Raw genomic sequence first — 144179 nt, forward strand, 5'->3', positions numbered from 1 at the left:
ATGCAAATTTCCAGTTTCCAAGAACAGTATATTGAGAATTTGTTATGGGAAAAGCTTCAGTTTTCCTCTAGTTTAATTTGAATGGTCCAGAATCAGAAAAAGAATTAATTAACCTCTCCAATTTTTTAAAAAAGACTATGTGATTGGGAAGTTGGACTGGGTTCATATTTGGCTCTAATTCCTAGGGTGCAACTGCCTGAATTTTGCTCCATCAGTTTTGCCTTTGGGGACATGACCAAGACATTTTGTGGAACTGTTTTATCTTGACTGCTGCTCTGACAAACCATTTCTAATTCTCAGTTCTTTTGTAGGGATTATTAAAAACATCTTTGTTTTAAGCCACTGTACCTTTTATAAGATAAACAAAAAATCCTTTAAATAAACAATTGGCAAAGAGAATGTAGGAAAACTGAAACTGGAATGTCACTGGTATGAGGTGCTTTGTCTGTCAGGACAATTTAGGATGAAAAAAAGAAAGAGTAATTACTGGGGAATGTTATTCCATGACAGTTTGTATGTACCTGCATGACTTTCTTGTTTCAAAGAGTTTGTTAATATCTGTTTCTCATGAAAGAAAAATTTATTCATAGCAGGAAGCCAAAGCCAGGAAGTGTTTATTGGGGAACAGATGATAAGAAAAATCACTGGAAGAAGAGAGTAATATATGCACAGTAGGTGGAAGAGGTGGAATTCAAATACAGCACACAGAAAAACTTCAAAATATTTAATATTTTAAATTAAGATTTATTTAATATTTAATATTAAGATTGTTTCTTTATGACATTTCTCCTTGTTTAATGTCCAATATAATCCTGAATAACTAGGAGATCATGTTTCACTGTGATATTGACTCCATTTCTAATGAGACCTCCTTACTTTCAGGCATCTTGGAAATACCATCCTAATGTTGCCTAAGCACTCCACCATCATTGAGCCCCATTTTAAAAGATAAGATTAGCAATAGCATTTTAGGCTGATGTATCACCCCATAGTCCTTTACAGCGCCTGTTTTTGTTCTTGCCTGGCATCCTGATTATTGATGAGTATTCAACTTTTCTTGTAGACTGAATCTTTGTGCCTCTATCCATCCTCTGCATAATAATGATAAATGTACTTTTGCAAAGTCTGGAATTTCTTTGCTAATTTTCTGCATTTCATCCTCTACAGTAGATACAATAAATTCTGATAAGTTCTCTTCTCTTTCCCGTAGAGTTGAGCAGGACTTGAGCCATTTCACCAGGAATCAAGACAATTTTATATTGTTTTATTTATTTATTTATTAATAAAAAAAAATTTATTTTCCATTTATTCATACAAAATACAATTCACAAGATAAAATAAATTCATAACCATTGGTACCGCCTGCCCATTCCCCCCAGGCCGCGTCTACCCTCTCTGGTACCTTCCCTACTTCCCTCCTCTTTCTCTCCTCCCCTCCTACTCTCTTCCCCTCCCCTTCTCCTCTTACCATCCTACTTCCTCCCTGCACCTTCCTCCCCTCTCATCCCTCTCAAACACATGAACGCAGCATAGGGGAAATGCCCAAGCAGCATGTCTCTCGTAAACTACCATATCTATATAATCCTTACCCACCCAATCACCCACCCACCCTCAACCCTCCCCCCTCACTTCCCAGAGCAGAGTACAGGGTTATTAATGAGAAAGTTAACAATAAAAGAAGAAGAAGAAGAAAAGGAAAAAGAAAAGGAAAGAAAAGAAAAAAATATCATACTTAACCTTTAACTCCTCTTAAATTAAATCATCATAAACGAATCTCTACAACATTTGCTATAAAATTTACTCATAAAATAAATGAAACTTTGTAGTCCCATACTTTTTCTGAATATAATCTATCCATCTTCTCCATACAATAATATATCTTTCTTGTATACGATCCTTCAAATAAGCAGAAATTTTTGCCATTTCTGCAAAATTAGAAACTTTAAATATCCATTCTTCTAAAGTAGGAAACAAATCTTTCTTCCAATATGAGCCTACTAGTAACCTTGCTGCAGTTAATAAATTCAACATTAAAATAGTTTCTTTGTCATTTAAGTCCACAAAAATACCCAATAAGAATAATTGAGGAGTAAACTTTATCTTCCTTTTAAAAATCTTTTGAATGTTCCACCAAATCATAATCCAAAAAGCCTTTACCTTTTTACAATTCCACCAAACGTGAAAATATGTCGCATCCATATTACCACATCTCCAACATTTGGGTTGTAAATTTGAATACATACAAGATAATTTTTTAGGATCTAGATGCCATCTATAAAACATTTTATAAAAATTTTCCCTCAAATTTTGAGCTTGTGTAAATTTAACATTTCTAATCCAAATTATCTCCCATAGGTCCAATGGGATCGGTTACAGGATATTCTGAGCCCATTTAATCATACAATCTTTGACCAATTCTGTTTCCGAGTCTAATTCTATTAAAGCATTATAAATTCTTTTTATTTGGGCCTGACTCTGATCTTTAATCTGAATAACCAAATTTTCATCTTCTAATGTTATTCCCTCTTTCTTATCTACAGTCCACCTGTCCACTATTTGTAAATATTGAAACCATGACTGTAGAATATTTTCTTGCCTTAATACATCTAGGGATTTTAAATGCCAGTCCAAACCTGACCAAATTAATAATTCTTTATACGAAGTTTTATCAAAGTTCATCCCCTTAGAAATTCCCTCGATTGCATGTCTAGAAATCCCCCAGATAGGTATTTTATAATTTAACCTATGATAATACTTTTTCCAAACTCGAAGTAAGGCACTCCTCAAAATGTGTGATTTAAAAGCCCGGTCCACTTTCTTATTAAAAATTAAATATGCATGCCAACCATACATTAAATCCCACCCTTCAAGAACAAGAATATCCTTGTTGGTTAAATTAAGCCAATCACTTATCCAAGTTAAGGCGGCTGCATCATAATATAATTTCAAATTAGGTGCTTTAAGTCCTCCTCTTTCTCGGGCATCTTGCAAAATCTTAAACTTAACCCTTGTTTTTTCCCAGCCCAAATGAATTTATTGATACCCTTCTGCCATTCCTCCAAATTTATATATTTTTTTAAAATAGGTATCATCTGAAACAAGAAAAGAAACTTTAGTAGAACATTCATTTTTACAGCTGAAATTCTCCCCAACAGTGACAATTGCAGTTTTTTCTAATCATTTAAATCCTTTTGTACTTTTGCCCATAATAATTCATAATTATTCTTATACAATTTTCCATTTGAAGCAGTTAAATATACTCCCAGGTATTTAACCTTTTTCACCATCTGAAAACCTGTAGCTTTAACCAAACTTTCCTTATCATTAACTGACATATTCTTAGGTAGTATCTTAGTACTGTGATTATTGACTTTAAAACCAGAAACTTTCCCATACTGTGTTATAAGTTCTAAGCTCGAGTCGGTTGTTCCAAAATTAAAACCAAATCATCCGCAAAAGCCTGTAATTTATACTCATTCTTTCTTATCTTTATACCCTTGATTACCGTTGATTCTCAAATCTGGATCAACAAAATCTCCAATGTTAAAACAAATAACAATGGGGATAATGGACATCCTTGTCTTGTCCCTTTTTTTTTTTATATTGAAAATTTTTATTTTTTAAAACATACAATCATTTATAAAAATACAATAAAATTTTAAAATAGAGAACCCCCCCCTTACCCTCCCTCCCACCCCCACCCCCCTCCCTTCACTTCCCAGAGCAGAATACAAGGTTAAGAAAAAAAAGAAAAAGAAAATTATAATAATTAAAAAAAAGAAAAAAAAGAGAAAGAAAAAAAAAATCATAATTAACCTTTAACTCCATAACTTATAAAACAATTCTTTATAATATTTGATATTCATTCATAAAATAAATAAAACTTTTTAATTCCATATTTTTTCTGAATATAATCTATCCACCTTCCCCATACAGTAATATATCTTTCTTGTGTATGATCCTTTAAATAAGCAGAAATTTTTGCCATTTCTGCAAAACTAGATACTTTAAATATCCATTCTTCTAAAGTAGGCAAAGAATCTTTCTTCCAATATAGACCTACTAGTAACCTTGCTGCAGTTAATAAATTCAACATCAAAGTAGTTTCTTTTTCATTTAAGTCAACAAAAATACCAAGTAAAAATAGTTGAGGAGTAAACTTTATCTTCTTTCTAAAAATCTTTTGAATGTTCCACCAAATCATAATCCAAAAAGCCTTTACTTTTTTACAATTCCACCAAATATGAAAGTATGTCGCATCATTATTGCCACATCTCCAACATTTGGGCTGTATGTTGGAATACATACAAGATAATTTTTTAGGATCTAAATGCCATCTATAAAACATTTTATAAAAATTTTCTCTCAAATTTTGAGCTTGTGTAAATTTAACATTTCTTATCCAAATTATCTCCCATAAATCCAATGAGATCGGCTCCTGTATATTCTGAGCCCATTTAATCATACAATCTTTAACCAATTCTGTTTCCGAATCTAACTCTAATAAAACATTATATATTCTTTTTATATGAGCCGGACCTTGGTTTTTAATCTGAATAACCAATTGTCTATCTTCTAGTGTTATTCCCTCTTTCTTGTCTACAGTCCATCTATCCATTATTTGTAAATATTGAAACCATGACTGTAGAATATTTTGCTGCCTTAATACATCTAGGGATTTCAAATGCCAATTCGAACCAGAACAAATTAACAATTCTTTATATGAAATTTTATCAAAATTTGTCCCCTTAGAGGTTCCCTCAATTGCATGTCTGGGAATCCCCCAGATAGGTATTTTATAATTTAATCTATAATAATACTTCTTCCAAACACGAAGTAAGGCATTCCTCAAAATATGTGATTTAAAAGTCCGATCAACTTTCTTATTAAAAATTAAATATGCATGCCAACCATATATTAAATCCCAACCTTCCAAAAAAAGAATATCCATATTTGTTAAATTAAGCCAATCACTTAACCAAGTTAGGGCGGCTGCATCATAATATAATTTCAAATTGGGTGCCTTAAGTCCCCCTCTTTCTCGAGCATCCTGTAATATATCTTGTCCCTTTTTCAATATTAAAAGTCTCAGTCAGTCCCCCATTAACAACAATTTGAGCATATTGTTGCTGATATATAGCTTTAAGTGCATGTAAGAACTTATCCCCAAAATTCATTTTCTCTACCAGTGAGAATAAAAATTTCCAATCTAATTGGTCAAAAGCTTTTTCAGCATCCAAAAATATAAAAGCCACAGGAATCTGATTGTTCTTATCCAGATGCTCAATTAAGTTAATAATTTGTCTTACATTATATTTCATATATCGCCCTGTTATGAATCCTGATTGATCACTGTGAATCAAATCCTTCATAACCTGCATTAATCTATTTGTCAAAATTTTAGTAAAAATCTTATAATCTACATTTAATAATGATATTGGCCTGTAATTCTTAGGCTCTGTAGGATCTTGATCCTCCTTCAGAATCAATGATATAAACGCTCTTTTCCAAGAAGGAGGAACTTGTGCTCCCAACAAAATACTATTAAAAAGCTCCTTTAATGGCTCCAGCATTTCTTCAGATAAATTTTTATAATACGTCGACGTCAATCCATCTGTTCCTGGAGACTTTCTCGCCTTTAACTGCTTAATAGCTAAACCAATTTCCTCCACAGTAATTAAACAATTCATCCCATTTTGCTGTTCCTCAGAAAGTTTAGGAAAATATACTAATTGTAAATATTTATCTATATCCATTCCCTTTATATTGTCACTTGAATATAGTTTTGTATAAAAGTCTAAAAAACTCTTTTTAATCAAACTTTGCTGAAAAACCTCGGTACCTTTATATTTTACTTTCTCTATAATCCTAGCCTTCTGTTTCTTTCATAACTGATAAGCCAACCACCTCCCAGGCTTATTTGCATTACAAAAAGTATTATGTCTCATATAACGCAGATTGGTAGCCACCTGATCTGCCATCAACATATTAAATTGTTCCCTAAGCATATTTATAGAAACCTTTAAGTTATTATCAGTTGGGTTAAGAACAAGCGCTTCTTCTTTTAGTTTAATCTCATCTTCTATTTCCCTACATCTTTGTAACCTTTTATCCCTAAAAACTTTATTTAAATGAATCAAAATTCCCTCATATACGCCTTACTGGCATCCCAGACCATGGCATCGATGTACCCTTATTCATATTTAAAGCAAAAAACGCCTTTAAATACTCTTTACATTTTTGTACAAACTCTCCCCGGGTAAACAAATTCTCATTCAGTCTCCAAGGCCTTCTGTTCCCATCTTCCCAATGTAGCTCCATCCATACCGGACTATGGTCTGACAAAGTCCTGGGAAAGATTTTTATCTTCCTCACCCTAAAAAGAAAATCACTAGTAATCAAAAAGAAGTCAATCCTTGAAAATGACTGATGTCTATCCGAATAAAAGGTGAAATCTCTATCACTTGTATTCCTTTCTCGCCAAATGTCAATAAGTTCCAACTCTTCTTTCAAATCAAAAAAAGTTTTGGGTAATTTAGTTTGAGTGAAATTTTTAGAAGAGCTCTTTTTATCTATGGTTATATACAAAACTCCATTCCAGTCACCCATCAAAATTACAGATTTATAATCCAACTGAGATATCTTCCCATGCAAAAGCTTATAGAATTGCTTCTGTTGTTGATTAGGGGCATATAATCCAACAATAAGAACTTTCTTGCCTTGTAGCAATAATTCCACAAAGACATATCTTCCTTCAGAATCAATGTCAATTAATTTAGCCGATAAATTTTTCTTCACATAAATTACAACACCCCCTTTTTTCCCTGGAGCTGGAGCTATAAAATGTGATCCCAGACGAGAATTTGTCAGATATTTTGAGTCCTTTGAAGTTATATGAGTCTCTTGCAAACATATCAAGTCATTGTTATGTTGTTTCAAATAGTGGAAGCCCTTTCTCCATTTCTGTGATGAATTTAAGCCATTAACATTCCAGGTCAAGAACTTGGCCATCTCCACCGGCCTGAAGCCTCTGAAGCATAGCTGAAGATCAACTGTCGAAGATCTTTTAGGTCTTGCCCATCCCACAAGCTCTGTAGTAACCATTCCTTCTACTTTATCACCACTCTTCTGCTGCTGCTCTTTTTCTTTACGTTTGTGGGCAGCTCGTGTCATCCTTTGATCTTTTATCTCAAAATTCTGTATAGGCAACACCGCTAGTTCCATGACCATCAACGAGGAGGCTCCTGCCATAACAGGCTCTTCAATTATCCTTGTTTGTGGAGGTGAAGACGGTCTTGCCTTTAAAATAGAGTGATAAAAATCTCTTGCCTTTGAAACTGTAATTAATCTATAACTTATTCCATCATAATTCACTACTATTCCTCTTGGAATCTCCCATCTAAACTGAATTTGATGACGTTTTAACTCATCAGACAGAAAGGTAAAATCTTTTCTACCTCTTAAGATTTTTGGAGGTATTTCTTTTAAAATTATCACATCTTGAGCTGCAATTTGAAACCTCTGTTTATAAAAAGCCTGTATAATTTCATTGCGAATAGATCTTCTGGAAAAGTAAATAACCACATCTCTTGGTAGGTTTCTCTGTCTGGCAACCCGTGAGTTAACTCTGAAGACTTTTTCTATCTCATTCCCAACTACTTCTGATCTCCATCCAAGGTTAAAAGCAATATCTTTAACAATAAGCATCTTTAAATCTTCCTGGGAATTTTCTTTTAGTCCCCTGATACGCAATGCAAACTCCATTTCTCTGTATTGTGAGATAGTTTGTTCATCCTGTGTAATTTCTATCTTATTCTCCACTTCCTCCATTCTAAATTCCAGTCTTGCTGCATTTTCAATAATCTCCTCCATTTTATCATCAATCCTTTCAATATGCAGAGCAAGACCTTGAAACGCAAATAGTATATGATCTCTGACCTGCTTATTTTTTTTCTCCAATAGTTCTTCTGTAATAGCCCTCTCTGCAATTATAAGATCTTTTACCTCCTCTTTAATATCCAAATCATTCATTTTTAAAGCCTCTTGTAAGTCTTTAAGAGAAATTGCAGGAGGAGGGGAGGGTGGGGTGATTTTGGTTTAGATTGAGAAGCAGGTTGAATCATTGGGGAGGAGATAGAAGCTTTAGTGACAGAGACCAAACGTTTTGAAGCCATTCTGTTAAATTCAAAGGAGCAAAATTCTTGCCACTATAATATCACAGTTCTTTAAATAGTAATAAAAAGAAAAAGAGAAAAAAAAGGAACAAAATTCTTGTCTCTATATTTAAAACATGAACTGTATCCAACTTTTAACTTTGTTGCAAAATCAAACAAGAAAGACAGTCGCCATTTTGCCTTTCACTTTCACTTTCTTCAAAAGGGAAAGTAAACAATAAAAGGGGGAGAAGATGCTTGCAGGAGTTAAAGTCACAATCAATCTTAAATCCACTTTCTCCTGGTCTGCTCCATCTGCATTTAAGTACCCACAAGCCTCCGAAAAAAGCAGATGTGGGAGCGGTGCCTTGCTTCATCCCAGCACTTCGGGACAAAGATGTCCTGGAGCGCGGAGTTGGCTCAGGCTCCGAGGGAGCTCTACCCTCCGATCCCCAAAATTATAGGGATCCAGGGGAGCTCTTTCCTCTACCTGAGCAGCTCTTCTCTTCCCTTTTCCCAGGGAAGAGATTCAAGCCGCGGGACAGCTGATTGTCAAAGTCCCGCCGGCTTTTACACGACCCAGGAACAGGCAGCTTTGTGAAAAGCTGCCATCATCGCTGCTTGATCCACCGGAAGCCAAGACAATTTTATATTCATGCTATCTGAATTCATAACATTTTCTATGCAAGCTTTGACTGTTTTTCTGCAAAGCTGTTTCATGTCAGGTAAAATTCCTTTCAACACTTTCATTCCATTTTTATTCAAAACCTCAATAAAGTTTGGCATTTTATCTGTGACTGTTATACAGATCTAATTATGACAAAACTCTGACTTTTTTTAGAATTCTACAAAAGTAGAATTGTAGAATTCTTTGGGTGCACATCTAATCATTTTCAATTATCATCTGTTACAATCAAAAACATTTTCCCTAAAGGGGAGGGGCTCCCTAAATGCAAAAAAAAAAAAAACCAGAGTTTTCCTGACCATTTCCATATGTACAAAGATTCCTGTGTTGGGGACAATTGATGTTGACATAAGGAACATGTTTGGACATCTTGTTCCAGTCATGGACTCCACATTCAACTACAAGCGAAAGCTTTTGTCCTAAAAATTCCAAGATATTTGTTATGATGTAATTGCATCAAGGCCTTGAGAATAACATCATTTGCTTGCCTCTCAATACACAAGCATACTTGAAATAAAAATCAATTTCTTAAATCCAAAAATTGTGAAATTCTGCTTCATGATTTTTTGTGGGTAACTTGTTGGATGTGATGCAATATTCTGGATAGGATAAGATTTTATATAGACTATATTGTCAGTTTGTATGCTTCCATAGTAATATTTTCCAAATGTTCTATGGGACGTAGGCAGTGGTGGGATTCAAATATGTGAACAACTGGTTCTCTGTGTGGATGCCGCTTCCGGAAGTCCATTCTGGGCCTGGGCAACAAAAAATTAGCTACCAGTTCTGCTGAACTGGTGTGAACTGGCTGAATCCCACCACTGGACTTAGGGCTGTATATGTAGAGGAAGTCTACTTAGAACATCCATATTTCCATCTTGTTGCAAATAAACCCATATTTATAAGCTTTTGGAGTGACGTTCAACATTATATTCAGGCCTTCAACTGACAAAGATTTTCATTTACCATTTATATAGTATGTGGTTGACAATATAACTAGACCTTTACTCAGTATAAATTCAAAATTTTCAATTGTTTTTGGTATGAGATACAGATCTGCTTTAATTTTCTGGTAAGTTCCTTCATTAGTTACCAACCACCACAAATGCTTCTGTATATGTTTCTGTGCCTTCATATTAAGTATTAAAGTGTACAATCACTTTTAAAGGTAGCATTCAGTCTTCCTCTATAATGTAAACAGTGTGGTCTTCTTCCTGTTTAAGAAACAAGCATTTTGCTTCTTTGCCTTTCCTTCTGACCCATATGATTGTGCAACCAAATAGCTCTTTTCAATGCGGTACTAAATGTTCATTCTAAATTTATAACACTGAAGCTATTTATATGTTTGCAGAATGATCCTGAAGTTGAAACTCAAATACTTCGGCCACCTAATGAGAAGGAAGGACTCACTGGAGAAGGGCCTAATGCTGGGAAAGATTGAGGGCAATAGAAGAAGGGGATGACAGAGAATGAGATGGCTGGATGGAGTCACTGAAGCAGTAGGTGTGAACTTAAATGGACTCCAGAAGATGGTAGAGGACAGGAAGACCTGGAGGAACATCGTCCATGGGGTCGCGATGGGTTGGACACGACTTCGCAATTAACAACAACAACAAGAATGAAACAATGGAGATTTCCACAATGAAAACACCCTCTAATATTTGAATGTGAGTTCTGCAATTTGTTTATTGGTTTCTGCAGAATATCCTTTTATTTGATTCTAAATAATGTTGACAGCATTACCATCTGTACAGTTTGTTTCAAGTCACAGTAATTTCTTTTAGATGGGTAATATCCACAACTATACAAATCTACCCTGTGACATATCCTCAAGAATATTATCAAAAGTGAAATTTTCCATCAGTTTTTTAAATCAGCAATATATCAGTTTCACCATCTTTCTTCCTTCAGGTATGGAATTTGAATCATTCAGCTATTATACTTGGTTGGAATATATAATATTCAAACAGAATCTTTTGCAAATCTGAACATTTTTTATTTCTTTTTTTTTGTGGCAGCAACAGATGTTAGCACTATCAAATCAGGGCTGCAAAAATTTGGATAATCGTTTGAGGATATTAAAGAGATTTTTAAAAACTCACTTTATTTCCTCCCAGATGTCATCCAATGTTTGCTGTTCAGATCTGGTAGTCCTAGCAAATCAAGAAAACACATGACTTAGTCCAATACACAATAAGACAAATTGTTTGTTCTCACCTGTAATTTCAGCTTGGATCGTCAGTCACTCTACTTATTTCTGCTGGTCCTTCTTAATGTTCTTACCACAGTGAAATTTCCTCATTTTGCTGTTAAGAGCTGGTGAAAGAAAAATTAGGTCCACTTCCAAGCGGGCAATAAATAAAGTGGAGGCTGTTTTGAAGGAAAGTTCTGTTTATTGAAGAACAGAACCAACAGCACGTAGTTCTGAGACAGTTGACCAAGTGGGATTGGGATAGGTGAGCTTTTATACATTCTTTGTGGTTTTGTGTTTGGAGTTGTTCCTGTTCCTCTGGCTTTGTATTTAAGGTTCTTCCTGTTCCTATGCAATGTACTTTGATCTGAGCTTGAGTGCGTCCTTTTACGTGGGTTAATTCTATTATGTCCTAAAGGTAATGTCCCGCTTCTCTGGGTCTGTTACTGAAGGCATTTTGCTTATGAATAGGTGGCTCCAAATTTGCATTTCTAAAAGCTGGCCTCTGTCTGGGGGAAGGAGATTGGGGGCTGGTTTCTGCCTAAGATTTTTCTATTATTCCTTTGAGGAAATTTAATATTCTGTCTTTGTTAATATTCCCCAAAGTATTTCCTTCTCTAGCAGGATGGGTGAGTGTTAACTTCCAACAATCCCCCCTTTGTGCCATATAAGTGTGGATAACACACTTTTACTGGCACAAGATTAAGAAATGATCTGGTCAGAGAGACCTAATGAGTGCTTCTATGGGGAGTTCCTGGATGTGGGGAAACTAGCTTGTTAATGCAAAGGGAAAGGCACTGATAAATGCAACAGAAAAGGATCCCTGCAATAGCTCCCAAAGAGAGGAGCTTCCAACCCATAAAGGTCTAAACACCAGGGCAAACATTCTGTTGGGTGGAAAAGAAACTTATAGTGTCCAATATTCTGTGCCAATTATTATTAGCTCTTATGAGCTTCCAGCCAGGTTTTTGAAGCACATGCCTCCAAAATAAATAAGTATTGGCTGCCTATTTTCAAGGGTTGCTTCCTGAACTTGCCTTAGCTCTTAGTACATCCAGCTTTGTGATGTCCAATTAATATTAGCCAGTGTGTAAGCCAGGCTATTAATATTTCTTAAATTGCACACAGTGAACCCTAGGACTCCCATTCCCAACATATTCAGGATTTAGATACATATGAGGGCATATGAATTGTAAATCACCTGAGGGGCATGGTTCCCTCCCCCATGGAATTTGCAGGAAGGTATGCATGCAAAGGCCTTAGTGCCATCTGGGTGATGTAGGACTTGGGAAGATCTGTTCCACTCTGGTTGCATGGTGATTTTCTAGTGGATGGCTGGATCCAAACCCAATTCCCTGGCTTAAATGAATGGAAGCAGCATCTGGGTCATATTCTGATTCCAAAGGTTGCGGAGTATTCTATGAAGGGCTGAAAGATATGAGAACATGATTCCTTCCCCCCTTTTTGGGTGATTCTTCCAGAAGAGGCATTGCTGGTCAGATATGAGGATTGTAGAACAGAGGGTAAGAAATGGAGAAGTGGAATTGGGGGTGGATAGCTTGCAGGCAAGATTTTGAAAAGACATTGTTACTGCAGTTGTTAAAGAAACAGATAGACAAAATGGGGACACCAGAGATGAGGAGAAAAGAGAAGCTGGGCAGCTTGAGAATGCTGGAAGCTCCAAATAATTTTAAAAGCCTAATATTTTAATGTGTACAATTAGCCAGGGACAGGAGAGTCTACCTTTAATATTTGTTTTCAAAATATTTAAACATCCTGACAGCTTTTTGACCAACATTACCAATGCACAATTTAGATAACCACATTAGAGATTGAAAAAATGCTTATAAGTTCCAGGTTTAGTTCCATAGTAATTTTTTTTCTCTGATCACTGATAGGATAAGAAAAGTAACTTAAGAAAAAGATGTTCTTAAAGCTACAGAGACAAGAGCGAGAGAGGGAGGAAAAAATGAGCACATGTTTTGCTGGCCAGGCAAACTAGGATGAGGGTATTTTACTTTTGGTGGCTTATTTTAACATTTTTTCCTTTTTTCTTTTCCTAGCAGAATTTAAAATTCTTTTCCCTAGGGATTAGGGGCATTTAACAGTTACATTTAACTAATACACAAAGACTTTCACACACACACACACACACACACGGGAAAGAGAACAGCAAAGAGACACAGAACTCTTAGTTTTACACATCCTGGTCATTCTCAATGTAAATCACTGTTAACTTAAATTAAAAAGGCAAGAAAATCTTAACAATCATTAACTGGTTGCATAGAAGAGGGGGAAGAAATCAATGTTCCGATATTTTACTTTTCTTTTATTTACCTTTATTTAGCCAAATTGTTTTTTCCTGCTTCATCCCTGAGCAAAGTCCACTTCTTACACAACCTGTGTGCACGTCTTAATTTCATGCCTGGCTGGACAGGCAACTCCCACCGTCCCCAAGCCTCCATACAGGAGATCTCGGTGGGATCTTTGGCCCTGTTTTCCTTATTTTCTGGGCCGTGTTCCTCAGATCACCCACATCTGTGATGAGACTCCAAGGCTTTTTTCCTGGGTCCCACAAAATCCTCGGTACTACACCACCCTGCAGTACTACACTGTCACCAACAGGTGGAGGTACCTTCCAAGCTGTGGTCCGCCGCCTTACGGTTTTCAGGCAAATGGCCTGCAAGGATTCTGTTATGTCCTGGGCCTGCTGAGTAACTCAGCAGGTGCAGGAAGCTGCAGAGAGGCCCAGGCAGACCACGTGGATGCCTGGGACCAGACAGGCTGTCTCCAGCCTATTGCGCATGTGCAAGGCGGGAGAATCCATTGCATTGATTGGTTGATGCTGTCCCTGCAAAAGGGTATAAAAGGAATCGACGCCATTTTGTATTGTTCTGTTGGAGATTGAATAAAAAGAGACTGTGTTACTCCTGCCTTGTCTCAATGCCTTCACAACGAACAAAACAGAACATTGGCAATGAGGATGGGATGTGCTGCAAGGGAAACAACAAAAGAAGATAGTCTGACTCACCATGGAAGGCCTGAAGCGCTGGGATGTTCAGCGTCCGAAGAGTGCGACTCTGCCTGCCAGTACGAGAATGCTGGAGGAGAGCTCGGCAAAAGGGACCCCCTCTCAAGCCACTGCAGCACGAAGTGTTGACGAGGCCACTGGGAAGTAACGATGTCCAAGCTAGGCCATCTGTCAGAATTCGACACAGCTCATCCGGAATGTTGGAGTTCTTACATGGCCCGGGTAGAGAACTACTTTCGGGAAAACCATGTTCGGGAGGATGGTCTTAAAGCTGCTATGCTACTGTGTGTCTGTGGGCAGGAGACTTTCGATATTGCTGAGAACCTGAATCCATCGCTTATGCTTAGCTGAAGAGGATGTTGCAAGAACATTTTGAACTGAAGCTTTCAGTGATTGCATGGCGACACGCATTCAAGCAGAGGGACCAGCATCTGGGAGAATCTGCTGTGGACTTTATTGCTGTGTTGCGACAAGCAGCTAAGCCATGCAAATTCAAGGACCTGGAAGAAAGACTTTGTGATTGTTTAGTCTGAGGACTGAGAAGTCGTGAGCTGCAACAGAAGATCTTCGCAAAGAAAGACATTTCTTTCCAGGATGCTTTGAGAGAGATTATGGCCGACGAAACAGTGGGTGGAGCTGTGAAGGCCTTGAGGCTTTCCAAGAATCCTACAACATCGAGCTCAGTCCATAAAGAGGTCGCTTGAGAGGTATCTGAATAGGTCTCAGAGAACGAGGTCAACCGATTACAGCAGCCAGTGGAGAGAAGGCCCCAAGACCAAAACAACAAGGCAACTCTATTCCCTCAGTGTTTCGGATGTGGAGGATGCCACAAGCGCTCCGATTGCTGTTTCCGTTCTTCTGTTTGCCGCCGTCTGTTTGGGTTGCAAGGAGGATCATCTTGAGGGAGAATTGCCTCGGAAAGGTACCAGAGTCCCCAGGCAGAATAGGGTGGGTTTTTGCACATCCCGTAGAAGCATTTTTAAAACTGGGGCCCATAGGCTGCTAAGGAAGAAGCTTCACATTGACGTCAAGTTGCAGGGGTTCCCATATCGATGAAGTTGGACACGGGGTCTGCATTATTGATCATATCTCAGGACACTTTTAAGAAAATTTGTTGTAGAAGCGGCCAGTGAGTTAATCTCAGGCCGTCAAATTGAATTCTTACTGACTTTCAGAATTCCCGAGTCAGCATGAAGGGGGAGGCCACACTCAAAGTGCAGCGTAGGAACTTTGAAGGGTTGTTAGATGTAGTTCTGGTCGGGGTTGACCGCATGAGTCTCATTGGGCTAGATTGGTTTGAGGCCCTTGGGATTCAAGTGCCCGGACTTCACAGCTTGCAAACCACAGGCCTTGCGGCAGTTTGCAAGGAGTTTGCTGATGTGTTCAGTCCAGAACTTGGATCGTACAAGGAGCCTCCCATTGCTTTATGGTTAGACCTATCCGTGGCCCCCATTAGGATTAAGCCCTGTCAGGTGCCCTTCGTGTTGAAGAACAAAATTAAATGCAGAACTGGACAAGCTGATTCAGCAGGGGATTCTAGAACCTGTGGATCGTAGTCCATGGGAAACTCCCATAGTCACGCCACTGAAGGCCAATGGAGAAGTCCGCATTTGTGCGGACTATAAATGTACACTTAACAAAGCATTGCAGCAGCATTCTTACCCGGTGCTGGTGGTAAGCCACATTCTGGCCTGCCTCAAAGGAGGCCGAGTTTTCGCCAAACCTGACTTGGCTCAGGCCTATCAACAACTACCAGTTGATGAGGTAATAGCAGAGGCCCAAACAATTGTAATGCACCGGGAAGCATTTAAAGTTAAAAGGCTGCAGTTCGGGGTTAACGTCGCCCCGGCATTTTCCAAAGTGTGATGGAGCGAATGCTCCGCAATATTCCAGGAGTTTCCCCTTACTTCGATGATGTCCTCATCGCTGGGGAATCATCCAAAAATCTGGCTGACAGGCTTAGGGCTGCCTTGCTGCATTTCCGCCAAGCGGGTCTGAAGCTCAAGCAAAAGAAATGTAAAATTGGAGTCACCTCCACAGAGTTTCTGGGGTTCTGAAGGCATCCATCCTGCTGAATCTAAGCTCAAAGCAATTCAGCAGGCCCCAAGTCCCAAGTCAAAGAGCGAACTTCAGGCTTTTCTGGGACTGTTAAACTTTTACCATTTATTCCTCCCTCACAAGGCTGCAGTGGCTCTTGGATAAACAGGCTCCATGGCAGTGGACAAAAGTCCACGAAAGAAGTTTTGCAGAAGTCAAGGCCTTGCTGTCTTCAAATGCGGTTCTAGCGCATTTCAATGAGCAGCTGCCTGTGTGCATAGCCTGTGATGCATCCCCTTATGGGATTGGGGCTGTGTTAAGTCACTTAAAGGCTGATGGGACACAAGTCCCTGTAGCTTACTATTCTAGGACTCTACCATCTGCTGAGCGTAATTACGCACAGATAGATAGAGAAGCCTTGGCCATAGTGGCTGGCATAAAAAAGTTCCATGACTTTTTATATGGTCACCATTTCACGGTCTTTACAGACCATAAGCCACTGCTGGGGTTGTTTATTACCAACAAGCAAACCCCACACATAATTTCTCCTAGAATGCTGAGATGGTCAATTTTCCTTTCTGCATATGACTACACACTGGTTCACAAACCAGGCAAAGAAATGGGCCATGCAGATGGCCTCAGCAGACTATCTCTACAGCTAGTAGAGTCAGATCCTGCTCCAGTTAATCACATACTTTCCATTCAGGATTTGCCTGAGTCTCCCCTAAATGCTAGGGATGTGGCTGCAGAAACAGCCACTGATCACACGTTAACACGCCTGTTGACATGGGTGCTGTCATGATGGCCTGACATGTGTCCAGGCACAGAGTTCCAGAGTTTCTGGAAGAGGAAGCACAAGCTATCCATCTTCAAGGGGTGTGTCCTATGGGGTAGAAGGGTAGTGATCCCAGCCTCATTGAGAACTAGAGTCTTGCAGTCTCTACATGAGGGACACCCGGGAATAGTCCGGATGAAGGCGCTGGTGCGCAGTCATCTTTGGTGGCCTGGATTCAATAAGGAGATTGAGGCCCAGGTCCATGAGTGCAGTGTTTGCCAACAGTCTAGGCCTGAAATGCCTCAGATTCCTGTACATAGGTGGGAGGAGATACATGCCCCTTGGTTGAGGGTCCATATCGACTATGCTGGCCCCTTTCAGGGGCAATTCTTCCTTCTCCTTGTGGACAGCCATTCCAAGTGGCTAGAGGTCATTCCAGTCACCTCCACAACTGCTGCCAGGACCATCCAGGTGTTGAGAGAGATCTTTGCTTCTCATGGGCTTCCAGATGTCCTTGTCTCCGACAACAGACCCCAATTCACTTCTTCTGAGTTTCAGGCTTTTCTACAGGCCAACATGATCCGTTATGCCACATCAGCACCGTTTCATCCAGCTTCCAACGGCCAAGCCGAGCGCACAACCAAGGATGGTGCACACAACCAAGGATGCTTTAAAGAGGATCATTCATGGAAGCTGGCATCACAGATTAGCTGACTTTCTTCTTTGCCACCGCACCACACCTTGCACAGCCACAGGAAAGAATCAGCTGAACTCCACTAGGGTCGCCAACTCATTACAAAACTGGACAGGTTGCACCCAGACAAGGTGACTTCACAGGTGTCACATCCATGGGCACCTAGGAGACTACAGGTGGGCAATCCAGTTTGGGCAAGGAATTATGGACCTGGACATTTCTGGGTGACAGCAATGGTCTGCAAAGTAACTGGGCCATTGTCATACGAAGTGGCTTTGGATGATGATCATGTGCTACGTCAACACATCGACCAACTGCACTAGAGGCTTCCAAGCCACCCTTCCGTTCCTGTCTCTGCTCTCGGGGGGGAGGAGGACCACGATTACAATCATGGACCGCAGTCTCTCTGCAAAAGCGGAACTTCACATGCACCAGTAGGGGATTTTGCCAATGAGGTGGCTCCTGACTCTGGCATCAGCACCGGGTCCATGGGATATTGCTCACAACCGGCTGTTCAGGCCATTCCATCTGCTGGTCTTGGGCTCATGGGACAGTGCTCCCAAGAGAGGTCCATTGTGGATTTGGGGAATTCCACCCCACTAAGGAACTCTGGTCTGGGTTTACAGGATCCGGCCAGTCAGCATGATGCAGGGTCACCTGAATATAGGGGGCATCAAAGTCCTGGTCTGCCGAGCCTGGCAGGCAAGCTGGCAGGCCAGGCAAGCACACCTGTTCTAAGAAGATCAGAGCGGGCCAAAGATCCACCCAAACACTTAAAGGACTATGTGAGGTTCCTGTCAAGTGATAGGAAAGTCTAGTATTTCTCTAGATATCAGAACATGCTCAAATGGGCAGAGTGTTAGATTTATAGTAATGTAAAATATTATTATTTTGTTGGGAACAAAGGAAAAAAAAGGTGTTAGATTTGTAGTAATCTAAAATAGTAAGTGTCTGTTTCATCCAAGGGGGAGGGGTGTTATGTCCTGGGCCTGCTGAGTGACTCAGCAGGTGCAGGAAGCTGCAGAGAGGCCTGGGCAGACCACGCGGATGCCCAGTACCAGACAGGCTGTCTCCAGCCTATTGCACATGTGCGAGGCAGGAAAATCCATTCCATTGATTGGTTGATGCTGTCACTGCAAAAGGGTATAAAAGGAATCAACGCCATTTTGTATTGTTCTGTTGGAGATTGAAAAAAAAGAGACTGTGTTACTCCTGCCTCATTTCAATGCTTTCACAACGAACAAAACAGAACAGATTCTGTCCATCAAAATTTATCAGAGTAGAGGGCACCTCTTTTCAGAATAGGGCTCTGCTCTAGCTAGTTGCCAAGTAGTGAACCTCTCACTTTCCTTTCAATCACTTCATACACAGTTTCTTCCTTTCTTAACAAAAAGTCCTGTGCCCTGGCTTAATCCCCTTGCTTTCCAGAATTCACCGGTCACAGTCCAGTGGGACTAGCAGTGAATCTCTTTGCACCTAGAAAAAGCAACAGAGTGAATAAGATCCAATTGTGGCAGAGAAGGGATTTTTCTCAAACGTATTCACACACACACACACACACACACACAAACACAAACACACACACACACACACACAGAGAGAGAGAGAGAGAGAGAGAGAGAGAGAGTCTCTTTCACTTCCTGTGCTTTTAAAGTTAACATTTAGAGGTACTTACCTTCTTTCGAAGCACCTTTGAGTTCAAAAGCTCAAAACTCCCTTTACTACCTTTGCTCCAAATGGGCAGGGTCTGGGAAACCAACACACAGACACAAGGGGTCTGCTGCTGGCAAGATGGAGGCTTACTCAGGCCCAGTCCTTTGGTGAGGTTAGCTTGAAATCCCATCCTGGGAGCCAAATTGTTGAAAGAAAACTCTTCAGGTCCAGTCCAAGCTGGGAATAAATAAATTGGAGGCTGTTTGGAAAGAAGGTTGCAAAGATGAAGTGAGGAAACTAAGGTTCAAAATGAACTAAGGCTTGCAACAAAATTCAAAAATAACCAAAAAAAAGCTTTTTTCAACATGTAAAAAGCAAGAAAAGGGTTAAGGAAATGATTGGTCCATTAGTGGGAGAAAGTGACAAGAGCGTGACAAGCAACAGCGAGAAAGCAGAACTATGTAACTTGTTTTTTGCATCCGTCTTTACACAAAGTCCAACCTATCAAAAACAGTATCGTAAAAAACAAATTAGAAACACAAGTTAAGATAGGCAAGAAAATGTAAGTGAGCACCTATCCACCCTAGACGAGTTCAAATCACCTGGACCATATGGATTACATTCCAAGATTTTGAAGGAACTGGTAGATATATCAGAACCACTGAACTATATCTTTCAAAGATCCTGGAGCACTGGGAAACTACCAGAGGACTGGAAAAGAACTGATGTAGTTCCCATCTTGAAAAAAGGAAAAAAATGGATCCAGGAAACTAAAGATCTATCAGCCTGACCTCAATAACTGAAAAGATTCTGGAAAAGATAATCAAGCAATGAATCATTGAACACCTAGAGGCAAACAAAGTCATAACCAAAAGCCAACATGGATTTGTCAAAAACAGATCATGGCAGACAAATCTTATTGCATTCTTTGACCAGGTGACAAAATTAGTGGACCAGAGGAATGCTGTGGATATAATTTACTTGGACTTCAGCATTTGATAAAGTAGACCACAACCTACTACTTGATAAGATAGAAAACTGTGGGTTAAACAACATCACCACCAGATGGATTCATAGCTGGCTGACCGGCCATATTCAGCATGTGGTCCTCAATGGAATTGCATCTACATGGAGGGAAGTGTGCAGTGGGGTGCCCCACGGCTCTGTTCTGGGCCCAGTGCTCTTCAACATCTTCATCAATGATTTGGATGAGGAGATAAATGGGGAACTCATGAAATTTGCAGATGACACTGAGTTGGCAGGAATAGCCAACAATCCAGAAGATAGGGTTAAGATACAGAAGGATCTTGACAGACTTGAACACTGGGCGCTATCTAACAAAATAAAATTCAGTGGTGAAAAAAGTAAGGTTCTACATTTAGGCAAGAAAAACCAAATGCACAGGTATAGTATAGGTCAAGGCTTTTCAACCAGTGGTACGGGTATCACCTGTGGTACATTGGCACCTGGCAGGTGATACGCGACCATCCTAGAAAAGTGGTAGTGGGGAAGGGAATGAGCTGAACTGGTAGCAGCACCACACAAGCCTGAGGAAGAGATGGCTGGAGCTGCAGGGCTGTCAAGGCTCAGTGGAAGCGCCAGGATCAGCACTTCTTTGGGACTATAAGGGCTCAACAGAAGCGCCAAGATCAGCGTTCTTTGGGACTGTCAGGGCTCAGCGGAAGTGCAGGATCAGTGCCAGGCTCCAGCTGGAGCTCAACGCTGATCCTGGCCCTTCTGCTGAGTCCAGAAGAAGCACCGATCACCTGGAATGTTGCAGCATCTCCAGGGTCTTGTGATTTACATTCAGATGCTTGGCAACTGATTCATATTTATGACAGTCACAGTGTCCCAGGGTCATGTGAATTGACCAAAACCTGCTGAAACCACCCAGCAGATGAGGGGAATAAAAACCAAACACTCCCCACCCCCACTGCCAATCTTCAACATAAATGTTCACAACAATGATAACCTCGGGCAGGAGGAAGAGCTATCTTGGAGTCCTAGTAGACAATCGCTTAAATATGAGCTAGCAGTGTGCTGCAGCTGCCAAAATAGCCAACACAGTTCTAGGCTGCATTAACAGAGGGATAGAAACAAGATCACATGATGAGTTAATACCACTTTATAACACCTTGATAAGGCCACACTTGGAATACTGCATCCAGTTTTGGTCGCCACAATGTAAAAAAGATGTTGAGACCCTAGAAAGAGTACAGAGAAAAGCAACAAAGATGATTAGGGCACAGGAGGCTAAAATATATAAAGAATGGTTGATGGAATTGGATATGTCTAGTTTAATGAAGAGAAGGACTAAGGGGGACATGATAGAAATGTTCCAATATCTCAGTGGTTGCCACAAAGAAGAGGGAGTCAACCTATTCTCCAAAGCACCTGAAGCACAAGAAGCAATGGATGGAAACTAACCAAAGAAAGAAGCAACCTAGAACTAAGGAGAAATTTCCTGACAATTAGAACAATTAATCAGTGAAACAACCTGCCTCCAGAAATTGTGGGTGCTCCAACAGTGGAAGTTTTTAAGAAAAGACTGGACAACCATTGGTCTGAAAATGTGTAGGGTTTCCTGCCTGAGCAGGGGTTGGATTTGTAGACCTCCAAGGTCCCCTCCAACTCATCATGATCATCATGATCATCATTATGATCATCACCACCATCATATCATCATCATTATAATTATTATTATTATTATTGATCATCACACAGTCAGCCAGATGTTCAGACTGGATTTGGCATTTTGTCTACCTATCGAGTCCTTACCCAGGACCTGGGATAGGCAGATGTGGATGTTTGATGGTATTACAGATATCGTCGCAGGATGGAAGCAGTTCCTAGTAAGGCCGCCTTTTGCAATTGACTAATAGCAAATTTGTCAATGCCAATGATGTTCAAATGGTGCTCCAGTTGTTTTGAGATTGCACCCAAGGCGCCTATGACCATTGGTACTACCCTTGCTTGCTTTTGCCACAGTCTTTCTATTTCTATTTGTAGGTCTTTGTATTTTGTTATCTTCTCCAGTTCTTTCTCGTCTATTCTGCTGTCTCCAGGCACTGCCACGTCCACCATCCAGACTTTTTTGTCTTTCTTATCGACAATTGTTAAGTCTGGGGTGTTATGTTGCAGGTGCTTGTCTGTTTGAATTCTGAAGTCCCAGAGCAGTTTAATTTTATCATTTTCTATGACTTTCTCTATTTTATGATCCCACCAGTTTTTGCTTACAGGCAAATGATATTTTTTGCAGATCTTCCAATGCACCATTGTTGCTACTTTGTCATGCCGCTGCTTGTAATCAGTTTGTGCAATCTTCTTGCAACAGCTTACCAAGTGGTCCACTGTTTCTTCAGCTTCTTTGCATAGGCGGCACTTACTGTCTGTTGCTGTCTTCTCAATTTTGACTTTGTATGCATTTGTCCTTAAGGCTTGGTCTTGTGCAGCCAGAATTAGTCCCTCGGTCTCTTTCTTCAATTTTCCTGCTCTTAGCCATTGCCAGGTTTTATTATTATCTGCTTTCCCAGCTATTTTTTTCATGTATTGGCCATGTAGTGCTTTGTCTTCCCATGCCTCTATTCTGTTCTTCATTTGGTCTTTCTTGTAGGCCAGTTTGGTCTCTCCAGTAGTTAGTAAGCCTTCCTGATATACTAATTTCAGTGCATCTTCATCATTGTTCTTCAGATATTCTTCCAAAGCCATTTTTTCTTCTTCAACCATCTGATGTACTTGTAGCATTCCACGCCCACCTATTTGCCTTGGTAGATATTATTATTATTATTATTATTATTATTATTATTATTATGTAATGTAATAGTAGTAAAGTTGGAAGGGACCTTGGTGGTCATCTAGTCCAACCCCCTGCTCAGGCAGGAAACCTATTATTATTATTATCTGGTCTCTGCCTGGGGGAAGGAGATTGGGTGCTGGTTTCTGCCTAAAGTTTTCTATTATTCCTTTGGGAAAATGTAATATTCTGCATTTTTAATATCCCTCAAAATATTTCCTTCTCTAGGAGAGTGGTTGGGTGCTGACTTACAACAAAACTATACTTCTAATAAATTTTACTCTTGTAAGCTCAAAAGTGAACAGTTTGTCAAAGAACCAACAATTTGTAAGGAACATGGGAAAGGAAATAATGCATTCAGAGCAATTTGGAAGTTAAGGTGAAGCTTTAAATCCAAAGCCTAGCATAACAATTCCAATGTATTTCAATAATTTCTACATCATTTGGGCCTCCAATAACTAACAAGTATCTTGCAAATGAGAAATTTCCTAGAAAAAAATGTCTTTTGCAAAACAGTGTTCTCAAGCTTCATACCAGCATAAGAGCTGATGAAATTATTAAATGCTCATGTTCTTGCGTGCATAATTTATTAAAGATGGCATTTCAGATCTCCTAACATCTGGTAATCTGCTAGGTTCCCAATCTTTTGGGCACCAGGAACCGGAGATCAACTAGTTTATGAAACTTGTTTTTTTTTTCTTTTCCAGTCTCCTGCTGACAAAATGCAGTTTATTGGCTCTGATAAAACATAACCATTCTATAAATATGAATCACTATTTTGCATGTCTGGAATATTTTAAATATTATTTTCAGTTGTCACAGAAACTGTAATGCAATAGAAACATTTACAGCTTTACTGAATGTTTCTTAGGAACAGATTTTAAAGATCAATATTACAGAACATTTTAAAATAATATTATAAACCAGACTACAACCTAGATGAAAATCCTAGCATGTGTAATATTTTGTAAAACTGTGAAAAGGTTATATAAAAGTTCAGGTAAAAGGAGAAAATGCATTTCTTACCCTGTAATATCTTTAGCAGTTGTAATCTGAACCATCTTGAGAAAGTATGATGTTATAATAACTATTTAAACAACAAGAAACCAATATGGCATTTTATTGAGATTCAGTGTGGAATTAAACCTACAGTATTTGATATACATAACACATCTAAAATATATAGTTTGAATCCCATTCAAACTATGATCTATTACATCTAATGTAATAGATGTTGGCAGGCAAGAAGAAATAGAGAAGAAATATATTTTGCTTCAAGATTGTACTAAAATTTAAATGTATTCATCAAACAAAATTTTATCTCACGTATCTATTGAAAAAAGCACCATTCAAAGCAGATAAAATTGAAGGGAGGGAAATAAAATTAAAGGGTTTTTTTTTTTTTGTCGTTATGAAGAGTTACTATTGATCCCTGGCTAACAGGTTTACAATCAAGAAATATATCTGTATAAGAAGTATGTAACTGAAATAAAATGCTAGCCCTATCATAACTGATCTGCCATCCAGATAAAGAGGTAGAATTAGGTTTATTTGTATCTCTTTGCTGCCCCCTAGCAGTCAACTCAATTTTTGTAAGCCAGTAAACCAAGTTTCAGGTTTTCCAGAATTTTTTTTTTCAGGCAAGAAGCAAAACAAATCTTAGAATGAAGTTGGAAGAAAAAGTTGTTAAAACTACATCACTTTTATAATCTCTATCTAGACTTTAGTATGTGAAATTGTCTATTAGATAAAAAACAAATTTTAGATTGCATTAAAGCTATTGGTAAAAGCAAATATACTGAGCCATTTTTTTTAGTATGGTAGCAAAAGTTCTCGCTTCTTTTTTCATCCACGTCTGGGATGAAGCAGGACCCAGGACACCCTGTGAGGCAAAGAGGAAAAGATGCAGGAAGGAGAGACAGAGGTTTGATTCTCTAACCATGGGATTTAAGCCTTGTCCCTTTTTATATATGTGCAAGGAATATACCCACATTAAAGGGGGCAGATTTTCAATTAGGCGGTTGTATACAACATCTTCACTTTTTTAATCTCCCTGGATATCCCTAGAAGCAAGACATATATATATTGAAGATCAACTGATGCTAAATTAGTATAACTTTATGGTCTTTGAACAAATGAGACCTTTTCCAATTTCCAAAGTCAACTCCCATTTACATAGGGAAGAAATTTTTCTTTCAGTTTTAAGATACCTTTCTTAGACACAGATACAAAGAACACCTGCCCTGTATTAAACAGTAAATTGAAGAAAAACACTACTATTAGGTAGTCTGGATGCAAAAATAGAGAAATTTGCCTGCCTGCCTACTTGCCTGGTCAGGTATTGATTAATGTGCTGGAAAAGGGTAATGGTAGTGGAAAGGTACTGGAAAAAGCAAGGTTCTAGTCGTCTTTGAGAATTGATTTAGGCTGATAATTAGAAGGGGATATGTACTATTATAAAAATAGACTGTCAGAATAAGTACATCATTTCTATGTTCCACAACATAAAAACAAACTGGCATTTAACACTGGACAGTGTGACAAATAGTATTTCTGACACTTCCCTTGTCACATATTAGCTTTTTACCTTGAAAATGTTCAGCTTTTAGGATGATCTAGGGCAGGATGTCAAACTGCCAGCCCATGGGCTGGATGCATCATAGCAAAACCGCGCCCACCCCATTGCCAGCAATGGCAAAAAAGTCACAATACGTCACAACACGTCACGTGACATTGCAAGTTTGACACCCCTAATCTAGGGTATGCAGATCTTATCCTCTTCTTTTACAATCTTCATTTCATCACGTAACCCAGTAAATCATCATTGCTTGACCTTGGTGTTCTTTCTTCAGATCAGCATGTAATGCCAACTAAACTGGAATAACAGATTTAATCAGACATTTAAAAATCTACTTACAACATGGGTAGTGTTGTAAATACTGCTGGTAATGATAAAATCTAGCTGGAGATTGACTAAACAATTCATAGTTCTCTTTTGCTTAGTTATAGAAGCTGAAATAAGCCTGCCAGCCTAAATACATTTACTGCAATATAAGCTTCATTGAACACAGCATGACTTGCTTCTGAATGAGCACGCCAAGGATTGCACTGTAAAAGATTAGTGAAGCATTAAAGAAAATTGAATTGTGTGAGCTTTCATACACAGAGATCCTTTATTCTAATAATACTACTATGAGAAGATGAGTGAGAAGAATAATCCTTAATTCTGAGAGAAGGCTAAATATGCTACGCTATACAGATGCAACCAGTTGTAATTATTTTGCAAGCCACTACTACAAATTGCAATTATGTGATGTAGTAAAACATTTACAATCCCTGATATCAATAGCTCTAAAGTTATAGGAAACATTTTCTTGTTTATTTCCCTGTTATTCTTGTTTAGACCTCATTAATTTGACTGAGAATTTAGCTTCTCTTTTAAATGGGTTTAAATTGCTTTTGCATGTTTGCCATCTTAAGAGTCTTTGGGACCAAAAAAATCAGGCACAAGTTGAATTAATAAATAATTTCAAAATTAATCCTTGACTTTTTATGACTTTTATGAATCATCAGAAATTTCACCAGACAACAAAAAAATCAAAACATTGTTTGATAATTATGGATCCCTACTTTGAACTAGTTCCAGCACACACACAAAATTAACACTGGATTAAAAAAAGAAAACTTTCAAATACATGTTTCTTGTTAAAGATATGTAAAATAATACAGATACATCCAAACAATATTGGCTTATTGGTTAAAATTCAACAGTATGTTAATATACATTACATTTAATTGATGTACTTGCAGCATTAGAGGAACAGAATAGAGCATTTAATCATTAAGCATGCAATAGTTAAGTAATTCAGTTTTTTTTAAAAAATAGCATACATTTAGACTACAGTACTATCATTTAAATATATTTTATAGTGAATTCATAAAGCATCAGAAGATAAAATCTCTGTTAACACTCTGGACTATACATTGAAGCCTGACAGTGCATTACCTTAAGAATTAATAATTTAAAATGTGTTTAATGTATCCCTTTCTTCTCTCATTCTTTCTAGTGTTATCTAGAAATACATGAAGTTGGGATAATACATGTACCCCTCTGAGACTAACTTGAGAGAACTGAACGTTTTGAAAGCTTTTGTACAAAATTAATCAAAATCTTTTCAGAGCTAGCTGCCTCACTGAAATCAAGAATTAAGCTAGTTTGTCATGACCTCATCTACTGTATAAAATAAAATGATAATGAAGCAAATTAAGAATGAGATGAAACTGAACTTCAATTACAATCTATATAATCTGACAGTTGAAAATGACTGAAAGAAAATATTTTGATCAAGTAGTAAAGTATCAATTAGATTATTTAGTTATTTTGACAAAATCATAAAAATGCCATCACCGTGTCTCCTGAAATGTTAAAAGCCGAGTTCTTAAAAGTGTACCAAAACTTCTATGTAGTTTAAGAAACTAAATTACACCTGGGGACTCTCAATTGTTTTCATCTGAAAAAAGTGCCTCTTGTATCTCTTGTATCAGAAAAGAATAACTTTGTAATATGCTGAATTACAGATGTTTTGGACTGCATTTTTTATATCAGTGCCAGCCAGCAAGGGCAATATAAAAGACAAAGAGGGTTGTATCAAATGACATAAGGTTAATTAAACTAGGAAGATTTGAATATTATGGGAAACACAGCATATAAATCTTTAAGTCACACATACTTTTAAAAATGTAAAAGCTGTTCTTACCTGACATGATTCTACTTGTCTTTACTGACAATGAATATTTTTAAAATAATCTTTGTTTTCAGAAGGAGAAGCAGTATTGGTACATCTTAAACTTTGGTGTCCTGGATCAGGGTCTATTTAGCCTTAGCCTAAAGTCAATATTAGGTCTCCTTAGCATGCATAAATTATAGTGCTTTGAAATAAAGCTTATGTTGTTTTATAAATCCATGTCAAAAATCCTCTGTTGAAATAATTCAGAGCTTTCTCATAGTCAGTCAACACCAGATACTGCATAAAAAATCCATAAAGTTCAAAACAATGTATTTTAATTAGCCCCAGGAGGCATAAATTTGTCTAACATAAATTTATCTAACTCTTGCTGTGAATATCCTTTTTCTCATAGTTATTTCCTACACATTTCAGGAACGGGGGTGAGGGAGAATCTTAAGAACTCTATGTTTTCAACTCCAAGGGAACAGCAAGATGCACTATGTCCCACAATTATATTTCTATGTTCCATATTTATTTCTGCCAATATATCATTCTTTTAAATTAATCTGATTCTCGAGACTCTTGGGCCAGTTAATGAGTTTGCTTGTGAAAGAGCAATTATCAAACAGCCTTCTCTGATGCCTGTTTTTCACTAATATAAAGCAGCTAATGTCAAATGAAATATATACAAGCTTTAAATGTTGGCTTATTCATGCATGCTTTCCTACATTAGAATAAATCATTTTGTATTATCTGCAGAATCTTGCACATTCTGAATGTTGCCTAATCATGAATGTATTCAGTGAAAAGAATTATATTATAACACAGCATAGTGATGAGACCCAAAAGTTTAAATCACATTTGCAAGAAATCATAGGCTTTTAGCAAGAAAGCCTGCTTTTTAAAAGTGATGCTTATTTAAATATCTTTTGTCTACAATTAAAAGAAACACCCACAGCCTGCAGTACTATTTTTCTTATAATGGCTATAAGCAAAATTTTAAGTTACATGAGTAGATCCAAGTATAAAAGCAGAACAAATTTCATCCAAGAAGGAAAACAGTGTTTTTTTCTGCAGTAAATATATTGAAGAATAACAACTAAACTGTAAAGATGAGCTACTAAAAATACAATGTTGGATATCAAAATAAGGAGGTTTGTTTTATTTTTGCTTAATACAATAAGATAGTTTGAAATAATTCTGCAATACTTGAATAAGTTTCATTTTTAAAATACCTCTATCTACAACAATTCACAGTACCCATATTTCAGCTGCCATTTTTCTTTCCATGGTACCAGTGAATTTGATATTTTTCTAAAATGTGAACTTATAACAAGGGCAGATAAAAAGTGCTAAGTTTCTGGCCATAGTTAGATGATTACTATCGTTGGTTGCGCAATTAGCCAGATGTTTAGACTGGATTTGGCATTTTTATCCACCTATTGACTCCTTCCCAAGGATAGGCAAATGTTGTTTCATGGTGTTAAATGTAACATTGCAAGATATAAGACAGGAATGTCAAACTGGCGGCCCATGGCCAGATGCATCACGCATTCTGTAAAGGCAAAAAAAAAAGTCACAATATGTCACAATACGTCAAGTGACATGATTGAATTTGACATCCATGATGTAAGGTATTACAAGTAATTTTGCAACTGAGTGATGGTGGTTTTGTCAGTGCTAATGTTCCAGGTATTTTGGGATTGTATCCAAGGCCTCTGTTACTCTTGGTACTATCTTTGCTTTCTTTGCTTCAATCATTTTAATTCTGTTTGCATTTTTTTGTGATTTTTTTCAGTTCTTTCTCTTCTGTTCTTCTGTTTCCAGATACTGCAACATCCAATATGTCTTTCTTACTGACATATTTGTCTCTCTTTGAATTCTAAAGTCCCAGAGCTCTTTAGCTTATTTATTTTCTATTACTTTGTCTATTTTAGGGCCCCAGCAGTTCTTGCTTGCATTTATTTATTTACATATTTATTTATTTGATCTTTATTACTCTACAAATAATGACTGACATACATAATACTTCTTCTTTCTCCTATTTTCCACCCTACATTTCTGTGAGGTTGATTGGACTGAGAGAAAGTGACTGATCCAAATATCTATGGAGATTCTCAGTCATCCAGGTCACATGTTTATGAACATATGGAGAACAAACCCATCAGGACAAGATTCAGCGGTCCATCTGCATTTAAAAGACAAAGACCATTCTTTTGAAGACAGCAAAGTTCATATTTTCGGCAGAGAGAACCACTGATTTGAAAGAAGAATCAAAGAGGCCATCTATGTCAATTGGACAGCCCTCTCTCAACAGAAGGGAAGGGATATGACCTAATCTTTCTCCATTCTACAATACAGTCCTCCACACCCATTTACACCACTCAGGTGAACTTGAAGACACAGATAAACCTCCAAATGGCCTCAATGACTCTCTAAAAGAGTGCAAATAACCAACTGTCTGCAGAAGTCTAAATCCTGCCATTCCCCACCATCCAGTCAGAGCTGAAGAAGCTTCTTGGATGAGAAGTGAAACGTCTTCAAAGAAAAACAAGAAAGTCTAGTTTTCTCTTGAAAAAGCACTTTTGGGATGACTGACTCAAAGTCACCCTGTTGATTTCATTCTTAAGGTGGAAATTTCTTGAAGATTTTCCAAGGCTCTATTGTTGTTATTTTGTTATGCTGTTTTTGGGGGGTTTTTTTTGTGATTGATCCATGCAGTCTTCTTGCGGCAGCTAACCAGGTGGCCCACTGTTTCTTCAGATTCTTTGCAGAGGCAGAACTTACTGTCTGTTGCTGTCTTCTCAATTCTAGTTTTGTATGCATTGTTCTCAATACTTGGTCTTGTGCAGCCAGAATTAGTCCCTCGGTCTCTTTCTCCAACTTTTCTGCTCTTCCCCATTGCTAGGTAATTGTTATTATTTGCTTTGGCTACTAGTTTTTTTTTAATGTGCTGGCTAAGATTTGTCATTTCTTCTATTTCAGAGGGTAAGTTTTGATTGGGTCAAATCTGTTTTTGGATATACACATGGCAGAACACAAAACATTTTCTACAATCGTGCTACCAAAATTCAGTGGTCCAATATAAAAAAAGATTTTTCCTGTTCTTAATATTTGAATCTGTCAGGGTTTCCATTCAGCTATGCTGTGCATTGGCTGCTGCTGATAGCCTGCCATAGCAATGGGGAGAGGGAGCAGCAGGGTGGGATAAGAGGGAGGGTTAGCAGCATACTGTCCTATGAGAATCGCTGGCCATTCTAAGGTCAAGCAAAGGAATACAGCCAGCTGCAAAGACAGGGACTGCTATCCAAGCAATATTTAGTGCCTAATTGGACATGTTTGATAACCAGGGGGTGGAAGCAGTAGTGGGATTCAAATATGTGAACAACCAGTTCTCTGTGTGGATGCCACTTCCAGAGGTTCATTCTGGGCCTGGGCAAAAAAAAAATTAGCTACTGATTCTGCCGAACTGGTGTGAACTAGCTGAATCCCACCACTGGGTGGAAGGGAACAAGAGAAAGTTAACCATATGCTTTGGGCACGAAAACCTCAGATCCAGCTTTGCTTCTTCAGTAACCACTTGGCTTTAATAAAATATATCTTTGGCTAACTATGGGCCTGAGTCTTTCTTTTCAAACTGACTAAGATGGAATAGCTGACAGAATTCATGCCACAGCCCCAACCAAATCAAGAATGCCCATAGTGGTTTCTAAGCAAAAAAACAAAACAAAACAAAACAAAACCTGTGAGATACAACATGGATTTCTCATGTAATATCCAACCTGGCCCTGTGTCCCATTGAAAACCAAAGGATAAGATTATACCTAATTCATGGCTAGCATCTCTAACTGAATTAAATTGGTTTGAGTGTAATTATATTTTTCACAGATAGTGATATTTGTCTGTGAGGCTGGAAAGAACATCCAGAGCATCAAAAATCACATCTGAATTCAAAAGCTACTTTTTAAATGTATGGGTGTTTTTAAAACATTAATTAAATGAATGTGAGCAGCATAGGAATAATAGTTACTGAAAAAACAATGTGAATACAAAATTACTCTTCCCAATGAAACAAGCAGGTATGACCTGATGCAGATTTTGAGGTGCAGAGTGAACTAAATGTGTATGAAGCTCCCCAAAAGATCAAAAGCTGGGCTGTATTTATAACAGCATATTCAAAAGTGTATTCTGGCACCTGGTAGAATTTCTTCAAAAAAGTTATTCTAGAGTTATAAATGAATAAAATATAAAAACTATAAAAAAATTTCTTCTAGCACTGTCTCCTATTTCTTAACTTTAGACTGTGTCAGCCATCCAATAAGTCAATGGCAGGCTGTAGATAATAGAAGTGGCAAGATTGAAACTTCTGCACAATCACTTTCCTTGAAATTCTGGTAATGTCTGAACTCAGAAGATCATATGGAAGAAGTTAAGAAAAATGCAATAACATCTCATCCTACTATTGTCTCACCTTGTGGTGTGATGGGAATAAAGATAAATTATTGAATTTTCAGTCTGGATTTAACAACCATTCTTCAGTTTTGCTTAGCAAAAGCTTTTTCTCTATGTTTGGTTTTCAAGTGCAGAAGCTCAATACAGAAAGCTGATCAATGCCTTTCTGGCATTTTTCTTGTAAAAACTTATCCACCGCATGGATGAATCAATTTGTCAATGTCATCTTGCATCTTGACATATTAAGGCAATACTTGCTTTCAGCCAGACATCATGTTAGGCACTATTTAAACTGAGAGGCTTGATGTGTGAGGACCCACCCCACTTTGCATCTTAAGAAGACAGAACTCTTGGAATAATTCTTCCAACAGGAATCCTTTATTAAGAGAAAATGGTTGCAGGCATGCTAGACAGGACTTGGGGTTCAAGCTCTCCCATTCAAGGTTTTAAGGGGTTCCCCAGTAGTCCCACCCAATCAACCCCCCTTCCAGTGATAGTTTCAAGTATCACAATTCCATCCCCTTTCTTCTTCCGTCTGGATGGAGACTTCAGATAACTACATGAAAGGCAATTACTCTTCTTTGATATGTTAAAGCTTAGAGGCCACAATAAACACACATTCAGTCCTTTGAAGTGTGCTGAAGGAAGTGAGGGCCATAAAGCCCCTTTGCTCTCCCCCTTTTCTCCCTCTTATGGCAGAATCCAGAGAAGGCAGAATTGGGAGTTTCTATGTTTGATAATTAAAGATGAAATATAATTGGATTCTGACATCCGGCCCCTCTTAACAATAAGAGAGATCCACCTGAAAGAAAACACAAGTAAAAAATTTAGTTAGGCTTGTTAGGATACTCTGTGTGAAACTTCTTCAATAGCTTCGGGGCTCTGACGTGACGTTTATGGACCCACTCATTTTGTGAGGCAGGGAGGTGTTTCCAGGCAACTAGGTACTGAGTTGTTCCACGATATCTCCTAGAGTCAAGGATCTCTTTTATTTCGAAGTGTTGTTCCCCCTCCACCATGATTGGAGGTGGTGGGGGGGGGATTTTTGGCCGTAGAGGTGACTGATGCTCTCTTTTCAGCAAGCTGCAATGAAAAATTGGGTGTATTTGCCTGAGGTTTTTGGGTAATTCTAATTCTACTGTTACTGGATTTATGATCCTTTTAATTGGAAAAGGTCCTATATATTTTGGTCCAAGTTTTTTACAGGGCTGTAGGGACTTTAGGTATTTTGTAGATAAGTACACCATTTCTCCTATAATGAATGGTGTAGGCTCAACCCTTTTTTTATCGGCTTGTGCTTTGTATGCCCGCCTAGCTTCATCTAGTGATTTTCTGACTATTGGCCAGGTGTTTTGTAGGTTTTCCATCCATTCTTTCAGTGAAGGGATCGTTGGTTCTTTTGGGGTTAACTCTGGCATAGGGTTGAAACTTTGGCCGTTGGCTATTTGAAAAGGAGTGTAGCCTGTGCTGGAGTGGACTGCATTATTGTAGGCAACTTCTGCAAAAGGAAGTAAGTCCGTCCAATCACTCTGTTGGAAATTTAAAAAACATCTCAAATATTGCTCAAGTACCGACTGGCAGCGTTCCGCTTGTCCATCTGTCTGAGGGTGATGGCTAGATGTCAGTCCCTGAGTGGTCCCTAAGAGGGATAAAAATTCCTTCCAAAATGTAGACGTAAATTGCACTCCCCTATCAGAGATGATGCGTTGGGGTGCCCCGTGCAATCTGTAAATGTGCTGGATAAAAAGTTTTGCTAAGGCCTTTGCAGTGGGAATTTTTTGGCAAGGGATAAAGTGCACCTGTTTGGAAAATAGGTCCGTGACTGTCCAGATAACAGTATTCCCATTGCTTTCAGGCAATTCCACTATAAAATCCATGGCTATTTCCCTCCAGGGGGCTGAGGGACTTGCCACTGGTTGTAACAGCCCTGGCGATTTCCCTTGCAACCTCTTTGCTGATGCACAGGTTGGGCAGCTGGCAACATAACTTTCTATGTCCTTTTTTATTGATGGCCACCAAAATTGCCGTTTAATTAAGTGTAAAGTTTTTACAAATCCAAAATGCCCTGCTGATTTTGTGTCATGGCAAAGTTGCATGAAAGTTAGTCTTTGAGTTGTTGGTATATATAACTTTTCCCCTACCCAAGGCAATCCGTCTCTCATTGTGCACACATGTTTGTTTTTCTGGAACCAATCATCTGTTTCCAAACTTTTTCTGAATTCAATCCCAGTTTGGCTGTCCAGTTGTGGTTTTATTTTGGCTTGGGTTCTTGTGGTTACTGGCGCTGCCAGTTGTGACTCTGCCATTATTGGTCTAGAGTCTGTGGTTCGTGCGCTGTTATATTGGGGCATGCGAGATAGTGCATCTGCCAGGAAGTTCTTTCTTCCTGGTAAATGTTTGAGCTTAAATTGGAATTGGTGAAAATGCTGGGACCAGCGGGCTTGTTTGGGATTGAGTTTCCTGGAAGTTTTCAGGGCTTCTAAATTTTTGTGATCAGTCCATACCTGGAAGGGGATTTTGTTGCCTTCCAGGAACTGTCGCCACGTGAGTAATGCCCAACGTATCCCATAAGCCTCCTTCTCCCATACGGGCCAGCGCTGTTCTGTTTCCGTGAGTTTCTTAGATGTATATGCACAGGGTTGCAATACTGCATCATCATTTTCTTGTAATAGCACAGCCCCCACTGCCACATCACTTGCATCTGCCTGTATTATGAAGGGTTTGTCCATGTCTGGGTGCCTTAGTACTGGTTCGGCAGAAAAAAGTCTCTTTAGTCTCTCAAACGCTGCTTGGCACTCCATTGTCCATGTTAGTGGCTGGCTAGGTTTTACTGAGGATGTTCCCTTCGTTTTTAGTAAGTTAGTGAGGGGCAAGGCTATCTGTGCAAATGAGGGGATGAATTGGCGGTAAAAATTTGCAAAGCCCAGGAAACTTTGTAGTTGCTTTCTTGTGCGGGGTGGTGCCCATTCTAATACTGCTCTGACCTTCTCTGGGTCCATTTCAATGCCCTGTGGGGATATGCGATAGCCTAGGTAGTCTATCCTTTCCTGGTGGAATTCGCATTTTGAGAGTTTGGCATATAGGTGAGCGGCTCGCAGCTTCTTTAAAACCGCTCTGACAAGTTTGACGTGTTCTTCTTTTGTTTCGGTAAAGATAAGAATGTCGTCCAAGTAAACAAGGACCCCCTTAAACAGGTGCTCCCTTAGAACGTCATTGATTAATTGCATAAAGACTGCAGGGCCCCCTTGTAATCCAAATGGCAAGACTTTGAATTGATAGCACCCCATGGGGCAGTTAAATGCAGTCTTCCATTCGTCCCCTTCCTTGATTCTCACTCGATAGTAAGCTTCCCTTAAGTCTAGTTTAGAAAAAATTTTCCCTTTCGATAGGTGTGACAGCATGTCTTTCATGAGGGGCAGCGGGTATAGGTTGCTTTCACTGATTGTATTCAGGGCCCTATAATCCACGCATAAACGTAAGGAGCCATCCTTCTTCTCTCTAAAAAGGACCGGGGCAGCCACTTTAGGCTTGGCTGGCTCAATGAAACCTCTCTCCAGGTTTTTTTTTATAAATCTTTCCATTTCCTCCTTCTCCTTTGGGCTCATGGAGTATAATCTGGGCTTCGGGAGTTTTGCCCCAGGCTTGAATTCAATGGTACAGTCTGTGGGTCGGTGGGGGGGAAGCTCATTCGCCCTCTCCTCACTGAAGACTTCAGCAAGGTCCCTATATTCCTCTGGTATTTCTGTTAATCTTTTTTCCTCTCCTATGGATGCTTTTTCTATTCTTGATTCTGGTAGCCTCCCTTGGGGTTTTAAGTCCATAGGGTCCCCCTTCGGGAATTTGATTTCTGTCGTCCTCCAATTTACCCAGGGGTTCCATTTTTTCAACCATTCCATCCCTAGAATCATTGGGCATTCCATACCTGGGGTCACCACAAACGTTAAGTCCTCTTCATGGTTGCCCAGGGAGAGATGTATTGGCAAAGTGGCTAGGGTAGCTGGCACCCCCCCTGCTATGGATCCATCTAGCTGGCCAAATGAGATTGGTTGTTCCAGTCTCCTGGATGGGATGCCCAGATTCCCCACTAGTGTTGGGCTAATGAGGCAGCGGGTACAGCCAGAGTCTATTAAGGCTTTCACCTTCACAGCTTCGGGCATGGGGGGGATTAATATAGTCACTGTTTTGAAGATGGGTGTGATGCATCCACTTACCAGGGGTTCGCCCTCCGAGCTGTCATCTGAGGCATCCACCGGCCCTGTGGTGTAGGCTGGAGTCCTTTCCCTTTGGTGAGCAGAGGTGGGGGTTTCTGCAATTTCCATCATTCTCATGGCCGTTTCTTTTGGCTTAGCTGAATACTTTCCGGGTTTGTTGATTGGGGATCTGTCTGGGTTGTGCTGGGGGGCCTTTGAGCGGCATTCTACAGCTCGATGCCCTTCTCTTCCGCACTTGAAACATCTCATTTGCTTCTTGGCTGTATCCGATGATTTCACCGGTTGGTGTGTCAGCTCAGGCGGGGGGCGGCTCCATTGTTTTCCTCGGCGGTGCCTCTTCAATATGTCGATCTCTGCTTCCTCTGCCAAGACGTACCATTCCTCAAGTCGATGTGGGTCCCCTCGGGGTAGGCAAGCATCATATAGATCATAGTTTAGTCCGTCTTTGAAATGGCCAAGGAGGATGTCTTCTGGCCAATTCAGTTTGCTGGCAATGGCCCGGAATTCTTGTGTATACTCAGCCACTGGGCGTTTGCCCTGCCTCATCGTTGTTATTTTTTCACGGGCTTTGCGATCAGCCAGGGGGTCTTCAAATCGTCTTCTCAAAGAGGACATGAAACGGTTGAAGTTACTGAGTTCTGGGGCATTGGAGTCATGCAAGTTCACTACCCAATCCGCAGCTGGTCCATCCAGGGCAGATTGCACGATCCGGATGCGGGCTTTGTCGCTGGGAATGTCCTGCCCATATTCCTCCATGTAGCTGAGGACTTGGGTTAGGAAAAACCCCAAGCGTGTTGGCTCCCCTTTGAATTTCACTTCCAACGGTGGACGTCTTGGAATGGATCGGTGCCTCTGTTGTGGGTGGTAGTGCCTTCCGTCCAGATTGCCATCTGTGGTCCGGTAGGGGGTGGGAGCTCCTGGATCAGTAGATGTCCCTGGGGTTGCAGGTTCCACGTTCCCCTCGGTGTCTCTCCCTTTGCGGCTCCAGGAACTGGGGCAGCCGTAGGGTTCAGTATTCTCCTCTCCTAGGGAGCTGAGAGTTCTCTTCATCAGGTCAATAGCTTTCTCTAGGATCCAGTCTGAGTACGGTGCCCAGCTTCCTCCCTCTTCACTTGCGTGCAGGGATTTCTCCATCTCCTGCTTCCATTCTGGTTGCTTGGTCCCCCGTCTCAGGGTCACCTTTCTTGATTCCTTTCCCCACTCACTTTTCTTTCCAACGCCCATCGACCAGCGAGGCTTGTGGTCCTGTGTCTCCACCACTTCTTCTCCTGAGGAATCTGGCCTCTCGGATCCCAACATCTGGCAAGGTTCCAACTGGGTCAGCGGCTCTCTTTCCAGGGAGTTTTCCCCCTCTTTTGCTCCATTGTCTGACATGGTAAATTTTTGCAAAATCCCCCGGCAAGGGTCTTCCTTCCAGGTGGATTAATTTTGCAAGTCCTGTCTAATGTGAGGACCCACCCCACTTTGCATCTTAAGAAGACAGAACTCTTGGAATAATTCTTCCAACAGGAATCCTTTATTAAGAGAAAATGGTTGCAGGCATGCTAGACAGGACTTGGGGTTCAAGCTCTCCCATTCAAGGTTTTAAGGGGTTCCCCAGTAGTCCCACCCAATCAACCCCCCTTCCAGTGATAGTTTCAAGTATCACAATTCCATCCCCTTTCTTCTTCCGTCTGGATGGAGACTTCAGATAACTACATGAAAGGCAATTACTCTTCTTTGATATGTTAAAGCTTAGAGGCCACAATAAACACACATTCAGTCCTTTGAAGTGTGCTGAAGGAAGTGAGGGCCATAAAGCCCCTTTGCTCTCCCCCTTTTCTCCCTCTTATGGCAGAATCCAGAGAAGGCAGAATTGGGAGTTTCTATGTTTGATAATTAAAGATGAAATATAATTGGATTCTGACATGATGTTAATGACCAAACAAATATTTAGTCACTTGCAAATCTCAGGTCTTTGAAATGGTTGGTCAATACTAAAAAGTCTTTCCAAACAAAAGAATGTCTGACAATAGATCTAACTCAGTACTGCAGGACAACCATTATCAGAATACAATTTGAGCAGCTGATTCTAAGGTTAAATACTATATAGCCAATTCCACCAAGTGCTTTACCATACTTGAATGTGTATGTGTGGAGCATCAGACAAGAGATATTGCTCATGTCTTATTTAATTTCCAAGTATATGCCCAAGGAAGGGTTCAATATTTGCGGACATTTCTGCTGGATCTGAGGAAGCCCTCCAAACCAACAGGGAAAAGACTGGCTACATTCGTGTGGCCAGTCAGAAGCAGCTGACAACCGAAGACAAGCACTGAACAACGTCGATGGAACTGGGTGAGACTTTATCCTCTTTTTATGGCCTTAACACTATTTTCCTAGAAAAAAGAATGCCCAAAGCAAAGAATCCTTCCCGATGAGAGAGGGAAGCGAAGTTATTGCCCTGCTCCCTCAGGAAAAGAAAAGGGGTGAATTAATTGCTTTGGGGAAAAATAGAGGAAACTACAAGATCAATTTGAAACTAATACAGATCTATAGCTTTGAAATTTGGGGACTGAAAGTACCTTTGAGACTTCTTTTTAGAAAAAAATATTTGAAAGTTTGCAAAATAAACTTGGATTTGGAAAGCTGGAAGATGGTGTCAATGACATTTAGTGGTGAATTATGGCACTACAATTTATTATGCTTAAGGAAAACCTGGCTTGAAGCCCAGACTCAGATAACACTCTTTGTTGTTCCTGAAAACTTTCACTTTTGCAGACTGCAGCTGGGAAAAGGGAAAAACAAAATCTCTTGGGCTGCTTATCTGGGTTGGGACCTTATTGGACTATAAAGACTACATACAAAAACAAAATGAGTGTTCCATACTCAGCCTTAAATGGTAAAAATCATCTTTAACACCTATTTCCAAAGCTTCCAGCTTGATATATCAACAAGAAAACGTTAATGAATCTCAGAAAGAAATTTTTTCTATGTTGAAATCAATCCAAGAGACAATTGTTTTATTTCAAGATGAGACTAAAAATAATACAAATGAGAAAAAAGAACAATTTTCTAACCTAAACTTACAAATCCAGACAATGACTGCAAAGAAGGAACTAATAACTCAGAAAACAGAAGGGAAATTAAAAGAAACGGATCCAAAGACGGAGGACCTAAAGGAAGGAATTAATAGACAGAAACAGACAAATGAAAAATTAAAAGATTCAGTGATAACATCGAATATGGAAAAGATATTGTACTTGTCAAGATCTCAGAACACATTTGAGGATAAGGAAGAAGAGCTGATCGAATGGATAATAAAGCTGGTAGGAGAAATACTGAATATTGACAAACAAGAAACGAAAAGAAAAACTGAAGGAGAAGGACGGAGGCTGTTTAACAAATATAAATGGGTTGAGTGTTCTTCCAAAAACACTTCAATCAAATTATTTTCCTCATTCCAAACAATATATACAAAAACAGAGGAAAAATTACTTGATGATTTAAGCGTAGTGACTTGGAAAGTTATTTGGCAAAGGAAGAAAGCTAGAGTAAGACTGAAGAAAATAGAAGTTTTGGCCTATTAGTTGGGATATTATACTACTAAACAGATGTTTGAATATGGCTAAGAAAATAGATAACTACTAAAAATAAAAGTATTATTATAATTAGAAGGATAGAATTTGTAACTAGAATATGATACTTTGTTATGAGATGGGAAATATGAAAATTCTAAAAGGGTTTGAATAAGGGAGGCTTTTGGTTACCCAAATATAATTTATTATGAGAAAATTATAAGCAATAGAGATATTTTGAACATTGATGGAAAATTAAAAATTTTAAAAAGCGGGGAAAACAGGATATTGATTGAATAAATGGATTTTAAGTGCAAATGCAATTGAGATATGTTTTGGCTAGAAAAGATACTATAAATTGATACTATCAATATTATGTATAATATCAGAAAAATGTGATGAAGACGTTTATATTTAATTGTATATGTATTAACAGTCATAAGAATCGTATTTGCCCAGTATGGAAAAGTGCATACTACTGGAAGAAGAGAGGGCCAAGGAAGCAATGGATGATGTAGTATTGGACTAGACTAAGAAAGTTAATATGTACCACTGAATTACTAATAGACCCAGATAACAGGTTGCTTATTAAGTACTTATGATTGTAAAATTAGAAAATTAATAAAATATTTATTAAAAAAGTAATGCATTCATTTAAGTACACACTGTTCTGCAGTTTAGCACCCAACTAATTGTTTTATACACTATTGTATCTCACTCTTATCTTTTTTAAATTTTATTCTATTTTACCTCACCTTACTTATCTATTTTACTTTATTTACCTTATTTTATTCAAATTTTATTGTAGCTGATATTCATTGTTTCTTGATATAGTCAATTGATTAGTCAATAGAATTATCATTATTATTACTATTGAGAAAATCACAGATGGACCGGATATGGCTGCCAAAGGTATCGAAGCTCTTCTGAGTCATCAAAATGAAATATGTATGTCATATGCATGAATTAATGTGAATTCAGAAATGAAAATTTTGAGTACCATCATCAAGTTCAAATACAAGAAACTGTTTCTGGATTGAGAGATTACAGTTTGGTAACTGGTTTATGTCAACTATTATGTCAGCTGTGCATATTTTATACATATACGGAAATGTAGGAATGAATCACATTCTTCCTGTGTAACCTGAGTACATAATAGCACACCTTCTATAAGAACAGATGTTAAGAAAGTCACATTTGCATTCGTTTCAAGATTCCTTTGATTCTCCTTCATTCCAGGTGCACAGCTTTCCTTCCTGGATAGTACAGTAGGAATCTATTAGCATTCTATAAGTTGTAAATCAACAAATTTGGTGCAATGTATTGAAACAAATCATGTCCATTAAATTAATATTGTATTTATATGTTATTTTTTTTAAATTAGACTAACTTTGTAATTAATAATTAATTCTGTTGAGAATCTTGGTTATCCCACCCGGTAGTAGTTTTTCTGTTATTCCCAGTCCTCCTCTAAGGAAATGGATAGATTAGAGCAAAATGCTCTTTCAAAGCAAATCCATAAAGTATAGTATAGCAGTGCCCTGCTTCTAAATGTAGAATCTGAGCAATGGTCCATTTGGCATCTTGTGACAAAATCAATGCCATAACTATTTGTCTGGCAGCATAAGTAGAAGTTGCTTTCATAGAATTCCATAGAATTAAATCATATTATTGAATGAAATTGATCAAACCTTAATGTGTGTGTCATACAACGCTAATAATTATGAAACAGTTATCTAATTTTGGGGCCTGGTGATGATAACACAATTAAAATGATGAAAAGTGTGTTTGTGTGTGTGTGTGTGTGTGTGTGTGTGTGTGTGTGAGAGAGAGAGAGAGAGAGAGAGAGAGAGAGAGAGAGAGAGAGAGAGAGAGAGAGAGAGAGAGAGAGAGAGAGAACAGTTATTTAGCAGCCAATCTTAATGGAAAAAAGAGCTGCCATTTGTACACACCATGTCTTGATTCATGGTTTATCACTCTTCAACAGCAAGCAAGGAAAAGAAATGCATACAATATTTATGAAGGTGCTACAGAAAGATTCTCTTTTCAGAACATGCCTGCTCTGAAATAATTAAAGGGAACAGTTTCATTCCCATGATGTTTAGCATTTCCAGTGCCCCCCATGATATACCATGAGTTGGTATATACTATTCCAAGGCAGTGTTAAAGCATCTGTTGCCAAAACAAAGCAGAGGCAGCCAATACATGGGCTTCATGAAGCCTGAAGTAAGTACAGAGGCAACATTAAATACAGAGGCAAACAAGAACAATTCTAGCAGAACTATTATTGTTTGCTTTTTTCTCTCTCCAAAATTAAGGCTTGCCCAGATTTCAGCTCATTTTCTATGTTTACTATTAAACATTGAAATTGAAGAGAAAAATTCTTCAATAAATTGAATGAAACCAAAAGCATCCCTTTAATAATGGTGTGGGAGTTGGGATTTGGAATATTTTACTCTGGAACCTCTTCAATATCTTTCCCATTCATAGCCTTCATTTAAAAAAATGTCATCAGCATTGTAGCCACTGAAAGGTAGGGATGTTGAATTGCAGTCCTTGAGCTCTCAAATACTTTGTACTGCCTATTTATCATCTGCAGTGTTTTTATAACATAAATGAACCCAAATCAGTGTGACTCAAATGTTCAATAGATCCAGTCTATTTCCACCTATCCATACCTGGATAGCTCATAGACAGTGGATCACTGCTTTGACGAATCCCCTATGTAGCATTGAATTAAGATGTACAATTGTATATCAAGTAAATACTGATGGTACTGAACCCCAAACTGATGGATGATTTCACCCAATGGTTTCATATATGTGTTAAGTGGACATAGCTCAACTGTTTTAAATTAATGAAAATACTGATGAAATGTTCATGAATGAACAAAAATATAAAATGTACATCTAGAGAGAGTTGCATATCAAAAGAAACCCATTTTTTGTATTAGAATTTGTTGAAAATACTGTGCAATAGGATAATAATTAATATATCCTATGTCCACATGAACTAGATCAGTTTGTGTTGCCTTTTAAACATTTACCAGTAAAATACATTAAGTGATCTGTGATTATCGGGGGGGGGGGGGTAAAAGACCTTGACTTTTATAGATTAGGCCAATAAGATTTTGAGAAAAGGGGCGAGATATGTCCTCTCAAGATAATGCTTTACCAAAAGTGATACACTTAATATTAAAAATGGAAACAACTTGTTTTTCTTTGGCTTTTTTTCTTTTTTTTTTGCAAAACAAATTGGCATTATAAATGACCTGGGAGTTGTTAGCACATAATGAAAGTTGTATCCAGGAACAGCTGGTGTGAAACTCAAAGGATTTCCCACTTAGTTTTGAATTGGCATCTTCACTGTTGATGAGGAAAGCTGCTTGCTTCAATTCTCTAACCAGAGATTCAGCTTGACTTAGGAGAAAGATTGCTGCATTCATTGCACATCACACTCTGGCTGATGTCTGCCAGGTTGTTGATCTGATCTCAGTTGATCTGAGAAAGGTAACATTAGAAATATGAATTAAATTTTTGTTATTGTTGCTCTTTCAATGATAACACTAACAATAACCAAGGATAAATAAAATGTGTTAGAGATAGAAGTCTCATTCAGTTATTATAATCTAACTGCAAGCAATAAAACCAGAACACAAAAAGGCAAGAGAAAGCAAAATTAGCTATTTTGAAAAAAATGATCATTTATGTTTAATATTGGAAATATATTTTCAATTCAGTACAGAAGACATTGTGAAGATTATGTTCCAAATATACAAAGGAGCAGGAAAAAGGCCTGCTCTTTCATTTTCCCCCATATGTGGATGGCAATCATCTAATGGAAAAATACTGTGCTGTTTCTTCAGAGTCCTCAATCACACTTAGATTTTCCAAGGACATCCTAAGAAAGTTTGTCAAGGGAAGCAGTGCAGGCATGCACATCCCCATTTTCTCTTAGCACAGATTACCTGCCCTCTTTTTAATAGTATCTGCCTATAGAAACCCTCATAGAATAGCCATTTAAAATCCAATACATAAACTGTTTAAACTATTATAAACTAAATCAAATGTGTGCCAAGAAAGGGAGTAGGAGAAATCCCTTCTATCATCAAATTACAACGAGAAGCACTTTCTATCTGCTGATCCAGATATCTGTTTATATGCCAACAAAGAACTAAAAAAAAGGTTGGAAAATGAGAGGCAAAAGAAGCTGAATTTTGTCCAATGTAAGCCAATTCCTAACTAAAATATGCCATCCGCTGAGTTTGCTACAGCCAGCCTTAGCTCATTCTTAATATAAGTGAATGCAATGGGGGCTCTAAGAACAATCTGAAAGTGCCTATTGATTTGAAATGGATGAGATTAGAATACAGCCAAACCAAGCCAATACTCAATTGATTTTTGAACATTTTAGTCATGTAATATTGGATTATAAAACTGAACAAGTTCAAGTACTGTGTTTCCCCAAAAATAAACCCCATCCCAAAAAAAGACCGACCCTGGTTTTTTTGGGGGGCTAATATAAGCCCTACTCCAAAAATAAGCCCTAATTTGGACCCCGCCCAGTTTGTCCCACCTGGCTGCTGCAATGGGGCATGAGGCTGTGCAGCAAATCATGCTACTGCCACTACAATGAGGCAAGGCAGGTGGGGTAGGAGGTGGAACTGTCCCACACATCCTGCACCCACTTCCTTCAGGGCCCTCCCTAGTCAGGTCATTCCTTGCTCCCTTTCACTCCCCTCCTGAGCCAGACTGCCATGCTACCGTATGGAGGATGGGCGGGGTAGGCCTGGTCCCCTCTACCATTTCAGACCCAGGGGGAAGTGATGGCGAAAGACTCTGCTGCGGCTGTGCACCACAGGAGGGGCTTTCTTCATGCTCCGCCCCACAGATCACCTGCACAGTGGCAGCTACCACCTCCTTCTCCTCGGCCAGGTGGCACAAGCCTCCTCTGCCACCTCCCTCCACCAGCCCTCCGTCACCACCACTGGAGAGAATGGCGAACGGGAAGCGGAGCGGCTCTGAGCAGCTATGCAGAGCAGAAAAGAGCACTTACTTACAGCCCTGCATCACACCATGTCTCCCTTTTCCATTCTCAAAATGGCAGCCCCATTTTCTGCAGCTTTCATCCCCAAAGCAAAAAATTTCAACACTAACCTGCTTTCCAGCTCTAGCGCGTTTCTCTCTTGCTGAAACGGAGTTCATGGGACTAAAAAAAGTTCAATCAGACCTTCTAACTTCTCGTGAAAAAAATAAGATCTCGCAAAGTTGGAGGGGGAGGGGACCAGGCCTGCTTTGCCCATCCTCTGTACGGTAGCATGGCAGTCCGGCTCGGGAAGGGAGTAAAGGGAGCAAGGAATGGCCTGGCTGGGGGGGGTGAAGGAAGCAGGTGCAGGACATGTGGAGCAGCTCCACCCCCTCACCCACCTGTCTTGTTTCGTTGTGGTGGCAGCGGCACAATGTGCCGCACAGCCTCCTACCACGAGCGGCCACAGCAGAAGTGGACCAGCAGCTATGCAGGCTCTGCTGGATGGGATGTTGGTGCCTCCACTGTGAGGTGAGGCAGGTATCATGAAAAATATAAGACACTGCCCGAAAATAAGACCTAATGCCTCTTTTGGGGGGAAAAATAATATAAGACCAGGTCTTACTTTCAGAGAAATGTGGTATATATAGAATTTTCCCATCAAGAAAAATGTTCAGAATAATAAAACCCAAGGATTGTACTGGGCCAGTAATACACATTTATCATTGATTCAAATATTTTAAAAAACAATATACAACAAAGAAAGAATTTTTGATTACTGTATATCTATTTGTATATTGATACTGATATCTAAATATATACATAAAGATATACAATGGTCTAACTCAGAAAGAGATACAGATAAGTTAAAGAACTGCTTCATATTTTTCTTAAGTATAAATAACGCTCACAATTCACAGACTGATACTATTTTATATGATACTTTATCAGTATGTGTACATCTTGGTTTGCAGCAAATGCCTATGGTCACTCTGATTTTCTGTGGGGATGGCAATAGTTTAAATAAAGTTACTGCAACATTTTTAGTGCTTTTGGCTGTAGTAGAAAAATTATATATAGTATGAGTTGAAAAATGCCTTACTGCTATTCAATTATCATCTTCATTCCAAAATAAGGCAATGCCTGCAGGTTGTTCAATGTCTCTATGGAAAGATTAGAAAGATTAGAATCCGGTCTCCTTATTCCTGCTCCAGTAACTTAACCACAGATTTATTTGTAAATAAATAAAATATTAAAATAAAACAATAATTAAAATTAAATTAATATAAGATAAATAATAAAATACTAAAAGTATTTTCAATACTTTCTTTTTCTAAACTCTAACTTTTAACAATAATAGTATGCAAAATCCTTGAAGTTTCTTTTTTTTTTTAGAACAAATTCTTTTTTAAAAAATATGTTTTGTAAAACTGTTATATATCGATTATGTAACAGCAATCCAACCTGGCATTGAACTCTTCATTTTCCTTTTTTGAATATGTGATTGATTATGTTTCATTGACCCAATTTCTTTATTATTAGTATTCAAAGCATAGGTCAGCACAATTGTTCTGACAGCACTGGAAGCCACATTACTCAACTTATTAGAGAGGGCACTTGGCCTTTTATGATACCTACTATATATCACTGACAAGTCACAGCAAACTAAATTAGGTTGCTTTCATTTTCTCTTTGTTGTACCATGTCATGACAAGTCATTCTTTCTGCCTCAGGAAAAGGTCAGATAAAGATGACTAACCCTTGAGAAGGAAAGAGTTCATATACAGATTTCAACAAATTAATGTTGAGCTGAACTACCAATAAAAGCACAAAATCACACCATGACAGCCAGAGTGGCTGAATCCAGTCACACATTGTTAAAGATGTTATTGCATTAGCCCAGCCACAAATAAAAAAAACAATAAAAGAAATATCAACTCATGAAAGATCTACCTTCATCAACATCAGCAGAAGGAACACCTTGCCCAAGCACCCATTACAGCAATCCCATTTTTTTTTCTATAACACTCTACATAGAGCAGATGGCACCGAACATCAGAATAATTTCTTGAAACCCTTAGAAAAACATGTGTTACTTGCCTCAGCAAGGCCATCTGCACTTTGCTATAAATAAGCTGAATTTTTGTAGAGGCACTCAAACCTTTTCTCCAAGTCTGCAATTCACCACTCTGGCTATGCCTTTGCATTTATCCTTTCTAATCATTGTTTACCCCCTGCCTTATAATCTTCACCAACCTCTAAAGCTTTTTCACTTTATCTCGGAACATCGGAAAGCACACAACAGATGGTTTTATGAGGACCCAAGGCATCTGTTGAAAAGAGGGTGGAGTAGATACATGAAGGTATAAATTTCATTGCAATAGTGTCTACTGTAATTCTTATTATGATCTCTAAATGCCCATACTGATTGTTGACTGCCTTTGTTTTTTGCCTGTTGCTTTGTTGATTTTTGTACAATATCTGCAGCAAATGGAAATGGCTATTTTCAATATATTGCGTAGGCTGCAATGTCATGCTAGCAGTCTTACTGTATAACTATCATGCGTAGTCTCTAATCAGGTAACTAAACTAGTTCCCATTTTAGCAACTTAGAAATTGTACTTACAGCATCAGACATTATCACTACAAGGCAAAATCACAAAATTCCACCTTATTTATTTTGGCCATGCCAAACTCACCAGAAAAGGCAATTATGTTTGGAATGGTCAGTAGTAAAAGGAAGCAAGTCCTCCAAAAAGCACAATGGCTATTCACCATCAAAGCCAACACTAGTCAGAGCATAAAACAACTGGAAGAAGTCATACAAAATCAGAAAAAGTGGATGGTCCATAGAATTGCTGAGAATCAGACATAGTTGCACGGGCTTTATAACCAACATCAACTCTTTACAAACTTAAAGCATCAGGCTATAAACTGGGAGACCATGAGTTCTAGTCCTACACAAAACCAGCTAGTGATCTTGGTCTAGTTCAGGGGTCTTCAAACTTGGCCCTTTTATGACTTGTGGACTTCAACTCCCAGAATTCCTCACCCAGTGTGCCTGGCTGAGGAATTCTGGGAGTTGAAGTCCATAAGTCATAAAAGGACGAAGCTTGAAGACCCTTGCTCTAGTTGCTGTTTTTCAGTCCTATGAAATAGCAATGACAATCCATTTCGAGGGTGGGAATTGTAAGAATTTAGTTTTCTAATTATAATAATCTCCTTTAAGGATTTTACTATTGTCTTCATATATTTCCTGTCTCAAAAGAGGCAGAAAAACACACAATTGACTTTGATAAAAATGTTTGTGGCTTGGTTATAAAGATCTCAAATAAACGTATTCAAGGAATGTTTTTGATTTGGTCTCGGATTGCCTTTCACTGTTGTGACCCTATCACAAAGAGATAGGGTCACAAAGGGATCAAAGAGTAATGTGGTGGGTTGTAAACTGGAAACTGGTTTGATAAGAAATAGCATTTCACAGAAATAAACATATACAGAGAACTAAAGACAGAGATAGAGATAGAGAGATGATAGACAGACAAATTTATAGAGATAGAGATAGATGATAGAGAAAAATGAAGTTTTAAAATAAACTGTAAATTATATATACAACAATTCAACTGTATCAGCAGTCTTTCTTTGAGAGTACAGCTCTTAAAAAGTAAATAGATCTCTGTTTATTTTTTCATTTGGTGTAGAAATCAGCCTTAATCCAAAAAGAAAGTAGAGGTATTATTTAAAATGCTATCACCTAAGAAATACTATGTTTATCCCAACCGTATGGTCCTAATAAAATAGGACAGTTCTAAATTATTCAGAATTCTCATTTACTGGGGTGAGAAGAGAATGAAATGCCAAGAATGAAAGAAAAAGAAAAAGTTTTCTTCACCCTATATCTTCACCAACTATTTCTAATTTAAAGGAGAACATTTGTTGTTCGGGGTCAGAAATGAGAGGTCCTTGGTACTCTCTGAGCTTGGTTGTTTTCTTGCAGACATTTCATTACCCGATGATGTTACCAAGTTTGGGTAATGAAACGTCTTCAAGAAAATAACCAAGTTCAGAGAACATCAAGAATCCTTATTTCTAATTTGATAACTTTTCAGATAAACTGGAACTACAACTCCAGGCATTTCTAGCAAGCATGTGAGTGAGGATAGCTAGTTTATCATCATTTCCCATAGATACAAATCAAATATTAAAGATACTGAGAATTGTTTATCAGAACAAACCAATGTCTGTTTTGAAGATTCCATTACCGTTATCAGCTTTTATAAGTTTGATATGAGTTTCTATCAATATGAACTGAGCTATCATTTAAATTTGTCTGCCCCCTATCACCACTTCCCCACTTCCCTTTTTGCTACTTTAGAAAAGTAACAAAATTACTTTTCCATTATCAAGCTTCTAGCAGTTGAACTTTTTAATTTTAATTGTTTCTGTTCTATGTGGTCTTTTTATATTTTTCTTTGATTTTCTTGCTTTATCATTATTACACTGGGTTGGTATAAACTGAATGAGAAGGATGAAAGAGCCAAAAAAAAAAAAAAAATTAGTGCTAGCCAATTCTTAATTTTGCATTACTTAACAATTTCCTTAAATTTGATGGAAAAAAATTTTTTTATTTGTGAAATTTTCATGCACAAGTTGCATTTTTTTAATTTCTTCAAGTTATTAGATAGGATATTATGTTACTGGTGATATCAGCATTATTAGATAAAATTACTGGAAGTCTGGTGCTACCATGGAGAGAGGAAATCCTTTTTACACCAGGAAAAGTCAGCAGGGATGAACTGCTATTCAGCAACCATAATCATTTCTGAATACAGATATCCATATTGTCCCTTTGATTATCGTGCATAGCACTGGAAGTTTCAGCTAGAATTCTATCTTATGTGCTACTACTATTTCTATGTAAAATGAGCAGGTTAAAGAAATAAATTCTAGTGTGAACTATGGAAGCAGGTTGGTGTTTTTCACAACTACAAAGGAAAAATGATGATTCTGAATGAGCAAGAGTTTGAATCTGAATGAAGTTGTGGGTGATATACTAATTAATAATACAAAATAAAATGCCCAGTAATCCCAAAATAATTGGTCATACTATATGCTGTCATGTCAGATGGCTGCATTTCTCATAAAGGAAATAAAGGAGTCATGTACTAGAAATTTTTTTTAAAAATTGAACAACGTGTACTTTGAGTCAACAATATCATAGAGCAGGGGTGTCAAATGGGCTGGTTTCATCATACCAAGCCGTGCCCACCCCATTGCCAGCAATGCAAAAAGAATCACAATACATCGTGACACCTCACGTGACGTGGCGAGTTTGACACCCATGTCATAGAGGAACATGTTCTTTGGTACTTTCCTCCACTAAGCTTTACAGTATATGAAAGTGGAATGTGGCATTGATCATTATTGATTCACTGATTAGTAAAAAGCTCCTACATTGTGATTTACCAAGGGAATATTTAATCTTTAGCAGTTTTGCTCGGAATTCACATCCCAAATAATTAATTTCAAGCAATTTATTTCATTTCAGGAATGGCTTCCTCTGTTCCTCTTGCAGAAATCTACCATCTCTTTCTGGAACACTTCACATTGAAATACATTTAGCAAGTTATGAATCATTTACGCAGCAAAGAATGCTGAACCATTTGGTATTTCAATCATCAGTAAGCAGAATTGTAGTTCTGGGATATTTCTTTTCAGTTCATTTTATATAGAAAAACACATTCCAGTTTAATATTCTTTCTTTTTTCCCTCTGTCTTTTCTTCTTCTGTTATGTACATGCATTCTCTTTTTCACAACACACCCAAACACACACACACACACACATACATACACACACACACAATCACATTCAAAGCATATATTAAACTAATGTCAATGCAGTTATGAGATCTAATCTGGAATAAAATTAATGATACAACAATTACACTGTGAAATAATCCCTAGAACCTTTTTGACATTAATAGCCTTTGAAATGTTTCTCAATTAGATCTTTAGTTTTGCACATTACCATTGGTTCTTCTGTAAAGCATTGAATGAAATATTAGACCACAAGATATGTCCCGTATCTCACTGAAGTGAATGGAATCTGTCCAAGCATACTTGTGCAGGTCACTCATTTACCAGAAACTTGGCAGAACTCTGCATACATATATAAAGTATGATTGTTCTTATTTACCACATCAGCTTTTTAGCATTCCTTTCATCTCTAATCACAACTGAATCATTGTGAGAAGACCCAAATCTAATGACACAATTTGTTCACTAATTTATGGATTATCTACCATGTCATCATCAAATCATTGTTCTATATTATTCTCATGACTCTTCTGATATAAAATAATTGGAAAGATGAGTACAATAAATACTACAAGTCTTTATAAGAAGAGGTTTACTGGTAGATAAGGTAATAGATGATGGATTAGGTGATCCTTGCTATACTACCACACCACCTTATTTCCCTTTTCTTGATTTTCAAAGTGGCAGCTCAGTCTTGCTGAAGATCTATTGTGTAGCATATGGTATTTCAAGATAAAAATGGTGAGAAATGTCATTACTTATTAGGTATTTTTGTCACCTTGAATTATTTATAAAGTAATAAAGGCAGGATAAAAATTGCATAAATAACAAAATAAGTATTAATGATGAAATTTGTTCTCACATCTCATTCTTCTCACCTGTATACCCAATTGTCTCATCAGGTTAATTCACACTATCTTCATTCAGATTCCCCCTCCCCCTCCTGTTTGTGACAGAGGCATTGCTTAAGGCATTTCTGCATTGAAAGGATTAGCCGCTGACATCACCATTGCTTTGGGGTCTCCTTTCATGTCCCCGTCAAGGAGCTAGAATGAATGACAGGAGCTCACCCTACCACACACAGCAGCACTCAGGTCTCAAATGCAAGCTTGCTAACCTCCAGTGCAGCATCCTAACTACATGAACCACAGTACTCCTTTTCATTCAGACTTATGAACTGTTTCTCCTCATGTGTACAGTATTAAACAGAGAACAATTAAAGTCTCTTAGGCAGTTTAGATATGAAAGGAAAAAGTCATTCTTCAAGAAAAAGATTGGAGATAAAGGAGCAATAGAAGGATGGAGAGAATAACAGTATTGGAAGTTGGAGTATTCTATGGATATCACTGACGGTAGTGCAGGTTCTAGATAAGTAATGCAAAGCAGATTTCATTTACAGAAATTAGATAGAAATCAGAACCCCATAGAATCAGCACAGAACACAAGCCAACTGAAGCCCTTCAAAATATCCTAAGCAGACCAAAAGACTCAACAATCCCAGAAGAAAAAAACAGGAGTCATCTATAGCATACAATGTAAGGACTGAAACAACCACTATGTAGGACAAACAGGCAGAAGACTGACTGAATGCATTCATTAACACCAACAAGCAGTCAGAAGACATGATGAAAATGCTTTAATTTCACAACATATAGACAGATTTAACCATAGTTTCAACTGGGAAAAAGTGGTCATCCTAGACCAAGCCAAGTTGAAAAACACAGGGAATTTCTAGAAGCCTGGCACTTTGACACATCACCATCAATAGACACATAGACATTAACAACCTCTATAGAATATGCAAAAGTGCCTATCGCCCAGCCCAAAAATGAACAAAAAGACCCAAGCACCTCTCCACCAGCAATCAGCACCCGGATTAGCATAGATTAATTCCAAGGTTAACATCAAACCAACAATCAAGTAAACAATACCCCAATCAAGAAACTGCCAAAGAAGGCAACAGCAAATAGCCTAATCAAAGAATCTCTAAGACCACCCCCCACCAATACTGACAGGAAAGCCACTAGAATATACAGTAAATTGACAGCAAACAGCACTCCTTACTAGCACTGATGATGTTACCTAGTTTGGATAATGAAACGACTGCAAGAAAACAAGCAAGCTCGGAGAGCACCAAGGACTCCTCATTTCAACCTTTGAGCTATAAATATTCTCCTTTATTAGAAATTAGATTTATTTGCAGAAAATGCTTTAGTGTTTAGGTAGCTATATCCTACGAAGAAGAAAGTTAAGGAACATGTGCTCTGTGCATACGTGCAGAATTTAACAAGTAACACAGTGCAGAGAATATGGTGAAATACTTCTATTGTCTCACCATTCATTGGCCTCACATATCAATGTGTAGATATTGGCATTTATAATCGGTAAAGGAACCAGTTAGGAATTCAACTTGCAGCCTATATTCCTCCAGCACTGGAATACACACACATTGCCAAGTTTCCCGAGTTTGCCAAGCTGTGCTGATGGTTCCATCACATTTGCATATGTCATTTTCTCCTGCAGACATTGCCACCTGCCAGCACTGACACAAGAATGGACATGTTCTCTAAGGCAGAAAAGCACTAACAGCTGGAAGCAACTTCCTTCTGGGATTCAAGCAGAAAACAAGCAAGTGAACCTGCTGTTTTCAAGTGCTCCTGGTTGAAGCTACATATGCACCACCAATAAAAATGTAGGTTCTTTTTCAAAAGAGTCTGAAAGACAGAACTGGCTGTTGTTGTTTAATGTTTCCCTTCATTCCTTCTTTAAAGTTCTCTTAATACAGTATTTGTTCAAATAAAGTATTTTTAAAAGGGAGAAAATTCACAGGGGAGGAAAATAAGAGGAAAATCCTTCTCTACCAAGATTTTAAAAGTAATTTTGCTCTAAAATATTGTGAGAAAATGAATGATTCTCTAATATTGTTGTCCCATTAAATTAAAATTTATTCTGGGAAGTGAGGAAAAAAAAGCACAGATTATGTTAAAACAGAACCAATAAACCATGAAAATATGAATTATGATAAAATTATCTTGAAAAACAAAAATAGGAGTATTATCTATCAGGGAAAACCATACCCAGTCAAAAGGTGGCGTATAATTTTATTAGGATTAATCAAATATAATTAAAATTAATTCTTCTTTAATCCTACCTGTTTAAAAAAAGGGGTCTGGGGAAAGAAGAGAGCAACCATTTTGACTCCAGTTTTTGAAGACAAATGGCTCCTGATATATGCTGTAAAATTACTGTGGGAAATTTTCAATTTAGTTTGCACCCAGCACACCCCTGTCATTCCGTGTATCCACATGAGGGCAAGTACATGCACCATTCAGTTCCACTAGACAAAATAGAGCTTGATGTTTATTTATTAAACATCAGCAAACATCAACCACTGGTAATTGGCAAAAGGGAGGCAAAACCAGGGAGAGAAAGAATGACATGAGCAACAGGGAAAAGATAAAGGGGCAGAGAGTTTAATATGAACAATCTGTACTCTCTGTATTTCTATATTAAAAGTACAGAACATTCCAGAACCATGAGATACAATAGTGTTTAGCATAGATGACCCCAAAAGAAGTAGCCTTTGTTATTCCAGACTTAACCCTTTTAACTACACAACAATAACAGAACAGATATGGAAAATGGGAACCAGATAATTCCTCCTCTATTCTGCACCATGAAGAAAACAATTTGGTGGGTGGGGGGTGATACATGTTGTAGTACAACTAATAAAAAAAACCTGTGCAGTTATTGCTTCTTCTGTTTCTTACCAGATTTTTTGCAGAAAAAAAGAAGAAACAAAACAAATGTCTATTGTTGTGTCCTGAGCCTGCAAAGGCAAGCTCGGGACGTTGCAATGGTCCCGGGCTGTTGCAAGCTGCCCGGGACCAGACTGAGTGGTGCCAGCCTGCGTGCATGCGCAAGGCACGGAAGCGCGCCAGTTTGTTACCTTTTTGCCTGGGGATTGCCTGTGAGCCTCTGAGTTGTGTCGAAGAGAGCTGAAGAGAATAAAAGCTGTTAGAACCATCAGAATGTGTGCTCTTCTTTCACCGTTGACTCGAGGACACAACACTGGCGACGAAGGTGGGATTGCTTACAAGATAAAGAAAGAAGACTTGTAAGGCTTACCCAAGAGTCCTGGAGAGAGAAGATGGCGTTAATTCAGCATCTGGCCTGCCAGTATAGCATTGCTGGAGGTAAGCTGGCTAATAGACCCCTTCCTAGAATAAGAAGCAAGGATGGCGAAAATAGGGAGATTGTCTGAATTCGACGTTACTCACCCAGAAAGATGGGAGTCTTATGTCGCTAGAGTAGAAAATTACTTTAGAGTGAATCAAGTTAGAGAAGATGGCTTGAAGGCCGCTACTTTGCTGTGTGTCTGTGGTCAAGATACATTTCAAATTGCAGAAAATTTGGCAGCCCCTGCTCCTCTTGAGTCTGTTACTTATACAGACTTAAAGAAGTTATTGAAGGAACATTTCCAGCCCAAGTTGTCTGTTATTGCGTGGAGACACACGTTTGAACAGAGGGATCAAAGAGCTGGTGAATCAGCCAAAGAATACATTGCAGCCTTGAGAAGAGCAGCTAAGCCCTGTGACTTTAAAGATTTAGAAGAAAGGCTGAGAGACCGTTTTGTATGCGGGCTAAGGAACAGAGACTTGCAACAGAGACTCTTTGCAAAAGAAGATATTTCCTTCCAAGATGCCTTGAGAGAGGTCACTGCAGAGGAGGCAGCAGGTGGGGCGGTCAAGAATATGAGGCCTATCAGGAACAACCCAGAAGCAGTTTCCGTGCACCATGAGGGAGTCCAAGAGAGCTCAGAGGAAGATCCTGAAGATGAGGTGGATCATCTCTACCCGTCCAAAGAAAGGAAGCAGAAGGAAGGCAAAGAAAAGGCTCCAGTTGTGTCCAAGTGCTTTGGGTGTGGAGGTCGCCACAAGAGGGCTGACTGCAGGTTCCGTTCTGCAATCTGTAGAGCATGTGGCAGGCAAGGCCACATAGCATCTGTTTGTCTGGGCCGTCAGAAGGCACAACCTCGAGAAGAATTGCGCCTGAAAGGTACCAGGGTCCCCAGCCAAAACAGGGTGGGTTTCTGTGCATCACGCAAAAGTATTTATAGAACAGGCACACACAAGCCACTTAAAAAGAAACTGTCACTTAAGGTGAGGTTGCAAGGAGTTCCATTGGTTATGGAGCTGGACACTGGGTCTGCTCTTTTAATCATTTCTATCCACACTTTCAGGAAGATTTGCAATAGCAGCGGGTTCCAGGCCAAACTTAGGCCATCCAATATAATCTTAACAGATTTTCAAAATTCCAAGGTGTGTGTAAAGGGGAAGGCCACCCTTACAGTACAGTAGAAGGATTTTGAAGGTCCATTAGATGTATTGGTAGTTGGGGGTGAACGAACGAGTCTTATTGGACTCGATTGGTTTGAGGCTTTGGGAATCCAAGTTACAGGGCTACACAATTTACAAACGTTAGGCCTAGCAGAGGTCTGCAAAGAGTTTGCAGATATCTTCAGTCCACAGCTTGGATCTTACAAAGGCCCCCCAGTTTCTTTGAAACTTGACCCCACTGTCAATCCCATTAGGGTGAAAGCAAGGAGAGTACTCTTTGCTCTTAAAGGGAAAATTGATGCTGAACTGGATAAATTGATCCAGCAAGGTATTTTAGAACCTGTTGATTCAAGTCCATGGGAAACCCCCATAGTTATGCCTTTCAAGGCTAATGGGGACATTCGCATCTGTGCAGACTACAAATGCACATTAAACAAGGCATTGCAACAGCATGCGTATCCTGTACCTGTAGTCAGCTATATTTTGGCTTCCCTCAAAAGAGGGCGTGTTTTTTCAAAGTTAGATCTGGCACAGGCTTATCAACAGTTACCTGATGATGAAGCTGCTGCTGAAGCACAGACTATTGTAACCCATAGGGGGGCATTCAAAGTCAAGAGACTACAATTTGGAGTAAATGTAGCTCCTGAAATTTTCCAAAGTGTTATGGAAAACACCCTGAGAGGTATCCCAGGGGTTTGCCCCTATTTTGATGATGTCCTTATTGCTGGAGAATCCACTCAGAATTTAGCTGAGAGGTTAAGGGCTATTTTGCTTCGCTTCAGAAAAACAGGCCTAAAACTTTAAAAAGACAAATGCAAGATAGGAATTTTTTCTACAGATTTCCTGGGATTCAGAATAGATGCCAGGGGTATTCACCCTGCTGAGTCTAAATTAAAAGCCATACAGCAGGCTCCTAGGCCTAAGTCTAAAGCTGAGTTACAAGCATTCCTAGGCCTCTTGAATTTTTACAATGCTTTCCTGCCTAACAAGGCTAATGTAGCAGAACCACTTCATAGGCTTTTAGACAAGCAGGAAGTGTGGCAGTGGTCCCAAATACATGAAAAAAGTTTCAATGAGGTCAAGGCCTTACTTACATCAAATGATGTGCTTGCACATTTAATGAAACCCTTCCTGTTTTGTGATGCTTCCCCTTATGGGGTGGGGGCTGTACTTAGCCACTTAAGAACTGATGGAACTCAGGTTCCTGTTGCATATTACTCCAGACCTTTGTCCTCTGCTGAGCAAAACTATGCTCAGATAGATAGAGAAGCCTTGGCCATTGTCGCTGGAATTAAAAAATTCCATGATTTTCTATATGGCAGACATTTCACGGTCTATACTGACCATAAGCCTCTGTTGGGGTTGTTTACCACTAACAAACAAACTCCCCATATCATCTCTCCTAGAATGCTGAGATGGTCTATCTTTTTGTCAGCCTATGATTGATTCATTGATTCACAAACCTGGCAAGGAAATGGGCCACGCTGATGGCCTAAGTAGATTACCTCTGCAAATGTTAGAGGCTGACCCTGCCCCTGCCATCAATATTCTTTCCATTCAGGCGTTGCCTGAGTCTCCCCTAAATGCCAGGGATGTGGCTGTTGAATCAGCCACAGATCTCACACTTACTCATGTGCTGTCATGGGTTTTGTCTGGATGGCCTGAGAGTTGTCCAGGTACTGAGTTCCAGAGCTTCTGGCTCAAGAAGCATGAGTTATCCACTTTGCCTGTTGTGGGGCAGCAGAGTAGTTATTCCTACCTCATTGAGACCTAGAGTCTTAGCTTCTCTCCATGAGGGTCATCCTGGCATTGTCAGGATGAAAGCGCTTGCGTGCAGCCATTTATGGTGGCCAGGATTAGACAGGGAAATAGAGGCCCAAGTGCATGGATGCCATTTGTGCCAGCGTTCACACCCTGAAATGCCTCAGGCTCCTGTGCATAGATGGGAGGAGACACAGTCACCTTGGTCTAGGGTGCATGTGGATTACACTGGGCCCTTTCAGGGACAATTCTTCTTGGTCCTTGTTGACAGCCATTCAAAGTGGCTTGAGGTTGTTCCTGTCTCTTCCACTACTGCTGCCAAGACCATTCAAGTACTGAGAGGGATTTTTGCTGCACATGGCCTTTCAGATGTTCTGGTTTCTGACAATGGTCCTCAATTCACTTCTTCCAAATCTCAGGCTTTCTTGCAGGCCAACATGATTCGTCATGCAACTTCAGCACCATTCCACCAATGGTATGGCTGAACAGATGGTTTGCATCCCCAAGGATGCTCTAAAGAAACTGACCTACGGGGACTGGCACCACAGGTTGGCAGATTTTCTTCTTGCTTACTGCACCACACCTTCTACTTCCACTGGGAAGAGCCCGGCAGAACTTCGCTGGGGGCGCATACTGGTCACCAAACTTGACAGGCTGTATCCGGACAGGATGGCTCCTCGGGTCGCCCAACCAAGGGCACCAAGGTGTCTGCAAGTGGGTGTCCCGGTATGGACCCGGAACTATGGGCCCGGTCACCTGTGGGTTCTGGCGGTAGTATGCAAGGTCACTGGTCCATTGTCCTATGAGGTTTCCCTGGACGATGGTCATGTCCTTCAGCGGCATATCAATCAGCTGTGTACAAGACTGGACTCTCCCTCTGCAACTCCTGGGTTTTCTCCAGGGGGGGAGGGGGACCACTGTGGGCAAAGGGAAGGGTGTAGGCAGCAATCAGGGCCAAACGGAGATTCCTAACAGGAATTCAGGGGAACAAGGAACAATACAGGCACCAGTACTTACTCCAGCCAGGGAGTCACCCAGGGGGCATACTCATTATTCACAACCCCAATACAGCACTCCAAGCTGGGAGAATAACCGGGAGCATCCAAACAACCCAAATAACACAAGAGAACTGGCATACAAACAAATAAGCTGGCCCAATGCTGCTACTGCTTCCGAAAGGAAGTCTGCACACAGGGAGGTAGTCAGAGAGGCAAATCCTGATTCTGGTACCTCCGGCATAGAATGGGGGGCAACCAAATACTGGGGTATTGCAGAAACCCCAGACAACCCCGTTACGGGGCTTGGGAGTGAAGGGATGCGTTCCCTTGACAGGTCCATTGTGGACTTGGAGAGTACCACAGAAATGCCAAATACTGGCGGGAACATAGTGGGGCCCGAGAGCCTACAGTTAGGCAGATCAACCAGGTACAGTAGGGAGCAAAGTCCTGGTCTGACGAGCCCGGTGGGCAAGCAAGCAGACCAGGCAACAGAACCCAGGTCACGGGGACCACCAGGCCTTAAAAGAGGGGGCAACTCCACTACAATCTCTGCACAGGATGATCTAGGGAGTTCTCAAAATCTGAGGAGGTCACAGAGAGTTAAAAGATCTCCCAAATACCTGGAAGATTTTGTGACATTGCTGTCAAAGCAAGGGAGGTGAAGAGGGTGCCTGCTGTTGGGAAACTTGGAAGTGCAAGTCTTGGGCACTTAATTCCAAATCAATAGCATGGTACCATGCTATAGTGTGGCTAGTAAGTAGCTGCAACAGATGTGCGGTTCCATAGGGATAGCACACCACACTCGTATTGAGGTCGCGTATATCTATCAATATAGTTTAATTAAGTTTCATCCGGGGGGAAGGGATGTTGTGTCCTGAGCCTACAAAAGCAGGCTCGGAATGTTGCAATGGTCCCAGGCTGTTGTAAGCTGCCCGGGACCAGACTGAGTGGCGCCAGCCTTCGCGCATGCGCAAGGTGCGGAAGCGTGCCAGTTTGTTACCTTTTTGCCCGGGGATTCTATTAAAGGAGGCAGAGAGGCCTGCGAGCCTCTGAGTTGTGTCGGAGAGAGCTAAAGAGAATAAAAGCTGTTAGAACTATCAGAATGTGTGCTCTTTTTTCACCATTGACTTGAGGACTCAACATCTATGATGCATCAACATTCCCCCACTTCTAATAAAACTCTGTGAATGAATTAGAGTAATTGTAGAAAACAGCCATATCTGGAAGCACCTTCACTATGAAGATAGAATGAATGAGTTGATTTATACTAAGTTGGCAACTGCTATAGTTCTCAAGCTGTAGGTAGCAATATGGGCAAATGAACTTGTTGAAAACCATTTTTGAAAATGTGAAGCTCAGATATGACCCAGATCTATCTCAAGCTCTGAGCAAAGTAATCAGATTCTCAGTTTTGTTGTATAGGAATAAGATAAGCATTAACATTTTGATATTAGCAGCATGAGATGTCTAGTTAAGGGGATGCACTAGTTAAAAATGTGTGATCTCGTTCTTTTATATTGCTCAATGGCTGGAAAAAAAGAAAATCAGATTTCTCAATCACTGGGCTAAATTCTGCCCTAAACAACTAAACTGGTTATTATACAATACCCAGGAAAACTGCTTATTAATAATATGAGGAAAGTCATGAGTAGATTACATAAAAATCATACTGACTGAAGATCAATTGAAAGTACATTTAAAAACTAGAAACTGAAATAAAACATTATGTATTAATATTTATATGATGATGAGATCAATGCATTCCATAAAATCCTTCCAGTTAATAAAAATTCCAATTTCATCTGCAGTTCTAATAGGCAAGTCAGAATCAATGACAGCATCCCAAAATAAAGAGATGCAAGGCACTCCAGGGGTTGCATTTACTATATATTATGGAGGCTAAAATAACCAGAGATGTTGAATTTCCAAGGATGAATCTGTGCTATAAGAACAATTGTTACACATTTCCTTAGGCTAGTCTAAGTCAATATAAGACTGTAACAAAAATCTTCAAAATGTAACCTTGCAAAGGGGAATTCAGTTATCAAGCCTATATATAATCCTTTTAAAATGCACTTTTATGTTAAATATATTTAAAAAGAATTGTTTGGGAAAATTGGAATTGATTGGGGCTTCAAAAGCTCATAACTGTTATTAGTTTAATAGGCATATTATACATGCCAGTGTGTGTTCCAAGACACAACTATGATCTAGGGTTTGTGAAGAGGAAGTTGTAGTTTAAAGCACAACAAAGGAAAGAGAATCCTGTCTCCTAGAAACTTGCTTGGCATTTTTAAGTAATGTGTCAATGCTGCTAACATCAGATGTTCTTGCTTTGACAACAGATGAAAATGCAGCCATTTTCTCTATGCTTTTAGAATTATTTGGTGCTCAGAGGGGGATTGGAATTAGATTTCAGTTAGTCATAATAATAACAACTCTGCTGTGAGAATCCAAGGACAAACTGGGTCCAGAGCTGATAACGTTTTGGCGGGCTGGGGAGCTGGGGAGAAAGCCCGGCTTCAAGCTAATTGGGGAATGTGTTTTATGACTGTTTATTGGGGGTGGGAATTGTACTTTGTTACTTTGTATCCAGGGGAGGGGAATTTAGTTTTGGGGTTCAATTATGTAGTGCCAATACTTTGTTTCCCGAATAAAAGATTCTTTAAAGAAAATAATTCCTTGAAGTTCTTTTGATGGGTTTCTTCTGTCAGAACCATGACTTAATGCTTGCTATGACCTTTATTTTTTAACACTTGTTTGGAAAAATAAAATGAAAACCTGGGTAATAGGCTTTGGGAGTTTGCAACTGTACCAAACCAGGAGCAACTACAACGTAAAGATAATACTGATTCTTCATTGATCTTTGAAATTCTTAAAAGAACTTTTTTCTTTTTCCCAAAAGCTTATGGAGTTCACTCAAAAACAATTCTTAGTTTTAAAGAAAATAAAATCTTAACCCTGGGTTTCTTAAGCCTTTAAAACTCTAGTCAGTAGCTTACGTCGGGTTAGGGTGCCCCTTACCTGAGTTGGTAAAATTACTATTCAATCAACAGATTCCTTTTATATATACAACTGTAAGACTAAATTTATTATTTCAAACACCTCTAAAATGTCCTGGGCATGTTGGAAACAGTTTGTGTGTGTGAAACAGCATCAATCTGATACATATTGTGATAAAATATGTTCTGCATCCTTAGAAATCAGGACTGTTGGCTCCATTACAAAGATGCTGTTGTATTTATATTGGTCTCATGAAAGAGAAAGGATTGGTTCCCCACCCCTATTGCAGAAAATCACAGGACTCAGGCCACGGAATCAAAAGAAGTTGATTTATTTGTGCAAAGGTTCAGAGCGCTATCTTTGTAGCCACATCTGAACAACCTCTCATAACAAAACACAAGTTTATATATTCTTGTCAGAAACAGCAAAACACGGAAATGTAACAGGTAGCATGGATTGGTTGCTTCGAATCACAACCCCCTTATACCCCCCTGTTGCTATGCTAAAGTAGTTAAAATATCTTGCTAAAGCTTCTAAAGTGCCTGAATTTCCTGTAACGTACTTGTGGTTAGCTATAGATGAGACATAAAGACCTATGTGGTTAGCTTGAGCAGAGCTTCCAACTTTAACACCTCTGTGTGCGACCGACAAATAAACCTGGGGTTCATTTGTCCATTTCCTTTTGTTCTCCTTTTAACTAATACACATATTTAAAACTCATGTTCTGCTTTATAACTCATGTCTTGTCTTATGACTGTAATACATGCATTTAAGTTTCATGTTTCGCTCCACGACCCAGGTCCTCCTGCCTTACCCCCACTTCTAAAGGAAAGTTTGTCATGAAATGGAGCTGCTTCACTAACTCGAATCCCTTGTTCCTACTGTCAGGAAAGCAGCTTGTCTGTGCTAATCGTTGTACTCTCTGTAATGTATTGAGTTGAATTTATGAACAGGCTTCTGAGATCAGAATACTCTCCTTAGCCAATATTATGATTTAGTCTTTTAAACTGGTCTTTGGGTCACAGACTGATTTTAATAAAAGGGTTCAGGCAATTGGACTGAGTTCAGGCACTAAAGGCAAATCAAACTTTCCTTTCCAGATCAAAGGAACAGAATTTACTTATTGACCTGTCAGCCTTCAGAAATGTGAGTCCTTTGTATTCTGATATATGATCAGACAAAGCTATACCGTTACACATACTTGTCATTTTAAAACTGACCAACAAATCAAGAGAACGAGATATTGGGTTATAAATATCACAAAGCAACTTTTAAAATGAAACTATTGATTAAATAGCATCCATCTTCAGGTTAATGTCTTTTAACTGTGAGAGTTGTGTTTCCAAAAACAGTTTTTTTTTCCTTACTATGATTTTAGGAAGACAAAAAATTATCACATTCACTCTTATCAAAACAATTAATTGTATCTTTTATATAGTTTCTAGCAAACTCATATTAATAGTTCCAGAAGTAATTAATCACAATATAATATGTGTTTGTTTACAAGGAAATTGTCAGCCTTACCTCTTTAACATTCCTTATCATCATTCAGCTGAAACACCCCAGCACACTGGTGTCTTAGCACTGAATGACTAAATGCTTCCACCATTTTTATGAAGCACAGGCATTTCACAATGTCACCACCCTGAAGTCTCTAAGCTGAAAAAAGAAAGGTGGCTGAATAGTTAGATGGGTTGCTTCTTGTCCACATGTTTTAATCTCCTGGATAGGCAACTCTTTGGATGTTCAGAAATATATTGTTTTGATAAAAGCAATTTGGAGACCTGAATTTATCTGTGCCCCAGAGTACAGTGGGTTTGCTGCCAATTTTTAACATGGCCCCTGAAAGCCAAAAAAACAAAGCTCAGGGCTACCATGTAGTTACCATTCCTATCTAAATAAATCATGGTCACAAAGGATAAATGTATTCACAGATAAATTTATCTCATATTTCTTTGTCAACTACATCTGCCTCTTGTTCAGTAATAGGTATAGAATGAGCAGGTGCTACTTTTTAAGGCGATGGATTCCCTTTTTCATTTCTCATCCATGGCAAAAAAAAAATCATGCCTTGGCTGAAACCATTCAGCAGAGATGGACTGTAGGGTTTTGTGGTCTAGAGAGCTGTGGCTGGCATCTTCAGAGGCAAGATGGTATTTTATGCAAATTAAAGGCAACTGAGCAGGGATGGGCAGGGCTCCTGTCTTTATAGCCAGTTTTAAAGGTATATTTGCTCTTTTACTGTTAATCCAAAGAAATTCTGCCTGCACTGATGCACAGGTCTTTGTGGAATCTGCTGTACTATATTCAGTTATTCAACTCAACTAATAGAACGAGCATTGTTTTTCTGAGCTTGTGTGTCCCTACTACAGTAGTTGCAGGGTCCACTTGTTTTTTTTTAACTTCACCCATTTACTTTCTATAGCAGAGCTATCAATGCATGATTAACAGTTTTGTTTATAGTGCGGTATGTCACAGAACCTGACACTAATTTTGGCTGAGAGAATACTAGTGGCAAAAAAACATCCAGCTGACTTCAGTACCTGATGGAGGACAAGGGCTTAGATTTTCCTATTCCTAGTCCAGCACTTTACCATCTACGACATGCTGGTTGTCGGCATGTGGAATGAACATTATTTTTCGTTAAACCAGGAAATGCCCATAGACAATATGATATAGCACCAATTCGGCACACATAATGTATGACCAAACTATAGCCATATAGTATAATCTGGTCATATATGGTTGCTTTTTTTGTAATCCTCTTAAGGGAGTTTACATATCATAGCCATTTATCTTTTTATACAATTTAGACACTTTTTAACACTTAAATGCAATTTTATTTCTCAACCATAGGGTGGGTAGGTTCTTTGAACAGGTGCTCATGAAAAGTATATCATTTATTAAAGATCTATTAAAAGTGTGAACAGCTTATTAATTTGTTAAAAATCAGCACTGAGCTGTTGAATGGTAAGTTAAACAACAGCTCAACCTACATTAATATTTTATTCAACTACTGTGACATCTGAGGTACTGAAAAAGCATATGATTGGTCCTTAACCATTCCTTACAAAGGAATGGTTTTCTTTAAAAAGAAAACCGTTTTCTTTAAAAGATCCATTCTTCTAAAAATAATAATACTATTTTAAATAACTGTTGTGTCTTTTGAGCACAATGCAATGTGCAATTATGGCTTGCAATACTCTGCCTTTCAGAGTGATTCACTGGCAGAATCAACAAGGTGACAGTGTCTGTCTGTATATCTGCCTACCTGTCTGTAATAGAGGAAACTGAACCTTATTTTTCATGTAACAGAGAATTATAATATTGTGTTGACAGAAAGAAAAAAAATAGAAACTACTTCGCTTAGCAAGATTGAAATCAACATGTGAATTTCTAAATAAACATTACTAAGTCCCCATTCTGAACTCTTTGGGGAAAGTGGGATAGATTTGCCAGAAATATGTGATTTTTATTTACTAATTTTATTTTATTTTATTATTTATTTAATTATTTATTTATTTATGTTATTTTATTTTCCACTATATACTATTAGGGCATATTCTTGCTTTATATCCTATGTGTGCAATCGATAAAACTTTATTTGCAAGATTGAAACAATTCTGAAACAATAATCATTACAATCCCCAATGAAAGAAATGCAAGCTACTTTTCAAATGTCTCCTGCATTTAAACTATGCACTGATGAGTGGCTCATGCAGAATACACAAAATACATACTACATTGTACTTGATGTCATGTACTGTGTATAATGCAGCTATTGTGTTTAAGAAAGGAATTCAGTTGTAGTTTTCAGTGGGACATATAGTTTACTTTAAAGAATATTATATAAAAGGTTTTTTTCAAAGGTATATAATCCACTCTTTTATAGAACATTCCTTTACAGTTTTTAATCATTGTCATTTAAAACAAGAATTATTTTTAAAGGCATAATAAATAAAACTATGTTTACATCAATAAACAAAATGAAAAATTATAATATACAATGACTATTTCTGTTCATATTATAAAGACTGGCTTAAGGAACAGTAACAAACAAAAGCCTCTGAAATAAAACTGTGTTGGCTGTTCTTCTGAACAATTAAAAATCATACTGTATTGTTTCTCAATTAATTTCTTAGGCTATTATTTGTGTTTTTCCTAAGAAATTCATCAGTTTCCTTTTTCCACCTGCTCCTCAACCAGGGGAATTAATTTGCTATGTGCAATGGTACATCAACTGTATCATTTCTCAAAAAAATAATCAAATAATTAGAAAAATCATCTTGAATACTTGTACTATTTCTTTATTTAAGCAATTTGTATGGCTACTCATCTTGGCAACTGACTCTGGACAGTGAATAATATTAAACTAAAATTAAAAACAATTAAACCATAATTACAAAGATTAACATACATAGCAGCCAAGGAAGGTATCAAAATCCACACTCATTAACACAGCCAGGGACTCCTTTTACAATATATTTGTTCTTTATTACTATATATAAATTCCAAATGTTATTAACTCTAAAAAAGTAACAGTCAGTGTGCTCTCCTATAATTCTTTTCTATGTTCTTTCTGAAAATCTAGCTCAGCAACCCATCTCTTCAAATGATGCTTCTCTAGTGCTTGCAGAGACTTGGCAGTATAAAAACATAAATAGAAAACTAATAGCCTGGAGAATTAGGATATCAACAGTAGCAATAACAGCAGTATTTTCTGGATGTATTTAAAGGTTGGAATCAATGATGGCATTTTGCTAGTGCTATTCTATTGTTAAAGTATTAAGAATCCTCTCCTTAACTCCCAAATCTGCTGCATTCTAAAGTAGCACTACCAGGTCTGAGTTGCAAAAATTCAGTTGATTGTAGGTAAAATAAGCCCATTAACAAAAAGATAAATAAAAGTCTAACTCGTTGCTGCTATTTAGCAATCATCTGGATTTTGCAGTCCAAATCTATTAGCCCTAATCTGCAGGCCATATTATATGTGGAATTTAATATGAACATGAGCAAATATGTGTCTTTAACATTACTTCCTAATATTTTCTCTACTGCATTTAACTATTTTGTCTCCTTTTCTAGTACTGTCTTGAATATTGGCAGCTTTGATTCTTAGTGTACTTTTGGTTTGTCTCTACTGAACTTTCTATAAAGCATCTTCTGTAATGGTACAGCAAGGGAAAATAAACAATAATTATTATTATTATTATTAATAATAATAATAATAATAATAATAATAATAATAAAGTTGAAAGGAACCTTGGAGGGAAATCCTATACCATTTCAGACATATGGCTGTTCAATCTCTTCTTAAAAACTTCCAGTGTTGGAGCATTCACAGCTTTTGGAGGCAGGTTGTTCCACTGATTAATTATTCTAACTATCAGGAAATTTCTCCTTAGTTCTCCTTGGTTGCTCATCTCTTTGGTTAGTTTCCATCTGTTGCTTCTTGTCCTGCCTTCAGGTCAGTGATGGGATTCAAATATGTGAACAACTGGTTCTCTGTGTGGATGCCACTTCCAGAAGTCCATTCTGGGCCTGGGCAATAAAAAATTAGCTACCAATGCTGCCAAAGTGATGCGGACTAGCTGAATCCCACCACTGCTTCAGGTGCTTTGGAGAATAGCTTTACTCTCTCTTCTATGTGGCAGCCCCTGAGATACTGGAATACTGCTATCATGTCATCCCCTCATCCTTCTCTTCATTAAACTAGACATACCCAATTCCAGCAATCGTTCCTTATATGTTTTAGCCTTCAGTCCCCTAATCATCTTTGTTGCTCTTCTCTATACTATCTAGAGTCTCAACATCTTTTTTATATCATAGCGACCAAAATTGGATGCAGTATTCCAAGTGTGGCCTTACCAAGTGGTAAAGTGGTATTAACACTTCATGTAATCTTGATTCTATCCCTCTGTTAATGCAGCCTAACACTGTGTTGGCTTTTTTGGCAGCTGCAGCATATTGCTGGCTCATATTTAAGTGATTGTCCACTAGGATCCCTCTCACAGTTGCTATTATTGAGCCAGGTACCACCGATACTATACCTATGCACCTAAATGTAGAACCTTACTTTTTTCACCATTGAATTTCATTTTGTTAGATAGCACCCAATGTTCAGGTCTGTCAAGATCCTTCTATATCTTAAGCCTATCTTCTGGAGTGCTGGCTATTCCTGCCAGCTTGGTATCGTCTGCAAATTTGATGAGTTCCCCATCTATCCTCTCATCCAAATCATTGTTGAAGATGTTGAAGAGCAGTGGGCCCAGAACAGAGCCCTGGAGCACCTCACTACACACTTTCCTCCATGTAGATGCAGTTCCATTGAAGACCACACTCTGAGTACGGCTGGTCAGCCAGCTATGAATCCATCTGGTGGGGATGCTGTCTAACCCACATTTTTCTATCTTATCGAGTAGTAGGTTGTGGTCTACTTTATCAAGTGCCTTACTGAAATCCAAGTAAATTATATCCACAGCATTCCTCTGATCCACTAACTTTGTCACCTAGTCAAAGAATTAATTCATTGATAATAAATAATTCAGATAGACTGATAATATTCTTAAAAACACATAACATGTATATTTTTCTATAAATGTATTGCTATAAGTAAAGTTGTATTAAGCAGATAATATATCTTTATACAATTCCTATAAATGTTACATTTTATTCACTCTACAATTCCCAGTGTGTTGCATCATGTTCCTGTTCTAAGTGCTAGTGGGCTTTTCCCATGATTATGTTTATTTTTATGAAGGAAATGATGTCAATATGAGTAACTGACAAAGGATCCTTGTACTTTCAGCAAATCTGTGTAGAACAGATTTCTGCTGAAATCCCATTAAGGCCAGTTAAAATGTCAAGTCTTATTTTTATAGCTCTCACTGTGAACTTTAGTTCATGCATAGACCCCATCAGAAGTTAAATGGTGAGGAATTGAGTGAAAAACTGGAGGATTACAATTCCATATAAAAAAAATCCTTTAAATTGGGGTCACCGATTGTTGAAAACAAGGCTCTAAAACTGTATTCCAATCCTGACCAAAATCAAAAGAATATGCTAAAATAGCTGACTGTAAACATTTCAGCAGATCCAATTGAAATTATGTGCAGAAATTTTTGTCTGTTTAATTGTGCTTAAACTTCTTATACATGTATTGAATACTTGGGGAAAGAAGGTCCTGGTGAAAAAAAGAGGACTATCCAAAATACCCTTTTGTTCATGGAAGTTACCATCTTTTCTTCTCCTACTTTGTTTTTGTTTTAAAGATCCAAAAAACCCATTTGCCTAGCATCTTCTGATGCATCGTAGAGGTCAATGGGAATGTTCAGATATTTCTATATATGTGGGCTTCTTTCTAGCTTATTGTTGGGATTATCCCTGTTTTATGCAGAGCTTTTATTGAATAAATACTATTATGGGATGTGAATCAAGGTAACAATTGAGGCAAAACTAAAGACAATGAAAATATTTAGATATCAACTTTCAAAAAATGAGAAAGGCAATCTTTTTGCCGCCCATATATAACTATGCTAAATAACAAAACCTCTTGCATGAAGATTGCCCATTGCACCTCTGTACATTTTTTAAAAAAATAATCTTTCCCAATCAGCAGGTTGGGAAATAAACAAAACAACATTGTTTTAGTTTGTCCAAACTTACCAGCACTTTTAATTCCTTTTCACTTCATAAAAATAAAATACAATGATTATGAAGGTGATTCAGCTATATATTTTTTAAAATAAATAATAAGTATATAAGGGTGATTCAGCAACTAAAATCTAGGCCAGATCACAGTTAGTAAAGTAAGATATAGTTCTTAGAAATCTCTCATTCAGTTAACATATTGCAAGAAGAAAATCCCCTAGTGATACTTAAATAAATAAAAATATATAGAAATATATGTATTTTTACTTTCTTTTTCCTGTCTAAAAAGGGGTAGTTTTTAAGGTCTGCAGCAAAACCCTGACATTAATTTCCCTTTCTCAGTGCATAATGATAGAACAGCAAATCCAAGTCTTAAATCAATCATTGCTATAATAAGACTAGAGGTACAGAAACTCTTGTGACCAGATGGTTTAGTAAACACTTCAAAATTCATTTAGTATGTAATTAATTAGCAATATTTGCATGCTGCCCCATTTTGGAAAATTCTCTGCTTACAATAAATAAAATGGATAATCACATGGATTACTAAACTAGTTTGTTCAAGGGCTTGTTTGCAGTGGTGGGATTCAAATATGTGAACAACCAGTTCTCTGTGTGGATGCTGCTTCCAGAAGTCCATTCTGGGCCTGGGCAACAAAAATTTAGCTACCGGTTCTGCCAAAGTGGTGGAAACCGGCTGAATCCCATCACTGCTTATTTGTCATTCAGAATTTGAGCTTTCCAAACAGCTCTTGAGAAGTAAGAAAGAACTGAAAAGTGAGAAAAATATTTTATATTTGTCAAAAATATTATTCATAAAGGGGACATATAAACAAGGTTTATATGGACATGGTTAAATATGGAGATATTACAACAGAGTTGATCTGCCATCTAGTGGTTTTGTTTAAACTTATTTTATATTCTTTTACATCACACCATCTCATGTATAAGAATAATTCTGCAATATGCAGACTTCTGATATATCTCTTTTCTATAGTTTCCTAAATATATTCTAATTTTAAGAAAATAAAAAATACTAATATACAGTAGATTACTTCTAATTGCAGAAGCTCAAAATCCTTGATTTTCCTATAGTGAATTTTCCTTCCACCATAAATTTGATCAAATTCTCTTTTCACAATTGTTATGCTGATGGACAGAGGGATGACAGAGTCCAGAGTCCCTTTATGTAATTTCCTTCCAATATTCCATTATGCTGGAAAGAACAAGGTATAGGAACAATGGCTTCTAGAATTATTTCAAACTTCTTAATAAAACTCCAGTCAGAGTTATATAATTAGAAGGAAGACAAACTTAAAACAAAGATCCTGGTAATATTCCAAGTTGAAGACCACCATGCTTGGATTTTTTTTTCCTGGATTTTTCTGAAACTTAGCTGATTTTTAATCTCATTCTTTCCTTTGTTGATTTTTTTCCTTCCATAACAAATTTGGTCCCATAATGGTCTATTTTTGGAGACCTAGCTCTCTGAGAAAATCCCAGATACATTTATTAAGTTCTTTCCATCTCTATTAGATTGAAAAGAAGAAGAAGAAAATGAAAATTTCCAGATGGAAACCCTTAAAAGTTAAAACCCAGTTGTATCCTAGGGCAGGGCACATCTTGAATCTGTACAGGAACTTTTCACTTAAGAAAGGAAGATGATTCATAAAGGTATTCAGTGTAGGCTTTACTTTGAAATGTTTAATTCCCCTGTTAACCAGGTGGCATTAACTGCCAACAAATGGCAGCCACAGAAACATCACTTGAGAGTGGAATAAATGAGAAACTGAAAAATCTCTTCCTGCAACTGATGCACATTTCCAATCACCTTCTATTCTTAAAGTAATGGGACTAAACTGTTGAGGCAAACATTTAGTAAACTCCAAGATTCGTATTTGGTTCTCCATACAAATTGTGACTTTTGTCATTTGCAATAAATTATTCTTTATTTATTTTAATAATACTGTGATGTGATAGCCCACTCTGATACCAGACAACCCTTACCCTGTTGGGTCACTGTGTCAGAGATATTTCCTTACCTAAACAGAGAAAATGAATTACCACTGGTGGGGGAAAAAAGTAGTGGGAGCAGAAGCAACTTCTTCCCTCCCTCCCACTATTCCTTCCTGCCTTCCTTCTTTCTTTCCTTCTTTCCTTTTCTTTCTTTCTTTCCTTCCTTCCTCCCACTCTTTCTTTTCTTGGCAAGGTTTTTCAGAAGTGGTTTGCCATTGTCGTCTTCCTGGGGGGGGGGGGAGAGAGATGGCTTTGTGCCTAAGAAGGGATCAGGAATCAGGGTCTCCCAGTTTCTAACAATGCCTTAACCACTACACCAGGGGTCCCCAACCTATGGACCATGGCCCACTACCAGGCCACAGGCTATTGGCCATCAGGCTGCTTGAGTGGCTGGCCAGTGCGCATGTGTGTGCATGCGCACAGCCCTACTTGTGCAAGTTTTTCTGTGAGTCTTGCAGGTGTTTATAGCCCAACTTGTGTGAGCTTTGCCACAAGCATTGCAGACATTTGCAGCCCCTCATGCACAAACATCATCATGGACATTTGCGGCCCCATGCGCTCAAGCGCTCATGGCCTTATTCATGTGGGTAATGGGTGTTCATACATGTGCATGCGTTAAACCCCCCACAAAACCATCCCTTCTTTTCCCCCTCCCCCCACTCCAGGCTGCCAGCCCCAAAAGGTTGGGGAACTTTGCACTACACCAACTGGCTCTGTATCTAAGTAACTTTGGTATAGATTTAAAAATCCAAAGACTTTTGTATTCACTTGTGAATGCAACTAGCATATATTTATATAAATGGCCAAGAAATCATCTAAGAGCTTTTAAATCAGTGGTTCTCAACCTTTTTAATGCCGCGACCCCCGACCGGTCATAAGTCAAGGACTACCCAACCTGTCAAAAGCCTAAGACTACCCAACTGGTTGTAAGTTGAGGACTTTCCCTGCCCGGGAGCGCCGTGCATACATGGTGCAGCCCCCTGCGCCTGCCAAGGCGTAGCTGGCAAGCAGCAGAGTCAGAGCAGGCCAACCACTGGCTGGGCCACCAGCTGGCCCAGCCCAAGGGAGGTAAGGCACCTGCCGGGCCCCACGCACGCCAGCAACCCTCCCTGCACCCGCCGGCCTCCCACCTCCCACCCCTGGCCCTCTTTTACTTACATTTTTAGTAGTTGCTCAGCAGGGAGGAGTGGAAACTTCCAGACAGCTTGCCTTTGCTGCTGACAACTTGCAGCACCATTTGCAGAATGGGACTTTTGGCAGGCTCAGCAGGGCAGAGACAGCCTGGACAATTCCTATTGGCTTTTGAAAGCCAATAGAATTAGACTCTGTTCAAGAGAGTCTATTCTATTGGCTTTCAAAAACCAATAGAATAAAAGGGAGTAGCACAGCTAAGGAAAAGGGGGGGGGAAATGGTGGACTGCGTTGTTTGGCGACCCCCCGTGAAATGGTCGTTCGACCCCAAATGGGGTCGCAACCCACAGGTTGAGAACCGCTGTTTTAAATGAACTATTCATGTAGCAAGCTTATGCTCTAATTTTGAGATTAGATTCTAAACTTTAAAATAATGGAGAAAATTTAGTTAAAGATTAGAGGAAATTGAATTATCAACAAGTTTTTTTATATTTACATTATGAAGAAAATGCACTGCAGATAAAACATTCACATTATATTTTATAATGAAATCACTTAGTTTTCATTTCTTATTTTATTTATTAAAAAATTAAATTATTGAATAGTTGAAGCTCTCTAGGCAATTTATACAAAATACAATCAGAGGGCTTCCGGTGGTGTAGCGCTGCGATGGCGGCTACTTTGTAGCCGTCCTCCTGAGACAGCGTTAAAACCTCTGAGAACAGCAGGCATCAGCTGTTCCGCGGTTTAAAACCTCCTTCCCGGGCCAAGGGAGGGAGGGGAGTTTCACCCTGAATAGTGGTAGAGCCTCTGGAATCCCCAAAGGAGTTTTCTTTTGGGGTGAAAGGAGTGCTCCCACAGAGTTCAGGGTATCTCCGCTTCTCAGGTGCCTTTGTCCCTTGTTATTCGGGACAAAGCAAGACGCTGCTCCCATCTCCACGCTTAAAGAGAACTGGTGAGTTATTTAAAAAGCGGACAGAGCTGATTAGAGGATTTTATTTTTTTTGATTTTAAGTTTGGATTTTAAGTTTAAAGAGTTACTTTCATTTTCTCTTTTTTCCTTTGTTGAGAGGGAAAGTAAAATGGCGATTTGAAGTTGTTGTTTTTTTAAGGACACGGAACGGATTTTGTCTATTTAATTATTTCTTTTTTCTTTTCTTTTCTGTTTTTTTTTCTTATTATAATAATTTTTTTGAAGGAGTATTTGGGTTTTTGGAGTTAATCCCCCTCTTTTGTTTAATTCTTTTTTTTCTTCTTTTTTTTGTATTTTTTAACAAGGAGGAAAGAAGAAACAAATTTTTTTCTTTTAAGATGGCTTCAAAGTGCCAAGTAATTTCCACAGTTCCTAAGGTGGCTTCGTCTTCGGCGATATTATCAGTGCAACAATCTAAATTAACATTATTACCTTCTCCTCTTGCACAGTCATTAACGGTAAAAGATTTGCAAGATGTAATGGGAAATGCTATATCTCAAATTAGGGGAGAAGTGAAAGAGATCTTAGTGGAGAATAACAGGTTCTTGAGGCAAGATATATTTTTGGCTTTAAAAGGACTTGCTTCTGTTGTTGAAAAGTTGGATTTTCGTGTTGAAGAAGTTGCAGATAAAGTGGAGATGTTGGAGGAAAAATTTGAAGGCATGGAAAAAAAGATGGAAAATTCACAAGATGAGATTCTTATGTTTCAATATAGAGAGATGGAGTTCGCTTTAAGAATCAGAGGCTTGAGAGAAAATCTGCAAGGAGATCTGAGAGAGATGACTTTGCTGTGATTTTGGATAGAGAAAAAGAGGAAATATTCAGAGCAATTGAAAAAATATTTAGAGTTAACTCTTGGGTTGCAAAGCAAAGAAATTTGCCAAGGGATGTGGTAATTTACTTTGGGAAAAGATCCCTGCGCAATGAAATTATACAAGCTTTTTACAATAAGAGGTTTCAGATTGCTGCACAAGATGTTATAATTTTAAAGACGATCCCATCTAAAATTTTAAGAAGAAAAAAGGAGTTTGCTTTTTTAGCAGATGAACTTAAAAAGAGGCAGATGCCGTTTAGATGGGATATTCCAATTGGAATAGTGGTGAGCTATGCGGGGATACGTCATAGACTTAATACTGTTTTTAAAGCAAAGGAGTTTTATACTTCGGTCCTGGGAGCACACTCATCACCACCTATAATGTTTAAAGTTTCGGAAGAGAAGAAGGTAGAACAGCAGTCTGAAGAAGCTGTATTGATGAAAGTTGGAAAATTACAGACTGAGGGGTCTCAACAAGTCGAGATGAAGGAGCAGAGAATGACTCGGGCAGTATACAAACGCAAGGAAAAGGAACAACAGAAAAAGGAGGTTAAAGAAGTATTACAAGAATTTGTTTCTGAGTCTGTGGGAGAAGCAAGACCTAAGAGTTTTTTGGTGCAATCTTCAATGGCAGATCTTCAAGCAGCTTTCTCGAGGTTATTGGATAAGAGAGATGGGTAAAGAATGTAAAGATTGCTCCAAGGTTATTGACAGATTATAGCTCATTGCGGATGGAACTGGTTATTGGAAAAGAGGAGAGAAGATTATGGAGACTGAATGAAAACTTTAGATAAGAAGTGTATGCTTAGACTTAAGGAGCATTTAAAGGAATATTTTGTTTTAAATATGTATAAGGGGATTTCAATGGTATAAGTAACGCTTATATGTGTGTTGATTGTGATGACAAAGAAAGATGGATAAACTTTATATAATATAAGTATGATATTAGAAAATATTGTTTAGCTTTTTGAATAATTTATATTTAAATTTATACTTAAAGTTTATAATATTTTAATGGTGGACTAGATTCCAATTAATTTACTTTATATGAAATATGATATTTTGTAATGTTATTAAATTAGGGAGATGATTTGTTTATTAATTGTGAAAGAAACAGAAGTTGTGAATTATAGATAAAATAAATTATAATGGTAAATTGGTAGGATTGTAATGACAAAGAAATTATTTTAATGTTAATTTTTTCTTCTTTTTCTCTTTCTGTTTTTCATACATAATGGAGTTAAAGTACTTAATAATTCGTTTATTGAATGTAATTATATTTGTTTGAGGTTTATTTGAGTTTAAAAGTTTTTCCTTTTAAGTTCTAGTTAATCCTGTATTCAGCTCTGGGAAGAAGGGGGGAGGGTTTTGGGGAGGGTTGGGAGGGATTGGGGAAGGGGTTTTTTATTGTAAAATTGTAAAAATTTAATAAACAAAAAAAAATACAATCAGAGGAAAAATGTATAAAATACAAACTAAAAACACTGAAAGGATTTTGTTTCTGGATGTTTTTGGGTGACTGAAAGGAATTACAGTTTAAGAATAACATTTTAATATCTCAGTTTTAGAGTTATATAAGGTAGACTGCCTTTGTGAATATTACTCAGGATATTCATTGATTTATAATATATAAATAAAATTTTATACTGTTTTGCAAAGCAGTGCTTTTTCTGAAAACGTGAAATTCTTTGCATGTAATTTGGATGTTCAAACTCCAGTGTTTCCTGTTAAATGAAACTTCAATTTTTATTTCTTTCTTTTTTCAACCTCAGACTGTAGGAAGTTATTCAGTGAAAAAGTGATATCCCTGGAAAATGAAATGAAATTTTGTGGAAATTGTCTGGTTATATTACTCAGCTTGCTTTCTAATAGTCGAGGAGGAAAGAACATACAGTACTGTAAGCTACATGAAATAGCTAGAATTAATAGTCAATCATCAGCTATTGTTGTATCTTTCCCTTTCATATGACATCCAGACAGACTTCCTGCAACTGTTCTTGAAATCAGTGTTCAATATTCAATACAGGTAGTCCTCGACTTACAGCCATTCATTTACTGACCATTCAAAGTTACCATAGCACTGAAAAAGTGACTTGTGATCTGTTTTCACACAACCATTGCAGCAACCCCAATGGTCACATGATCAAAATTCCAGCACTTGGCAATTGGCATATATTTATGACAGTTGCAATGTTCTTGGATCATGTGATCACCATTTGTAATCTTTCCAGCTAGGTTCTGATAAGCAAAATTAATGGGGGAAACCAGATTTGCTTAATGATCACATGATTCACTTAAAAACTGCAATAATTCACTTAACTGTAGCTGTAAAACTGTAAAATGACGTGCAACTCACTTACCAACTATTTCGCTTAGCCACCGAAATTTTAGACTCGTGGCCATAAGTAAAAGACCACCTGTATGCCAAAACAAATATTAACACTAGAGTAGATCTGAAAGTATGATATCTTTTTTTTTTTGTAATATATTTTATTGATTTTTTTAAACATAAATCAATAATTGGTGAATAGTGTGTTGCCTGGGTTACATTTGTAAAACAATCACTAACAATTGATTTCTATAATCCATAATCTACATAGTAGTTTTAGTTGATTTCCTCTTTTCCCAAAATATCCTCTTTTGCAAGCATTGAGTTAGTACAATTCTTATTGTTTTGATAGATAACAATTAAATATAATTTTTCCCAATAGTCCTAAAAATAATAATCACATCAATATAATATTTCTTTCCTATCCAATCATTCAGGATCTTTATCATAGATCCTGTTACATTCCTTATTTTAATTTTTTTCTCCCACCAAATTCTAGATATTCTTACTGGTTAAGATTTTCTCAAAAATTAATTATATTTAAAAATTTAACTCTGTTTTCATATGAACCATCTCACACTTTTACATTTCTTGCGATATTAAATTTTCGCCACTAGATGTCTTCAGTAAGTTAAAAAAGGTCTTTTCCAAGCACCATTTCCCTTTTTCTATCTTTTAAAGTATAATGTGAAAAAGAAATAATCTTTCAGCATAGGATGATAGTACAGTTCTTAGAAAAAGAGGAAAAGAAAAATAAAAAAAAAAATTCTGTGCCCCCAAAAATATAAAAGTAAATATAGTCTTTAAAATTTTGTTCTATTTTTATAGAACTCCTTTCTTCCCCAAAAATGTAGAAGCTGCCTTTTCAAGCCAGGGAAGTAATTCCAACAAGGCTCTTTCAAGTACCAAATATAAAATAGAATAGAGAGAATAGCAAAGAAAGGTCTCACCCGGATTCACCATGGGAGCTCTTACAGCTTAGATGTTCTTTGACTTGCGGTTTGAAGCAGCAGGGTGATCGGCCATTTTACTGGCCGATCTTCTTCTCTGTCAGCACTCAGAGAAAGCTCATCCTCATCCGCCGAGCAGAGCCTCTTCGACAGAAATTGCACCCTCCAGGGCAACCTTGGACCCGCATAAGGGTCTACCAGCAGAGGGAAAGCTAGACGACGAGGAGACGAGTCTCCCCATATGACTAAAGATGCCGCGAACCAGAACCGGAAGTCACATTTCTTAAGGAATAGATAAAACAGTTGAAAAAAAAAGAAAGAAAAGCAAGAGTAAAGAAGCATAAAAAATAACATATTACTTAAAATATACTTAAAATATATATCCCTCCTAAGCTAATATGTATTTATTTCCTAAATTTCTTATTCTTTTTAACCATAATCTAGGACTTGTGGTTTTGTGTGGTAGTGACCAATCATGGGCTTGCAGATTCTCTGCACCTCCATGGCTAATTTCGCCCTCTCTGGGGACCCTAAATGGGTCTAAGTCGCACCGGAGAGACAACGAAGAAGGGTGCTCCAGTGATTCTGGAACTGTGGTGACCATTCCGTTTGATTTGGGGAAAGCCTTCTAACCCGACAGGAGAAAGGCTGGTTGTATTGCATCGACCAGCCCAAGCTACTAGCAACCGAAGTCCAAAAGCACTAACGAGCACAACTGTGAACAGCATGCTTGAAACTGGGTGAGGAATTTGATCTTCTCTTTTCTATTCTACATTTAATTTCCTGGAAAAGATCCCCAAGAAGCAAAATACCTCCGAAAAAGGGAAGGAGGAGGATTTCCGCCCCACCCTTATACTAATGGAAGCGGCAAATTAATCTTTTTATGGAGGATCAAAATATATGGAAGTGAAATAAATATAAAACTTGAAATTTAAAACTTAAATCTGGATAAATCTAAAATTGTTTGAATGGTTAAGACTCTCATTTTAAAGATAATTGTTCATTTTGGAAATTGAAAAACAAATAGTTGCTGACACCTAGTGGCAGATGAATTCTATGACAGCTATATGACTTTAATATAAGACTTGGCAAAACCTGGGAAAAGCTAATCTGTGTTTGTGACCTTCAAAGTTTTAACAACAAAGAACAGCTGTGACAATTATTATTATTGGATCATCGCACAGTCAGCCAGATGTTCAGACTGGATTTGGCATTTTGTCTACCTATCGAGTCCTTACCCAGGACCTGGGATAGGCAGATGTGGATGTTTGATGGTATTACAGATATCGTCGCAGGATGGAAGCAGTTCCTAATAAGGCCGCCTTTTGCAATTGACTAATAGCGAATTTGTCAATGCCAATGGTGTTCAAGTGGTGCTCCAGTTGTTTTGGGATTGCACCAAGGAGCCTATGACTATTGGTACTACCCTTGCTTGCTTTTGCCACAGTCTTTCTAGTTCTATTTGTAGGTCTTTGTATTTTGTTATCTTCTCCAGTTCTTTCTCTTCTATTCTGCTATCTCCAGGCACTGCCACATCCACTATCCAGACTTTTTTGTCTTTCTTATCGACAATTGTTAAGTCTGGGGTGTTATGTTGCAGTTGCTTGTCTGTTTGAATTCTGAAGTCCCAGAGCATTTTAATTTTATCATTTTCTATGACTTTCTCTATTTTATGATCCCACCAGTTTTTGCTTACAGGCAAATCATATTTTTTGCAGATCTTCCAATGCACCATTGTTGCTACTTTGTCATGCCGCTGCTTGTAATCAGTTTGTGCAATCTTCTTGCAACAGCTTACCAAGTGGTCCACTGTTTCTTCAGCTTCTTTGCATAGGCGGCACTTACTGTCTGTTGCTGTCCTCTCAATTTTGACTTTGTATGCATTTGTCCTTAAGGCTTGGTCTTGTGCAGCCAGAATTAGTCCCTCAGTCTCTTTCTTCAATTTTCCTGCTCTTAGCCATTGCCAGGTTTTATTATTATCTGCTTTCCCAGCTATTTTTTTCATGTATTGGCCATGTAGTGCTTTGTCTTCCCATGCCTCTATTCTGTTCTTCATTTGGTCTTTCTTGTAGGCCAGTTTGGTCTCTCCAGTAGTTAGTAAGCCTTCCTGATATACTAATTTCAGTGCATCTTCATCATTGTTCTTCAGATATTCTTCCAAAGCCATTTTTTTCTTCTTCAACCATCTGATGTACTTGTAGCATTCCACGCCCACCTATTTGCCTTGGTAGATAAAGTCTATCAATGTCACTGCGTGGATGAAGGGCATGATTCATTGTCATTATTTTTCTGGTCTGCCTATCCATTGTTTTTAGTTCTGCTTGAGTCCAGTCCACTATTCCAGCTGTGTACCTAATGACTGGGATTGCCCAGGTGTTGATTGCCTTTATGGTATTTCCTCCATTGAGTTTGGACTTTAAGATCTTCTTCACTCTCTTGATGTATTCACCTCTAATCTTTTTCTTGACTTCAGTGTGCTTGATGTTGTCAGCTTGAAGGATACCCAAGTATTTGTAGTACTTTTCCTCATCCAGACTCTTAATGTTATTTTCGTGGGGCATCTTGATTCCTTCAGTTTTCACTATTATTATTATTATTATTATTATTATTATTATTATTATTTGGGCTGTAGACAAAGAGAATTATAAATTTCAGAAAAAAATCTTTTTTGAACTATTTAGATTATAAATATCTATTTAATTGGGACTCTAAAGCTATTGGCAGAGAAAAGAAAGGAAGAGAAAAACTCAAATTATTGGTCATCATGGATCAGAGATATGTAGAAAGAACATATCAAGAAAATATAAATACTTCCCAGGATGAGATATACAGTATACTGCAACTAATTCAAACAATTTAAACCACAAAGAAATCCAAAATAACTTTGAAAATATAAATAAATCTATTTCTAAGTTAACTTTACAACAAAAAAAATCCCAGAAAACAACAACAGAGAAGGAGCAGATAAAACAGATAAATGGATATAGAATTGAGAATAGAGACTTAAAGATGGAACTTAACAAAACAAGGAAACATGATTTAATCCTAGTGGAAAAAAATTCACAAGAATTGGAAAAAACAATTTATCCCTTAAGATTACAAAATAAATCTGAGGACAACAAAACAGATTGGATAAAATGGACTCTAGAGATATCAGGAACATTAGAGAGAAAGAAAATGATAAGAGAAGTGGAGTCATCTTTAAACAGGTTGGTCACAAACAACCTCAAAGATGAAACTTGGTTGTTGAATCTTCTGAAAATAAAGCACCAAGGACCTTTCATTTCAACCCTGAGCTACAAATATTTTTCTTTATGAGTGAAGCACTGTGCCTGGACGGTGCTAATAGCAGAAAATCACAACCATTTAGCCCTGGTTAAATTGTTGTGCATAACCCACTCCTCAGGAACAAAGGTGGTAACAAGACCAGCAAAACTACTCACCTTGTTTTGGACTGCTGTAAAGACAGTTTTTGGAGGCTAGCATACTTTTATTTCATTAATTTAAAAAAATCATTACATGTCTAGGAAAGTCTCCTAAGCCTGAAAACTGAAAACGGGCTAGATCCATTTCCTTTTTCCAAATGATGTTGCTTAGCACAATGTAATAAAAATTCTGTTTAGAAACATAATATTGGTTAAGTTTCTTTTTAGCAAAGACTAATTATTTTTACCAATTCAGACATTGGATGGAAATGTGTAAAGCAATAAAGATTGTTTGCTTTTTTTCTCAATAAAATTAGCATTAACCAATTGTTTCTTCTTTTTATGCACAAGTGATATACTTGATTCAACTGTGTTCCATATCAGACACATTTATGTAACTGAGTCTTTGGCAATACAAAAACATTCTATTATTTCTTGTTCCACTTGCTTAATAAAATCTATCATTCAACACTCTTAAACCCATTTAAGGAATGAATGCAACTTTTCATCAGATGGAATAAGATTTGAATGCCAGCTGATGACAGGATCAGCTGTCTTGATCATATGGCAACAAAGACTTTTGAAGAAAAGTTTGCAAATATCACTTTCTAATCACTTTCAGAAATCGCTTATTATTATATTAAAGCTACTAGAGACCTTCAGAATGACAAGTTTGAAAAGTCTTCATTGGATGGATTTATCTTCAACTCTGTATAAATGAAAAATAAATTATAAGCTTAAGAAGTTAAAGAATTTGAAATAAACATCAACATGCTAAATTAGATTTTGATTAAAGAAAATTATGCATGGATTAAGGGTGCAGATAAGTGTGGAATATTGATTTTACTATAAGATTCTGAAATTAACTATAAAAACATAATCTTTATATTATACTTAAGGAAGGATGATAAGCAATCCAAACAAAGATAAATTTATAATTGCTTAACCTGGCCATACACACCCAAAGACAGAGAGAAAAAGGTAATTTAGGAAAGATTATAATTTTACCTGCAGAAACAACCTTTATCTACTTGATTTATTTAACTAAATAAATCAAGAGATCTGTCATTCTCAGTAATCTGAAAGGAGGGAAATGTGTAACCATACTTTACTGTTTGACATATGTAAGCACAGAGACAGGTAAGCTGTGCTTCTTTCCCCTTCTCTATAGAAAAGAGTTAGTTAGGAGCTAGGTGTTTGGAGGAGAACAAAACTACTGCTGAAGCTAATCTTTCATTGGCATTATACAACAACTATTTTGGTATCTTCTTCATAGTGGTAGTAGTGAAAGGTGTGTAACTCACTTAGGCCTATAAGGAGCCAAAAGTAAATACAATTCTGTAGTAGGAAGAGGATTAACACAGGCACTGTGCCATAAAAATGGAACTTTTAGTCAGACATAATTATTGCTGTGTTTAAATATTAATGGCCAGCTGTACTTTAAATGCTAATTTTATAAATTTCTTCTAATTAGTAGTAAACAACAAGGTCAACAGGCATAGGCTTGCATACCCAACAACAACTGCTAAGATATCAAAATGTGATGTCATGATACAATCTCTGCCCTTTCATATTGCAATTACCTGTTGAAAGAAAAATCTTCATCAGAGTCCAGTACAAGCTGGGAATAAACAAAATGGAGACTGCTTTAGAAAGAAGGTTGCAGTTTATTGAACAGCAGAGCCAGACAGAAACATGGCTCTGGGAAAGCTGACCATATGTAGCTGGGAGTCATGGTTTTTATACCTTCTGGGGCTTTTATGTTTGGAGTTCCTGTTCCTTTGGCATGAACTTTGACCTGAGGTTCTTTTGTGTGTGCCCTTTTTGGTATTGGTGGGTTAATCCTATTATGTTTCCAAAGGTCATATCCTGCTTCCCTGTGGCTGTGGCTGATGATTTTATTATTTCCTGTGTTAGATTTTTGTCTTCCTAATCCCATCAGCTCTAAGGTGCCAGTCTTTCTGAAAGGATTATGATATCTGCATTTCTACAGACTGGTTTCTGCTTGGGGAAGGGAGATTTGGGCTATTAAGAAAAATTGGGCATGCTTTTCTGCCTTTTAAAGATCCTTTGAGGAAATATAATATTCTGCCTTTTTAATATTTCCTTCTCTGGGGGGGGAGGGCTGACTTCCCACACACCCAATGAATAGAATTTCCATCCCAATATTGTAATGCTTGTTCTGTCTCTTGCTTGTTCTTGCCCCATGTACATACCTTTTCTACTGGACATGCAACTCATCATCATCGTTAGGTCCTGTGCAGAGCACATGGGCAGCAAGTGATTTCTATCATATGAGCATCTTCAGCTTCATCCCAAGAGACATTAATAATCTTAAGATCTTTCTTAAGCGTTTGGCTCCAATTTTCCAAGGCCAGCCTCATTTCTCTTTCCTCCAGGAGATATCCAAAGTAGCGCAATTTTTGAATGCTGGTCTTTAGGCATATGTAAAATATGGCAAACAAACTGCAACCGGATCTGTCTAAACAGAACAGTTGGTTACTATGCATTCAAGTAAATGAAGTGTTTCAGAAACCAATTTAAAATGCAGAGAAGCACAACTGGTAAAGTTAGGAAAGCCTTAGGTCTGAAACAGCAAGCAATAGCAAGGATGTAGAAAAACCCAAGATCATTGCAATCCAACATGACACCTGGAAGAGATAACAATTCTGCTGTATTGCAAAACTTGTTGCAAAGTCCTATATCAATCTCTGTAATAATACAGAAGACTTGTGATGATGCAGTAACAAAAGAGTAGTTATATTTGGTCTGTGGTCTAGCAGACAGAGGCAATCTGACAGAAACAATTACATGTGATAAAGCAGTGGTGGTGAACCTATGACACGCATGTCAGAGGCGGCACTCAGATCCCTCTCTGAGGGCACGTGCGCCATCACCCCAGCCCCGTCTCCCCCCATGCCCCCTCCTCACCAGCAGCCCTCCGGAGGAGAGTCGCCCCTGGGCACAGCCACATGGAGCAATGCAGCCAAGCACATGACAGCCGGGCAGCAGGGTCAAGACTCTACCCTCGTGCCCTGTCGCATGCAGATGATGCTGCGGGGCGCAGGCAGAGGACATGGCTGCCATGGCACTGCAGAACCACCTGGGTGATCTGCGGTGGGCCGTAGAGGGGTGGGGTGGGGCGGAGTGGGGGTGGGGCATTTTTTGAGCACTCAGTCTCTAAAAGGTTCACCATCACTGTGATAAAGCCTCTCCAAAGTTTTATGAAAGTGCTGTGAAATAACAAGACAAATGGCCAATGAGTTATATAGAGTGATGGAAATGCTGCAGACTTTAACAGTCTGTTCTTAAAATGCCCTTACAAATGGTTATAGACATAATAAGCATCCTGCAAAATATTATCTAGCATTTTCTTTCTCATGTAATGGGAAATATCATATTCAGAGAGGTGGAAGTCTTAATGCAAAGTATATTCTCCACTATAGTAATTAGCCCAAATAAAAATAAAGAATTCATCCCCATCTACAACAACACCAATATGGTTCCTAGGAAGCCCATTAAAATAACTAGAGAGAATGTAAAATGTTCCCTACTGTGTAATGTCCTGTTTGGGAAAATATTCCTAACAGAATTTAGCTGTTAGGAATTTAGAATTTAACTAGCGACTATAGTTAAAATTAGAGTTCCACTTATTTTTTAAATTCTGATTAGAAAACTATATAAGCATACAGATATCATATGGAAAATCTATAGTTGAATCTTTCCTTTCATTTCCCTTCTTTTTAAAATGAAAGTTTCCTTTTATGATGAATTGCAGTTGTTACATGGTCCAGGATCAGATTATACCATGCCAATGAGGATAAAAGACAATGTCTTTTTCTGGGGTGTCGTTTTCCCAATTGAAATCATTTCACATTTTCCCATGGGAAAATCTCAGGTCCAAGAAACAACTATAAATTCTATAGAGCAAAAAAGGGTGGGGAGGGTTAGACCATCCCAATGTCATAATCCTGTAAAGCTTGCTTACATGTCTTTAGCAATTATGTTTTCAAAGCAAAGCAAACAAAAATGAGCTAACTTCACACCTCCCACAAAATACCAAGTTTTGCCCTCTTAGTAACAGTTCAGCAAAGTTTTACATCATTTTGCAAAGCCTGAATATTTTAGTGGAGAATGTAAAACTTTGTAATCCAGTTCTATTGAGGGAAGTCAGCTCCCCAGAGAAGGAAATATTAAAAGGGCAGAAAGGATTTTAAAAGCAGAAACCAACCTGCCCCCAAGTCTCTCTGTCCCAAGCAGAAGCCAGCTCTGTACAAATGCAGATGTAAACTATCAGAAAGGCCCCAGCTATGAGATCAAGAAGACAAAGACACCTAAAATCTGCATACCCCACCCAAACTCTAAGAGTCATTAGCTCCAATACCAGGGAAGCAGGATATAACCCTTGGGATATAATAGGATTAACCCACCACCATCAAGAATACCAGAAAGGCGTAGTGAAGTTATTACAGTTGATATATCAATATGGATTAGTTTCGGGTTTCAAAATTAATAATAATAAGACTAAAATATTATCTAAAAATATGACTACTTGTGATAAACAGATTTTGGCTAATTTGACTGGTTTTGAAATTGTTGATAAGATAAAATATCTGGGGGTTATTTTATCTGTTTCTAATGTAAAATTGTTTAAGAATAACTATGAAAGGTTGTGGGTCAGGGTACAAAAAGACTTGAAAAATTGGGAGAACTTACAGCTATCTCTCATGGGAAGAATTGCAGTGATTAAAATGAATGTCCTGCCAAAATTTCTCTTTTTATTTCAAATGTTACCGATTTTAAAGAATGAGGTTAATTTAAATGAATGGCAGAAAGGCATTAATAAATTTATTTGGGCAGGGAAAAAACCAAGGGTAAAGTTTAAAATTATGCAGGACTTCCGTGAGAGAGGTGGACTCAAGGTACCGAATTTGAAATTATATTATGAAGCTGTGGTTTTAACATTAATTAGTGATTGGGTAAATTTAATAAATTTAGAGATACTCCATTTGGAGGGATGGGATTTACTTTTTGGTTGGCATGCCTATTTAATATGTAATAAAAAAGTGGATTGGGCCTTTAAATCTCATATTATAAGGATTTCTTTACTTAGGGTTTGGAGGAAATATTATAAAAGTGATTTTAAAATACCACTATGGGCTATACCTTGGCATGCGATAGAGGGGATAAAAAGAGGTGTTAAAATGGATACGGTGTCTTATACACAATTACTTAGATGGGATGGTCAAAATTGGCAGTTAAAATCTTTGGAAGATTTAGTACATGAAAATATTACCTATTCTTGGTTTCAATATAGACAATTAGTAGATAGATGGAAGATGGACTGTAATCTAGGCCTGCTTAGAGAAGATGAAAATCTTTTTAAGCAAGTAAAGGATCAAAGACAAACTCACATTAAGAGAATTTATGGGGTGCTAGTGGAACTAGATTCAGAATCAGAATTAATTAAAGACTGTATGATTAAATGGGCGCAGAATTTTGGTGAACCAGTTCTACTGGATACCTGGGAAACTATCTGGGTGAGAAATGTTAAGTTTACACAAGCCCAGAATTTAAGGGAGAATTTTTATAAAATGTTTTACAGATGGCACCTTGATCCACAAAAGATGTCTCTCATGTATCCTGACTTACAGCCTAAATGTTGGAGATGTGGCTGCCTGGATGCCACTTATTATCATATTTGGTGGTCGTGTAAAAATATAAAAGCTTTTTGGATTAAGATATGGTGGAACATTCAGAGAATTTTTAGAAAGAGGGTAAAATTTACTCCACAATTGTTTTTGCTTGGTATTGTTACTGATTGTGATGCTAAGGAGGTTATATTGATGTTGAATTTGATTACAGCCGCAAGGCTGTTAGTAGGTCAATACTGGAAGAAGGAATCTTTGCCTACTTTGCAAGAGTGGTTTTTTAAAGTATCTTACTTGGCGGAAATGGCAAAGATTTCGGCTTTCTTAAAAGAGCAAACGCAAGAGAAATTTTTTGCTGTATGGGAAAAATGGATAAATTTTATACAATTTAAATTGGATATGAAAAAATATCACTTAGCTTTTTTATAACTTGTATAAAAACTCTATTTTTTTCTTTTTATTTTCTTTGCTTTTCTTTTTTAAATACTTTTTTTTAAGGTTTATAATTCTTTTTTCATATATATTTTATTCTTAATTATCTTATAATTTTGTTAATTTCTTTTAATTAAGCCTATATTCTGCTCTGGGAAGCTCCGGGGGGGAGAGAGGGGGTGGTTTGGGAGGGGTTGGGGGAGGGTTGTATTGTTTTGTTTTTTTTGTTGTTGTTGTTGTTATTGTTTTTTTTCTGTCTTTGTAAAAGTTTTTAAAATTTTTCAATTAAAAAAAAAAAAAAAAATAATACCAGAAAGGCACACCCAGACTCAGGTCAGAAAATGTGACACAGGAAATACAAAACCTCAACACAGGAACAGGAAACTATTCCAAACAAAAAGCTTCAGTGGGTATAAAAACCTACTTCCCACATGTGCTCAGTCTTTCTTTTCTCTCCTCTTTCCTGCCAGAACCATCTTTCAGTCTGGCTCTTCAATAAACTGCAACCTTCTTTCTAAAGCAGTCGCCATGTTGTTTATTTATCCCCGGCTTGGATGAACCAGGATGAAGACTTTTCTTTCTTTCTATTCAGAACAGGAATAGGCCATGCAGAAGAGGGAAGTGAAAGGAGAAGTACACCAACTTTGCCCTATTTGCTTTGGAAGACTACTCCCGATTTGTTTTGGCTGAAATCCAGAAGAAGCAAGATGTTCCCTTTTTAGAATCAGCTGGACCTTGATATTCCTCCACTCAACTATGCAGCCATTCTTCTGAGCTCCAATATGCTTGTTACATATGTGAAAAGAATATTTTATTTGGGGTATATACCTAATAGCAACTGTATTCAAAAAATGTTCTTGAATTACCAATTATTATGCAATTACGAGATTATAAAGAATGAAAATAGATAGCTGCAAATGCTTACATTTTGAGTCAGACTCAGTTTGACTTCAAAGATGATTTCATGTATTTTTTCTTTTCAAATAAAGTAACCTATTATCTTACTGATTACGTACCCATTCATCTTATGTCACCCCACCCTATCCCTACTCCCATTTTTTTCTCAGTTGGTACACCATAATGAAAGATCAAGAAGCCAAATGTGGATCCAATGAAAATAAAAAATTACCATCTTATCTCTAATTCCCCCTTACTGGGTGGGTGGTGTAGCTAAGGTTAGAGAGAACTGTGGAAAGCAAAAAGTAGGTGGACATCTGACAAAGGCTGGTTCATGGGAGAAATCATGTGGCTCAGTGTCATGGATGACTTTTAGTGCAACCTGAAGGAAGGTCTCAACTCTCTCAACGTTTTCAAATCTATCCACCATGGCATGTAGGTGTCTATAATGAGTAGGAAGGGGAGGAACTGCCTTAATAGTTTAGCTCCTCCCTTAAATGACCAGATCTAGTTGATGATAATGGTTCAGATTGAGGCAGTGAATGTAGTTCATAAATTAAATAAATTGCACCATTAATCTGGCTAGAGGAATTTTAAAAAATACAGTGATCATTGTTTGGTATAGTGGTTAGAGCATCTGGTTAGAACTGGGGGATCATGAATTCTAGTCACACACAAGGCCAAATGGGTAACCTTGGGCTAGTCACTCTCTCTGAGGCCTAGGAAGAAGGCAATGATAAACCACGTCTGGAAAACTCCCAGGCAGTTACCAGGAGTCAAATAAAAATAAAGAATTCATCCCCATCTACAACAACACCAATATGGTTCCTAGGAAGCCCATTAAAATAACTAGAGAGAATGTAAAATGTTCCCTACTGTGTAATGTCCTGTTTGGGAAAATATTCCTAACAGAATTTAGCTGTTAGGAATTTAGAATTTAACTAGCGACTATGTTAAATTGTGTGTGCCTTGAAGGCACACACAAAAAAGATATTTTTCATCTGATTTGAACAGTGACACAAATGTTCCCACAACTCAATTAATTGATGAAAAATTACAAGCAGCATGAAAATATCAATAAAGCAATTTTATGGGCTTTAGAGTGTTCATACCACAGTAAAATAAAATAGAAATATTCTATCCTCAAGAACCCTATAACATCCAGACTTCTGGTGAAAAAATGGCCAACTGACAACACACAGAGAAAAGGATCCCTGAAGGGGTTTTCCCTGGACTGTAGCTTTTTCAACTACCAACAGAAGGAACTGGCATTCCTTTAGTTTATCTGACTCTCCTGGGGTAGGGAAAGTTCTAGAATTATCCACAAGATCTTCTGATAAAACAAAGGTCTGCAAGCAGCTTCAAGAGCTCTTGCTTAGAAGTAGCTTGCATGCCAAAAGGTGGGGGATGGGACCTCAATCAGTTCATTGTAAAGAAGTAGCCATTTTGGAATTTATTTTTCAAAGAGACAGTAAGTTGTGCCTTTTATTTCTTAATTTTTAAGGACTATTAATCTTTATTCAGCTAAAAAAGGATTCTTTAGCCACAGCCTATTATTCCTTTTTGAAGATCTGTGCCATTTGGGGGATTTTTTCATTGTTAAACAACTAGGAAAAAGAATGCTAAAAGGAAGTATGGAGCTACTTTTTAACTAAAGAGGTAGTTAAGAGGAAGGAAGGAGCAAATTATTAGAGATGTATTCAAATAATCTTTAAATAAAATCCATTAGTTCATAGATCAGCTATGCTCCAAGGACATTAAAAAAAAGTCTCAAACTATTTCATTGATGGAAATATGTGCAGAAAGTTACCAAACCACCAAGGTAATTTCACAAGTATCTGACAATGCAGAGGAGTCAGTTGCAACTTTGGAATATAAACCCGATACCAATTTTTATTATGATGGTTTAAATATAAATTTCCCAACACAGTTGAAAAAGAGCTCCAAGAAAATCTGCTACATTTAAAAGGACAAGTTTGGGATTTTTTCCTCATGGACATTAACAAGAAAAGTTTAGAGTTTTAAAAGGGAAGTATACAAAAAGAAAAAAATATTCTATGAGGGTAACTTGGTCTAAATGTAATGAGTCAATTGGAGTTGGAATTTTATTGATCTGAAATTGAACTTTAAAATATGTATGTTAAAGGAAATTTTAAAAAAGATGTATTGGAATGTTTTGATTTTAGAAATGTTTTTAAAGAAAAGTTTAGTGTTTTAAAATGGATAGAAAAATATTTTTTCCTTTAAGGTTAAAGAATTTGAAAGAATACAGTGAATTTTGTTAATATAAATGGTGATGGATTATAGATTATTAAGTGCAAATAGAAATACATTTGGACATCACTTCTGGATTTTATGCTTGTGAAGAAAATAAAATAAAATTTAACTTTGATTTTGCCAATTAGATAGATTTGTTGTTATGGAAATGGCTAATTATATACTAATGTGTAAAAGTAAAAAGTTGAGACTGTAATGTTGTTATCTTGTATTGTGCTAAAAAGAGTTAGAAGTCAATGCTTTTTTTCTTTCTTCCCTTGTACCTTGTATTTTCTTTCCCCCTTCCCTCTTTTTCCTCAATTTTCTATTTTTATTTTTCTTTGTATTTTACAAATTGATAAAACAATAAAAGTTGTAAGATTAAAAATAAAAGAACCCTATGACTTCCAACTTGTCTTGAAACCCAAGTTTATAAACATGGGCCAGAATTAAATAGGTATTGTGCAATAGTTCCATCATTCGCTTACAGAGCTCAGATTTTACAAATATTAACAAAATCTATGTAAACCAGAATTTGAATTTGAGCCCTGTCAGGTTCAAACTCCAGGCTATGGGCAGAATTTGACTGCAATACTGCACTTAATGCAGTACAGGAGCCTATAAAAACCTAGAAATGTTGGCTATCTGAAATGTTAGCATTTAAAATAATTTTACACTAGGCCATAGCATCTATGTTCTCACACTATTGCAATATACTGAAAGAAGTTGATTGTATAACAAATTTAATAAGTAAAAACATAAATACTCAAGGAAGAGAGAATGGATTGCACATTAAAAATCTTTCCATCTTCCTAAGAAGTCAATCAGCAAGCATACCAACCCAGAAAAAAAATCCGAACACAAGAATAGTTGCTAGCTTTTGCTATGATAAATGTTTTACATATACTGTGAGAATTCCATTTGGGGGGGAGGGGAACTGAATTGTTAAGTGAAAGGGTCTCCCATCTCTGTTCTCAAAATAACAAATACAAAGCAGACAAACACTTTTCCTACGACTATTTCTTTGGGTCTCTGAGGCAGTTTCCTCATAAATTTTTAGGTTTCTTTTGGTCCTTCAAAGGTACAATTTTTCCCTTGCAATCCATTACGTAGAAATCGAGATTCCCAATGGTTGTAAATATTGCACTGTAATAATACAGGTCACAATTTATTAGCCTCACAGCACTTAATATCAAAAGACTTCATTTTTCATTTTAAATCCAACACAATTGACACACCCGAAATGTAGCAATGACCTCTAAAGCACAGAAAGAAAGAGAGAGTCATCTGATAGGACAGGTGTTCCAGCCTTCAGCCTTGGTAGAGTCATCCATGATACGATGCCTTTTTTAGTATTATGAAACAATTTAGCACAATAGGACTTTCTTGCCCTTCACCTGTTAACATATAACCAATTCCAGTGGAAAATATATGTATATCTTATCGTGTTCCACATTTAAGTGAATAAAGAACAGTGACACAGCAGAAATATGAGGTAAACATAAAGCAATTGGATAAGTCAGACAATTACTCTACAAAATCTTTTCTCAATTTTCTAGCCTTCTAATGTTTATTTGGCCATGCAATTATAATAGTTTTTTTTTAATATAGAAACTAGATAAAGGTACACCATATATTCAAGGCATGCCCTGACAGAAGGCCTTTGTGCTCTCTAAATTCATTCCCAGATGAAGATGTTTAACTGTTTTTCCAATGCAGAAAAATATTTATTTCATTACATTTATAAGTGTCAGAACTCATTATTTCCCTGGTGGGGAGAATCTATTTCATTTCTTCTTAATTTCTTTCTGAGGGTTCTGCCATTCTCCTGAGGGGGAGGGCAGAAGGCTCTGTGGTATGTTTTCTGCTTTGCTACAATGTATCCTTTCCGCTGTTTCTACATACTCTTTGACCTGTCTCTCCTTTGTTGTCAACCTGGGGTGAGAAAGGAATGTGCCTCCATCTGGCTTATCTCTCGTTGCGGAAGGAAAGGTACAAAGACCCAACCACATCTTCACAAGCATGGGAACAGACCCCCTTATCAGCTCCGTTCCCACAGCAGACTTAACACCTGAGGATTGGCCCATTCAAACTGACTGGATGAACTAGTGGGGTAGGGTTTGCTTGGGACTCTTTTAACCTATTGATCTGAGCGGGAAACCCTCAGATCCTACCTTCTATGACTGCTATCAGCTTCTCCTAATAAAAATTCCTTTTGGAATGAAACTGTTCCAAGAGTCCTGCTTTCTTGGGATGAGGTTTTGAAGTGGGCCCTGACAATAAGGCTGTCCAACTTTATACTGATTCTTTTTTCTTTTTCTTTTGGTCTAAATAACTTTTTTATCTAGTTTCTTCATTATAAAGTCCAAAACAAAAATGTGCAGATACCTAGCTTCTGGATCAATACCAGCACAACATAATTTCAATCAAAGTAGGATATTTAACATCTAGCCTTAAGATACATATCCATATTAATGGGACCAAGTTAGTCATGACTATCTTAAACTAATGTTTTCAGAAATGTTTTCAGAATTCAAATAGAGTGGTGGAAGGTGTCCAGTGATGTGATATTATTTGGTTCCCAGGCTAAAAAGGCTGCATCTTTTTTTTTTTCAGAACTAAGCAACTTTGGGATGAGTGTGTTTTGTCTGACAGTTTTGTTCTAAGTAGATCCACCTACAGGAATCCATTTCAAGTGTTTCTACATTTGTATAAAATATAACTGAAAGACTATGTATGGAAACGTTAACAGGAAAACTAAGACTGCTTTTAAAAATCCAATGTATATGAAGGTTTTATATTTTTTGGCTTTGTTTTAGATGGGAAGAAAACTAGTTTACTGGTCACAGCCTCCAACGACTAAGCACGAAGCAGAACAAGCTACAGATGCAACTACAAAAAGTGAAGATGATTACTACTTCACTTGATATTTTTGCATAAGGTGTATTTTTGTACTAGTTATAGATCTTGCTCCTAGCTTAGTCCAACTGAATCATATAAAGTAAATGGTGATGGAATAAGTCTGATTCTTGATGGTGTTCAATAAGAATAATAACAACAGCCCAACATTAAGTTGGGCTTGAGCTCTATTAAAAACATTATACATTTTAATACTCTAAAGCAGAGCTCCCCAATCTCTCTAGGTTGTGGCCTGAAGGGAAATGGAGGAACAGGGAAATGTCTGTGCGTGTCCCCCCCCCACATGCACATGTGCAATTGAGTGCCTGCATGACAGTGGTACTAGCGCTCCCACGCATGTGCAAGCAAGCCACGTGCATCCCCAGAGGTGGATCTGGCACCATAGGCATGTGCAAACAGGCCGCTAGTGCCCGTGTTCATGCACAAGTGTGCTGCTAGCACCCGCGTGATGCTGGCAACAAAGCTAGCAATCCCGCATGTGCAAATGGGGCTGCTAGCGCTTGCATGGCAGAGCTAGCACGAGGGGGGTCCACACACACATACGTGCACTTGCCAGCCACTCCAGCAGCCCAGTAGCCAACAGGCCAGGGCCCAGTACCGGGCCATGGCCCATAGGTTGGGGATACCTGCTCTAAAATATTAAATTCTTGAATTTGCGGGTAGAGAAACTGGATGAAATCCATCTAAATTTCTCCCTGATAAGGAGAAATTCTGCAACTATTTCTTAAGAACAGATGTCCCCCTTAGTAATTCAACAGCTATTCACAAAATCTATCATTCCTAATGATGTTTTTCTTGGAAATTTAATTAAAGCAGCAAAGCCATGAATCCAGTCTGGCACCAAGCTAGAAACCAGGAGACTGTTAGTTCTGGTCTTCCTGAGCTGTGAAAGCCATGGGGGGTGACTTTGGACCAGTCTCTCTCAGCCTATCATGTCAGGCTTGGGTGACAAGCCAGTCAGTCACTTTTTGTCACAATCAAATGGATCAGCAATTGTTTGATCAAAAAAAGTGGACCATGCACTTGTGGAAAATACTAGGAAGAAAACAAAAGCCATAAAAGTTACACACCTCTGGAGATATGATTGTACAGTGAAGGGCAGGACATTTACATAAATTTCTTGGCCATTGTGTATCAATGGAACTGAAAGATCAGGAGGACATAGTATATTTGAGAATTTATATCTATTTATATCTATTTATATCTATTGACTGCAAGAAGAAATCCCTGCAGTTTTCTTTGCAAGATTTCAGAAATAGTTTCCCACTATCTCCTTCTTAGCGCTTTAGAACATAGAATAATAGTATTGGAAGAGACCTTGGAGGTCTTCTAGTCCAATCCCCTGCTCAAGCAGGAGACTCTATATATTTCAGACAAATGGTTAACCATCTCTTTTTGAAAGCCTCCAGTGATGGAGCACCCACAACTTCTAAGGCCAAGTTGTTCCATTGCTTGATTGCCCTCATTGTTAGGAAATTTTGCCATAGTTCTAGGTTGCTGCTTTCCTTGGTGGGTTTCCATCCATTGTTTCTTGTCTTGTCTTTTGGTGCTTTGGAAAATAATTTGACCTACTCATCTTTGTTCTCAAATATTGGAACACTGCTATTATGTCTCCCCTAGTCCTTCTTTTCATTAGACTAGACATACCCAGTTCCTGTAACTGTTCTTTTTATGTTTTAGCCTCCAGCCCCTTAATCATTCTTGTTGCTCTTCTCGGTACTTTTTCCAGAGTCCCAACAACTTTTTTACATTGTGATGATGAGAATTGGATGCAGTATTCCAAGTGTGGTCTTACTAAGACTTTGTAAAGCAGTACTATAACTTCACATGATTTTGATTCTATCCTTCTATTAATCAGATCAACAAGTACAGCCTATTGATAACTTAGACAATCAAACAACAACTACAAAATGGGACATGACTCTTTACTTAAACCAGATGAAACCTGAGGAAGAAAAAGACCAGATCAAATGGAAGACAAATATACTAGAGCAAATATGGGGATCTGTGCCACCAGGGCGACAACTTAATTATTATAAATGGGCCAGTTTCTCTAGAAAATTGACTAGTAGATGGTCTCCTTTATTTCAAGTAACATGTACAAGAATGGAGTTCTATCTGATGATCTAAAAGCATTGGTATGGAAACCTGGTTGGCATAAAAAGAAAGCTAGAGTTAAATTTTAAAAATGGGGTCTTTTGATTTATTAGAGAGAATCCTAAAGTTTCAATTAATGGGCTAAAGGGAGACTTTGAGATGAAGAGAATTTTGATTATTAGATTTAAATACTGTTGGAAAATAATAAAAAAACAAGAGATTAATTTGCTTATTATTGAGGACTTAGATTTATAAGGGAAATGAAAATTAATTATTAGGAAATAGCCTTGAATTATTGTTTAGCCCAGATAATGCAGATCATGGATTTGAGATAATAAAGGATACTCCATTATTGTGGTGGTGTACTAGGATGAGAAATAGAAAATTTTTATGAAATAAAATAGGAATATATTTATGTAAGTAATATGTGTATTTTAGATAGTATAACTTCTATGTAGTGACATAAAGGAAATTTGGGCTATCCAAAAATTAAATACTAAGGATATTAAAGGTTAAATTGGAATATTGCAATTAAATATTAAAATTAGATAAAACTTAAAAACAGGAAGAATCTATTTGATCTCCCACTTGCAGAGTTTGTCTCCCAATTGATATCACGGTAGTTAAAATTCCCAATTCCTATTATGGTGTTTTTCCTACATACATTGGTTAACTGATTAGCAAAAACTTTATTTCTTCTGCTTGGTTGAGTGGTGTGTAGTATACATCTATGGCAATGTCATTCTTTTTTTCCTATTATGATGACCCATATGCATTCTAGAAGGCTTTCGTCCTTTGTTGTATGCATCTCTATAAAGAGAAAGTAATCTCTAATATATAATGCAACTCCATCTCCTCATTTGTTAGGTCTGTTTCTTTTGAATAGTTTGTATCCTTCTCTCAGTACATTCCAGTCATGAGTTTCATCCCACCAAGTTTCTGTGATGGAAACTATATCATACTTGCCCTTGTGTAGTAATATTTCAAATTCACCCTGTTTATTCCCTAAACTTTGAACATTAGTGTATAGGCATTTAATTTCTGTGTGACTGACTCTGGGTATGCTTCCTATATCTCCTACTTTGCATCTGAGTTTTTCTTCTTTCTCTTTACTGCCTACCTCCTTATATGATTGGTTATCTATTGGTTTTTGCCTAGAATTGGAATTCTGAAGATTGTGAAGACTTTAGTTTAAAGCCATTCTGATCAGATAAGCCAATTGTTTTCCAAATACATTCTTTCCAGTTCTTGTGAGGTGCAGTCCATTCCTTGACAAGAGCCTTTCATGTAGGCAATGGTCTAGGAAACCGAAGTTCTCTTGACAACACCAATTTTTAAGCCAGGTGTGGTTCATTTTCTCCCTCATTGGATGTTTTTTTTTTTTTGTAAGTATAGATGAAAACACAACTTGTGCTCCTAATTCCTTAACTTTCTTCCCTACTGTTCATAATCTCTTGTTATTGTTTTCAGGTTCATTGTTGTGTCATTCATTTCCATGTGTAGGAGAAGAAATGGACAGTAGTCCATGGAGTTGATTATTTTAGTAAGGTTTACAGTTACATCTTTGATTTTTGCTCCAGAGAGACAACATACCTCCCTAGATCGATTGTCCAGTCTGTAGACTATAGTTTCTCTTCCCCTAAGAATCAAATCTCCTGTCACCAATACTCGCCTTTTTTTCCCTAGAGAAATCTGAGATACTTTTCTTCCTGGAATATCCAGTTGTGCATCTTTTTATAGAAACTATCAATGACTGCTCTTTTATGGGTGTCTGTATATTTTCTTCCAGAGAAAGGCTATGAAAGCGATTGTTCAGTTCCATAGGGGCTTCATTGGAGTGGGCTAAGGTAGACAGTTGGGGCTTTGCTTTTGGTTGCTGTTTTCTTCTAAGAGTGACATGTTTCCATCAGTCTTCCCCTATGTAATGTATCTAAAATATATCTAAAATATCTCTATGTAATGTATCTAAAATGTGATAATTTTAGCCTAGTTATTTGTGCCTCAGATAATTTAACAATTACTAATATAAAAGCTGTCTGACACCTGAAAAAGCTAGCTCAGCTTTGGGATCATAGAAACTTACTGTGTAACTTCAGATTGCAAGTGAATACTGACCAACATTGTAAAGTATCTGTGCACAGAAGGATCATGAGAACCATTAAAATGATGAACTAGATAATATTGTTTCCTCTGATTGTGCTGATTGTTTAGAAAAAAAGTTATTATTTGGGCTTTCACTGGAAAAAAATAATAGCTTCATCCCAGTACATTTATAATATATAAATGATTCCTTGGTTGTATATTCTACTACATACATAGGTCAAATTTGTCATTATTGTTTTTTGCCCCGTAGAAGCTACACACCATTAGCAATCTCCTTGTTAAAATTGTTTCATTTCTGTGATGGGAAAAGTTATCCAGTGCATATAACAAAGTGTGTTAGATTGATTTATGGGTGGAAAAACATTTCCTATAATCACTAACTCTCAGTTGCTAATGCCTGGTCTCATAGCAAGGATAGATCATTTGTAGCAAAAGCACTTAAGGCTGAATAAAATATTTCTGATGGCACAACTTCAATAAAGGATATCTTATAAGATAACTGCATCACCATTTTCATTAGGTAAAATGTCAGTAGATACTGTTTTAACCACCAGCATGCTTCAATGATTTTCTGTTATCCTTTCTTTTCTCACTCAAAAACAGATATTAAATTGCATTATTCTTTTTTAAAAATCTTAACTTCATTGTACTGAAGCTGCATTTTATCAATGAAAAATGCAGTTTTCAATTGTACATTCTAAATAAATGCCACAATTTGTGGCTCCATATGGCTTGCTCTGATAAAATGTTCTATTCATGTGATTTTCAGAAGGTCATTTTTCTTATCTGAAACATGCATAAACAATACTTGCTTATATTATACTAGACAATATTCTTTCATGCAGCCTATAGAGAAAGAAAACTTCACTCTACAGGAGACTATGATGTTATGGATTTCAGATTTTTTTTTATTTTCTTCTATTAATTTATGCCCAGTTCTCAGAGACTGCCTGGACAAGTCCCTGCAGTTTTCTTGGCAATGTTTTACAGAAGCAGTTTGTCATTGCCTCCTTTCTAGGCTTAAGGTCACCCAGCTGGCTTCATGTCAAGGCAAGAGTAGAACTCCTGGTCTCCTGGTTTCTACCTAATGTCTTAATTGCTATACCAAACTGACTCTCTGGATTTCAGATAACACCACATTATTAACACCTGCATAGCAATGAAAAGTATGAGTGCATATCCTGCTAATGGAGAAAATATGGCATCAGTGTGTGTGTGATAAAGGGACAAGGATACATGTCATACATTTATTGCCCAAATAAGCCGCAAGCATGAGAAAAGTATCTATGTAAAACTATCTAGCATTCAGAACATTATCTTTCCCCTTTGCATAGCAACAATACCTGCTTATTGAGTTCCCCATAAAGTCACATTAATTAGTGTCCAATTCTTAAGAGAAATTTCTAAAATTTTGTGTTGCGTGTGAGGAAAAAAATCTCAATAATAATAATAATAATAATAATAACCCAGTGAGGCACTACCTTGACGTGGTTGTGGGGCTTGTGTACTCTGAGGAAGATGAGATGAAATGAAAGAACTAGTAATAACAACAAAAATGGTAGAAAAAAGAGCAAAGAAAATAAAAAATTGGTCAGCACCAGGTGAAGATGAACTGCATGGGTTTTGGTTAAAACATCTAACTGTTATACACCCACTCATTGCCAAGCAGTTCAACAATATACTACAAGGAGGAGAAATTGAAAAGTGGCTAACAACTGGGAAAACCTACCTAATAATGAAAAATCCAGCAAAAGGGGCAACACCAGGTAACTACAGGCCAATTACCTGCTTACCAACAACTTTCAAATTACTAACTGGTGTGGTAGCTGATGCAGTACAACAGCATCTAGTTGAAAACAATCTCTTTCCACCTGAGCAGAAAGGAAACCGCCCCAATAGCAGAGGAACAAAAGATCAACTCCTAATAGACAAAATGATCTTGGAAAACTGCAAGAGAAGGAAGACCAACCTGAATGTGGCATGGATTGACTACAAAAAGGCATTTGACTCTCTGCCACATGATTGGATAATCAAGTGCCTAGAAATAACAGGAGTCAGTAGAAACATCAGAAAATTTGTGCAAAGATCGATGGCACAATGGAAGACACAGTTGCAGATCAATGGTGAGAGCTGGGAGAGGTTAATATCAAGAGAGGAATATTTCAAGGAGATTCATTATCACCATTACTATTTGTTATTGCACTGTTTCCTCTGTCAACAATACTGAATAACTCAGGACATGGCTATCAAACATCAAAAACATCTGCCAGACTATCCCACCTCCTTTACATGGATGATCTGAAACTGTATGGAAAAACATCATCTGAAATAGAATCGCTGCTCAACACTGTCCGTATATATAGCCAAGATATTGTAATGGAGTTTGGCTTGGACAAATGTGCCACACTTGCTATCAAACAAGGAAAAATAGTGAAAACTGAAGGAATCAAGATGCCCCATGAAAATAACATTAAGAGTCTGGATGAGGAAGATTACTACAAATACTTGGGTATCCTTCAAGCTGACAACATCAAGCACACTGAAGTCAAGAAAAAGATTAGAGGTGAATACATCAAGAGAGTGAAGAAGATCTTAAAGTCCAAACTCAATGGAGGAAATACCATAAAGGCAATCAACACCTGGGCAATCCCAGTCATTAGGTACACAGCTGGAATAGTGGACTGGACTCAAGCAGAACTAAAAGCAATGGATAGGCAGACCAGAAAAATAATGACAATGAATCATGCCCTTCATCCACGCAGTGACATTGACAGACTTTATCTACCAAGGCAAATAGGTGGGCGTGGAATGCTACAAGTACATCAGATGGTTGAAGAAGAAAAAATGGCTTTGGAAGAATATCTGAAGAACAATGATGAAGATGCACTGAAATTAGTATATCAGGAAGGCTTACTGACTACTGGAGAGACCAAACTGGCCTACAAGAAAGACCAAATGAAGAACAGAATAGAGGCATGGGAAGACAAAGCACTACATGGCCAGTACATTAAAAAAATAGCTGGGAAAGCAAATAACAAGACCTGGCAATGGCTAAGAGCAGGAAAATTGAAGAAGAGATCGAGGGACTAATTTTGGCTGCACAAGACCAAGTCTTAAGGACAAATGCATATAAAATCAAAACTGAGAAGACAGCAATAGACAGTAAGTGCCGCCTATGCAAAGAAGCTGAAGAAACAGTGGACCACCTGGTAAGCTGCTGCAAGAAGATCGCACAGACTGACTATAAGCAGCAGCATGACAAAGTAGCAACAATGGTGCATTGGAAGATCTGCAAGAAATATCATTTGCCTGTAAGCAAAAACTGGTGGGATCATAAAATAGAGAAAGTCATAGAAAATGATAAAATTAAACTGCTCTGGGACTTCAGAATTCAAATAGATAAGCTCCTGCAACATAACATCCTGGACTTAACCATTGTCGATAAGAAAGACAAAAAAGTCTGGATAGTGGACGTGGCAATGCCTGGAGACAACAGAATAGACGAGAAAGAACTGGAGAAGATAACAAAATACAAAGACCTACAAATAGAAATAGAAAGACTGTGGCAAACGCAAGCAAGGGTAGTACCAATAGTAATAGGTGCCTTGGGTGCAATCCCAAAACAACTGGAGCACCACTTGAACACCATTGGCATTGACAAATTTGCCATTAGTCAATTGCAAAAGGCGACCTTACTAGGAACTGCTTCCATCCTGCGACGATATCTGTAATACCTTCAAACATCCACATCTGCCTATCCCAGGTCCTTGATAAGGACTCGATAGGTAGACAAAATGCCAAATCCAGTCTGAACATCTGGCTGACTGTGCGATGATAATAGTAGTAGTAGTAGTAGTAATAATAATAATAATAATAATAATAATACTGTGGCAAAAGCAAACAAGGGTAGTACCAATAGTAATAGGCTCCTTGGGTGCAATCCCAAAACAACTGGAGCACCACTTGAACACCATTGGCATTGACAAATTGGCTATTAGTCAATTGCAAAAGGCAGCCTTACTAGGAACTGCTTCCATCCTGCAATGATATCTGTAATACCATCAAATATCCACATCTGCCTATCCCAGGTCTGGGTAAGGACTCGATAGGTAGACAAAATGCCAAATCCAGTCTGAACATCTGGCTGACTGTGCAATGATCCATAATAATAAGGGACCTTGGAGGTCATCTAGTCCAACCCCCTGCTCAGGCAGGAAACCCTATACCATTTCAGACAAATGTTTGTCAAATCTCTTCCTAAAAACTTCCAGTGTTGGAGCATTCACAACTTCTGGAGACAAGTTGTTCCACTGATTAAAATTTCTCCTTAGTTCTAGGTTGTTTCTCACTTTGATTAGTTTCCATCCATTGCTTCTTGTCCTGCCCTCAGGTGCTTTGGAGAATAGGTTGATTTCCTCTTCTTTGAAATAGATTAGTCCTTTTCCCATCTATTTTTGAGATTGCCACCATTGGTAAAAAAAGAGCAAAGAAAAAAACTTTTTGATAATTTTAGAATGAATTATGTAAGTTTTTAAAAAAAGATTAATTAATATAGATTGGAACTACTAAGAACTCACTGTAAGGAAAGATGAGGGGAGGGGAGGAGGAGAGTAGAGGGGAGGTAAGAGAAGGGAAGGGAGGGGTGAAGAGGAAAGGAGGGGAGGGGAGGAGAGGAGAGGAAAGGGGAAGGGAGGGGAGAAGAAGGGAGCGGAGAGGAGAGCTTAGTATATGTGGGAAAGCTTTCAGAAATGCTTTAGAGCAGGGGTGTCAAACTCACATCATGTGACGTGTCGCGATGTAACACAACTTTTTTCCATTGCTGGCAATGGGGTGGGCGTGGTTTTGGCATGACGCACCCAGCCCATGGGCCAGCAGTTTGACACCCCTGCTAGAGGACTCTAGCACTGTTTAGTCAGTCAAGCGCAATGAGATCAATTCCCATCCAAAAATAAGAAGAGGAAAGAAACAGCCTCCAAGTTAATAGGCTGTAAAGGGCAAAAGTTGAAAATTAAATGTTATGGCTTAAGCAGTTCTGGAGTTCAAAATTCCATTAGAGAAATAAAACAAAACCCTTACAGAGAAAATAATGATAATAACTTCTGTATAATAGCCCAGAATTTTCTCTGCAGCATGAATTTGAGCTGCAGTGCCTGATGTGTGGACAATACAAAGGAAGACATTTGCGCACTCTAACAATCAGGAAAAGGAATGAAAATGTGATGCTGAAGAGAGAGGAGGAAATCTTGTTATTAGCTCATTATTTTGTCTTGTTTTAGTGAATATGAAAGAAAGTGCAGAAGAACCTTTTTTATTATTTAATGCTGGAAGTAATTAAGGAGAAGAAACACAGACTGGACGACTGCAGACTGTTCATTGCATCTGCTGTGCAGAAGAGAATGCATTTAAAATCAAATCATTTATAAATTTAATTTGAATTTTATCAAGACTGTGAAATAAGCAGAGGCAAAATGTATAGAAAAAAACACTGCCCTTTCAAGCCATTTCCTATATTTTAACCAGAATTGTGAAAAAGTGGATTTCATGGATCAGTTTTTTACAAAGAAGATTTTAAATATATATTTCACTAAGCATTTTTATCTTATAGTCACACCCAATAACATTTTCCAGCAAGACTGCCATTCAGGAACCTCTGGCAGTTTTATTTGTTGGTAATATTTATATGTTGTGGGACCAACTTCACAAAAACATCTCTTTCAAAACTTCAACTATCTTAGCTGCATAATATGAAGGTGCAAAGAAAAGGATAGCTAAGAATGATATACTTTTCCTTCATACCTTACCACAACTACCGATTCTGTAGAAAATGAGCCATCTTTTTCATTTTAAATAATTAAGAAAAGAAACTGTATTATATAACAGTATTAACAATATAATATTATTTCAAAAATAATAAGATAATGAAAACTCTAGGAGTTAGATAATTTTTAAAAATGACCAGTTTTCTTTCTTGCCCTTTCTGGAAAAATTAATAATTAAATTGCTTATAGACAACACATATCAACATATTATTTGTGACAATGTAGGCGTAGATACTCCTTCATGCATTACTGCCTTGTTATGGTGAAAGGGCTTGCGTAACTCAATGAAGCTATTAGGTATGCCATGCAGGGCCACCCAAGATGGACAGGTCATAGCAGAGAGTTCTGACAAAATGTGATCCACTGGAGAAGGAAATGGAAACCCATTCCAATATTTTTGCCATGAAAACCCCATGGACAGTACCGAAAGGCAAAAGATATGATGCTGGAAGATGAGCCCCTCAGGTCGGAAGTTATCCAATATGCTGCTAGGGAAGAGCAGAGGGCTAGTACTAGTAGCGCCAGAAAGAATGAAGCAACTGGGCCAAAGCTGAAAGGACGCTCAGCTGTCGATGCATCTGGTGGTGAAATGAAAGTCCGATGCTGCAAAAATCTATTCTTCATAGGAACCTGGGATGTAAGATCCATGAATCAAGGCAAGCTGGACGTGGTCAAACAAGAGATGACAAGACTGAACATTGACATCTTAGGAATCAGTGAACTAAAATGGGCAGGAATGGGTGAATTTAATTCAGAGGACCATCAGGTATACTACTGCGGGCAAGAATCCCTCAGAAGAAATGGAGTAGCCTTCATAGTCAATAAAAGAATAGGAAAAGCAATACTGGGATACAATCCCCAAAATGACAGAATAATCTCAGTGCGAATCCAAGGCAAACCATTCAATATCACAGTAGTCCAAGTCTATGCCCCAACCACTGGTGCTGAAGAGAATGAAATTGACCGCTTCTATGAAGCCCTACAGCACCTTATAGAATCAACACCAAAAAATGATGTCCTTATCATCATGGGGGATTGGAATGCTAAAGTAGGAAGCCAAAAGATAACCAGAATAACAGGCAAGTTTGGCCTTGAAGTACAAAATGAAGCAGGGCACAGGCTGATAACATTTTGTCAAGAGAATAAGATGGTCATAGCAAACACTCTTTTCCAACAACCCAAGAGATGGCTCTACACATGGACATCACCAGACAGTCAACACAGAAATCAGATTGACCATATGCTCTGCAGCCAAAGATGGAGAAGCTCTATACAGTCAGTAAAAACAAAGCCAAGAACTGACTGTGGCTCAGATCATGAGCTTCTTGTTGCAAAATTTAGGCTTAAATTGAAGAAAGTAGGGAAAAGCACTAGGCCACTCAGGTATGAACTAAATCATATTCCTGATGAATATACAGTAGAACTGACAAGGAATTTAAGGAATTAGATCTGGTAGACAGAGTGCCTGAAGAACTATGGATGGAGGTTCGCAACATTGTACAAGTGGTAGCAACTAAAACCTCCCAAAGAGAAAAGAAATGCAAGAAAGCAAAATGGCTGTCTGAGGAAGCTTTGCAAATAGCTGAGGAAAGAAGGGAAGCAAAAGGCAAGGGAGAAAGAGAATTGAATGCTGAATTCCAGAGAATAGCTAGAAGAGATAAGAATGCCCTCTTAAATGAACAGTGCAAAGAAATAGAAGAAAACAATAGAATATAGGGAGAACCAGAAATCTCTTCAAGAAAATTGAAGATATGAAGGGAACATTTCATGCAAAGATGGGCATAATAAAGGACCAAAATGGCAGGGACCTAATCGAGGCAGAAGAGATTAAGAAGAGGTGGCAAAATTACACAGAAGAACTATGCAAGAACGAGCTTAGCATCCCTGATAATCACGATGGGGTGGTCACTGACCTCGAGCCAGACATTCTAGAATGTGAAGTGAAATGCTTAAAATCCTACAAGCTAGACTCCAGCAGTATGTGGATCGAGAACTTCCAGAACTACAGGCAGGATTTCGAAGAGGCAGAGGAACTAGAGATCAAATTGCCAACATACGCTGGATCATGGAGAAAGCTAGGGAGTTCCAGAAAAACATCTACTTCTGCTTCATTGACTATGCTAAAGCCTTTGATTGTGTGGATCACAACAAATTGTGGCAAGTTCTTAAAGAGATGGGAATACCAGACCATCTTATTTGTCTCTTGAGAAACCTATATACGGGTCAAGAAGCAACAGTGAGAACTGGATACAGAACCATTGATTGGTTGAAAATTGGGGAAGGAGTCTGGCAAAGCTATATTCTGTCGCCTTGCCTATTTAACTTATATGCAGAGCATATCATGAGAAAAGCAGGGCTAGATGAATCAAAAGTTGGAATTAAGATTGCTGGGAGAAATATCAACAACCTAAGATATGCAGATGATACCACTCTAATGGCAGAAAGTGAAGAGGAACTAAAGAGCCTCTTGGTGCAAGTGAAGAAGGAGAGTGCAAAAGTTGGCTTGAAACTCAACATTAAGAAAACCATGATCATGGCATCCAGCCCTCTCAATTCTTGGCAAATAGATGGGGAAGAAACGGAGGTAGTGACAGATTTTATCTTCCTGGGCTCCAAGATCACCACAGATGGGGACTGCAGCCAAGAAATTAAAAGATGCTTGCTCCTGGGGAGGAAAGCTATGGCAAATCTAGACAGCATACTAAAAAGCAGAGACATCACCCTGCCAACAAAAGTATGAATAGTCAAGGCCATGATTTTCCCAGTTGCAATGTATGGCTGTGAAAGTTGTACCATAAAAAAGGCTGAGTACAAAAGAATTGAGGCCTTTGAACTATGGTGCTGGAGAAGACTCCTCTGAGTCCCGTGGACTGCAAGGCGATCAAACCGGTCAGTCCTAGAGGAGATCAACCCCGACTGCTCTTTAAAAGGCCAGATCCTGAAGTTGAAACTCAAATACTTTGGCCACCTAATGAGAAGGAAGGACTTACTGGAGAAGAGCCTAATACTGGGAAAGACTGAGGGTAATAGAAGAAGGGGACAAGACAATGAGGTGGCTGGATGGAGTCACTGAAGCAGTAGGTGTGAACTTAAATGGACTCCAGAAAATGGTAGAGGACAGGAAGACCTGGAGGAACATTGTCCATGGGGTCGCGATGGGTTGGACACGATTTCGCAACTAACAACAACAAGGCATAGATAATTGAGTTGTATAATAATTCATGCCACCCAAACTTCACAATTCTTGACATTTGGCTATCTTTCCAATACATGATATATACAGAAAACCAAGTTAGTGCCTCTTTAATACATACCCAACAATCAAGTCTCATATTGATAATCCTTTGATTTTAGCCCTAAATGTATCAATAATTATAAGACAAATCCAAACCATATCAGGAAATTTCTCAACTTACATTTCCAACAATAAACAAACTGCAGTCAGCCTTCGTTAAAGATTTTCTGAGGTAAACTTCAATTTAAGAGTATAAGAAACTAATATTGTGTAATTTAAAGCAGTCTTCCACTGTTTACCAGGAACAGCATATTCAAATAACTGTTGTCAGAGCTCTTGTAAATAACTAAATATCAATTTCAGCCACTTGATTCAGTTGTAAAAAAGGGTAGTGGCTGCTAAATTATGATAAATCCTTACATAACTCCAGCTACAGAAGGACTTCAGTAGGAGAACAAGCAGAAAGAAAATAGTTTCTGAATAAACATAATAATGTTGCTTATTGTGTATGCTTTTTATTGAAATTGGAATTTTTAGTGTGCTTGATTGTAAACCTCCAGAGAATTTCAGTTGTAAGGCAATTTAAAAATTCTTTTCTCTTTCTTTCTTTCTTTCTTTCTTTCTTTCTTTCTTTCTTTCTTTCTTTCTTTCTTTCTTTTTCTTCTTTCTTTCTGTTTCTTTTTTTTGAGATTGGATAACAAATGCTTGGGCTGAATAAACTGCTGATAAATACTACAACTAAATCAAATTCATTTTTAAAACTTCAGTAGATCTACAAAATAGCATCGTAAAATTTCAGTGAATCCACAATAATATTGTAAGATGCACAAAAAGAATTTTTTCTACAAATATATTTTTTCCTGTTATTTTATATTAGGATTGTGTCCTAACTAAACAGAGTAAAATATAATAAGCTGAAGAAAAAGAAAAGCTTAATTCTAACATTCCTTATTTGAGCAATTACCAAATTTAGAATAAATTCCAGTAATAACCCCAAAAGTGCGAAAAGTTAAATAAACATTGTCCAACAATTAATTGTAATTTGTTCAGTGAAAACTCTACAGGATTTCCTTGCTGGAAAAATGTATTCAGTATAAAAAGCCAAAAGCAAAGCAGCTTAGATTAAAAACAGTGGAACAGAATTAAAAATAGAAAAATTTGATTTATTTATAAAGCCAAATATTCTGTCCCTGTTATTATTTTACTAAAATTTGTTTTTCTAATTACCCAACGAAAAAAGTGCTAAGGCTAAATAAATGGAAGAGAAAGACTTCCATCAAGATCCACATAGCTGCATAAGATCAAGGAAGCAAGAACCACACACACATTTCAGTAAGATATGCTTAATACTATTTTGGGATAATACAAGATCTTGGAAATTGTATAAAGAATTTCCTACCCTGATTTATAGTGTTGAATACTTTGAAACACTTCTCAGATTTCTTACCAACCTAAGTAGCCATTTATCAAATAAGCTACCAAATGACTTGTCTTCTTCATCTTGATTTTTTATGTCAAGTCTTCCTTCCATTCCTTTTCTGGCCTCCTCATAATCTCCCACACCTTAGTAAGAACCTCACTATAATTAAGGAAAAGGCATGCTATAAATAATGACCATAATTTAGGAGTTGAGTATAATTTATTAATCCAAAATATAAAACTTGGGGAAATTTCCAAGAAACCATATCAAAAACTTTCCCAACATCTCCTGTCTGCTTTGAGCTACAGCCAGAATTCTTATTAAAAATCTTACATCATCAGAAATGTGAGAACCTTGTATAAATTCAGCTTGAACTGAATGCACAAATGTCAGATGAATAAATTGCAATCTCAAACAAAAGTAGCCCTTAAAATCCTTATATTTGTCAAGGCAACGGGGCCATAATTAGAAGGTCTTGTAAAGACCTTCTTTGGTTTAAGAATCATTGTGATATTGGTCTCATTAAGCAAAAGGCAGAAATTTATGAGAAACACCTGTTACACTTATTTCCAGATAAACGAAAGTTTTTAAAAAAGTATAATTTTGGCACCATTTCATTAGAAAACCATTAAAGCCAGAAATCGTTTTTGATTATACACCTATATTGCAGTTATAATTTCTTGAAATGCATGTAGTGACTTGGTCCTATGACCAATGCGGTATTCTTATTTTCTGTAAAAGAGAATTGATTCCATCTTTCATTGGAATTATATAATGAGTGCTAGATAACAATCTGACAATAAGTATTAAAAAGTTATGATCTATTGGCAACAGATCCATTCTGGATGAAGGCTAGGAGCTGACACTGATTTGATTGCACATTTTCTGATCTTCAGAAAAATCTTAAATGAATAGAATTAAGCAGTATGACAATGATAATAATAGCAACATTACTGAATGTTTTGCTTTAGAATGAATCATATGTATTGTTATTATATGCAGTAATATTAATAGTATTACAATTTAAGCACTGATATAACAAACTGTCTTGAAAATAACTTTTATTACAATATGCAGTGAATAGTCTCTCAATTTGATTCCTGTTGTCTTCATGTGCCTGTCCATGTTTGTGGAATTTTCCTCACAACAGTACAAAGATGGCTTGCCATTGCCTTTTTCTGGAATCTTTTTTCAATTTCCCAATCTATCCTTAACAAATGCTTTATTATAAAACATGCAATATAAAATAAAATATAAAATTAAAAACCCCAACTAATCATGTGGTAGTACACTGAATCAAACTATATTAATTAAAAGTTGATTGTAAATTTTTTGAGCCCTAGAACTGTAAAGCTTGATTATCACTGATCCTTTGAAAACTCTAACTTTATTGCCCCTCAATATCTGGAAAAGCTCTACTGAATTCCACATATATGATATAAGCAGAGAGGTACACTTTCTTCACAATTTGTAACTACCACAACAAAAAGTCATTTAGATGAGCTGGACAATGATGTGATATGCAATGATGTGTCAATAAATAAAAATAAATAAAATCAAAATATGTTCCTACCAATATTAATTTATACTGAATATATGTACCTACAGTAACTAGATTGGTGGTATGATAACTGCTTGAGGACATATCTGCCAATAAGGGGGATGGGAAAGAACAGGAACCATGGGCATCTGATGGCAGCAGTTTCAAGTCTGGAGATTTCAAAAGTAGCAGAGCCAGTATTTTTACAGGATCAACAAGTTCCCAGGATCCCTCACCTATATGATTGACAATCTCTTAGGTTCAATCCCCTGGGCTTACATAGAATGTCTAATGAAGATTTAAGTACACAGAGTTGGACTTTATAGATCTGAAATGCTAGCTAAACAGTATGAGAGTGCTACCAAGAGACCAACTCTGAAGCTTCTATGAGATATAGATCAGTTATGTACAGAGTGGCACCTCACTCTACCCAATTTATTGCATTCTCTCCATGGGAAAAGTGCTGAGAACTTTTCAAAACTCAGCTCTGACCTACGTGTAATGTTGTTTTGCTTTGTCTTGGACCCTGGATTTGTACAGGATTTCTCTTGCCTCTGTATTTCTTGTTTGCTTGCTGGTTTGCTTGCTGGTTTGGTCTTGACCTGTTTGATCATGAGCACAGTTTAGTCTCAAGGTACATTTTCAAAAACTGCTTATTCCCTGTAGACTGTGAACCAGCTAAGTTCACTTGCCTTTGGCAGTGGAAGATTTAAAGCTTAATAATTTACATTCTAGTATCTAGCTGACGTGGCATAGAAAAGTTGAGTCCTATTCAGTGACATCTAACAAACTCACTAATTCGAATTGCAGTCACATTATCAACTGATAATTTTATTGGTCTTTGATTGATTAAATATTGAAGGTCTGACTGGCTCAATGTTCTGGGTTTAAGTGGGTTTCCAAATTTTCAAATATAAACCAGAACTTCAGCAGCAATTCTATGCACAGCTGTCTGAAAGGCAAGCAGCTTATTTCTAAAGATAAGTCCATAGAAAGAGCAAATGGTGGATAGAAGTTTGCAGGATGTAAGTGAAGGTTACAACTATTTTGGGAGCTCTGAGCTAATATAAAGGTTATTACAATAATCATTGCAAAGAGGAATAAAGATACTTTCCCAATCAATTTTGAAATTCAATTTATAGAAGTCTCTTAAATGCTGGTCAGGAAAGTGTTGTCTTAAATGATATATAAAAAAAGACTTCCCTGACTGTTAGGATTATTTCTTCCATCTATGATTCTGTTCATTTTGTTTTCTTTAGATGCTAGAATTTGTATAAGTTAAGGATATAGTAAATATAACTTTTTAAAAATTAATAACCTTTTATATGCTGACAAAATAGAATTCTTCCCAATCTCTATATGCCATGTCTTGTTTATTTGCATGGTTGTCAAGTGTTAGCGGCTCTAACATTATCCATTGCTACCCAAGGTACGTGGATGAAATCTGGAGCTGAGTCCTTGGAATGATTCTATTGATCAAATGAACTCTTTCCAAAAGTTTGCAATGAACTGCATGCCCCTGTCTGAGATTATTCTTTTAGGGACACCATGCAACCTACTGTATAAATATGCTACACAAAACTTTTGGCCAAACTCTTAGCTGAGGGAGCTTTGGACATTTCATAGGCAATTGGAATAATTTCAAATATAATTTTTCAAAAGTAGATACTAAGCAGACATGCCTAAAGTCCTTTTTATTCTGAATGATCCTGCCAAATATTTTTTTTGTCAAAACTATTACTTATCAAATATGATAAGTCATGAATTTAAGTTTATTGGTGAAAAATTAATACTACCCTAAATACTGTGACCTAACAATTTACATCATTGGAGGCTGTAGCAGACATGCAGGTATATAGCTCTTACCTACAAAGAAAATTTCATTTTCTGTCCTCAAGTAGGATTCAGGTTTGCAGCTTCAGATATGTTTGACTAGACATGTCAAATGTGTGATGTTACGTGATGTCGTGCAACATATCGGGAGAGTTTTGCCATTGCCGGCAATGGGGTGGGCGTGGCTTCCGCATGATGCATCCAGCCCGCAGTCCAGCAGTTTGACACCCCTGCCCTAGACAGATTAAGATAAACTATCTTTATGAATTTCCAAGAAAACAGATTGAAAATTGAAAATGTGACTTACTTCATCTTTCCAACCACTGTCACTAAGTAGGATGACATAATTTATAATTGATTTACCATGTTCAATGTTTTTAATTCCCTTTTTTATTCAATTAAATTTATATATATATATATATATATATATATATATTTAATTGAATAAAAAAGGGAATTAAAAACATTGAACATGGTAAATCAACATTTGACAGACATCTCAGTCCATATTTACATTAATTACAAATAAATCTCTTAACAGTAACATCATTCTAATCTCAATCTTGGCTTTTCTCATTACAATGACCTCCATTTTTTTCCCACCACCTATAAAATTTATTCCATATTTGATAAAAATCTGATTCATCCTGATTTTTTAATCTTTTAGTTATCCTGACTAATTCTGCACAATACATGATTTTCTGAATTAATTTTTCCCCACTCGGTACATCCGTAGCTTTCCATTTTTGCGCAAATAATATCCTTGCCGCTGTAACCACGTGAATGAATAAATACATGAGGATGACATAATTTTAGATTATACCACTCACTGTGTTAATAGTAACACATTTATAGCAAATTAGATGACTCATGGTGGATTTAAAATCCTTAATGGTCTCCCTAAAGAAAATGTTTCAATAAGATAAAAGTTCAGATTTTTTCATGCTCACACAAACATGCAAAGTCATACATAAAGTAAAGGGTAAAAGTAAAGGTTTCTCTGTCCAGCCGTGTCTGAGTCTAGCACAGTGATTCTCAACCTTTTTAATGCTGCAACCCCCAACTGGTCGTAAGTCGAGGACTACCCAACCAGTTGTAAGTCAAGGACTTTCCCTGCCCAGGAGAGTCGTGCATGCGTGGTGCTGCCCCCTGTGCCGGCCGAGGCATAGCTGGCAAGTGGCAGAAACGGCGCAGGCCGACCACCGGCTGGGCCACCAGCTGGCCCAGCCCAAGGGAGGTAAGGCACCTGCCAGGCCCCACGTGCGCCAGCAACCCTTCCTGCGCCCACCGGCCTCCCACGTCCCACCCCTGGCCCTCTTTTGCTTACATTTTTAGTAGTTGCTCAGCAGGGAGGGGTGGAAACTTCCAGACAGCTCGCCTTCGCTGCAGACAACTTGCAGCACCATTTGCAGAATGGGACTTTTGGCAGGCTCAGCAGGGCAGAGACAGCCTGGACAATTCCTATTGGCTTTTAAAAGCCAATAGAATTAGACTCTATTCAAGAGAGTCTATTCTATTGGCTTTCAAAAGCCAATAGAATAAAAGGGAGTAGCACAGCTAAGGAAAAGGGGGAAAAATGGCGGACTGCGTTGTTTGGCGACCTCCGTGAAATGGTTGTTTGACCCCAAATGGGGTCCCAACCCACAGGTTGAGAACCACTGGTCTAGCACATAGTGCTCATCTCTGTTTCTTGGCCAAGGGAGACAGCATTGTCCAAAGACATTTTCCATGGTCATGTGGCCAACATGGCTATATTCCAAAGGTGCACGAAAACACTGTTACCTTCCCTCCAAAGTGGTACCTATTAATCTACTCATATTTGCATGCTTTCAAACTGCTAGGTGGGCAGGAGCTGGGACAAGGAACGGGAGCTCACCTTCCTGCATGGCCCTCTGGTCTCGAACCTGGACTGTCAGCTTTCCAACTGACAAGCTCAGGATCTTTACCCAATGAGTCATAACGCCCCCTATCATACATAAAGATTTGGTATTAAAATCCTTACTCCATATTTGATTTTTTTTAATACTTCACTATTTTCAGACTTTTGAATTCAAATTCTGAATTTTGTTGATTCAATTAAAAAATATGTATTTGATTTGGGAAATCATAATCTTCCACAAAATTCCTAGTGGAATCCTGATAGAGAAAAGCTGGTCTAGAGAAACAGGCTTGAATTTGGAGGTTTATTGAAACCCAGAACTAGAATGGAGTGAGTTTAATTGCTTATTTTCTCTAGAACAAAAAATTCTGGAGGATTTACCCCACCTTGCTTACTAAACCAAATTTTGGCACATTCCTACTATAGTTTCTTTTATAAACAAACGTCTTACACATTAATCCTATATAATCAATAGATCCTGGACCCAGTTTGGCTTCAGATTGAGCTATTGAATTTAAATCTTATCTTTGGGAATTGATGGAAGGAATGTGGTTCTCCTTCTTGAAATGCCAATAATTTTTAATACAATTACGTTACTACTGTTCTGGATTTCTTGAGTGCTCTTTCAATGAGAATATTTTGTGATTATTCCATTTTTATTTCTCAGGTATATTGTAAACAGGATCACTTGGATATATATTCATTCCTCAAAATGGATAATAGATGATGACGATGATGATGATGATGATGATGATGATGATTACTTCTACCACCACAATCATGGGTATATTCTGTCTCCAATAGCTTTAATAGCTACATGAAACCACTTGAAGTTTATCAAGAGATTTGAGATTGCATAGTATTTATGCACAAAAATCATTTCTCTATAGCAACTGAGATACAGAATTCCGTTGTTAATGGATTGGATGATGGATGATAAAGTAGAACTGAATTTAGACAACAGTATCCTGGTAAGTGGTCACAATCCCAAAGAGATAGTAGATCTGAATGGAGTCTACCTAAGAAAGATAACGTTTCCCCTGTCCAGTGATGCTCAACTCTAAAGGGCAATGCCCATCTCCATTTCTTAGCAAAGGGAGCCAGTGATTTCTGAAGACACTTCTATGATCATGTGGTCAGTATGAACATATGCCAAGGTTCACGGAACACTGTTACCTTCCACTGAAGTGGTAGCTATTTATCTACTTGCATTTGCATGCTTTTGAACTGCTAGGTTTGCAGGAGTACCTAAGAAAGATCAGATACATATTTGGAGCATGCTTCTGGATCAAAATGTCTTTCTGGTTTGCCAGAAAAAAAACAACAGCCAAGAGTGCCTTTTATAAGCTTTGGTCAAATGTGTTGAAAGCACAAATAATATATTTCATTTACAAAACTGGAACATTAAGCAAACAAAAAAGGCTCTTAAAAGACATCCATTCTTTTATTCAATTTATACCAATTACAAATGTTTATTTCATATAATACAAAGGACAGCTTTTATTATATAAGAACAAACTGGTTACAGTTTCTGAAAGTACATTTACATATTATTTTCTGTTGCCATATGACATGAATTATCATACACTTTCCAGAAGCCTGAATAGCATTCATAAATGAAGTAGTTCTTATCTAATTTCAGTTTTATGGATTGCACTTTGGAGAAAAAAAAAGAAAGAAAGGTGTTGTTGCAGGATCCAATCTAGGTCGGTCAGCAGAACCAGTTTATTCTTTCAAGCTAAAGAAATTTATAGGTTTAGTCTTCTGAGCTGAAGAAATTTAATGGAAAATAAAACTTGCATTTTTTTAAAAAAATGCAAAAGAAAATTATACGTGTCCCAGGATAATGTTGCAGGATCTAATCTGGATTGGTCACAGGACCAGAGGTTTAATCTTCCAAGCTTTTGGACTCGTGCTGGAGCCCATCATCAGGGATCCTCTCTCTAGCAGAGGGTTCATTCCAGTAGGGAGACATTCCTTGAGGATGGGGGCTCCAGCACAAGCCCAAAAGCTCAGAATACTAAACCACTGGTCCCGGTGACCCACCCAGACTGGATCCTGCAACATTATCCTAGGTGGACACGTATATTCACCTTCATTCATGAAAGGTGTTATGTATATGCTTTCTTGCCACAGAACTATTAAGTGTAGTCCCTGGAACTTGAAATAATTTATCCCTACTGTAATGTCTTACGAAACTCTCACTGTTGTTATTGGTTTATGACAAGGCAAATCTGAAAAAAATGGTATTTTATATATTGCTTTTCAAAGCAAAGAGAGCAGCACAGGTAGAGACAGATGCATATCTTTTAAAAAAAATTAACTTCAAACGTTCTATAGCTCACATGAATCTCAATATTCAGTTTATCTCAAAAATGATAAACTATAAAAGAAATAAACATATTAGGGGGGTTGGATCTATCTAATCAGTCTCTAATTAGTGAGACATAAGCCCTAACTGAATCAATAATCAAACTTAAGATGTGTCATATCTGTAGCTTCATCACAATTATTTGTTTTTTTTCAAGTAAGTGTGAAAGAGATTTTTTTAAACAACAACAAGCAATATCAAGGGTTGAGTCAAGCAGACTCCTTGAAATGATGATTATTATCAAGAGTATTATTAAGACCCAGGACAATATATTTTTTTATTGAAAAGTTTTACAAAAGTTTACAACAAAACAACCCCAAACCCCCCCACCCACCCCTCCCCCACTTCCCAGAGCTGAATACAGGGTTACAAATATGACAATCATAATCTAAATAACATTAACCAACTATATAAAAACCAAATCCATAATACACTTTAACTCCCTTTTAACATAAAATAAACAAATTCTAAATAAGCATAATAACATAAACAAATTAATATCCTAATTCTTAAACAATACGATATAATAAAAATTCCACTATAATAAACTATTAATAATAATAATAATACTAGTAATAATAATAATAATAATAATACATTATTCAAAAAGTAAATGAAACTTTTTACCAGGACAATATTTTTTAAAGCAACATCAGTTGTACTGCCTTTTCCCCACCTCAAACAGCTTTTAACAAAATATAGATTCCTTTTCATTTCACCTATCTAAATGCAAATATCTTTTGGAACATATTTTGCACACCACTTTTTCCCTTAAACTCACACCTCTATTGTTAGCCTTCCAGACATAGTCATTACCTTCCCCTTTACAGTACTGATGATTTGGCATAGCACCTTCTGAAATATTTCATTAGCATGTAAATAGAAATATTGGCCTTGCTTTCAGAAATGCTATATAATTTAATGGAAAATAAAACTTGCATTTAAAAAAAAAAAGTTTAAAAAGTGTCAAAGAGATACACCCCAGCTCTGCTTCAGAATATGTGAGCTGTGCAGATATGTAAAAAGAAAAAGTGTCAAAATATAAAGATAAAGGTTTCTCCAATTGTGTGTCCAATTCTAGGGGTGGTGTTCGTCTCTGTTTCTTAGCCGAAGCAGCCAGCATTGTCCAAAGACATTTCCATGTTAATGTGGCCAGCCTGACTATATGCTGAGGAGCACAGAACACTGCTGCCTTCCCACTGAAGTGATACCTAGTTGTCTACTTGTATTTGTATGCTTTTGACCTGCTAGGTGGGCAGGAGCTGCAGCAAGTAATAAGAGCTCATCCCATCATGTGCTGCTCGAGTCTCAAACCTGGACTGTCAGTTTTCCAGCTGACAAGCTCAGTGTCTTTAGCTGCTTAGCCATGGCATCCCCCAAAGAGATATTCCCAAAACTTTCTTCAGAAGAATACGAGCTGTGCAGAAATGTATAAGGGAAAATGTCAAAGAGATTCACCTCAACCCTACTTCAGAACAATATGAGCTCTGCAGCTATGCTCTGTGTTAAGATAAAGTACAAATCCAGTATATTTTGTGGTAGCAATTTGTAGCCAACCTGCACAGTTTCAAGACAGTAAGTCATCAACTTCCAGTTCTAAATCCACAGTTTGCATTATAATCCATTAAATTAAAAAAATGAAATCCACAGTTAGCAAAAATTGCTACAAAATAGCAATAGCAACAGCACTTATACTTATATACTGCCCCACAATGCTTTACAGCCCTCTCTAAGCGATTTACAGAGTCAACATATCACTCCCAACAATCTGGGTCCTCATTTTACCAACCTCGAAAGGCTGGAAGGCTGAGTCAACCTTGAGCCAGTCAGAATTGAATTCCTGCCTGTGGGCAGAGTTAGCCCGCAATACTTCATTTCTAACCATTGTGCCACCAAGTCTCCTATACAATTTTAAAAATTGCTTATCTATAGCACACTATAAACTGCTTTTTTATATGTTACTCTTACTCTTATCCTTAACATTTTGACATATCTTGTTTCTGTTGAAGCCTCAATAATTCATTAGGGTACTTATTTGAACTCTCTTTGCTTTGTATGATTCATTGAACATGGATAAAAGGAATTAAATTAAATTACACTTTAACAGTATGGTAATTGAAATGAAATGTCTTTCTATTATGGGTGTCTTGCATTTATATTCAAAATTTAAGTTTAAGTTGATTCTTCTTTTTTCCATGAAAGATAAGCAATAATACAATAATGAATACAGGTAGTCCTCAACTTATAACCACAATTGAGCTCAAAATTTCCATTGCTAGGTAAGGCAGTTGTTAAGTGAATTTTGTCCCATTTTATAACCTTTCCTGTTGTTAAGTGAATCACTGCAGTTGTTAATTTGATAACACGGTTATTAAGTAATCTGGCTTCCCCATTGGCTTTACTTATGAGAAGTCAAAAGATTATCACATGACCTCAGGTCATAAATATGAATCAGTTGTCCAGAGTCTGAATTTTGGTCACGTAACCATGAGACTGTTGCAACAGTCACATATTTGAAAAACAGTCCTAAGTCTCTTTTTTTTCAGTGTCTTTATAATTTGAATAGGCAGTGAAATGAAAGATTGGAAGCTGAGGGCTTCTTCCATTGTACCTTAACAGAGGCAAATGATTGTTAAATATGTGGAATTCTTACAAAAACATATTCACAAACTAGTGAACACTTTCATAAGAATGTATAAATACTATTGGAAAGAAATAATAATAATTCTGTATACTAACTGATGATGATACTGAAACATGATCAACTATAGCAATAAAACCTAATTTAAGTGATCAATTAAAGATGAGCTACTAGATGTCTGTTGCTGTTATAGATTTAAAAATCAATATACATTCACTAAATTAAAGTGCAGAAAACAGACATTCCCTATAACCAGAATTAAATTTTAATTCAAGCAGTGTTACAATTTAATAGAGAGTATAAGCTTGATTAAAATCTCCAGGCATAATTATCTGATCCACCACTACAGTAAAAAGGTTTTATTTATTTTTGTTGCTTTTTAAATTAATAATAAAAGAAAAAAAAAGCAAAACAGAAATAATAATATAGTGATACATATATCTGCCCAGGCAACAAAGAAAAGAAAATATAAAAAGTGCTACGAGAAAAAAGTAAAGAAAATACAACAAAAAACATACTATATGTCAGTGCTGGCAAACCTTTTAGAGACCGAGTGCCCAAACTGCAACCCCAAACCCACTTATTTATTGCAAAGTGCCAAAGCCGCATCAGCATTATGGTGCTCTCAAGGGGAACTGGGGGTCGAGGCCCACTGGGCATGGCCGCTGGGTAGGCATGGCCACTGAGTGGGCATAGCATGGTGGTCACAGCTGCGGTGGTCACGGCAGACTGGGTGAGCGTGGCCGGGGTGGGTGGGCCAGGGCCATGGTGTCAGGGACCAGTCCCTTGCCATTTCTGGGGCATCCCCAGGGTGCCAATGCCACTTGCTCACTCACTTCCTGCCCCATCGCTTCCAAACGCCATGTGCTTGCTACTCTGGCGAACTCTACTGGGGCGATGGTGTGCGTGCCCACAGAGAGGGCTCTAAATGCCGCCTCTGGCACACATCCCATAGGTTTGCCACCACTGCTATATGTCATTATAACAATAAGCAGTTACAATTTTATTCTTGATTGTTAATATTATTCAAGATATATATTTTTGATACAGTTATATAACGGTATGAAATGCTCATATATTAGGCAGGGCAATCTTGAAATGTCATACAACATAATTTATTTATTAAATTTATATGCTGCCCGTATCACTAAGGAGATGCATGGTTGCCAGTCTGTCTCTAAATGCAGGTCAAGGTGCTGGGGATGTACAAATAATTTGGCCCGGATGTTTAGAGACTGCTTGCACTAAGTAGAATTTGCCTACTCAAAGCATATGGGAGAACTGGATGAGATTCTCCTTGTGCAGTAAGACAGAGGAGAGTTTACTTTAAAGCCTTTCCACAACTATAAAAACTGCACTCTCACTCCTGGTACTCAGAAAAGCTTTAACAACACGATCTTTACAGTATGTTTGGAGACTGAGGCAAAAATGGGAGATGTGCCTGAATTATAGTTATGATTTCTAGGGTGCTATAAATTGAAATTATACAGATCATACCTCTAATTATTGATGTTATTTGATAATTTTAATATTCTTTTGAATTATTGTAATATTATATATTGTATGTTTTGATATAAGCCACTTAAAGCCAGACATTTCAGCAACATAAAAGATTTGTTTTTCTTGAATTGACATTAATATATATTTGACATACGCATATTCTAAAAGAATTAGTCTTATAGGAAGAATGTGTATTTTCAAATCAAATCAAGGTAATAGGCAAATATATATGAGTATTTCTAAGAAACAGAATTCAGATTTAACTTACTCCCTTTCATAAAAAATGTTCTTCTTCAAAAGACATCTAATAACTTTTACATTCTAGGACATAAGATGATACAAGTATAAATAGAAAGTGAATATTTATGCAAACCCACAAAAAAGAAGAAATTAAACTGAAAAGTTTAGAAGATTAAAAATAAGTATGAAAATGTATAAATAATAATAAGATCAGGAATATATGTAGAGCACAGCTTCCGGAACTTCTTCAGATTCCTTAATCACAAAGGAAACTTAGAATGGAACAGTTGGTTATTTTTTAAACTACTAATCAATGATGCTCTGCCTTTTTTTTCTTTTATTGGAATTCTTTTGTCCAAAGTTCTGGCCCATTTTTTAACTCAGTCTTTTTTTCTTTTTTTTTTTGGGAACCATTCTATTCAGTTTTCTAGAAGTTAACAATTACTAACCTTAATGTACTTTCTTTCAAAAATTCCATGTGATTGGAAAGAATTCAAGGTAGGGAAAACATAGTAAACATACTCATTTTAATATCTTAATAGCAGCTCCATTCTGGATCATGTGACCAGGAGGTTGGTGGGTTCAGAATTGAAGAGCTAATAACATTCACCAGCCACAGACTATCCTAGAAGGATACAATGGAGATTATTTTTCCTACAATGTTTTCTCAGCAGTCTCTGGCCTTTTGTCAAATTCATTCTTTCTTGTACAGTTTCTTCTAGAAGAAATTTAGTCCCATTCTATCTGTTTTCAGAGAATTATGCTACTGGCAGATAGAACCACAGAGCCCCCTTACAATGTTTCTTCCTAACATCATGTTGGCTTGGAAACAGTAAAAGCATAAGAAAATTTCAGACATTCAGAGAGAGAAAAAATCTAGAAAATGTTGAGACAATACTGTGGAAGTAGGACTTTTCATGGGCTAGTCAACCGAATAGTTGGGAATATATTTTTTATTTATTTAGTCATTTCATTTTCAAAATATAATTACATTGTTTTCATCTTTTATTTGTTTATCCAGTTAGAGAGACTGATTCAGGATGTTGAAAAATATTTGAGCCATAATGGGAAAATCTTGATTCATGTAGACAATTTTATAAGACCTCAAAGAAGCTGGTATCTTGTGAAATTATTATCATTGTAAAATTTAAATTATCATTTTAGCCTTTATGCTGAGTGTTGTGTCCTGAGCCTGCAAAAGCAGGCTCGGGATGTTGCAGTGGTTCCGGGCATTCCAAAAACTGCCCGGGACCAGACTGAGTGGTGCCAGCCTTGCGCGCATGCGCAGGGCACAAAAACGCTCTACTATTTCTTGCCATTTTGTCCGGGTCTCTGGACAGATAAGAGAGAGGCCTGCATGCCATTTGTGTTGTTGGGGTGTTGTTGTTAAACGAATAAAGAGCTGTTAACTGCACAATGAGTCTTCATCATTCGCCCACAAACAAAGGACTTAACACTGAGTGTAAGGTCTCAGTCCCTTACTTAAAATTGGGATACCTTATCAATCTAATCAGATAACCCAAGTGGAGACTTCTTGATCAAGCAGCACTTTATTTGATCAAATTAAGCTGCTGGGTGGCCAACAATCTGGAACACTGGCAGAGTTACATCCAGAAGTGCCACGCATTAGAAAGTTGGTAGCATTGTTTTATAAACTTTGTTAGCCAATGAAAATCAGACAACAGAGCCATTACATCATAAGAAAGACATCAATCATTCCTGTACACTTCCTTATTCCTTCCTTCAGTATATCCCATCCATGTACATGTTTCCCAAGCTTGCATGAAATTTCTATGGTGCAAAAGCTGATTACAAAAAGCAAGAAAGCAACAGTTAGACTAAACAATTTCCCTTTGTTCCAGAACCCTTCACTGAGTATTTGCTGAGGTCATAATTCTTTTTAACAATGGAAAAATTAATTTTTAACAAATTGTTTCAGATACTCACAAAGAAGTGATAACATTAAATTGCTTGAAATATTCTATTTTCCTTGCACATCTGCAATAACCTTTAAGACTGCTATTACAATTTGTTAAAAGCTCCCAGATGAGCAAAGAAATCACTTTTCACCACACCACCGCAAAGAGCAATGTGAAGGTTTTAACATTATACTGCTTCATCTTTCAGTGTTACTGTCTCTTATTTTATTTGTTTAACAAACAGACATATGACTTTCAAAATTTTACCCTTATTGATACATACCAAAGTAGAAGAGAAAATGGGCACACAAGTCACATCTTGTTAAGTTTGATCTGTATTTGTGAATTCTCTTTCTTGGCAAAGGCCAATCAATACCCAAGAGCTGATAGAATAATTTCATTTTGTCTGAGGAATTTGATGGAAAGGTTGGCTGATATAAGAATGGAAGAAAATCAGGAAAAAAGCGTGTGCAGTCATTATTATTTAACTGGTGCTATAGCTGAGGTGTTAAGATCATTTTAAAACTGAAGTCAAGAAATACAGCCTTTTATTTGTTCAGAAACTGTAACTCATGGTTTCCCCATAAAATATTCTTATGTTTACAACAGAACTTAGATATCACATTGATAACTTACACTTCTTTCAGCCAAAAAAACATTGTGATTAGTCCAAGAACCTGTCAGTCAGCAATGGGAAAGATGAAAATGGAAGCTTTTCTCTGTCTTTCATCCTAGTCCTGTTTGATAATTGAGGGATGGCATCTCACTACTGACAGCTCTCACAGTCACAAATGTTCAGAGATGGAGATAGTGCCTGGCAGACATAAAAACCCATCAATACTCACACTGATGTACTGTTACCATTATTGCTGAGCCACAGGCTATCTCCAGATTTGTGACAAAGAGACTCATGGCTTCCAGGAAGGGCTGGGGGGGGGCAGTCTGGTGACATAAAGAGGGTAATATTTCAAGGAGCATGACCATGATTACTGGAAATATGCTTCTTTCCCTGTTTATTTTACTGCTACCTGACTCCAAATTAAGGTTAAGAGATCTAAGAACCGCAATGCAAATGAAGGTTAGTAGGAAAGAGCAATGATCTGTTATCTTAGATACAAGGGCCAAGGAGCTGAATGAGTTTTTGTTCCTTCCAGACAAGTATAGATTACAAAATAGGAAATTAAAACAGGGAATACTCAGCAGTTATTGGGAAGGGCATCAAGCACAGTATGTACAGAAAGGAGAATGAGAAATAGAGAAAGTGATAGGTGATAGCAATGTTAAGGATGATGGCATGACAGCAATGAAGTGAGAGATTATTAAAGGAATAAAAAGGATTGCAGAACATGTATTTTTTGAAAAAGAAGAAGCAAACGTATTAATTCTTATTCTTATCTGTTTTCTTTATTAGAAAAAATAATTCTTGCTGTAGTAAAGGTAGTTCTCAAGTTACTCCCTGTAACCTGTGGTTACAAGTGACTAAGTGTAACCTTAGTGATCATCCAAAGTTATAGCGGCATTGAAAGAAGTGAGTTATGACCGTGTTTCTGTCATGGTAGACTCGCTATTCAGCCTGCCCGCAACCAGACAACAATAACAGGCTGGGGGGAGAGAAGGCACTGGAATGTGAGGGTGGTTTGGGAGAGAAACTCTGGAATGAAAGTGTACCACCTGGAAGCCAGAGATAGTTCTGCCCCAAGGTCATCAACTCTGAGAACAACCGAGGCAGATAGATCATTCCAAAAACAATGGAGGCAGACAGATCATTCTCAAAACAACCCAGGTGCAACTGATTGGTGGACAAAGGACAATGGGAGGTCCAGGTGGAAAAAGGGAAATTTATCTTATGCTTTTCACACACAAAATGTTAGAACTGGCTTTTCCACTTCTGTACCCACATGGCTTTTCAGTGAAGTGGAGGGAAAAAAAATATTCCGGAGGTTGTTTTTTTTCCTGGCTAGTATATTGGGATGGTTGACAGTTTCACACTTATGACTGTTGAAGTCATAAGCAGGGCTTTTTTTCTCCTAGAATGCCCAGAACGGAGTTCCGGCACCTTTTTTGGATGGAACCTGTTGTGTCTTGAGCCTGCAAAGGCAGGCTCGGGACATTGCAATGGTCCCGGGCAGTTGCAAGCTGCCCGGGACCAGACTGGTTGGCGCCGGCTTCGTGCACATGCGCGAGGCGCGGAGCGCGCCTAATTGTTGCCATTCTGCCCGGGGAACGTTGTTAAAAGAGGCAGAGAGGACTGCAAGCCTCAGAGCTGTAATGGAGTAGAAGAGACTGCAAATAAAGACTTGTTGGAACCACGAGATGTTCTGTGCTCATTCGCCATTAAGCCGAGGACTCTACACTGGCGACGAGGATGGGATGCCTTACAATTGATTAAGAAGAATTGTAAGCTTACCCAGGAGTCCTGAGAGAGAGGAAGACGGCGTTAAATTCAGCACCTGCCTGCCAGTACAGCGTCGCTGGAGGTAAGCTGGCTGATAGACCCCTTCCTTACAAAGGAGAAAATGGCAAAGATAGGGAGACTATCTGAATTCGATGTCACGCACCCAGAAAGATGGGAGTCTTATGTGGCCAGAGTAGAAAACTATTTTAGAGTAAATCAAGTAAGAGAAGATGGCTTAAAGGCCACATAGCAGCTGTGTGTCTGGGCTGTCAGAAGGTACAACCCCGAGAAGAATTGCGCCTGAAAGGTACCAGGGTCCCCAGCCAAAACAGGGTGGGTTTCTGTGCATCACAAAGAAGCATTTATAGGACAGGCACACACAAGCCACTTAAAAAGAAACTGTCACTTAAGGTGAAGTTGCAAGGAGTTCCATTGGTTATGGAACTAGACACTGGGTCTGCACTTTCAATTATTTCCATTCACACATTCAGAAAGATTTGCTCTAGCAGTGGGTTCCAGGCCAAGCTTAGGCCATCCAATATAGTTCTAACAGACTTTCAAAATTCCAAGGTGTGTATTAAGGGGGAGGCCACCCTTAATGTACAATACAAGGGTTTTGAAGGTCCATTAGATGTATTGGTAGTTGGGGGTGAGCGCACGAGTCTCATAGGACTCGATTGGTTTGAGGCCTTGGGAATACAAGTTACAGGGCTTCACAGTTTACAAACATTAGGTCTACAGGAAGTCTGCAAAGAATTTGCAGATGTCTTCAGCCCTCAGCTGGGTGCATACAAGGCCCCCCAGATTCCTTAAAGCTGGACCCCACTGTCACTCCTATCAGAGTAAAAGCAAGGAGAGTACCCTTTGCTTTAAAAGGAAAAATTGATGCTGAATTGGACAAATTTATTCAGCAAGGTGTCTTAGAACCTGTTGACTCAAGTCCTTGAGAAACTCTCATAGTCACGCCTCTTAAGGCTAATGGGGACATTCGCATCTGTGCAGATTACAAATGCACTCTAAACAAGGCATTGCAACAGCATGCATATCCTGTTCCTGTAGTCAGTCATATTCTGACCTCCCTCAAGGGGGGGGGGCGTGTTTTTGCAAAGCTGGATTTAGCACAGGCGTATCAACATTTACCTGTTGATGAAGCTGCTGCTGAAGCACAAACCATTGTAACTCACAGGGGGGCATTCAAAGTCAAAACACTACAATTTGGAGTAAATGTGGCTCCTGGAATTTTCCAAAGCGTAATAGAAAATACCTTAAGGGGTATACCAGGGGTTTGCCCCTATTTTGATGATGTCTTAATAGCTGGAGACTCCACTCAAAATTTAGCTGAGAGATTGAGGACTGTTCTGCTGCGGTTCAGGAAAACAGGCCTCAAGCTTAAAAAAGACAAATGTAAAATTGGGGTGTCTTCTACAGATTTCCTGGGATTTAAAATAGATGCCAATGGCATTCATCCTGCTGAGTCTAAATTAAAGGCTATTATGTAAGCTCCTAGGCCTAAGTCTAAAGCTGAATTACAAGCTTTTCTGGGCCTCTTGAACTTCTATAATGCATTCATCCCTAACAAAGCTAATGTAGCTGAGCCACTTCATAGGCTTTTGGACAAACAGGCAGTGTGGCAGTGGTCACAAACACATGAAGCAAGCTTCAATGAGTTTAAGGCCTTACTTACATCCAATAATGTGCTTGCACATTTTAATGAAACTCTTCCTGTGTGCATCGCTTGTGATGCTTCCCCTTATGGGGTGGGAGCAGTACTTAGCCATCTAAGACCTGATGGGACTCAGGTTCCTGTTGCATATTACTCCAGAACCTTGTCTTCTGCTGAGCGAAACTACGCTCAGATAGACAGGGAAGCTTTGGCTGTTGTTGCTGGGATTAAAAAATTCCATGATTTTCTATATGGCAGACATTTCACAGTCTACACTGACCATAAGCCTTTGCTGGGGTTGTTTACTACAAACAAACAAGCCCCCCATATCATCTCCCCCAGAATGCTGAGATGGTCCATCTTTCTGTCAGCCTATGATTTTTCTTTAGTTCACAAACCTGGCAAAGAAATGGGCCATACTGATGGCCTCAGTAGATTACCCTTACAAGTGGTAGAGGCTGACCCTGCCCCTGCCATCAACATCCTTTCCATTCAGGTGCTGCCTGAGTCACCTTTAAATGCCAGGGATGTGGCTGCTGAATCAGCCACGGATCTTACACTCACTCGTGTATTATCTTGGGTTTTGTCTGGATGGCCAGAGAGTTGTCCAGGTACTGAGTTTCAGAGTTTCTGGCTTAAGAAACATGAGTTATCCACTTTTCAGGGTTGTCTGCTGTGGGGCAGCAGAGTTGTTATTCCTACCTCAATGAGGTCTAGGGTCTTGGCTTCCCTTCATGAGGGCCATCCTGGCATTGTAAGAATGAAGGCGCTTGCGCGCAGCCATTTGTGGTGGCCTGGTCTAGACAGGGAAATAGAGGCTAAGGTGCATGCATGCCACCTGGGTCAGCGCTCACGCCCAGAAACGCCCCAGGCTCCTGTACATAGATGGGAGGAAACACAGTCACCTTGGTCTAGGGTGCACATTGATTACGCTGGGCCCTTTCAGGGTCAATTCTTCTTGGTCCTTGTTGACAGCTATTCAAAGTGGCTTGAGGTTGTACCTGTCTTTTCAACCACTGCTGCCAAGACCATTCAAGTACTGAGGGGGATTTTTGCTGCACATGGGCTTCTGGATGTTTTGGTGTCTGACAATGGCCCTCAATTCACTTCTTTCGAGTTTCAAGCTTTCTTACAGGCCAACATGATTCGTCATGCCATCTCTGCACCATTCCACCCTTCCACCAATGGTATGGCTGAACAGATGGTCCGCATCACCAAGGATGCTTTAAACAAACTGACCTACGGGGACTGGCACCACAGGTTGGCAGACTTTCTTCTTGCCTACCGCACCACACCTTCAACTTTCACTGGGAAGAGCCCAGCTGAACTTCGCTGGGGATGCAAACTGATCACCAAACTTGACAGGTTGCACCCGGACAGACTGCCTCCTAAGGCTACACAACCCAGGGCACCGTGATACCTGCAAGTGGGTTCCCCGATGTGGACCCGTAACTACAGGCCTGGTCACTTGTGGGTTCCTGCTGTAGTATGCAAGGTTACTGGCCCTTTGTCATACGAGGTCTCTTTGGATGACGGTCGTGTCCTTCGGCGGCATATCGACCAGCTGCGTACGAGACTGGACTTACTCTCTGGAACTCATGGGCCTTTTCCAGGGGGGGAGGGGGACCACTATGGGCAAAGGGATGGGTGTTGGCAGCAGCCGGGGCCAAACAGAGAGGCCACAGACGGCCTATTCCAAGGTTCCGCAAGTGTTCCAAACAGGAATCCATGGGAACAAGAAATCTCACAGGCACCAGTGCCTACTCCAACCAGGAAGTCACCCAGGGGGCATACTCATCATTCACAACTACCATTCAGCACTCCAGTCAGGGAGAATAACCGGGAGCATCCTAATAACCCAAACATTGCAAGAGAGTTGGCACACAAACAGTCTAGTTGGCCCAGTACTGCTACTGTTTCCAGAAGGAAGCCTTCACACAGGGAGGTGGTCGGAGAGGCAAATCCCAATTCTGACACCTCCGGCACAGAGTGGGGGGCAACTGAGTTTTGGGGAAATACAGAAACCCCAGACAGTCCTGTTAGGGGGCTAGGGACTGAAGGGATGCATCCCCTTGATAGGTCCAGTGTGGGCCTGGAAGGCTCTACAGAGTTGTCAAACAATGGCAGGCTTATAGAGGGGCCAGAGAGCCTACAACTAGGCAGGTCAACCAGGTTATTGGGAGAACAAAGTCCTGGTCTGACGAGCCCGGTGGGCAAGCAAACAGACCAGGCAACAGGGCACGGTTCACGGGGACCACCAGGGCTTGAAAGAGGGGGCAACCCCATGTCATCCTCTGTGCAAGAAGAAATAGGGGATTCTCAGATTCTAAGGAGGTCACAGAGAGTAAAAAGATCTCCCAAGTATCTTGAGGACTTTGTAACTCTGCTGGAAAAGCAGAAACAGTGAGAAGGTGCCTGCTGTTGTGGAAATTGGAAATACGGGCATTGGGTATTAATCCCAGAACAATAGCCCGGTACCATTGTGGCGTGGGTTAGGCCCAGCTGCAACAGAGGTGCTGGTTGGGGGGTTGGTACACCACGCTCATGTTGAGGTCACATATAACTAGCAATATAGTCTTAGCCGGGGGGGAAGGGGTTTGTGTCCCGAGCCTGCAAAGGCAGGCTTGGGGCATTGCAATGATCCCGGGCAGTTGCAAGCTGCCTGGGACCAGACTGGCTGGCGCTGGCTTCACACACATGCGTGAGGTGCGGAGCACGCCTAATTGTTGCCATTCTGCCCGGGGAACGTTGTTAAAAGAGGCAGAGAGGCCTGCGAGCCTCAGAGCTGTAAAGGAGTACAAGAGACTGCAAATAAAGACTTGTTGGAACCACGAGATGTTCTGTGCTCATTCGCCATTAAGCCGAGGACTCAACAGAACCTTATAGGGTAGGCAAGGCGGGTTGTATGACATGTGTGAGTTCCGGCACTTTTTTTTTTTAGAAAAAAAGCACTGGTCATATGTATCCCCATGGTCATGTGATCAAAATTCAGATGCTTGACAACTGATTCATATTTATAATAGTTGCAATGTCTTGGAATCGTCATCACCTTTTGCAACCTTCTGACAAGCAAAGTCGCTGGGGAAGCCAGATTCACTTAGCAGCCATGTTATTTAACAACTGCAGTGATCCAATTTAACAACTGTGGCAAAAAAAGGATGTAAAAGGGAGCACAATTTTGGGCTCAATTGTGATTGTAAGTTGAGGACTACCTATATTCATAATCAAGACTATACTTTGGATTTCAGAGTGTCCCTAGACAGGTACAATACTTTTAATTTGAACACCTTTTCAAAGGTAATTTATCTGTGTGGTATGATTGGCAAAAAACACAGCAAACTGTATAAATGAGATTCATGAAGGTTAAAACCCTGAAACTTTCTCAAACCCTGGAGAACCGTGCTTTCATAGAATCTGATAAAAGTTCTTTCTTTTATTTCTCATGCCCTTTCAAACTTTCTTATGCATTTGCCCAATGAATATTCATAGTTTCTTTTTCATTTTCTCACCTTTGCAATGTGGTAATGAAATGGCTCCAAGTTGCAAGTGATGAAAATTAACGATTCATGTTTGATTAGCAGGCTCCGAGGGGGGAAAGCAGAGACAAAGGAGTGTGAAACCAACATACTTCAAAGATTTTTCAAATCCAGTAAATATAAAGTGATGGCTGAATGAACAAGAAAGAGAATTAGATGATATCTTAAGATTCTGCAAAGAGACTGAAGTTTTCAGAGCTAAGTATAATTGATATACAAAATGGGATTGCACAATGAAAATTCTTCTTGGTGTGTCTCTTGATGAGTGAGATTGGAGGCCATCTTTCTATGGCTCAATACCATTTTGTCAACTCCAAAAAGGTTTTTTTCTTCAAACAATGGATGTAACCCCCATCCTCAATATATTACTCAGTTATGAAAATGCTAATCTTTAAGACATGACAAATTCATCAACCACAAGTATATTTCTTTCCCTAACCAAATTAATTACCTATTATTTATCTCTTATTTTCTAAATCTTTATGGATGTACATTCACCATTAAGAGAAGGAAGGAAGGAAGGAAGGAAGGAAGGAGGGAGGGAGGGAGGGAGGGAGGGAGGGAGGGAGGGAGGGAAGGAAGGAAGGAAGGAAGGAAGGAAGGAAGGAAGGAAGGAAGGAAGGAAGGAAGGAAGGAAGGAAGGAACCACAAGGTTCCGTCTTAAGCCCAGTACTCTTCAATATCTTTATAAACAATTTAGACGAGGGAATTGAAAGGGAACTCATCCAATTCGCAGATGACACCAACTGTCAGGAGTAGCCAACACCCAAAAGACAAACTCAGGATCCAAAAAGATCTTGACAAACTTGAACAATGGGCCCTTTCCAACAAAATGAGTTTCAATGTGGAGAAAAGCAAAGTCTTACACTTAGACAGGAAAAACCAAAGGAACAAATACAGATTGGGCAAGACCTGGCTTGGAGGCAGCAACTGTGAGAGGGACCTTGGAGTCCTGGTAGACAATCACTTAACTATGAACCAGCAATGTGCAGCAGCAACCAAAAAAGCTAATACAATCCTGGGTTGTATAAACAGAGGCATAGAATCAAGATCATGCAAAGTACTAGTACCACTTTATAAAGCCCTAGTAAGACCACACCTCAAATACTACAGCCAATTTTGGTCACCATATCACAAAAAAGATGTTGAGAGTCTGGAAAAAAATCAGAGAAGAGCAACTAAGATGATCAAAGGCCTGGAGACCAAAATATAAGAGGAACAGCTGCGGAACTTGGGTTTGGCCAGTCTAAAGAAAAGAAGAAATAGAGGAGACATGATAGCAGTATTCCAGTAGCTGAGGGGCTGCCACAAAGAAGAGGAGGTAAGATTGTTCACCAGAGCACCAGAGGGAAGGGGAGAAACAATGGTTATAAGCTGATCAAAGAGAGAAGCAACCTGGAATTAAGGAGAAACTTCCTGACAGTGAGGACAATCAACCAGTGGAACAGCTTACCCCCAGAAATCGTGGGTGCTCCATCACTGGAAATTTTTTAAAAAGAGACTGGACAATCACCTGTCTGAGATGGTATAGGTCCTCCTGCTTGAGCAGAGGGCTGGACTAGAAGACCTACACAGTCCCTTCCAGCTCCTATTCTATTCTATTCTATTCTATTCTATTCTATTCTATTCTAAGACCTAGTGTAAGGAAGGGTTTTTAGAGAAGCTTTTTCTAAATGTCCTTCTTAGTTTTCAATTAAACTATAAAAGTCTCTAAAAGTCTAATGAGCAAAAAATTAAACTTTGATACACTTGATAATTTGAGACTAATTTTAAAAATAAAATCCAAGGAATTATAATTTTAAAAACCAGCGCAATCAAATAGTTTTAACCATCGCAAAACTTACTAATTCACTTAGGTTGTAGGTGGTAGGCATTGAATGGGAGTTCTGCATGCAAACTGAATGGAACCCCAGCAGCAAAATCTGCTGCAATCCAAGTCTATACAAGTGAACCTTATTGCTTCTTCGGAATGGCAAATAATAAGTTTATAAACACATGAATTGAATAGGGCCATAGCTTTGACCAGAGAACTTAAAATAAAATTTAAATGCAGCTAATAAAACATTTAAAGGGATCCATAGGATCAGAAGCTATTATCAATATAACAGATGCGACATCACATGATTATGATAGAAGTTCATGACAACGGAAAACTGCAGCTGGTCCAGAATGCAGGACCATCATTAATAATGTGAATGCCATGATATTCAATCAGAATAGAACTTGAAGGGAACTTGGAGGTCATCTAGTCCAATCCCCTGCTCAGATAGGAGACCCTATATTTTTTCAAACAGGTGCCTATCCAGTCTTTTCTTAAAAACCTCCAGTGATGAGGCACCTACAACTTCTGAAGGCAAGTTGTTCCACTGGTTAATTGTCCTCACAGTTAGGAAGTTTCTCCTAAATTCCAGTTTGCTTCTTTCCATGATTAGTTTCCATCCCTCTTCTTTGTGGCAGCCCCTCAAATACTAGAATACTGTTATCATATCACCCCTAATCTTTCTGTTCTCTAGAGCGGCCATACCAAATTTCTGCAATAGTTCTTCATATGTCTTTGTCTCCAGGCCTTTAATGATCTTAATTGCTCTTCTCTGTGCTTTTTCTGAAGTCTCAACATCTTTTTATAATGTGGTGACCAAATCTGGATGCAGTAGTCCAGGTATGGTCTTTAAGGATTTATAAAGCGGTATTAATACTTCATATGATTTTGATTCTATGCCTCTGTTTATACAATCAAGGATTGTATTAGCCTTTTTGGCTGCTGCCAAATGCTGCTGGCTCATGTTTAAGTGATCATTCACTGGCTCTCACAGTTACTGTTTTTGAGCCAGCTTTCATCTAATCTGTACTTGTAGCTTTGGTTTTTCCTGCCTAAGTATAAAACCTTGCTTTTCTTCACACTAACATTCATGTTTTTGGATAGGGCCCTTTGTTCAAGTCTGTCGAGTTCTTTTTGGATCCTGAGCTTGTTACATGACCTATGTAACATCACTGCTCCCAGGTGCTGATTATGACCTTCTTCTTCCTCCTCCTCCTCCTTCTTCCATCATTTATTTCTTTTGCTTATTCTTTCTTATTTCTTTTTTGTTCTGCATAATTCTGCTTACACCAAAATAGAGCAGCATGATGAGGTTATGTTTATAGAACCATACATATACATTCTTTCCCTGATTAGGAAAGAAACCATGGAGTAAGATTTATATAAACCCCTTATAGATGCTTTTATAGGGAATAAGTAGACCCTCCATCACTTGCAAGGCACATGCAATTCAAAATTTTGTATAATACCTGAACAAAACATCAGAACAAAAAAAAAAAGAAAATTAAACTATCCTATCAGAAAAAGTTAAGTAAAGAAAAAATTCTTATATAAAAGAATCACATTGGTGGCTGGCTCTAATTTCATAAATGAATGGCTCATAGACTACCTTGATTTATTTTCTATAATTTAGCAGTAGAATCAGATAATCAAGATCCTTAATCAGTGGAAGGAAAATAGAGTTTCAAATGGAAGAAAATATTATGTTGTTTTCCCTTCTCCTCAGCTTTCTATGCCCTCAGACACAGAATAACTAATAACAAAATGATTATTCCAATTTCAGCCTCTCTCTTGCCCTCCTCTTTCCCAGTCAGCATGAGGGAGATTTTCATCTCCCATATTTTTAATTAATTTAGAATGTAAAAGGTTAATTTTTAAGTAAGTTGTTATACAAAGGAGATAGCAGGCACCCTGATGAGTGGTGGATTGGCTGTGATCTCCTCTGCTTTGACTGAACTGGTGCTGTTCAGTTCTGGATAAAGGGGCTCATTATCTCCAAATAATCATCCAGATGCCACCTCAGTGAGGTCGCACTAAACACTGTGGTGTCTAAGCCAAATTGTTGCTAATTAACAAGGTGGCAAAGCCCACATTCTACACATTGTCTCTTGAAATAGGATTCGGTTCCAAACTCCCATCAAGATAAACCAACAATCTGTTTCCCCTATTTTCAGTAAGATCATGAGGGAATATCTGGAATAGAGAACAATTTTTGAAAAAAATAGCATGCCTAGACACCAAAAATGTAGCTTCAAACTGTGTGGGGGTGTTGTAAGATGTTTATACAAAGTAAAAATCAGTGTAAATGGAGATTTTAAAAACAGTGGGAAGATAGATGCATAGTGGTACTGTGGGGTTCAATCAGAATAAAGATTTAACATAAGCATATATCTATATTTAGGCAAAGCACATATATACAGGACAATGCAGCAGCTGTTCTCAAACACCTAAACAGAATTCCTTTAATGTATAAATAATGCAACCATAATCTTGGGAAATTTTATAGTGAAATGTTCTAAATCAAGGTTTCACAATCCTCGGGCCGTGGACCAGTACCAGGCCACACAAGCAGCGGGCGAGAGTGTGAAACATCATACGCAAGAGCTAGATTGCGCATGCAAAATCATCTCCCCACCACCACTGCTGTTGCTGCCAGTCCACAGAGCCAGAAAGGTTGGACACTGCTGTTCTAAATGTTCCTGTGCTTCCTCAGGATGTAATAAACTTTAGTTACCCATCTATAAACAACAGAAAAACAGCAAATGACTGTCTCTTCCTCTCTCTCCCCACTCTATGTGTTTGTATGTGTGTGTGTGTGTTTGTGTGTAAATGCAAATCATAGCTCTTCAATAATAAGAAATGAGGGATCTCCAGAACCATCAGCCCATTCTAAGTAATTGGAGTTCTCTATTATCCTCTATTAACTGGTGCTTTCTTTTTTAAAAAAAAATATATATTTTTTCTTTCTCTTTACAAAAAATAAAATGCAAAGTACATTTTTCTTTTTTCTTACAATATTATGTCCTATATCTCTTACATTTATTTACATTACTTCTAATACTTTTTTATTCCTCAATTTTAACCAATTATAATACCTGTTCCATATCTCATGTTAGTTAACATATCTCATGTTAACTAACCAATTATAATACCTGTTCCATATCTCATGTCATGTTAATACCTGTTCCATATCTCATGCTTCCTTTTGTACATTTTGTAAAATTCCAGCTTGCCCTATGTATAAATTGAATGAATTAAAGAAGTAGAATTCTGAGAATTTCCCAGTGGAGAAATAAAATGAAACACAATTCTTCCTTGTGATACCACATTTGTGTATTTCTTTTGCCGCATTTATGTTTAAAGGTAAGCAATAAATTATGAATATTGACAAAATTATTCCAGAGATTTCAGCTGTTTTCATGGAAAAGGAGTCCAGGAGAATTGTATGGCCAGTGGCTGAAGCAGCTCTTGAAGAATTATAGAAGAAATAGTAGCAGTCCTCCGGCCAAAGGTCCTTGAGATAAGAAAGGGCCTCTCTCCTAGCTGTGTTAAAGACTGTTTGCAATTTTCTTAGCTGTTTTCTGTTTTAATTTTTGTGTATTTCTTTTTAATTTTTTAGTATTGTTAGCCACACCAAGAGCCATTTAGTCAAGATATGTAGACATATAAATCATAAATACATAAAATCAAATCACTAGAAATTTACTAATGCTAAGTAGGATGTTTTTCCCCTAGGTAATCAAATTATAGTTATTACTAATTAGATTACTGAATTTTTAACAATATCCATGACTTGAGAAAACATCTGGTATCTCCCTTACACTTTTAATTTAGTTCTGTATAAGTGTTATTTGGGGGGGGGGGTTGCATTATTTTATGTGTGATTTGTTTTTATATTGTTTTCTTTTAAATATGGGTGGCTCAGTGGCTCAGCAGTTAAGACACTGGGCTTCTCAGCTGGAAAGCCGGCAGACCAGGTTCGAGACCTGAGCACCCCACAACAGGGTGAGATGCTGTCCTTGCCCCAGCTCCTAGCAGTTCAAAACCATGCAAATCCAAGCAGATAAAAAGATACCATTTTGGTGGGAAGGTAACAGCACTCTGTGATGTCATGCTGGGCACCTGACCACAGAAATGTCTTCAGATAGCACTAGCACAATCGCCTTGAAAGGAAGATGAGCATTGCCGCCTATAGTCAGCAACAACTAACAGAGTAAAATCTGCAGGGACTACTTATCTTTTAAATATTGATTACAGACCATAAATAAAGTTACTCATTATGTTCCTGGGATTCTTAATATGTCTTTATTAAATAAAATATATTTATGCTAAAGAAAAATAATGAAGATAAATGGGTCCTGCTACTATCTTTATATATGATAAGCACTCCTACATATAGAACTTCATTGGAGTTCCAGATTTTAGTGAGGTGCAGATTTGTCATAGCAGGATGTGTGTAGGTTTATGTCCTCTCTCCTGCTTACTGCAAGAATTCAAATTAAATTAAATTAAATTAAAGCTTCCCCAACAATTAGCTCCCTAGACTCCATTGGAACAATCTAGCAAAGGGGACTCCAACACCTCTCTGAATAATTTATTCCACAGTCAAATTTCTCTTACTAGTAGGAAGTTTATGGTGTCCTGAACTGGACATAGAATCCAGGTGGACTCTGACCATAGCAGAATTCTACCTAATTGCTTAATTACTTAAAAGCTGATTGATTTCCTTTCAGTTTTACTAATTCAAAAATATATTCTACCACATTTGAATGATTCTGGGCAATTCACAATCATAAGAGCACATGAAACAGAAAAAAGAAGGATCAAAAAAAATAAAATACAATTTAGTAAAAGAAAGTCACCTTCTGAAACTTAATCTTGTGTTTTTATATAATAATAGAAAACCCTTGGGGTGGATAAGGGGTAAATGGGTATTTTATAAGGGGTTGAAGGAGAGCAGGAAATAATAATAATAAATGTCAACCATCAGCGCCAGCCAATTTGAATGTTCAGTTGACTGAGGTTCATGTTTAATGAATAAAATATAATAATAATAATAATAATGGTAATAACAATAACAACAACAAAACAACAACAACAACAATAATAAAGTTGGAAGGGACCTTGGAGGTCATCAAGTCCAACCCCTGCTCAGGTAGGAAACCCTATACCATTTCGGAAAAATGGCTAGCCAGTCTCTTCTTAAAAACTTCCGGTGTTGGAGCATTTACCGCTTCTGGAGGCAGGTTGTTCCACTGGTTAATTGTTCTAACTGTCAAGAAGTTTCTCCTTAGTTCTAGGTTGCTTCTCTCCTTGATTAGTTTCCATCCGTTGTTTCTTGTCCTGCCTTCAGGTGCTTTGGAAAATAGCTTGACTCCCTCTTCTTTGTGGCAACCCGAGATATTGGAACACTGCTATCATGTCCCCCCTCATCCTTCTCTTCATTAAACTAGACATACCCAATTCCAGCAACCGTTCCTCCAGTCCCCTAATCATCTTTGTTGCTCTTCTCTGTACTATTTCTAGAGTCTCGACATCTTTTTTACATCGTGGTGACCAAAACTGGATGCAGTATTCCAAGTGTGGCCTTACCAAAGCATTGTAAAGTGGTATTAACACTTCATGTGATCTTGATTCTATCCCTCTATTAATGCAGCCTAGCACTTGTGTTGGCTTTTTTGGAAACTGCAGCACACTGCTGGTTCATATTTAAATGATTGTCCACTAGGACTCCAAGATCCTTCTCACAGTTGCTACTATTGAGCAAATTACCACCTATATACTATACCTGTGCATTTGGTTTTTCTTGCCTAAATGTAGAACCTTACTTTTTTCACCATTGAATTTCATTTTGTTAGATAGCACCCAATGTTGAAGTCTGTCCAGATCCTCCTGTATCTTAAGCCTGTCTTCTGGAATGTTGGCTATTCCTACCAGCCTGATGTCATCTGAAAATTTGATGAGTTCCCCATCTATCCCCTCATCCAAATCGTTAATGAAGATGATGAAGAACACTGGGCCCAGAACAGAGCCCTGGGGCATCCCACTAGTAACTTCCCTCCATGTAGATTCAGTTCCACTGAGGACCACACGCTAAGTACGGCCCGTCAGCTAGCTACAAATCCATCTGGTGGTGATGCTGTCTAATCCACATTTTTCTATCTTATCAAGTAGTAGATTGTGGTCTATTTTATCAAATGCCTTACTGAAGTCCAAGTAAATTATATCCACAGCATTCCTCTGATCCACTAATTTTGTCAACTGGTCAAAGAATGCGGTAAGATTTGTCTGGCATGATCTGTTTTTGACAAACCCATGCTGGTTTTTGATAATGACTTTGTTTGCCTCTAGATGTTCACTGATTAGTTGCTTGATTATCTTTTCCAAAATCTTCCCAGGTATTGAGGTCAGGCTGATAAATCTGTAGTTTCCTGGATCCATGTTTTCCTTTTTTTTTTAATTGAAAAGATCTTAAAGACTAATATATAATTGAAACCAGAGATATTTCATACAAGACTGATGAACAGTTGGGAAAAATTCATGAAAATTTGTATTTTTTTTATGATAACAGCAATGAGACGTTTGTATGCACACTCATGAAAAGATTTGAAAATGAAATTTGTGTTGTAAACTCACAGTAAAAGTTTCATCTGAATTTATGCTTAGATTTGCTATGAAGGAAAGTTGTATTTCTTATTTTTTTCTTTTTTTGTCCGCACTTTTAGCTTTGTTTTTTCTTTTTCTACATGAATTAATATAGAGCCGTGGTGGCGAACCTATGGCATGCAGAGCCCTCTCTGTGAGTACGTGTGCCATCGCCCCAGTCCTAGGCCTTCAGCTCGGTTTTATAAAACCTTTTCGCTTTAGGCCTCCACCACTGTGTGCAAAAGAAAAAAAGGTTCAATCAATCAATCAATTTCAACTTCTCACGGGAAAGATCTTGCAAAGTTGGAATTGATTGATCAAACTTTTTAGTCCCATCCTTTCTGCCGTTACCGTCACAGCCATGCCCACCCAGTGGGCCACGACCACCCAATGGGCCATACCCATCTGGCATCCAATGATACATAAGTGGGTTTTGGGTTGCAGTTGGGCACTTGGTCTCTAAAAGGTTCGCCATCACTGATATAGAGCAAATGTGTTTCCTTGGATTTTTTTTTAATGTAATTAATGATATACACTTCCAATTAATTGATATATAAGGAAAGCAACAACATCTGTTGAAAAAGAGAAAGAAAAGGGGGGTTAGAGAGACAGAGATAAACAGGTGGATATAGATTGATAGAAATATAGATATCCTCCAATTATTAAATGTTTGTGTTGTCCCTCTTGTGAGTGGAGTGAACAGATGGCTTGTCAGGCCAAATTACTATCTATGCTAGTTCCAGCCAGCCTAGAGCCATGCAACATAAAGCAACTAGTTGGCAAGAGATGGCTTTTTATCATTAAGAGTGAAAGCATCAACAACCTGCCCATCCTCTGCTGATCTTAACTTTGCAGCCTGAGAGATTTGTTCATCCTTCTATTTACGCTAATAGGCTGCCAAGATTGCAGTACACATTGGTTGATGCCAGGTAAGGGATCTAGTTATAAACAGAGCTTGGGAATATTTTTTATTGCTTACAGCAGTAACAATTGCTGATTTCCTAAGATGGGGTAGACTGCACTCTATTGGCCAATAAACCACCTTGCAGTTTTCTTTTCAATAAACTAGAAATATATTTTTTTAAAAAATCAAGATAATAAAAATCATATTTTTAGAACACACCAAGCTTCTTCAATACAAATTTCAATATATATTCTCCCTTTTCCTAGACTTGAAACCACTAAGTTTAATGTCAACTCACTGAAAACCAGGGAAATTCAGGAAATAGCAGAGAGTTTACTGTCAAGTTTTCATGTGCTTCCAAAGCTATAAGTTTTATATCTTCAATGTACAGTAATTTAAATGATCTGATCAGCAAATCATCAGGTGGTTACTGGGGGTCATGAAGTTGGATCATATTACAAATAAAGACAGAATAAAAGAATAACAGTCTTGGAAGGGACATTGGAAGTCTTCTAGTCCACCCCCCTGCATAAGCAGGAGGACTGTCCTACATCATTCCAGACATCCAGGAGGCCTTCAACGTCTCTCCAATTCCAGACAAAGTGAGAGAAGCAAAGCTGCAGTGATACAAACATGTGGTCAGAGCTCATGTGGAATCCATCGTGAGCCAGTCACATGCCCAGATAGCTGGCAGCCCCAAGGATGGCCAGAAAAGCAATGAATGGACTGCTTGCACTAAGACATGCGAGCCATAGTTATATGTCTGCACCAATGCTGCAGACCAGATGAAATGGCAGGTGAAATGCAAAACCGCAGACTCTGCAATATGATAGGAATAATGCAAAGAACAAGAAGAATGTACAGCAATTTAAAAAATCTTAAGACTTTAAGCTGATATGTATTCCTGCCATTCAAAATCTGGTAATTCAATAAAAGCATAAAATTTATTTGGGAGATCAACTTCAACCAAAATGGGATTTAAAAATTTATTTAAAAATAATGTAACCCACTGACTTGGTTCAGGACCAGATGTCAGTGAGTCTTTATCATTTACATTCTGACTAGCAACAGTATGAATTCTGCCCAATTGTTCTTCAACACTACCATATTTCCCCGAAAATAAGAACCGGTCTTATAATTTTTTGCCTTTAAGTCTTATTTTCGGGTGATGTCTTATTTTTTCCCCTGACACCTGCATTGCCTCACAGCAATGGCACCAACAGCCCTGTCTAGCAGGAGGCTGCATGATTGCTGGCCCACTTTTGCAGCCGCTGGCAGCCACATGCAGCAGGAGGCCACATGGCCTGCTGTGCCATGCCACTGCCATGAGGGAAAGGGGTGGAGCTGCCCCAAGTACCACATAGGCACCCAAACACTTTTCTCTGGAGATCTGATGGAGACTGGAAGCTCCATCTGCTTGCGAATGGGGGTTTGGAGGTGGAGCTAATTGCTCCGTTTCAAAGTGCCCCATTTGCAAGCAGCTGGACCTACCAATCTCTGTCAGATCTCCATTCAGGGAAAAAGTATTTGGGCACCTATGAGGCACTTGGAAATGGAGTGAATCACTCCTTTTCCATGCACCTCATAGGCGCCCAAACACTTCCTCCCGCCTCTGCTTCCATGCACAGGTTTACCTGTTCTGTGCCAAGGGGCTGGTGGGCTGCAGCTGCTTCTGCTGGCCATGCCCACCCCCCAGGCTTATTTTTGAGGTAAGGCTTATATTAGGCCCACCCCAAAAAATCAGGCTAAGGCTTATTTTGGGGGCGGGTCTTATTTTTGGGGAAACATTCTCTTCCCTGTTGATCTTTTTTTGCCAGGAGATCGATCTTTTTGTACGCAACTCAGTTGCCCCAGTAGTCAACTTTGATCAATAGCTCAAGCAAGCATAATTCATTTCTTCTACAGGTGCAACACATCCAATGCCTCTAGATACACATTTATGTGAATCTAAACTGGATAGAAGAAGGGCCAAGGTCTGATCTGGGGTAGACTCTTTCAGGAATTTTAAGGGTAAAATTAAGAATAATATTAAGGGTATCTTAAGTTCCTTGCAAGTTTTAAAATAACCATTTTACTCTGTAAATAAAACTAAAATTCAAAACTTGTCCAAAGATGTTGACCCCATCCATTGTAGGGGAGGACTCAGTAAGATATAGAAGAGCTTCTGGTGATCTCATGTAACTTCTGAGTATTTTACATGATAGCACACAACAACAACACATTCTTAAGTTGATAGTATATTTACCACCAGCATAACTTTCTAAAGAGAAACAGTAAATCAGACTCTGTTCCAGTCTAAAGCTCTTCCAATAAAGCAAAATTTTAATAATGCATGATTTGTGTGTGCATGTACACACACACACAAAGAGAGAGAGAGAGGATAATGCAGTGTGATGACTTGGTGGGTAAAGGGCATCAATGACGGCCATGCAAGAGGTATGCTGTTAATATCACTGGGCAGAATAAAAAAAAGCAGCAGTTATATCCACAAGATGCGCCTACACCTCTAAGAAATTTACTGAAAGCGAGCAGAGATGGGCAATTTGGGAGAAAGATGCCTTCGTGATTAGGTGGGTGCTATTAAACAGGCGACACTATCTAGAAGGAAGCAAGGTGCCATTTGAAGTCTGGACAGATCACAAAAATCTAGAAGCACTGAAAACTCCCCTAAATTGTCCCCAAAGCAAGTGCGGTGGACACAGTACTTTAACCGCTTCAACTTCATTCTAAAGTACATACCAGCTGATGCACTATCCCGGCTACCTCAAGGGTAGGAAATTAACGAGACAATTATCCCCAATCCACAAACTGCCACTCAACTCATGCCTCTCAGGGTCCCCAATTCTGATGACCCTGGGGTAAAGAAAATAAAACGAGAGCTCCTCCCGATCAATGGTTCAAAGGTAATCAACACTCCCTAATGTGCAGGGATGGTTTGGCTTACAAAGGGGGGAAATTATATTTGCCAGAAGCCCTCCGTCTTAATGCTCTCAAACACAGCCATGATGTAAAACAGGCTGGACACTTTGGATATTTGAAAACCCTACTGTCAAGCCTCCGGGGGCTTGCCCGGCAGGTGCAGGGTTTTCAGAAACCCAAAATGGCCTGCCTGCTTAGCATCGTGACATCTCTGGAGAACAGTTTGCCGTAGACATTCAGGAACATACATTTTGTCGCCTTTCCAGGCCACACCGTCACCGCACGGTTTTGGCGTGACTTCATTCATCTGGAGGGGTCGTCCCAAGGCCTTAGCTCAGCGTACCACCCCAGCGCCAACAGGGCAGCAGAAAGAGCAAACGCAATGGTGGAGCGCTACCTCCGTAGCTATGTTTCGTTTCAGCAGATGGGCTGGGTGGATCTCCTACCATTTGCCGAAGTGACCTATAATAATAATGTCCATAACAGTAGCGGATATACCCCATTTAAGGTAGTACATGGTATGGACTTCATCCCGATCCCTGAGTGGTCACAAGAGGTGGATAATTCACACACCCCTCAGACATGGATCTCTAAGATAGCAGGGTTGTGGGAGCGAGTTAAGGAGGCACGAGCGAAGGCTGAGGAAGCAGCCAAAGTACAGGCAGATAGGAAAAGGGCGGAGCACAAGCCGTTTAGGGTGGGGGATTGGATGTACTTGTCCACAAAATACCTCCGGCTAAAGATACCATGCAAAAAGCTGGGCCCGAAATACGTAGGCCCATTTCAGGTAACCAAGGTAATCAATCCGGTGACCATTCAACTGCGGTTACCCTTGGGGGGGTCCATCCTGTGTTTCACAGCAGCCTCCTCAAGCCAACGCATGGGCCCCCCTACACCGCCAAGGCACCAGGACCAGTTGTGGGATCCCAATACAAGGTACAAGAGGTCTTGGATTCCCGGGTCCGGCGTGGACGGGTACAATACCTCCTTAGATGGAAGGGGTACCCCCTCATGGATGCAACCTGGGTAGGGGAGGAGGACATCGACGCCCCTAGATTAATCAGAGCGTTCCACCGTAGGTGTCCGGGGAGACAAGGGGTGGATGGCTGCAACGCTATATGTTCAACCTCTCCATTTTCCTTTCCAGGAGGAGTCATGGTAGAGGGGGCCGCATGTCAAGCCTCCGAGGGCTTGCCATGTAACCGGGGAAGGGGGGATGCACATAACCACTCACCACTGCCGAGAACCTCCATGCCACCCATCAACACAGCTGTTGCCCAGACTAAACAGAACCGGTCCCAGGACCCACGTACTGCAGCAGACGTGCAGACGTGGATGACAGCAAGGCGGAGCGGGAACCCAGCGTCTGCCGAAGGACGGTCGCCGACAGATACGCAGGAGACAGCCGGCATGCCTGCGCGGAACCGAAGCAGGCCACCATTTCCCAAGCTGGTGCTGCGGAGCGTGGAGGATTGTCGGAACTCCGAGGCGGCTCTATAGGACATCCAGGACGGCGTAGGGGGTGGGGAAACCTTACCAGGCCAATCGGACAAGGGTCAGGCAGAGCTTGTTGGTGGCACACAGGGGTCTGCGCGGAGTGGGGAGCATGGAGGTGGATTCATGCTGATGGAAGGGAGGGCACAGGGAACAGGTGGGACTTTTATCTGGCTCGGGCGGATGTTAGTTTGGGGTTGGGGGCGGGTATACAGGGTGTGGCAAACCTTTATAAGGCACTGGGAGAAAGCCACTCCCAGTGCTGACTTTGTTTCATCTGAAGAATAAAGCCTTTTGATGAGTTCAGTGTATATCGGCATTCCTGTCTCTTCATTCACGGACGACAGTGGATACTCTGACACCTACACCTCACCTGCCAGCAATTTTGGTGGCCAGGGCTGAAAAAGGATGTGGAAAACTATGTAAAAAGTTGTACTGTATGTGCCACAATGAAAAGAATTCCAGGGAAACCCCCTGGGTTACTGCAACCCATGCCAGACCTTTCTCAACCATAGGAAGAAATAGCTATGGACTTTATAGTAGACCTACCTGAAAGTAGAGGAAATACTGTCATCTGGACTGTGATAGACTTGTTTTCAAAGCAGGCTCATTTCATCACCTGCAAAGGACTCCCATCTGCCCAATGCCTGACCAAATTGTTCCTGAAACATATCTACCGGCTGCATGGTGCCCCTAAGCGAATAATTTCGGACAGGGGGTGTAGTTCACAGCAAAGTTTTGGAAGAGCTTTCTTAAATTAATTGGATCATCTCAAGGTTTATCATCTGCTTTTCATCCGGCCACCAATAGGGCTGCAGAATCCGCTAACAAAATGGTGGAGCAATATCTTAGATGCTACGT

The 144179-nt window shown here is 38.3% G+C and overlaps 1 long non-coding RNA gene across 2 annotated transcripts; it reads left to right on the top strand.

Moving 5' to 3' along the window:
* The first annotated feature begins 10333 nt into the window (after positions 1-10333).
* On the top strand, positions 10334-114638 carry LOC120306492. Of its 2 annotated transcripts, none has more exons than XR_005556319.1 (4): positions 10334-10505; positions 53326-53494; positions 63004-63049; positions 113940-114638. It is a non-coding gene; the product is annotated as an uncharacterized LOC120306492 (long non-coding RNA). The 2 variants fall into 2 exon arrangements; XR_005556320.1 differs by lacking the exon at positions 113940-114638 and adding an exon at positions 87867-90388.
* The last annotated feature ends 29541 nt before the right edge of the window (positions 114639-144179 follow it).

The sequence above is a fragment of the Crotalus tigris genome, unplaced genomic scaffold, assembly GCF_016545835.1.
Source record: "Crotalus tigris isolate CLP2741 ecotype Arizona unplaced genomic scaffold, ASM1654583v1 scf7180000017740.2609645, whole genome shotgun sequence".
Taxonomy (NCBI): Eukaryota; Metazoa; Chordata; class Lepidosauria; order Squamata; family Viperidae; genus Crotalus; species Crotalus tigris.